The sequence below is a fragment of the Impatiens glandulifera genome, chromosome 1 (assembly GCF_907164915.1).
Source record: "Impatiens glandulifera chromosome 1, dImpGla2.1, whole genome shotgun sequence".
NCBI lineage: Eukaryota > Viridiplantae > Streptophyta > Magnoliopsida > Ericales > Balsaminaceae > Impatiens > Impatiens glandulifera.
The window spans coordinates 11,193,492-11,337,670 of NC_061862.1; the positions used below are offsets into that span (position 1 = coordinate 11,193,492).

Genomic DNA, 144,179 nt, shown 5'->3' on the forward strand with positions numbered 1-144,179 from the left:
TTCTTTTGCTATTTCTTCTTCCACCATTCCATCGATATCATATATTTAACTTTCAACTTCCATTAATTCAATATTCATAAGCCCTAACTTACATCTATGCCCATATTCTCACTTTTCTTCACAATAAAAGTATTGATTCTTCTTTGTTCTCTCATCCAGAGTTTTCTGGTCGATATTAAACCTTCGGAAATTTTGATTAGTGACTACTGATTTCGGCAATGTTCCATTATTAACAACACTAGTAGAAGTACTCGTACTTGATCTATTATAGCCTCCCGATTAGTTGCTTATGCTTCCAAATGTAGGTTGTTTAGGATTAGGCAGTAGTTGACTCTTTTTATTTGCTAGGTAGCCCCTTCGTACCAACGAATCACATAATGCCTCTTGTAGTTTAATATTTGTCTTCTCTTACAGTTTAGCCATTCATATAATCTCCAATAATGACCTAAGTTTTTGAATTATGAGTGAATTTGTAATCTCCTCTTTTAACCCGTTTAAAAAGCCTTTAATTGAGCATTCAAGTATTTCTTACCATTTTTTTATCGATGTTGACTACTTAAGATCTTTCCATTCGTCTAATGGATCATCAAATTCACTCGGGCCAAACTCTTTTAGTACCAACGCTTTTAACTTCTTCCAGGTCATAGCTCTTTCTAGTAGCCTATTTTGTAGATGTGAATTGAACCAACAACGAGCTCCCCGTTTAAGTGTGCATAAACATATTCTAGCTTTGATTCTTCAAATGTGTGATCCACTTGAAAGAACATCTCCACTTCATATATCCAGCCGTCTAACTCTTCACCATTAAATTTTGGAAAATCCATTTCTGAAAGTCTCATCGGTGGTTGATACATATAATCACATTGTTCCCTTTCTTCAGGATGTTCACCCCGATATCTTTTTCCCTCACCATGTTTGCGACCAAGTTGGTGTTCACCTCTGTAGTCTCCTCCATTTTCGCCTCTCGGTTCTTGATTATTGCTATCGGACGCTGGAGTTAGTCATCTAAGTGCATCGTTCATTGAAGTCATCATCGCCTTCATCCGATCGAAAAGATCTTATTGTGTTTATAAGCATTCGTCCTGCGCCTGACTACGGCTACGAATCTCATTCAATTATTCTTCCATCCGCGTTTCCACCATAATGCCAAGAAAAGTTGCTCTGATATCAATGATATAATGAGAATTCTACTTCTACAATAGTCCAAATTAGGATAGTACTTTAGTAATTGCAGAATAGCTGAGAGTTTAGGTGAGTAGAGAATAAGAACGATTACATGACCTGCAATCGATAGAAAAATTAGAATGAGTTAGAAGATTTTTTTTTTGAAAAAAGACATAATGTCATTTCATTAAAAAGTCTCAAAAAGGGGGGAAACCTACATGAGTTTATTAACTATAGCAAACCAAACATTTGCTCTAATTTTTTAAAACCAGAATTACAAACCAAATGAATAAACCACAAACAAACAACTTTTTAAACAACAATAAGTTTATAATCTCACCTTAAAGATGCTAGATTGAATGACTTCATCATAATCCATGCTCCAATTTCGACATAAACTCCAATTTTTCTCATTCTTGGGAATTCGTCTCCAAGTAATGAGGAAATTACAATCAAACATAATGCTCTTCCAAACGTCATCAACACCACATCTCACCCTTGTAAATGCTCTTGAATTTCTTTCAATTCAAACATGTTAAACAATAGAAGCAAAACCACATTTAAACATATTCGAATGGAATTTATTACCTTTAGCATTCAATATGGCCACCTCCTTGATATCAATTCACTCCGATTAAAAATTGGCTAACTCCATAGCTTTTGTAAACCTCCTCCATAACTCAATGGTAAACGGACAACCACCAAATAAATAATTTATCGTCTCTTCATTGCCATCACAAAGTAGGCACTTAGTGTCCAGAATGGTCATAAATTACTTAAGACGATCCTCCTTAAACAAAAACCACAACACAAATTGCTGCCTCAGAATGATCTTGGAGGACCATACAACATGAGACCAGCCCACATTGTTCTCCCTCTCGCGAGTAATCTCCCAAGCTAGGTTAGAATTTACTTTTCGTCTCTTTCCACCCTCTAAAAACGTGAGTCAATAGTATCATTAAAATGTAGCGTTTGTATGAAGTTGAGGATCCTTACACCTTCTAGAATTCTCATAAGTAGTGCATTCCATTCTCCATCCCGAATATCACGAATCGAGGAATTAAGACAGTCCCTTATACGCACACTACCAATTCTTAAAAATGATAGGCATATTTTCAAACCATGGGTAATGTCAAAACAAGGTTCCCTGATCAATCCCTAATCGGATATCGAACAAAGGTATAGTGATGTCTTTAAGCTTGAAAATCTTCTTAAGCGACTAGGCCATTTCTAGTTTAATCTTGGAAGTCCAAATACTCATTTCATTCTTCATAAACCTTGAGTGTACCCACTTTACCCACAACGAATCCTGCTTCTTTTATAACATTCAAAGGTGTCTAAATGTAAGAGTCTTGTTCCATTTTATGCAATTTTCAATTCGATTCCACACTCTTCTTTGCACATTAGACCACTTCACTTTTTCCCCACCTTGTCCTTGATTCCCCCAAATAAAATTTCTAATAAGACAATCAAGATTCTTCATAACCTTCTTCGGGAGAATGATTTGTTTGCCTAGTATCCAATGATTCTCATAATGACTTTCATAACTAACTCAATCCGCCTCGCATATGATAACATTTTCTCAATAAGTGGCCTACAGTATGAGATCTATAACTGCTTAGCCAATAATGGTATCCCAAGTAACGAACCGGTAAAGTGCCCTCTTGAATCCCCATTTTGCTAAAAATACTCGATTTTGTTTACTCCTTCACACCACCATAGAAAGCTAAACTTTTTCCTTTATTAATGACCAAACCTGTAAGATTAGAAAAGATTCTTAATGCTTCTTTAATAGTGTTAATAGAGTCCACATCCGCGCGTGCCATAATGAAAAGATCGTCTGCAAAACAAATATGAGTGATATCTTCCTCCCTACATTGTGGGTGGTGAATGTATGATAGATTCTTTCGATGCATTTTTAAGATACTCTCAAAAATCCCCATGATGAGAACAAAAAGGTAAGAAGAGAGATGATCTTCTTGTCTTACCTCGTTTTCTCCTTTGAGGAACCCATCATGAACTGCGTTAACGCTTACAATGAAGTGAGGAGTTGAGATAACTGCCAAATCCAATCAATAACAATAACTGGAAAACCTGAAACACTCAGAAAATCATGAATAATATGCCATTTAATTGAGTCAAAGACTTTCTGAATATCAACTTTTAAAGCCACCCGAGGTGAAATAGATTTTTTACCGTAGCTCTTTAAAAGTCTCTCCATAAGAAGGATATTATGCGATATATGTTTACCCAGTATAAAAACAGATTGACCTAAACTAACATGGTTAGGCATGACTATTTTAATGCGTTTAAAATAATTTTTGAAATGATCTAGTAAATAATATTACAACACGAAATGGGTCTAAAATTACGAATTCCCTCGAGTACAAGGCACCTCGGGATAAATTGAGAACCGTAACATTCCATTGTTTAAGCATTCTCCTATTCTGAAAGAACTTGATAACACCTTCGCTAACCTCATGCCCGATTACTCCCCAATTTTACTTGAAAACCCTTGCATTGAACCCATCAGGACCCGACTTTTGTCCCCACTCATACTAAACAAAGTCACTTTAATTTCCTCCTTGTTGACAACCTCAATCATCCGACGACTTTCCTTCATGGTGACATTCTTGGTTAAAATCTGATGAAGAAAGTGAATCTTCCTTGTGACTTCCTTTTTACCTGAAGTTCCAGTTAAAAGATATTTAGTGTATGAGTAGAGAAAACATGAATTAACTTGAAGAATTTTCAAATGATCAGTAATCTTTTTCATTCCTATTCAGCTAGTATTTAAGGGCTCCTGCCTTCAGAATTAGTTCACCCTTCTATAGTAAAATCTAACTGCTTTTGCCAACTGTTTATGCCCAGTCTGTTATAAGTGCTGCAATTTAATCAATTGCTACAAAGAACTGTCACCTATTGTTACATAACTTATTCAAAATCTAAAACCTGATGTTTGCACAACTTATTAAAAAAATTACAGAATATGCCGACTTCGTTAACAATTCGTCGACTTATTAAGGGTTAGAAAACATAATCCTAAAATGCTCTCATAACAGATTGTTGGTTAGAAATATAATGTTTGAAGTGATATCGTATAGTGATTACATATAATATTGAATTGAAGAGAAGTTAATAATATTGAGAGGTCTTGTGTTCAAGCTCGTTAGGCGGAAAATTCTGCGCCGAGGTAATTGGTTAAGTGTGTTTACGGGTTATGTGTGCTTAATTCTCCTGTGGACATATTTTAGTTCAATTCCACCTGATAGCTCTTTGCGTTTAAATGGGGGTCATGACTGTAAGTGTCATGTTAGTTCTCCATTAATTCCAAAATATAATGCTTGAATTGATATTAATTAGTAACTAAAAGGTGTAACTAAGATATATTAATTTATATGATAATGATAATTAAATATTTGAATGAGTATTGGTTGGCTGAAGTGAGCAGATGTCAATAATATGAATACTCTAAGTAATATTAAATGGCCAAAATAACAAATTATGGTTATTTATTGGGGTAAATTGTAATTTGGGACATCTTTTTTTGAACTTCACAATTTAGAACTCCTTATTTGGGCCAATTGCAATTTGAGATCTCTTTTTTCGAACCTCACAATTTGAGACTCCTTTTTGGGTCAATTGCAATTTAGGAATTCTTCTCTCGAACATCACAATTTGGGATTTTGTATTGTCGAGTTTAAACAAAATAGAGTTTTTCCCTAATAGAAATGGATGTCGGTAAAAAAAATTATATTATGTTCCCTTTATATTAAAAAATTTAATAGTGACATGTAATCATAAATGTCACATTTTATAATAAATGTCAATTTATTAAAAACAAAAAATTAATTAAAAAAACCCTACATCCATCTTATCCCAAATTAAACTTTATCATGACTCCATCCTTTTCACCATAGTTTGACTCCCCTACCCTTCATCTCGCGATGCTCGACTACCCTCGCCCTCGCCTGACTCCCTCTTCTTTACCTTGCAATGAAATGAAGTTGAGTCGGGCTTAAGGAATTTATGATTACGTGTCAATATTAATTTTTTAATTATAAATATCACATAATACATTTTTTGACAAACGTCCATATCCTTTAGGATAAAATCTCATTTTTGTACAAATCTGACAATGTGGAGTCCCAAATTTTGAAGTTCGTCCATATTCGTAGGATAAAACCTCATTTTATACAAATCTGACAATGCGGAGTCTCAAACTTTGAGGTTCGAAAGAAGATGTCTTAAATTACAATTACCCCTAATAATAAGCCCAAATTGTGAGGTTCGAAAAAAAATGTCTCAAATTGTAATTGGCCCCCAATAAGGAACCCCAAATTGAAAGATTTAAAAGAAGATGTCTCAAATTGTAATTGATCACAATAAACAGTCATAAATTGCAAAGTTCAAAAGAATAAGTTCCAAATTGCAATTGACCTCTAGGAGTCTCAATTGTTATTTCAGCCTATTAAAATAGTAATTAATAAACAAAATTGAGAATTATACCATTTGTATATGATAATTGTGATATTTTGTTTATATGTTTCGACGGCATAATCACAAAAATCTACATGGATATATATTGACTATATGATGAACAACTACGGAAAAAGTTGGTTAGAAATAAATAAAATTTGTTGAGATTAAAATTGAGAAAAAAAAACAACTAAATATTCAAATTAAGGGTATATTATATTTATAATGGTATTATTTTTTTTTAAAAAAAATACCCTTATAAATATAATATACCTTAATTTGCCAAATTTTAGTGGTGACTCTTACTAAATGTATAATATTTCCATATAGAGCTTTATATAAGCTTTTTTGATATGCAAAACTTTTTTTTTATCAAAACACATTAGGAAAACAATGAAAGATATGGAGAAAAATTAAAATTATATTCTAAACAAAAATAAATGAAAAACAAAAATATTTTCCATTTAATTTAATTATAAGATATTTACAAATGGATAAAACTATTCATTATAATATTGTATTTGAGTTTGTAGATTTGTGGATTTGTTTTTGTACGCAGTAACGGACACTTTCTCTCTATAAATATAAAATAGTCATCAGCTTCATATCTCTCTCTAACTTATTCCTTTTCGTCTTCTCCAAGTAATACATCGATTATGCATCATTTCATCTAATAAATAAAGATAATTATATCATTTATTTTTGAAAAGTAATAATATTTAATTAATTTAAAACTTTATTTAAATAATAAAATATAAAAAATAAACCTAAGATTTCAAGAATCCAGAAAATAATAATATTTTTTAGGCCCAGACCTACGGCCCAGTAAATCTAAGCTGACCTCACTTTTTTATTTTCTTCTTTTTTTTCTCTCTTTCATTTCTTTCTCCAGAATTCTAAGCCTAGACGGCTAGACCTAATCTTCTTCATCTTCTTCATCAGTTCTTTCCATTCCTAAACCTTAAACCCAGTTGGGTTTCGTAGCCAGCCATGAAAATTTGATTGAAGATTCAACTGGATCGATCGCTCCACCTAATCGTTGCTGCAGATTCATCAGAATCGTACTCCCAAGATCCTCGTCGCCTGAATCAATCCAAAACAACCCAAATCATTCAAATTCCACCTGGTACGTGAAAAGGGTCTGTAATTCAATCGGAAACCCCAAATCTTTGTTTTTCTATATGTGCTATTTTCGATCATTTCTTTTTCTGATTTTTTTCATTCATATAATCCCTCTTAATTATGGTATCTTTAAATTCTATATCTATTCTTTCTAATAAATGTATAGAATGAATTCTACAAGTTCTTTTTGTTAGGAAATGTTGGCTGGTTTTTATTTTCTTGTTTCACTAATTATTTGTATGTGATTTTCCATGTTGTCTTCTTATAACTACTATTTCTAGATTAGAAGATTATGCAATGAGCCAAGGACAAGAAGCTGCTGAATTGATGGTATGAAGCTAAGCTAGACCTTTGCATGTTGATTTATATAACTGTTGTCAATTTCAATGTATGGGTTAATGATATCCTTATCAAACTTGCAGAGGATGAATGATTCGCTTAGCGAATTGCCAGATGACATTCTGAACAAGATTACTTGTATGATGGACATACAAGATGCAGTGAGGACAAGCATTTTATCGAAAAGATGGAGATATATCTGTTCTAAAATGTTTGAATCACTCCTTTCTATTAAGCTTCAATCTATAGATATAAGCAATCTTGAACTGACTGAGGTTCTAGAAAAGTGCCCATTACTTGAAAAATTGACTCTGCGTAGCTGTTCTAAGCTCACCTCTTTGAGAATTGGTCATTCCAACAACACTCATCTGAAGATTTTGTCCTTGGAAAATTGTTTCAATCTTAGGGAGATTGATGTTTCTGCTAACAATCTCCATACACTTGAATTGAGGGGTGTGTCAAGATGGTCCAAATTTGATATCAAAACCCCGAGACTGGTTAATGCTTTGTGTCATGATATCTCGATGTTCGAAAGTCTAATTTTTCCGTCAAAATTATCTGCACAAGTAAGAATTCCAACATCTTCCTCCAAGTCTGTCCTTGTTAAATTGTACTTTATCCTTTTTTTTTAACTAACCGAGGTTATTGTTTCTTGCTGTTTGTTTATCAAGAACGTGGATGGTGCAATGCCTGCATTGCCTATTCCGAGAGTCTCTCGATTCTCTAGTTTAAGGCAATTCTCTACTGTGAGGCGGTTGGTTTTGTCTGTTTCCCCATTCAGCAAAAATGATAGATTGTTATGGGTCAGTTATATCTTCATGGCTTTCCCCTTGCTGGAAACTTTGGAGCTAAATGTAAGACATGACCCAATACTCCTCTGACAATTCTTGATGATAGATTGCATAATTTAATATGTTTTTTTCTTAATGCTGCAGTTGTTCTGCCCGAAGAGGCAGCCGAAAGAGATATGGAAGGACGTCCTTGACAAATGCCCTAATAGATCCATAACCAAGCTAGAGTTGAATGGTTTTGCAGGAAACCATCACGAAGTTTACTTGCTTAGGTATCTATTGGAGAATCTATCCGGGCTTAGAGTATTGTCCATTTGTCCATCGGAGAAGGTGTACAATAGCTGCGATGGTTGGGTCAATGGAAAAGAAAGCATTTTGGGAAAAGAATGGTTTGAAAATCATTCTGGATGGGTTCGTTCAATAATTTCTCCATCTGTTCATCTAGAGTTTCTATACTACCATCAGCCCTGACCCGCGATTGAAGACTTTGAATTGGGATTCAGGTTGGTTTTTTAATATTTTGATTTTAAGAACTAAATGAAACTTTCAACTAACTAACTTGCTCTGTTTTACTAATTTATAGGAAATTTGTGAATTACTCCTCTCCTCATAATGCATGCGGCCAAGTGATCAAGCAGTCCAGGAATTAAGCTTCTTTGCTAATTAAAGTTGTACTGTTAAATTTATCCTCCAAATCCAAATGTGAACTTTTACATACTGTCTAATTCTTCTGAAGATATTTCTTCTCTGTTTGGCTATTTTCATAAATAGGACATAAATAAAATTGAAGAATATTTGGTTTGCTAGTAGCTAGCTTCTTTTATAACTATCTTCTCTTCTTCTTCTTCTTTTTCTTCTAACATGTTATAACAGCTATAGCTTGTGCAGCTTAGTCCTTAGGTTTGTGGCAACCATGAGATGAAGTAGCAGTTTGTTTGATCTTGTTCTTTTAAGAGTTTTTTTGGCTGTTCAAAAAATTGTTTGATAAAATAGTGTAGGTTATTTGGGTTTTTAATTGGTTTAATTATAAAAATATTTTTTTTATTTAAATTTAATAAAATTACAGTGATTTTATTGTTAAAATGATAGGTAGATGGTTTATGATGATTAAACTGACTTTAGAAAGAATAATTTCAAATTTCATTTTGAGAATTGAATCATTGCCTATTATTAGCTTTTGAAACTGTTTATAAAATATTATGTTTATAATTAGATTCTATGAAGATTGATCATTGATTTAGATTTTAGGACTGATAAATTATGAAAAAAAGTGATTAGTTGATGTTTTAATTGTATGAGTTAGAAAAAATGGGATTTGAATAGATCAAAAACATTTGGATACTTGACTTAATGAGTTACAAAAGTCCATAATATTTTTGTTTTGTTTCTGAAAATGGATTTAGATAAAAAAAAATATATATATATATATATATATATATTCAAATCACTAGTTTCTCTTTTGTGTGGATATTTGTTATGACCATATTCAAACATATTTCTTATGACAAAGATTTTTTTGTCCAATTAGCAGTCGAGTTTTGGTGGATATTTATTGTTTATTCCATCTGTGTTTGTGCCCTTGAAAAGTGTTTTTTTTTTTATATATAATCTTTAGAAGTTTTAACCAAGATAAATTTATGCTTTTTTTTATTTACACAAAGGGTAGGTTTTTTTAAGGGTAGGGGAGTTAAAAGAATTAGTAAAAAATAATACAAGAAGAAGAAACCTTAACTCTGTACAAATAGGAAGTAAAAAAAAATGTATGTATGTTGCTGCTATATATACCTAACTAAAAGCTATCCTTTGCTTGTCGGATTGCTCCCAATGCTTCCTCCTCACTAGAGGTCGCCGGAATCTTTAAAGACTGTCGGATTTCCGCACTTGAAGTCCGTAGGAACGGATTACACAACTTCTCCTTCTTTAGCGTAAATGGAACCTAAACCCATCAAAACCGAGATTAAATTGTATTCAAGTTGAAAATGAAACTCCTAGAAATTTTACCGTAGGCAATCCCTTGTTACGGAGTTGGGTGACATGAGCAGCATACGACCTAAGAGCTTCATTCTTTGGTTCAATCGACAATGCAAACTTCGCATTACTCTGTCAGCAAATTAAAAACTGTCATATGACAAACACCAAAAACATTGGTCTAAAAAATCATGGGATGGGATGGGATTGATCATAAGACAATACCAAAGTGTACTCGTGACCGCAGTATATGTTTGTATCATCAGGTAGAGCCAATATCTTTCTTAACGAAGAAACCATCTATAAAGAGTAAACAAAAATGAATAGATTTTTACGACAAAAACAGGTGTAGAAGAGAGATCATATAGAGAATAATACCTCTTCTGGTGTCCCTTCAAAGAGTTTACCACATGATAAGCTAAATAGAGTGTCTCCTGTGAAAACAGCTCGCGATCTAGGAAAATAGAAACTGATATGACCTGCAATGAAATGAATTACACCACACACAACAGACACACAAACAAAATTACAAGGTTGAACAAGAATCAAATACAAACAAACAAACAAACAAACACCTCGTGTATGACCAGGTGTTTCGAAAACCAATACTTCATGACCTGCAAACATCCATCTATCCCCTTCATTCACTACAATGTCAATGCCAGGAATCCTATCAGTGTCTTTACCTGATCCAATTACCTAGAAAACAAAAACCCATAAATAAAAATCAATCAATCCAGACCAGAGACAGTTGATTTAATAATATTACCTTGGCTCCATAAAACTCTTTCAACTCCAAGTTGCCGCCAGTATGATCATGATGATGATGAGTGTTGAGTATGTAATTCAAATTTCGATTTTTCTTAGTGAGAGCATCTATTACAGGAACTGCTTCAGAAGGATCAACAACTCCAACTGTGCCAGTGTGCACATCATGTAGAAGATATGCATAGTTATCCCTTAGACAAGGAATCTGAATATATATAATATAAAACCCATATCAGTTTATGATCAACAAAAAGAATGAAGAAGAAGAAGAAATGACACAATCATTGATACCAATTCAATCTCCAAGGTAGATGACAATTTAATGACACTGCAGAAATGGTTAGCTCCAAATGTACGAGTAACACCTCTTAATGTTTTAATAGGTAGTGACAAGAAGCGGACAAATCCATACAACAAATTCTTTCTAAGGCAAAGCTGTCTCATACCCGGCAAAACACAAAACCCCCTCCTCCTCCTTATCTATAAAATAAACATATATATATAACCTAGTTAGGCAGATAGAGATAGCAATTACAATTATCTAGAAATCATTGAATCTCTCGTATGTATGAAATACAATTGTTTGTTTGTTTGTTAGTTTGTTTTTCCTGAAATAATAAAAATAAGATCTTGGAATACCTTGGTCATATTTAACAATGAATTCTGCAGACAAATAGCATGGATCTAGTGTGAAATTATTAGATTAAATCGCGGGATGATGATGATGATGATGAAGAAAGAAGAGATTGGTCTCCTTTATCGGCAAGAAGTAGTAAATAAACAAAAATGCATACATAAGAGAGAGAGAGAGGAGAGAGAAAGGGAGAGAAAACTAACTCCGGAAAGAGGGAAGGATCCGGCCATGACCGACGAAGCTCTTCTGGCTGGTGCAGATTATCATTTTCATTTCATTTTGTAGAGAGAGAAAGAGAAAGAGAGTGGGTCTGGGTTGGCATTACCATAATAATTTTGGGTAGAGAGAGAAACTCTCATCAATTTCCTCCCCCCACGCGTTTATTTAATTAACCAAATCATTATTATGGATTCATTCTCTAATTAATTATTATTATTATGCAATTTTAGGCAATTGTTAATAAGATTTGCATTTAGTTATTTCATATTTTTTTTAGTGAGAAAAATGTTATCTTTTTTTAATTTTTAATTAATTTATCATGTTTTTTTTTAATAAAATGATATTTAGAGACATTTTGAAATTTGTGAAAAATTTTGGTGAATAAAAAAATATAGAATTTGGGGAAAAATTTGAGAAAATTTGAATATAGATAAATTTTGTATTTATTTTTTAAACAATTTCATAATGATATAATTTTATATATGATTTATTAATTTAAATATATTTGTGATTTAAATTAAATATTTTTTCGAGGCTAGTACGGTTTATGTAAGAGTACTTGAAAAAAAACAGAAAAAAAAGAATTATTATTTTATTTTAAAAATTGGTACGATGACAAGTAACAATAAGTAAAGAAAAGGAGAAATTTGTTTTATAGTAACAAATGTTGAAGATGTTGGTATTCCATTTAATAAATTAATTAAAAAAATAAAAATATTATGTTAAAATTAAGAGGATTATGGGTTGGTTCTTTCGTATTTATCTATTAATTTGTTTCTAATAAAATTTTATAGGACTAAAATGGTGATAAATAATAAAAACATCATAAATTCAAGCCCAAATAATAATTTAACCATTAATTCTTATTTTGCATTTATATATCAGTTTTAGTCCTTAGAGACTCATATAATTCCATTATAACCCAGATTCTTTTTATTTTTTAAATTTTTACCTCGAAAACACATATAATGCAGGCTTTGTCCTTGAAGATTAAAGGATAAAAGTCAACATTTGAAAGAAAAAAAAATATAGAGATAAATTAAATATTATCTCATTAGTTAATGAATTATGGTGGGTAGGTCTTGACTATTGAATCTGCACAGATTCAGAAAACAAATAAATAGTATTATCTGCATTATTTTATTTTTTATTCTTTTGCTAGAGGAAAGATTTGTATGTACTGAAGTAAGTGTTTTTGAGATACTCTTTTTAAAATATAAATAAAGTTAGTAAATACAGAAACACCAAACGATCTAGGCGGTTTCATTCAGTCATTTATATGTTTCTTGTCAATTTCGAGAGGATGATCGCATCTCGCGCTCGATAACCGTCCCTCTATAACTCACATTTATCTCAAGTGTCAAGTGAGACGAGGAAAAAAATGATAGGCGCAAATAGAACTCGTTTAAAAATTTTAATTTTGGACTAGTTTTGACTTTGTATAGTCGTCTCTTAATCTCATTCTTGATAAATTAGAAAAAAAAATATTTTACGTATTCAAACGCATTTTATAGATTTTGTTTTTGGTTCGGTGATTGGTTATACGTGAGAAATGTAATTTGCGCTATTTCTCATGTGCCCGTCACATGAAAGTATATACTTTAAACTGAATAATTTAAGAAAAAAATATTAAATTAAAACATACATCTAATGATGAATTCAAGCTTAAACATAGTCTAATTTTGATATAAATCTACTCTAAAAGCATGTGCGACGTTATTGTCATATATCCTAAGTCTAAAATATATATATATATATATTGAGAGAGGTAGAAATTTTTATATTTTTTAACAAATTGGGAAGTTTATGTATTATGTGAGGTGATTGGAAAGTAGAAGGCATAATGGTGTGAAGCTTGAGCATAGGGACTCCGTCTAGGTGTGGGGTTACTTGTTTGAATCTCAGTGCTTGCTCCTTTTATTCCTTTTTTTATAGGTTAGGCTTCAATTTTTTTTTAGTTTGGTGAATGAGTTCATTGGTCGATTGATGAGCTCTCCCCCCACATAGTGGGATGAAGTTATCGGTCACTGGTTGATTTTCTCAATCGAAGCCAGGACTAGCAGCCTCGGTCACCCACCAACAAGTCAACACATCATACCAAAATTTTAAAAGTTGGTTTTGTTCTCTTTTCGCATTCAAATCAATTGGTAATCCTAGATTGACATACAACAAAAATGGAGCTTCCTAAAAATAATTCAAATATTACATCAACTTTAATCATGACATTTGATATTTTTAACAAATTAATATGGCATATTTTGAAATAGAGGATTAGGTCATTTTATAAGCACACTAGATATTCTCAACATCATTTGAAACATGCCTACCTAGGAGAAAGTTAAAGTCAGCCCTGCCTCAAGTCAATCCCCGAATGGCTTTAATTTCCTGATTTCTCGAAAATAAACTAAAAGTTTGTTGGGTAAATTGTTCTTTCTCGGTCTCTGGTTTCATGCAAGAGCTTAGGGAAAATTATCAAGCTCCTTTTTGCCAATTTTGAACCAAGGAAAATGGTCGAGAAATGAGCATTTGACTTTTTTTTTCCAAAATTGAATTGTTTTCTAGTTGCGCCACATGGAGAAAATGACATAATCGTCATAATCGTGGATCGCCTACTACGCGTTCGACACTCCTCCATCGTCGAGAGGCGTTTCACGATCTGTTGACGGCCTCTAAGGTCTTGGTTGACCCTTTTGTTGCCTTGAGGCTAGGACTTATTCCTTAACTGTCTGGCATTGGTGCATGATTGTGATTGGTCCATGTTATGGTTTGAAAAAATTTTGGGGTATGAGTGTGATGCTAGCATGGGCCTATATTTTATTTATTATTTTTTTAATGTACAAGACAGACACAAATCCAATTGAATTAACAAAAATATATGTCTCAATTTGTTCATTTAATTGAATTAAATATTTCTACTATTTTTATATTTTATTTAAATTATTTCGGAATTTAATTATTTTGGATCTAATTGATACAATGTCGTCTTCAAATTAATTATTTTAATCAGATGTAATTAGTTGTAATTAGTCTGTAAAGAAATATTTTTTAAAGAATTTGTTACTTTATAATATATTTAAAATTATAATATATAGGGGGCAAAATATTGGTATCTACAATAAATAATATATTTAAAATGGTTAAGAGTAAAGATTTCAATCCATAAAGAACATTAGTTTATATGCTCTATCATTAAGTTATGATAATTCATTTTTTTTTTTAATAAAATAAATAATCTATAATAGTGAATATAATCTTAATTTAATTAAAAAGTGGGTAAAATGTCCAAATTTTGAAACCTAGATAGTTAAAATTTTGTTGGCTATTATAGGTTTTACTTTAGCTTTTTTCAAGTTTTAAATTAAGAAAGCAATTGATCCATTTTATCATTTCTAGTCTTGTAATAAAAGTTTGTATTCATTCTATCTTAATTTGATTAATTTGGAAGGGATTGGAGAGGACAAATGTTGAGAAGTTTATGCCCATTATTTTAGTTTCGTCTTTTATAAGGTTGTTTTATCAAATAGATTAGATTATGTGTGTGGTTGTGGTCGACATTCATCAAAGGGCGACGTGAGATCTTCTACACGTATGTGGATTATGGTGTTGAGTAAGTCATTTTTGTTAAACATTATTTTGTTAAGTTTGATATTAAAAATGTTTAAGATCATGTTAATTGAGATTTTAACGAGTTTTCAAATTTTGTCAAAGTTATTGAAGAATCACACATGATAATTTGTTGTCTCCCTTTTTGTTCATCATCTATATGAAAATTTGAAAATATATATGTGGGTGGATTGTAGGGCATGGTTCCGGTCCTATTTGTTCTTTCCAATTTACTTTTTGTTGATCAATCTTTATATCATTTATATAAATAATATACTTATCTTGCTTACTTTAATAGTTATTTTTTTATCATTTATATAAATAATTTATATTGCTTACTTTAATAGTTTTTCTTATAACTTTTAAGCATTGAAGTTATGATATAATAAGATCAATAAAAAAATCATCAAAAGTCAAGAATGTTAAGTGCTAGTTTGATATAAGTGGAGATTGTAAATAAGTTTAGTTTTAATCAATAACTTAAATCAATAAATTCTATTAATTAATTTTCTTTTTTGCTCTTTATTATACTTAATTGACAAAAAAAAAAGAAGTTAAATGTATATTTAAATGAATAAATTTAATCAAATAAGTTTAATCAAACTAGCCTTAAAAACATTAGACCTTTTCCACAAATTCTGAACTCAAATATTATTTGAAATAATAATCATTAACACAAGCAATTTGATGTCAAATCTTAATTTACTTTTTTTAATACAGATTTAAAGTCAGCTATTATACTCTTGTTCATACAAGTTTATTAAAAGATTTAAACATCCAAATTTAATTTCTTTGTTTTTTCTTTCTTCTTGTAATCGGATGATATCAATGATATTTTAAAGCTGTATGTATTTTAATAATAAAAAAATAATAATATTGAAATATCAATTTAATGCCATCATACATGACTTGTTTAATTAACAATTTTTGTTATGTGTACTTAAGATATTTTAATATATATATTATTTGAAGTGGCTAGATAACTAGATTAATATAAAATTTATCAATGTTAATTATTTAATTAAAGTATGAATATAAGCAACACGAATGGTTCTAAACAAATATATATCTACATAGTCGGTACCCTGTACACTCATTTATACAATATTATATATATAAACTGTGCTTTTAATTATTTTTAATAAGTATGAAAGATTCTCAAATCTTATAAACAAAGTATACACGAGCTTGTAATTATTTGTTAAATAAACATATATATCATTTTGTAAGAAATTAAATCAAAACTAATTGTATTGGTTAAAAAAATGATAACTTAATCTAAAAGTTTATTAAAAAAATACTTCTTTTTTTTTTTTTTTCATTTTTCACATATAAAATGCTGTATCAAATTGAAAACATTTTTTTATATCAAATAAAAACAATTATGAAATATTAGTTTTTAAATAATCTAATAACATTTGGGTGAAAATACAAGTTATTTAGAAAATAAACTCCAAAACAAAAAATCCCTTTAAAAAAAATAGAATTTGGATTTGAACAACAATTTTATAAATATATTTTATTCAGGTATTTTCTTCAAATTTTAATAAGATTTCTTAAAAATTTCTTACAATACAATTTTGAGACTCGTTATTGTTAAAGTTATACCAAAGAAAATTTGTCTTAACAATTTCAAATGTCGTTAACTTATTATCTACATGACTATAATCAGTAATCAAATTCTTAATTCGTTAAAATTCGGTAATTAAAAATTAGTGACATGATTTTGTATGTATTTAATTATAAATGTTATTGTAAATAATAAAATATTAAAACATTTATTTTAGTGTAAAATATATTAAATAACATTATTATTATTATTATTTTAAGTCGATGATGGAGATACATAAATAGTTTGACATTTAGGGAAAAAAAGAAATGAATAATTAAAGTAACTAAAAATAGAGGAATAATAATATATTAATTATATTAAAAGAAAAAAGAATGGAGCCGTTAATTATAATTATAAAAGTAGTGGTTTGTGGAGGTAGGAAATAAGAATGAATGTACATCGGTAGTATCACATTTATTATTGCGTCTCCCCCAAGCTTTGCCATTATTCTTTCTCAATCAATTACAACCAGATCTCGCCGAATTCTTCCTTTCTTCTTCTAGGTTTCAGAGATCTTCAATTATGGAAAATGATACATTCCTTAATCATGGTGGACTGCCTCCTTCGGGTGTAAGACATTCTGTTTCTTCTTCTACTTCTACTTCTATTGGAAATGTGAAACCAGAGCCGTCGGGATTTCCTCCTGGAGCTTGTTCAGATTCATCATCATCAGGTTTTGGTTTTGGTCGATTCATTCATGATGATATCAGTAGAATGTCTGATAATCCACCAAAGAAGTTAGGTCATAGACGTGCGCATTCGGAGATTCTTTCTCTACCTGATGATGATGATGATCTAGGGGGGATTGCAATTGATGAAACTACTGAGGAGGATTTGTTAGAGATGTATCTTAACATGGATAAGTTCAATTCAGAAGAAACTACTGCTGACGACCACCACCAACCCTCTTCTTCTTCTTCAAGAGGGCCTATGCATCATCGTCATCATCAACACAGTCAATCAATGGATGGATCAACGACGATAAAGATGGAAATGCTCATGTCAGGAATAGAGGAAGAGTCGTCTTCTTCTGCAGGCCAAGATGCTAAGAAAGTTACATCTGCTGCTAAGCTTGCTGAACTTGCTCTTATTGATCCAAAACGTGCTAAAAGGTTGGTTGGTTGGTTGGTTTACATTATTCAAACTTTCCTTTCCTTTCATGCCATTGACAATAACAATCATGGGTTCCATTTCATTTGACAGAATCTGGGCAAATAGGCAGTCGGCTGCGAGGTCGAAGGAAAGGAAGACGAGGTATATAACAGAGCTTGAACGTAAGGTTCAAACACTACAAACTGAAGCAACAACATTATCAGCTCAATTAACTCTGTTGCAGGTAATTAATTAGTGAATGTTAGTTGTTACACTGTTGTTTTGTTTATTTAGAATTTATTGTTTAGGTTTACATTTGTGTCAGCGAGATACAAATGGTCTGAATGTAGAAAACTCGGAATTAAAACTGCGTTTGCAAACAATGGAACAGCAGGTTCACTTGCAAGATGGTAAGATCATATCCTTATTAAGTTTCCATATCAAGTATTTGTTGTTGTTTGTTTTCTGAAACAAGTGTTGTTGTTGTTGTTGATAGCAGCACTAAATGAGGCATTGAAAGAGGAGATTCAACATCTGAAAGTTGTAACCGGGCAGACTGTTGTTCCAAACTTTCAATCTTCTTCTTCTTCTTCGTTTGGAGGCGGGCAGCAGTTTCATGCTATGCACACTCTGTTAGCCGCACAGCAATTTCAACAGCTTCAGATTCATTCACAGAAGCAACAACAACAGTTTCAGCAGTTTCAACAAATGCAGAAACAGCAACAGGAACATGATGTGAGAATGAGGACATCAAACAACACTGCTGCTGCTGCTGCTTCTCCTTCACGGTCCAATTGATGAAAGAACACAACAGGGCACTCAATTTGTAAGATGGGTTTTGTTTTTAGAGATGAGATGCATCTTTCCTGACTCTTTTATTCTTTCTTTATTAACATTATTGTTATTATGTATAATAATCATAAAATTGTAAAAGAGAAAAAAGAAACAAGGTTAGCGGTGGCATGTAAAACAAAGGGCACCGCTTTGAAAAATGAGTAAGTAGTCGGTGGAGAGAGACACGTGTTGAATTGGGTGGTGGTGGACGTGGTGTCTCAAGTATGGCCTTGGTTTTTAATTCTAAAACCATTAGGATCCTTATCTCTCCACGTATAACGTACGTACCTCTTATAGTATAGTATTCAATAGGTATTAGGTATCAAAGTGAAAGTTGAAACCCAGCCTCCTCCTTCTACTTGTTCTTGATGAGGATGAGAATCAAGTGCGATGTGTGCGAAAAGGGTGCGGCGAGCGTGGTATGCTGCGCGGACCAGGCGGCTTTATGCTCAAAATGTGACAGCCAAGTGCACGCAGCTAATAAGCTTGCAAACAACCACGAGAGGCTTGACTTTCAACTCTCCAACACCCCAACTCTTTGTGATATATGCAGAGTATACTTGCGTTTTCCATTCATTCATTTATATATGCACAACACAAAGAAAGAAAGAAAGAAAGAAACTTACTTGTTAATATCTTCATGCAGGAGAAGCCCGCTTTCATTTTCTGTGTCGAGGATAGAGCTCTCTTCTGCCAGGAATGCGACCACCTCATTCATTCCTCTAGTAAGCTAGCCGCCACCCACCAACGCTTCCTCGCCGCCGGGGTCCAACCCACCGCCTCCCCTTGCAACAACAACAATCTCGACCCTAATCACAACCATCCCCCCAAACCCACTGCTCAGACTTTCCAATCACCACCGCCCTGTCCGGACCTACTTGACTTCGAAGAACTCGAATGGCTAACCGAGATGAGTTTATTCGTCGGAGGCAGCGGCGGCGACAGCTCCGCCCCTCAGGAACCTACTGCTATGGTTTCTCCTCACCCTTCTTCATATAACAAACCGGCAACCAAATCCAATAACAAGAAGTCAAAAATGGACATCTCTACTAATGTCGACCATGATGAATATTCCAAGGTTCCTGATCTGGGCTGATCAACAACACAGACACAGTTATCAGAGTGTACTACTATTACTAGTTCCTTTATGTTTGTTGAACAAGTTTGAACTATCATAAGCTTTATAATATATTCCCCTTAAAAGACACTCTCAAAAGAATTAAATTAAACAAACAAGAGTTCTCATTTGAAAACTGAAATTAGTCCAACACATATTGAGAAATTTATTGGCCACTGAATCTAGATAGTAATCACACTTTCATAACAAGGAACAATAAAAACTTATCTAGAAAAGCCAATGGACGCCAACATTACCGAGCCATAGGAAAAGTGGGAACTGAGCCAAAGCGATGAAAAGAAGAAGGTAATGTTGTTTGCTAGAGTCATGACTCCTAACCTCAGAAACTCTCTTCATTGTCTTCACCAAGAATACACCCATACATATGCATGTCCAAGGCATCAAAAAGTAGTAAGAGTAACTCCATACAATCCTTCCCAGTATAGCCAAACATACCCCAGCAAACATATAACCTGCATAAGCAACTATGTCCAGAAATGGCGCCTCCCCACTTCCAAGTGATATCAGCGACATTTTCAGCAGAAGGAACTGTAAACCCCAACCCACCAGACCCTTTATGAATAACCAATTTAGAACTTCTGGGGTAAACCTGGAATAATAACACACATATTTAGCCATAACCCATTATCCAATCAACAAGTCTAAAGAATACTTACTTGCCATACAGGCCTAAGGAGAAACCAGCAAGCACAATATAGGTGCCAAAAACCATGAATGGAATGTACAAGTCTGGTGCATTTATGTCATGTATTGGTGGTTTATAGGACAACCTACCACCCACTGGCTCTGATATCCTGGTCCAATGGCCCTGGATAGAAGTGAATAATAATAATAATACAGTAAAACAACTGGATGTCATCATCTACAGTCAAGAACTGGACAAGTAAATGGAGATTTCTGGTTGAGTATCTCACCCTGTGTAGAAATGGAAACAGAACAACCTTCAATTTGTTCCTCACATAGTGATCGTTCACTTGGAAATAGTATTGTGGATCAGAGAAATACCTACTAATCTGTTCATTTCAAACATGACAAATCAATAAGAGTGTTCAGGCATGGGAGCTCTTAAATCTTGTACTATTGAAGCTAAATATGAATCTTTAGCAAATAAGTGATGATAATTCTCTACTTACATTGCTTTGCACATACTCTGAGCTTGATCCCAAGAATTTCTCTCCATATGCGCCTAAACCACTTCTTATAAGACCAGAACCAGCACCGTAGAAAGCAGTTCCAAATGCATCAGGAATATGAGGCTGCTGATTATTTGGTGGTCTGGAAACCCCAGGCTGAGCCCCTAGATTATCATACATCCCTAAAACAGGAAACATAATCAATAACAGTAAAATGCTTCTTAAAACTTCAAAATGTAGGTCCAGTTTAGGCTGGAATTGATGCGGATGCGAACAATGAAGAGCTGTACGGTATATGATCTATAGATGAAATAAGAACTTTCTGTAAACATCAATTAGATCAACGGTGTTTGTGTGAACCTGATTCGAGAATGAACTCGGATCTCGCATTGTAAAGGATCAATGAGATCGCCGCAATGAACAGATAATTGATATAAATGTATATATATAGATCGATAGTACCTGGCTTGATCATGAAGTTAGAGCAAGTAACGGCGGCGAGTTGATCTCCGGCGAGTTCCGATCTCCGGCGATGGTATTCGTCGTGTACGGAAGGAGAACTCTTCTTCTAGGGGGAGATCGGAATGGAAGATGCAGCAAGTTAGACAGGAAAGACAACTAGTCCAGGGCACGCACTACTCACGTGACTTACAATAACCGCAAATTAACTGTCCTTAAATATGATTAAGTATATTAAAATTAATTGAGTTTTATCAAATACACTATTCATTTTTTATGATTTGGATTTATTAGATTTACTGAATAAACTAATAAATATAATGTTTTTGTTATAAAATATTTAATTTGTGTTGTTTGACTTGATTCATTTTCTACATCTTCATTTATTATGTATGATATTTATCAAAATATTCTGACAAGAAGTTTCTTAAAGTTAACAAAATTATAGTGTGCAATTTTATTTATTTATATTTTTATATTGATTTTGCAAACTAAACTTCAATTTGCAGGGAGACTTCAATTCCCTTTTGCAAATTATAGGGAGACTTGTCAACATTAATGATAAAAGTTTGCACAAAATATTGCAGTTGAAATTAGATATTATAATTGCACAAAATTTTAGATGGTTTAATAAAATATTTTAAATGAAAAATCTTGTCCAAAAATAAAATATTTCTTTAATTTTGAAAAATTAGTTTATCATATTATAACAATTTAATAATAAAATAATATACAAAATATTCTTTATCAAACGAGGAGAATAACACTTCAATTTGTTTTTCAGTAAAATAATTTCTAAAAAAAATAAAGATCACGGGTTCAAATCTCATTTAAAACGCTTGGGTGTCATGATAATTCGAACGCAACACAGTTGCCTTAAGTTAGAGTACAGTTGAAATGTTTACATGATATTAGGCTTAAAGATACTTCAAAGCAACTATTTCTCAATTTTGTTTTAATATGTTTTTAAGTATAAAAGTTTATAGAGTGGAGTTAGAATTAGAATTAAGTAATTATATATTGGGTTTGATTAAGTTTGAATTTATCAATTCTCTTTCCCAACTAAAATTAATTAACAAGATACATAATATAAAATGAAAATTCAAAATTTATTAATTGCTTGCACTTGTAAAGCCGCATTAACAACAACAATTACAAATTATTAAACATTATTGAAAAAACAAGCAACATTTTAACCATCAGAACAATATTAAAAACCCTCAAGTCTCAACTAAACTTCTTGAATCGCAGCGACAACGACAACAATTTCGCCCTAGCCTTCGATAAGACTAAGAACATCGGATTCAGTAGGCAGAGCCGGAATTGCCCCTTTCTTAGTCGTTGTTATCGCCCCACATGCATTAGCAAATTTCAACACTTTTACCAATTTACCCTCCTCCTGCATGCAACAACAATAACATTAATTATTGATTTCAATTAATTCATTCATTTATTTTCCCATTCCATTTCCCAATCATATATATAAATATATGCATGCTTTTTCTCTTCTCCTATGCCACTTGTAAGTTTTACACACAAGAAGATATAAATGTCAAAAAATAATAAGAAAATGACAAACCTCAAGAACAGACGGGTCATCAACAAGCTTGCATAACAGAGCACCCACAAATGAATCTCCAGCTCCAGTTGTATCCACAGCATTCACATTAAAACCATCCACACTCCCTCGAAAACCCTACAAATAATAATGTTACGAATTCGATTCTAACTGAAAACCCGTAAATAATTTATCTACCTTAGTGTAATATCTACACCCTTTCTCGCCAAGAGTGACAAGTAGGAGTTTCAAATTATCATGCCACAAAGACAATGCTGACTCATCATCAATTTTATCACTCCCAGTTAAGAATTCAAGCTCCACGTCACTAACTTTGATAACCTCCGCCTTCTCCCAAATACTCATAATCTGCTCACGCGCCTCCGCCGGCGACGGCCACAAAGGCAGTCTCAGATTCGGATCGTACGACAGCAAAGCTCCGGCGTCTTTCGCCACCTCCATCGCCTTCATATGAGCCGATCTGCATGGCTCCACGATCAAACTTATTGATCCATAATGAAACACTTTAGCCTGTTCATAAATACCCAGTCAGCAATTAACAACACAAATTAATTAAAACACATATAACATACAGATCTAATAAGATCGAGGTTGAGTTCTTCAGCCGTGAGAAGCATATCGGCACTAGGGTTCCGGTAAAACATGAACTCTCGTTCTCCGTCGTCGCGGAGAGTAACGAATGCTAACGCAGTTCTAGCGCCCTTATCGAATAAGATTCCGTCGCCGTTGACACCGTTTTCTTTCAAGATCCCAGCCAGCATTTGTCCGAACTCGTCATCTCCGAGTTTTCCGACGAACGCCGCCTTTCCGCCGAGTCTAGCCACCGCGATTGCTACGTTCGCCGGAGCACCGCCGGGGGCTTTCAAGAATCCAGGCGCTTCTGCCAGGGAGACGCCGGAGACAGTCGGAACAAAGTCAATTAGCATCTCGCCGAAGCAGACGATCAAACCATCACTAGATGAAGCTCCAATGGCCGCCATTTTTGAATGTTTGTAGAGAGAGAAAAGAAGAAAAGCTTAGATCTTTGTATTTGCAAAGAAGAGAGAGAGATTCACATGAAACAGGGGAGAGTCTTATTTAAAGATAGAGAAAACAGAGTAAATTTTTAAATAAAAAAAATTTGTTTATAAAAAATTAAAAAGCTATATTAAAAATAAAGTGTAATTTAGATTTTAATAATTAAAAGTTAAATTAGGTTCTTTAATTAATGAAGGTTTAAGTAATAATAATTGTGTGGACCATGATTATTTAAATAATCCAAATTAATCAAAACATTATCCATATTTTTAATTCATTACCTAAAATACAATTAAATTTATTTATTATATATTTTAAGGATTTTAAACACTTATCACCAATTATTACCATTTTTTTCAAATTTTAAAAAAAGAAACAAATCCAAACAAAACCTAATTTAGGCTTAAATGATAACTTTAAGTAATCTACAAATAATTTATTTATATGATGGATGGCAGGTAAGAGTGGTGGACCAAATCCACTTGCCATTTAATAACACCAATAAATTAGCATCAAATTGCCATTTGTATTATAAGGGCATGTTTGGATAGGGAGGTTTTTTTAAGAATTTATTATCATAAAAAAAGAAACAAATGTGTCAAAAATATTGGATTCCAAATGAGGCCAATTTATGGCTAAACCAGTAATGCTGCTGGTTTTGTTGGGGACCCATGGTTTCACGAGCAATGAATAATAATTAACAACTGTCCAGTAATTTATTTTCCTAGTCATCAATTTAATAATAAATATTATTATTTAGTACATTTCTCTTTGATTAATTATTACACTGGATTTGGATGTTTTGGACATAATAATAATGTATTATACCCGCAGATTTGTAGTTTATTGGCATGCTATGTGCAAATTAATTAAACAAATAATTAATTTAATGATATGCATTATAATACCAAATCATAAGGATGCCAAATTGCCAATTGGATCTATGTCAATGAAGGGATGTCTGTATTTTTTTCATTTAATATATTGACACATTTAGAATAAAAAATAAGTTGATATGAGCTTTAGGGTTTTTGCTTTTTGGTTGTGGTCTTGGGAGTGTGTAACAGCTGGGTTGAGGTAAATTTTAATTTTAATTTTAATTTTCACCACCTCATGGTAAATAGAATGTTTGTAAGAAGTAGGTAGATATAAAAACATATTGATGAGGTGGACATCAATCCTAGTCACCATAAATAAAGTTAAAAGATGCCCATCCAACGTGGCATGTAAGAGTTGTCAGCTAAAACTTTTCAATTGTCCTCACTTTGAAGGGAAGATAGATAGAAAATTTATGCCTTTTATAAACAAACAAAATTTAACCACATTTGAAATTAAATTGTCATTGAAAATAAATAAAAACTAATCATAGCCTATTCCTAAAATAATATTTAATTTTTGTAATTTGACAATTAAATCAATTTTTTATAATAATAATTTATTCTTAGCTTAAAACCACTTGCCAAATCAATAAAATATTTATCTAATAACCAATATTGAATGATATATTTAGAGCGGTCAAACGGGTCAATCTATGGATGGCGGACGGGCCTACCCATTAAAACCCATCATTTGACGGGTCGACGGCGGACCGGTCTACCATCCCGGCGGGCTGAAAATCTTGAACTCAATCCAACCCAAGGTGGGATGCTAGCAGAGCCGGCCATAAGGTAAGGCAACCAATGCACTTGCATAGGTCCCCCACTTTTATAGGCCCCAATTTTTTATATTTAATAATATTATATTATTAATATTATTTTTTCCTCTTTTTTCTCCTTTAATATTAAATATATATTATAAAAATAACTTTTTTTTTTATCTTTTTTTAGTCTCGTATTATAATATATTAATTATTTATATTTTATTTTATTAATTAAATTTATTTTTTTTTTACTATTTTAGAGGCCCAAAATTTAAATTTGGATAGACCCCCAAAATCTCAAGGCTTCTCAAGACCGGCCCTAGATGCTGGTTAGGCGGGCCAGTTAGCGGGTTGTCTCACTATAAATAAAAAAATCATTAATAGTTCTAAAAAAAAGAATTCAAGAACATGATCAAATAGTCAAAATACACATCAAACAAGAGTTTTGTCTATTGTTATACATTAATTGACCAAATAGTTCAAAAAAGTAACTAAAATTTGAAATTTTCATAAAATATAAATTTTAGTAAAGTCAACATTCTTTAAATATCATCAATCGAGATATAGTTTATGTCAAATCATTCTCCTTCATCGCCTTTCTTTTCAATGTTTGCATCAACATCCTCTAAAACATTTGATCCTTGCTTTGACAATATTGATGTAACTATTAAGTAGCCAGCGACCGATGGTCGAAGTATTGACTAATGCAGTGCTGCTTGTGAGAGAGAAAAATTTAGGGTTATGCGGCATATGCCTATAAGGCTATAAATCAGATTAGATTTTTTTGCCAACCCGGTCCGTCTAGGCTCGCGACCCGAACGGGTTGACCCGTGTAGGCCCACTTCCAAATGGGTTGCTAATATTTCAACCCAACCCGTCTAAATTGTTTGGCGGACTGGCTAACCCAACGGGCCTAACCCAAATTGACGGCTCTAGATATGTTATCTCAATTAACCTCTCCTACACAAATAATATATGAGAAATGATATAAGGAACGAATTGGGAGAACGAAACCTTAAGCGAATCCACCTGGAATGCCACGGAGGAAAGAGAAAAAAATTACATCTTCTCTCTCTAGCAAACCCTCATCTTATTTCTCGCTCATTATCAAACAAAACCCTCATTCTTCTTCTTCTTCTTCCATTTTCTTCACCTTGGCACGTTGTTTATCATCTTCTCCTTTCATTCTTTAGATTCGTCTTCATCCTCGCCGTTTAGCTTTTTCTCCTTCCGTTCTTTAGATTCGCCTTCATCCACGCCGTTTAACTTCTTACTGTTCTTTTGTTCGTTTGAATAGATCAATATTTCTGGAGATCTGCGTTTTGTTTAGATTCGTCTTCGTCACTGTCCGACTGTCCGTTTAACATTTTCTTCTAATGGTATATCTTCTCTACCATCATAGTTTACTTTTTCTTTGTTTTATTGTTCTTCAGTTTGTTTCAAGAGATTTACGTTTTTATGTTGTTTTGTGATTGTTATGCGTAGGAACCAACAATCGGGGACATAAATAGATATATCTTTTTGTTATTTATGTAGCTAGACTGTTAATATTCTGTTGTTTTCAAAAACCTGTATAAAACTGTTAATATTTTTGTTGGCTTGTGTTGTCCTTTGTTTTGTTTTATGTTGTCCCGTGTTTTAAACTATGTTGTAACGTGTCTTAAACTACGTTGTCCTGTATTTTTATACGCTATTGTCATGTGTTGTAAATATTTAAGTTACTTGAAATGTTAATATTCTATTGTCATTTGTATTATTATAATATGTTGTTCCATATTTTAAACTATATTTTCATGCGTTTTATCAAATATGTTGTCATGTATTATTGTAATATGTTGTTCATGTGTTGTCATGTATTCTTTGTGTTGATTTCTCTTTTTTGTATTCTTATGTAGCCCTATGGATGAACCATCATCATAATGTACCGAAGACAAAATTCCAAAGGTTGGGATGTTGTTTGTTTATGAAAATGACCTTCGAGAATTTTATAGATTGTATGCCCAATCAATGGGTTTGGAGTCCGAAAGTTAAGAACGAGGAATGGACCAGATGGCAAGCAGAAAATTTTCTCTATTGGATGTGCAAAGAGTGGTTCGTTTACGCCAAGGGGAAGGAATATATTTTAACTTAAACCTTCCACCAAGACCGATTGTAAGGCCATGATCAACATTGTTGTGAGGAATGATTTTGATTTTCAGATTAGTAGTGTCATTCTTCAGCATAATCATCCTTTGAGTCCTTCAAATTCTAGACATATTAGATCTCACAAGGTTTTAGATCTAAGTGCGCAGAGAAGATTGTAATTAAATTATGTGTCCTATGTCCAATACCATGTTGTCCCGTGTATTACACCATGTTGTCCCATGTATTACACTATATTGTCATATGTATTACACTATGTTGTCCTATATATTACACTATGTTTTAAGACTCCGTTGTCATTTTGTTTTAGGATACTACCGCAACAAGTAATCCTTCTCTAATATCAACGCAAGAGCAATGTAATCAACACTTTACCACCCATCCAGTCTCGACTCAACTATCATTTACTTCATTATTGTCGAGTCAATTACATCATGTATCTGATAATATGTTTCCCAAAGATAATTCATGTGGGGACAACATATTATTAAGCAAAGTTATCTTCTGATGTTGTTCCCACATGAATTATCTTTGAGAAACATATTATCAGATACATGATGTAATTGACCCGACAACAATGAAGTAAATGATAGTTGAGTCGAGACTGGATGGGTGGTAAAGTGTTGATTCCATAGCTCTTGTGTTGATATTGGAGAAGGATTACTTGTTGCGGTAGTATCCTAAAACAAAATGACAACGGAGTCTTAAAACATAGTGTAATATATATGACAACATAGTGTAATACATATGACAACATAGTGTCATACATGGGACAACATGGTGTAATACACGGGACAACATGGTATTGGACATAGGACACATAGTTTAATTGCAATCTTTTTTGCGCACTTGGATCTAAAACCTTGTGAGATCTAATATGTCTAGAATTTGAAGGACTCAAAGGATGATTATGCTGAAGAATGACACTACTAAATTGAAAATCCAAATCATTCCTCACAACAATGTTGATCATGGCCATACAATCAGTCTTGATGGAAGGTCTAAGTTGAAATATATTCTTCCCCATTGGCGTAAACGAACCACTATTTGCACATCTAATAAAGAAAAATTTATGCTTTCCATCTGGTCCATTCCTCGTTCCCAACTTTCAGACTCCAAAACCCATTGATTGGACATACAATTTATAATATTCTCGAAGGTCATTTTCAGTAACAAACGACATCCCAATCTTTGGAATTTTTTCTTCGGTACATTGTGACGATGGTTCATCCATAAGGCTACACAAGAATACAAAAAAGATAAATCAACACAAAGAATACATGACAACACATGAACAATATATTATAGTAATACATGACAACATATTGGATAAAACGCATGAAAATATAGTTTAAAACACGGAACAACATATTACAATAATACAAATGACAATAGAATATTAACATTTCGAGTAACTTAAATATTTACAACACATGACAACATCGTATAAAAATACATGACAACATAGTTTAGAACACGGGACATCATAGTTTAAGACACGAGACAACATAAAACAAAATAGAGGACACACAAGTCAATAAAAATATTAACAGTTTTACACAGGTTTTTGAAAACAACAGAATATTAACAGTCTAACTACATAAATAACAAAAAGATATACCTATTTATGTCCCCAGTTGTTGGTAGGTTATTTTCAGAAATAAACGACATCCCAACCTTGGGAATTTTGTCTTAGGTACATGATGGTGATGGTTCATCCATAGGGCTACATAAGACAAAAAAGAGAAATCAGCACAAAGAATACATGACAACACATGATAACATATTACAGTAATACATGACAACATATTGGATAAAATGCAGGAAGACATATTTGATAAAACGCATGAAAACGCAAAAAAATATAGTTTAAAACACGGAACAACATATTACAATAACACAAATGACATCAGAATATTAACATTTCGAGCAACTTAAATATTTACACGGGATAACATAGTTTAAGACACGAGACATTATAGTTTAAGACGACAACATAGAACAAAACAGAGAACAACACAAGCCAATAAAATATTAACAGTTTTATACAGGTTCTTGAAAACAATGGAATATTAACAGTCTAGCTACATAAATAACAAAAAGATATACCTATTTATGTCCCCGGTTGTTGGTTCCTACACATAACAATCACAAAACAACAGAAAAACTTGAATCTCTTAAAACAAACAGAAGAACAATAAAACAAAGAAAAAAGTAAACTATGATGGCAGAGAAGATATAACATTAGAAGGATAAGCTAAACGGACAGTCGGACAGTGACAAAGACGAATCTAAACAAAACGTAGATCTCTAGAAGTGGTGATCTATTCAAACGAACAAAAGAACAATAAGAAGTTAAACGACGAGGATGAAGACGAATCTAAAGAACGGAAGGAGAAGAAGCTAAACGGCGAGGATGAAGACGAATCTAAAGAATGGAATGAGAAGATGATAAACAGCGTGCCGAGGGTAAAGAAAATGGAAGAAGAAGAAGGGTTTTGTTTGATAATGAGTAGGAAATGAGATGAGGGTTTGCTATAGAGAGAAGATGTAATTTTTTTCTCTTTACTACGTGGCATGCCAGATGAATTCGATTAAGGTTTCGTTCTCCCAATTCGTTCATTATATCATTTCCCATATATATATATATATTAAAATTTAAAAAAAAAAATAACATACTATATAATTAAGGGGTAAGGGTGGTTTATAATATGTCATATATCACCTATTCAATTTTCATTTATAAATAGGATTGGTCATACAAATCAAAAAAACGATAACCGAACCCAACCGGTAACTTACTGATTTCATTTTATCGGTTAATCGGGGTTTTTACAATTGTTTATAATATCTCAAATATCAACGATTTAATTTTCATTTATAAATAGGATTGTTCAAAAAAGTTAGAAAAAATAATAACTGAATTGAACCGGTAACTTAGCAGTTTCATTTTATCTGATTTATCGATTAATTAGGTTTTTATCAGTTAAACATTAATTGACCAAATAGTTCAACAAAGTAACTAAAATTTGAAAATTTCATAAAATATAAATTTCAGTAAAGTCAACATTTTTTAAATATCATCAATCGAGATATAGTTTATGTCAAATCATTCTTCTTCATCGCCTTTCTTTTCAATGTCTGCATCAGCATCCTCTAAAATATTTGATCTTTGCTTTGACAATATTGATGTAACTATTAAGTAGCCAGTGACCGATGGGCGAAGTATTGACTGTTGCAGTGCTGCTTGTGAGAGAAAAAAATTTAGGGTTATGCGGCATATGCCTATAAGGCTATAAATCAAATTAGATTTTTTTTGCCAACCCGACCCGTCTAGGCTCGCAACCCGAACAGGCTAACTCGTGTAGGTCCACTTCTAAATGGGTTGCTAATATTTCAACTCAACCCGTCTAAATTGTTTGGCGGGCAGACTAACCCAACGGGCCTAACTCAAATTGACGGCTCTAGATATGTTATCTCAATTAACATCTCTTACATAAAATAATATATATATATATATTAAAATTTTAAAAAAAAACTAACATACTATATAATTAAGGGGTAAGGGTGGTTTATAATAGGTTATATATCACTTATTCAATTTTCATTTATAAATAGGATTGGTCATACAAATCAAAAAACGAGAACCGAATCCAACCGGTAACTTACTGATTTCATTTTATCGGTTAATGAGGGTTTTTCAGTTGTTTATAATATCTTAAATATCACCGATTTAATTTTCATTTATAAATAGGATTGTTCAAAAAAATTAAAAAAATGATAACTGAATTGAACCCGTAACTTACCAGTTTCATTTTATCTGATTTATCGATTAATTAGGTTTTTATCGGTTAAACGTTTGATTTTTTTTTAAATTAATTGTTTAATAGGTAATAATTTAAATTATATATTTATATTTTATATATTAAATTTATTACAATATTTAATAATTTATATATAACCGCATCTGAGGAACAGAGGACAACCCAATCCAAGAGTTTTGGAAAAAAATATATAATTTGCCTCTTAATTATTTTTAAATTTTAATTTAACTTTTAAGTCTTGATTTAATTATTTTTACCATATACCATAAATGTAACTGGTCTAATTATTGAAATTTATTTAATATAAATAATTTGAAATAATTGTTCTGATTAACCGATTGAAATCGATAAAACCGATAACAATTTCGATCGATTAGCTGATAATAAATGATAAAATTGGATTAATCGGAACCATTTAATTGATTAACATATAACCTGAACACCCCTATTTATAACTAAGTGAAAGTCATATATATATATATATATAAAATATGATGCTTAATTTTTAAAGTGTTTAGATTGTCGAGTCAAAAGCTGTGGTTAATTTGGATATATATGTGAGAGTAAATGGATACTTGAGTCGAATTGTGGGTTGACCCGCGCATAAACTTAAAACAGTTAAAAATAAAATAAAAAATGCTATAAATATGATTCAAACTTTCAACGTACAACCCTTTTAACCAACTAAGCTAATAACATTTTATATTTTAAATTTAACAACAAATTTGATAAACCCGGTGGTTCATCCAATAGTTTTTAGTTTTAGAGATCGTTCTGCAATGTGAGAGTAATTTGATACTTGAGTTAAAAATGCTATCACATTTTTACTGTAATATTTTTTTCACGATTTTTTATATTATTTTTTGTGTAAATAAACGGAATAAATGCTAATTAGGAATAATATTACTTCTTCACTTATATAAAAAAAAAATATTTATAATTTTGGACTCACTTTAATTTATTTTATTATTTTATATATATATATATACACATTTTTTAAGAATTCAATTATTACTGATATTTTAATATTTTAGTATTTAAAATAAAATGTACTTAAAAACCTATCATGTATATATTTTAAACTCGCGACATCATATAGTTTACAATTAATTTATTTTATTTTTAAATATAAATAATTGAATATTTTTATTGACTTTTTATACATATCTTAATTAAGAAATGAGATTAGGTCACAAATGAAACATAAATTAATTTTGCCATGAAATTTCTTACTTTGCATTTATATATTTTCAATGAAAATTCAAAAGCAAGATTAGTCGTAATAAGAACAGAGAGAAATCAAACTGTGTGATCATCTTCAAAGTCGCCTCCCCTCTCCGAAAATCAGGTCTGTTTAGGGTTTCACTCATGAAATTTTGACTTGTGTTATCGTGGAGGATAACACAAGGATCAATATTCGATGCATCGTCGTCAATCTGTTACAGATTCAAGAGGTCCGTCCGTTTTCGAGACCGTGATAATTTGTTAAAACGCTTCACGAGTAAGTTTCGGATTATTCTAATTTGAATGATTTCGTGATCTACATCTGTATGAAATTATGTTCTTTTTGCTTTTGATTTTTGTTTTGTTCTAATACTGTTCTTATTTGGAAGCTAGTAAACTTGTCTGAACCCTAGCACACTCTGTGGAAAGAGATTGATTCGCAGTCTAAATTTGAATAGCACTCTATTATTATTATTATCATTGTTTCATCAGATTCCTCTTCACAGTATTATGCTCCAACTTTAAAGCTGGCAGAAATGATGTAAATAAAGAAAGGTAGAGATACCTTTCATTGATTGTTGAGCTAAGAACGAATCAAATCATTCAAATTAGTCATGTCATGGCTAATTGTTTGTCCCTATAAAGTCTTCATAGCATTAGCATATAGACTTATGTCTCTAACATTTGGTTACATTTTCCATTGAATTACTTTTGCAATCAGACTGTGTATTATACACCGCATGAACAAGCAATGTGAAGTGCAGGATTTGGGAATTGGAAAATGACATATTTGTGCTTGTTTGTCTCAAAATGATCCTCTAGGATCTTTCTTTCTATCTATGTTTGGTTGAGATTGTTATCTGGGGTTTTCGTATTTTGCAGTGGATTTTGAGGTAGATGTGAATACTGATGATAAGTTGAATGAAGAAGGTCTTAAAATTCCTAGTAGGGAAATAGTTCCAATGGATGAACCATATGTTGGGCAGGAGTTTGAATCAGAAGCAGCAGCTCATGCATTTTATAATGCTTTTGCAACGAGAATAGGTTTTGTTATTCGTGTAAGCAAGTTATCTCGATCAAGACGCGATGGTTCTCCAATTGGTAGAGTACTTGTTTGTAATAAAGAGGGCTTTCGAATGTCAGATAAGCGTGAGAACATCGTAAGACAAAGGGCTGAAACGAGGGTCGGTTGCAGAGCAATGGTATTAGTTAGGAAAGTTAGTTCTGAGAAATGGGTAATCACAAAATTTGTAAATGAACATACTCATCCTTTCACTCCTGGCAAATCCCGACGAGAATTAATCTACAATCAATACCCGGTAAGGTAATGTTATGGTCTGTTACTTTTTTAAGGTTGTAATGTTTTGTTCTTGGTTTGTTTTTCAGAATGAACACATCTACAATCAATACCCGGTAAGGTAATGTTATGGTCTGTTACTTTTTTAAGGTTGTAATGTTTTGTTCTTGGTTTGTTTTTCAGAATGAACACGACAAAATTAGGGAGCTATCCCAACAGCTGGCCATAGAAAAGAAGCGATCAGCAACATTAAAAAGAAATCTGGAGATGGTATTCCAGTATATTGAAGAGCATAACCTTAGCTTTTCCAAAAGAATACAAGATGTGGCTGATAGTATTCGCGAGCTGGAGTCTCGAGAAAAAGAGACGCCACTATAGGTTTGTTTTTGTTTTATATATATTTATGACAAACATCCTTATAAAACAAATTCTTCGAGTTGATATAATTTAAGATGTTTCCAGTGAAAATCGAATAAACTCTACAAAATATTTACAACGAATGATTTTCTTCAATTTAAAGCAGTAAATCCACCACCCTTGAGCATCCGTTTGAACTCGAGAAAATTAACCCTACCATCTCCATCTACGTCAACCTTTCCGATCATCCTCCGACAATCTTCAGCTTGACGACACTGTTTCATCCCTAGAGAATCCATAACCGACCACAATTCATCGACTGTGATGAAACCGTCGCCATTCTGATCGAATACATCGAATGCCTCTTGAACAAGTTCGTCTTTTCCATCATCCTCTTCTTCATTTCTCTCAACCACAATCGAACAGTACAGATTCGTGAACTCGGAAATATCAATGCATTCGTCGCCGTCTGAATCAATTTCCGCGAACATACGGTTGAAATCTATAGTGGTGAGGAAAATCCCAATGTTCTCCAACGAGTCTCGAAGTTCATCCTTGGTGATCATGCCGTCATGGTTGTGGTCAAACATCTGGAATACGCGGCGGAGATGATCGGAATCCAACCTATCTGAATTCTTCGGTTGCTGCAATGATTTATGTTGCTGCTGTTGTTGGTTGTGGAACCAAGAGGTGGGGAAGAAGGACCTGAGCTTCTTGGGGACTAGAGAGAGTAAGATTGCATGGAGCAGATTGTAAAGAGATAAGATTCGGAAGAATAAGGAAGAAGACGCCATTGAAGAAGAAACTAAAGAAAGAGAGAATGTAGGAATCAATGAGGGTTCTGCTCTGTTCTTGTAGACTGTAGTGGAGAAGAAAAGAAGAAGGACGCGCATTGATGACAATTATTTATATTTAAATTATTATTAGTGGTTGCCGCTTTCAAAACCGCGTTACATAATTAATTGCTTCCTTTTAATAATAATAATTATTATTATTATAATGTTGGGTCAAAAGTGTAAGTAATTAATTAAATAGTGGAACTTTTGGCAGAGATGAGTTTGTCTATATTTATATTTTCAATTAATTTAAAAATTATTTTTGTTTTTTTTATGTTAATTTAGATTAAAAAAAATATTTTAATTGTATATATATATATATATTAATAAATATAATATTTATTCGTTTAAACTCAAAATCATGTTAATAATTATTGTTATATAGGTAAAGATTACATATTTTTATTTCATCTTTTTTATTATGATTCTTACTTGTTTTTATTTTTAAATAAAATTTATTTGATAAAAAAATTTATTTTTAAATTTGTTTGAGATAAAATATTAAAAAATTGTATTTAAAATTTAAATTTAATATAATAATAAAAGTATTGGAATTGATAATTTAAGTAATTTGTTGGTTAAAATGATAAAATTATTTTTTTTAAAATTAACTATATTGATAGGAGTGTAAGTTAAATATTTTTATAAATATATATATTAAAAAATGTATATTTTAAATTTGTAAAAAAAAATATAAATATAAATTCAGTCCAAATCAAATTATAAGAGTGGTGACTAAGTAAACTAAGAGTCATTCTGGTCTTTTACTAAAGTATTATAATATAAAATCTTTCTAAGCCAAAAAATATGACCGTTGATGAGTTTTGAGGACTTGGCTGCTTAGAAGACTTGGCCGCGCTTAGAAACAGTCCATAAATTAAACGTCTATTTTGAGGAAAATAAGGTTGATGGGTATTTAATTTTGTAAAAATGATTCAACAAAAATAAAAAATAAGAGTTCAAAATAATAATAAAAAATAAATAAAATTTAATTAATTGACTTAAAAATTCTCAAGAAAGTCATGAAGTCCCCAAAAGAATCAACAAATTTAATGATATTGTGAATGAATTTTTATATTTAAATATTTTTTTATTTCTATTCAACAATATAGTTCAACAGAAAATTACAAGTACATAAATCAATTTTGTAAATCTTGCTCTCTATATAAAGAAAGTAACCATTTTTTATATTATTTTTCATAATTTGTTAGAATTTTACAAATAAGAGTTTTTTTTTTATCATACATTCTAATATTTTTATAAAAATATATTACTTTGTGTAACAACATAAATATAGTTTCAAAATTATTTATTTTTAACAAAGAAAAATTATGTTAATAAATATATACTATGAACCGCATTTACTCGTATCATGTAAATTTAATAAGTATTTTTAGGCAAATAAGTTTTTTTTACTGTAATTAGTGACTCAAACACAGCATTTTTATTTTGATAATAAAAATATGTAATTCAAAATGAATAAAAACAAATAAAAAATATCACAAAACTTAATCAAGATTCAAGCCCCCATTAAATAGGAAGGTGGCAGATCTTAATGACCTTTTTGTAGCCAAATACCCCGTCTAATAAAAAAAAATATCCATTATAGCCAATTAACCCTAGACTATATTCAATTAACTAAATCATTTGTAACTAACTGAACAAGTAACTATCTTTTGTAATTGTATACAATTACCCCTTTTTAGCCATGATCACAAGGAACCCCTTTGTAACCCCACCCTTTATGTAACTCAATTAACCCATTCGTAGACAAAGACCCCATATAATCATCAAGATCTATAGTAATCAAGCAATCTTAGATCTACATTCAATTAACCAATTAATTAACTTATTTGTAACATATTTACCGACTAACTCTTTTGCAATTGTATCCAATTATTTCTTTGGTATCCATATAGACAAGAATACATTTCTATCCCCAAAACATGTACCCTTTGTAGAAGAAAAAATACCGTTACTCAATTAACCTCTTGTAGTCAATTAACTTTGTAGTCAATTAACCATATAGTAAGGGAAATGATCACACTCAATTAATATCGTAGTCAATTAACCTGTAGTAGGGGAGATGATAATTTTCTTTTTAGAATTTCATCAGTTGGTTAAGAATTGACAAAGATAAGCTTAGACTATCAAATTATTTAAAATTTCGTCAGATGGTTTAGCCAATGGTTGCGCGTCTGGTCTCCACATGGCCATGACCTTGTTTGATTTAAGCCAAATAACTTTAGTTCCATTTTTTTACTTGCAAAATACACAAAATATAATTAAAATATATAAATTATTTTAGCCTATACCATTTATTATTTTGTATATTCTCAAATTTTAATTATATTGAAATAAAATGATCATTTTATTTCAATATAATTAAAATTTGAGATATTTTTTTCAAAATAATTATTTGATTTGATTGTATCATAGATTTAATTATTTTGGGATGAATGAATATAACATTCTTTTAAAATAACTATTTGTGATATTTTTTAATGATCTTGGATAAATGAATATATTTTTTTAAATAATAATAAATTTTTTTTCTTGATGAACTTATAATATTTGTTTTCTAAAATGATTATTAATTTTGAGTCCTAATTTTAATTAATTCTTTCAATTTTCAATGATGTCATATATCTAATATGCTCTTTCATCTTTGATTCTTCTTTTTCATTTTTCTATTTTACTTTTTTTTGGGGTTTTCAGGATTTTATGTTTTTTCTCAATTATTTTTTCACATTTAATGTTAGAATGTTGAAAAGTATTGAAAAAAAAAACACATGTCTGACCTCTATTCATATGATATTTCTATGACAGTAGATTTTCATTTCCTGTCAACTACTGTCATGTTTTTTGGCAGCGTATTTTGAGGATGCACTTCAATGCTTTTTTTAGCTAAGTTGTTCTCCTCATTCTGTAATTGGGTTTATGTATAATGTTTTCCCCAATAAACTTGTAAAGTAATTTAGAGTTTTTGTATTGTACATGTGTGCTAGAATGTTTCAAAGTTTAAACCATATATGGGCTGTTTCTTTTGATTTGCTTAATCGGTTCAATTCTTCATACCATCTCTCCAACTTAAATTTTTCATACAATTTCTCTAGCTTCATATAGTTGGATCAAATATAAGTATGCTCATGTTTCAGAATATCATTATAGAGTAATTTATTTTATTATAACTATTCGATCATGATGTTTGTGTTAGTACTTGTCAGAATTTACAATTAATTTCATATATGTAACTCCTGTTGGTTTAACTTTATATAAAAAATTTAGTGAACTATTTTATTTTTATTTTAAATGTTGAAACTTAGAATGATCCTAGTAACTATAATTTTATTCTAATTTAAAATGTTTTAAATGAGAATCAATTTATTAACATTTTATTGGTAGGAATTAGTCTTGACAGTTATGTTAACTATTGAATTGTTATATATTATAGTTATTATTTTTTTATTTATTATATATTATCATAATATTATTTAGAAGGTTAGATATTGACATTGTATTTGATTTATTTTTTCCATGAACTCATATCTTCTTAAGTCATTACTCAGATATATGCATTCAGGTCAGGAATGACGGATCTACCCTGTAAGGCTATCTGGGTTGTAGTCCGGTTTACGCATATTATTATGTATATATATAACTAGATAGATTTTGTAAAAAAATTAATCCGGGTAAATTCTAAATCCTAACTAATTCTCCTTCCAAACTTTTTCTCTATTAGTTTTTGGAGATGAAAATGAAAAAATTAATGATAGAAGAAAGAAGCGAAATATATTGATCAAGCTAAGTAGCTTACACAAACATACATTGAATCTGTTCTTCACTTAAGAAGATCTAAAAACAACATAATTATAATTCTTCTCTTCTTTAGAAGCATGAAGTTGAGAATTATCAAGAGGGAAATAAAAAGGATATAGTTCATATCTCACATAACAACTACTATAAATAACCCTACACCCCTGCTTATTACCACAAATAGTAGCGAAATTAGCAACAGCAATAGCCAAACACTGACCACAGTTTAAAGCCGAAAGATCTCTTGTACACTGCACCAATCCATAAAGTGTCAAAAATGGCGACAACTTCACTTTCTCTTTCCCAAGACCCTTGTTTTCAACCTTAACCGCCCTCGATTCTATCTTATCAAACAAACCACCCAACTGTTTGTTAAAACTCCCATCTGGGTCACTCACATTCTGCACATTATAGTAGATTACCCCATACCCTGTATCCACTTCTCCAATGAAATCTCTCGTGTCATATCTGATCAAATTTTCAATTTTTGTTATACAATTGGATACAAAGATTGCAGGCTTATTGATAAAATTACCTTAGGAAGCAGTACTCGTACCAAATCCTGGCATCGGCCTGATTAGGACAGGTTATTCTGATCTGTTTGGCAGCTTCTTGAATGCAAGTGGAGCAATCTGTGTTACTAACGTCTCCTCTGCATTGAGAAAGTCCATAGACTAACTGAGAACTGCCAAATTTACTGTAAGAAGTGGCTATGAACCCATTTTGGATTGTCCCTTGGACTAGTTTAGGCAATAGATCATTAATGTTGGCTGAGATTTTGCTTTGGCTGGTAAAGTTGGTGTTTGTGTTACAATATGTTGCTGAAGGATCTGTTGATTGTGTTGGGATTGGGAGACTTAACATGAACAAACATGAAAGAACAATAATGACAAGAAGATGACCATGATCAATTGGGAAAGCCATGGTAAATTGGTAATGTTTTTCTTTCCTTGCTGCCTTTTGGGTCTTTTATAAGTTTATAAAATATGCTTTATTTCATGGGATAAGTCATAAGTCACATGTAGGTCTATTTGAATTTGTGTTGGATATTTCTAGATGATGTCAAACTCAATTATATGGGTTTTTATTTTCAACTATTTTGACAAAGTATATGTCAGTATCTATCTATACTAAAGAATAATGTGATTGCATCCATAATTTTAATTAAAAGTATAAGCATCTTCTAAAATGGGGCACTAGGATTTTTGAATGGTGGGTTGGAATATTAGTTTATGTTCAACCATAATAATAATACAGCTGACATTTTTGACTTGGGTTTTCAGCCACATACATGGATGGAGAAAAATGCCAAATATAATGGCCACTACTTTTATCTTTGAATCTATATTATAAAATTTAAAATAGATACAAATGAAGTTACAAGTATAGTAATGAGTAGTATAAATATGCATTTACAAGAATTTTGGAATAACAATCCACTGAATTAGTTTAAGGAACAACAATTATATACAATCCAGGTTTGCCTTTAAGTTTGGTCCAGTCGGGAAAAAATTGTTTCTTTTGGTTATATTATATTGAAACATACAATAGTTTAGAATAGTTATTTAATTTATTTAAATTAATAAAAATAATCTAATTCATTTAAAAAATAAATAAAAATAACCTAATTAGTTAAATATTTTAATAGTGTTATTAATATTATAATGATATTATTATGACACTTTCTAAGATTTGTTTCGGAAGGCTAGTAGAGTTCGTCGATGAGTTAATTGTTCTTTCTCAAAGATTTACGAGTTCGATAACTTATTAAGAATACCATTTTTTTATTTTTTTATTTTTTTTTATTTTTTAATGTCATTCTTTGTCATTGTAATTAAACAATTTTTTTTCATTTTTAATATAATGAACTTTTTAAAAAAAATACTCAATAAATTATTTAGCTCGTAAAGTTCAACTCTGGTATAAAATATATTTATATATTTTTTTAATTTTAAGGGCACGTGAATTGGTGGGTCATAAACATCTGAGACGTCCAACCTTGTCCCATATCCGACCCTAGATTAATGAAATCAAAAGTTATCCATTCAAATTTTACTTAAAGTATTTAAACTTAAATGGTCTGTGACAACTATATTTCTCTATTGAAAAATGATAGGGACAACGACATTAATGCCACGAATCCTACGTGGTCTGTCACGTCGCTCCACGTTGGCATTTAAAAAATATATAATTTTTCTTTTATTTTCCCTGTCCATTTGCATTTCCCCACAACTTTCACTCTTTTCTTTTACTCTCTTCTCTTCGGCGATTCGACGATTTCTTCCTTTCAGCTTGTGCAACTTCAGCGCTTTCTTCCTTCTCCTTCTCTTTCTTCTTCATCTTCATCGTTTGAAATGGTAAGTCTTCAAGTCTCCCTTCATTTTTATTATTCTTTTCTAAACATATGTCTCTTCGTTTCAGTCTGCTCCAACTGCATCCAAGTGTGTCGAAAATAGACAAAGATAAAATCCCAAAAAATGTTCTTATTTAGATGTGTCCTGAAAATATCCACATTCCGGATCTTTTTGTTTAGCAATTAGGGTTTAACGATTAGGGTTTTGCAATTAGGATTTAGGGTTTAGCGATTGGGATTTTGAGAATAACGTCCTGATCATGCACATTTTCGGGACAAAAATGTCCCGAAAGTTTTTATTTTCGCGAGAAAACGTCTCAAAAGTTTTCATTTTTGGGACGTTTTTCTACATGTTCTCTCATTAAAAAGCATTGTTATCATACCCTCCAACTTTCACTACAAGGGATTGATATGTTTTGGATACAGTTATTTTAGCTTCATCGTTTGTATCCAATCTCCTTTTTGAATTTCCGTCTATTATTTTATAAGATCTAACATGGCGTATTTTTTCAGACTTAATGTATGGTTGTGCTCAAGACATATACTTGTTATAACATATTCTCCTTCATTATGAAAACCATTAATCTTAGCTTTATAGTTTGTCTTAGTTGTAGGTCTAAGTTAAAACTTATTTTTAGCCTAGATTCTTTCATAGAACTCTTGGCACAACCAATGCTGAAGTATTTCTGCTTACCATCTACATTTTTTGTCCCTAACTTGGTAACGTCGAATCCAGTTGAGTGGACATATGATGTGTAGAAATCACGAATTTCTTCGAAGGAAGAAAATGTCATTCCAACATTGAGTATTTGTCTGCGAAAAGGTTATTCCAAATTAGTCATTTTGAACTGAAAATAAGTTTAACTGAAGAAAAACGTCTCGAAAGTGTTAATTTTCAGGACGTTTTCTCCCGAAAATGAAGACCTTCGGAACGTTTCTCCCGAATATGTGCACTTACGAATATTTTCTCCCGAATATGTGCACTTACAGAATGTATTTTTCCCAAAAATGTGCATTTTAGGGACGTTTTTCTCATGAAAATGTGCATTTTGGGGACATTTTTTACCCGATTATGCACACTTTCGGGACGTTTTTCTCCCAAATATGCATATTTTCGTATTTTTTTTTTATAAAAAATGTAGTAAAAACATTTACATCACCTCCCAACAAAAATTGGTACCTTTCGAGTTCTACGAGGGTGATTTGTTCAATGCTTTATATACTACGACGTTCTCTTTGCTGGTTTCCTAAGCATTAAATATCAATAAGTTCGTTATCATACAAATAATAAAAAAATAAAATATGTATAATTAATCTGAAAAACGAAATACCATGAGTTAGAGTTTTCAGTTGGGAGATGATTTTTGTCGGAGAGGTTTGAGAGATATAAATAATTTGAGTATTATGGCGGGTTTTGGGTTTTAGATTATATTTAGGGTTGTTCAATATTTGGTCTGAACCGAATATCTGACCGAATTTGAATTCACCGAATTTAAATAAATCAAATTCGAATTTCATTTTCTGTTTTTGAATCGAATTTCAAACCAATTCGAATTTAAATACAGTTTTCGAATTAGTTTTCGAGTTTAGGTTTTAACTCGAAAACAAAACCGAAAACAAAACCGAAAACCAAATTCATTTTTTTATTATTTATTCTTCCAAATAATGGTAAAATAGTATAGTACATTAGCACGATACAAACCTATGATGAACACCCCTAATTGTATTTATATTATCAAATATTACATATGATTTGTGGCTTTATTTTTGTTGCTTATTCATTATCTTAAAATAAATATAATTATTTTTGTTCATATTTTTCAAATGGTTAATATCTCATACTACTTCGAGAGTGTGTTTGATGACATTTTAAAATTTTTATGTTTTGTATTATTTTTGTTATTTATTTAAACTCTTCTTATTTATAACCTATTGTATAATTTTATTTTTAAAATAGAATAAATATTATTTATAAAAAATATTATACTCGCAACAAAATAAACAAAATTTCTTAATATTTTATTTTATTTTAAAATATATATTACATTACCTTAGGAGGAGTGTTAGGGCTTAGGCTACAAAATGAATTTGCAGGCCATGAAATCTCTTCTTTTGCATCATCATCTGTTTCAATGTCAGGACAAAAGCAGGATTAGACTAAGGAAGAACAGACTCAAATCAGACGCTGCTCTATCTTCTGCAAATTCACCTCCTCACAGGTCCGTCCGTATTCGTGGCCGTGAGAATTTGCTGAATCGGCAGATAACGGGACTTGTTAATTGTTTAAAGCGCTGCTTCACGAGTAAGTTTCCGATGATCCTGATTTGATGGCTTGATCTGCACTTGTATGAAATTGTGTTTTCTTTGCTTCTGAAAATAATGTTTCGTTTACATACTGTTCTGATTTCGAAGCTAGTAAACTTGCCTTCTGTGAGCGAACCCTAGCACACTCTGTAATAACATCATTTACTTCTCCGCCTATCTATTTTGAATATGTCGATAGATAGCTCCATCGGCATTTGGCATCATTTCAACTTTTACGTTCATAGAACTACAATCTATACAACTTCTATTGATTATCTAGTATATCGCATATTCATACTGCTTGTTGTTTCAATCTGTCAATGCCTAACTCTGTAATAATAACATTGTTAGCTTACTGTTGCTTGTTATTTACTAATTGTTAACATATCATTTCTTTCTGTAGAAATAACTTTGTAAACCTATCATTTCTTGTTGATAAAGCTGCTTGGGAACTTAGAATCTTGTTTATATGAACTTTCTATGAGAATAATCAAGTTCAAGAGCTACTTGATAATGGAAGTAACGATTTTTTGTAGTAATTTTAACATAATACAGTCAAAATCAACATGTTAAATGATATTTTCTTGTTGCTTTTGTTGTAGTAATCTTTTGCAGTTTATCAAGATTTTTTTTATTGTGTTCCCATTTTTGCTGAATTATTCAGTTTGAACTTTTGGCTCGTACTGACTCGAGCTTGCTGATTTGGAAAAAAACTACACTAAAAGGGAGAACCAGTTATGAAATAGATCTAGTTTGATGTTTAGAAGAGTTCTAAAATGTCATATTATATTTATATAGGAGATTAAGTGGGAGTGAAAATGTGGCAAGATCTATTTGGAGTGTTTTGAGCTTTTTGTAGATTTTAGTTGGGATGCTAATGACATTTGTGTATTTCGAGTGCTCAAAAATCTGGGTATATCTTTATTTTGAGGGATAGATCATCTTATTTCTTCTCTCTGTGTTGCTGTTGATGGTGAATTTATACCGCTCTCTTTTACTCTTCACAATATGTTCATCTTCATATCAAGTTTCTTTCCTTCCCTCATTAGCCTCTAGAGGAGAGAATTGAGAGAAGCTTGCTCGTCAGTTGCCCAGTATCCTTAATGGTTTTCGAAATGATTTTGGGATCTTGACGGCCATGTTTGTAATCATAAAGAGAATATACTTGTACTCGTAACCAGGATTTTCCTCTGTAATTGTTTTTCTCTTTGTTATATGTTATAGAAGTTGGGTAATGGATGAACAATTTATACTGAGAGTTCCACCTTCTATTGCTGAGAGGATAGATCGCATTTTGAGTGAGAATGCTTCATCTTCTGAAGATAAGTCACTGGATCTTTCATTCTCGGGTAAGAATGCATTTTCTCCTACTGAGTGCTTACATCATTAACTCACATAACCTCTTATTTTTGGACTGCACTGGACTCGTGTATGTTTTCAGATGATGGAAAAAGTGGCACATTTGTATTAGGCAATGAAAGTTTTCCAGCATCCCTCTTGGATCTTCCTTGCGTTTTGGAGTCCTACAAAACCTATGATGATAGCGTGCTTATCAAAACAGCTGATATTGGTCAGGTAGATTTGCTCATTCCCCAAATCTTGTTATTTTCTATTAGGGCAATTTTATTAATGGAATTGCGATAAATTAACCCTAAATGACTTTATTATATTTGGAACATGTCTCGTGAGAAAATCTGATTCTACACAATTAACTTCTTTGATGTGTTTTGTATATAAACTAACAAAATGAATCTTACGACGGTGGGATCCTCCTGGGACAAAATCCTAGTCTCAGAATAAAAAGAGAAAAACTGACAAAAACAAATATCTTGACTTAGTACAGATGATTATGGTGCGAGAAGAGAGTGAACCTGCTCCGGAAGATGTGGAATTCAGGCATGGCCTCACCCCTCCAACTAGGGACGCTCGAAGGAGAAGGTTTCGTAGGGAGCCAGATCTTAATGTGTGTTTTCCTTTGTCATTTCAAGACTATATTTACGATATTTGGGCAAAAAACTATATTTTTTATTTGTTTTTTGGTGTGTAGCCTGAGCTGGTGCAGAGAGTTGAGAAGGATCTTCTGAATATTTTGGCTGGTGGAACTGCCGAAAATGCTGATATCCTTTTTCCTTTTTTTGCATCAGTTATTGTTTAACTTCTCATTCCTTTCTAAGTAAAAAAGAAGTATATGGTCTTTAGTTTGTTTCCTTGACGAAAGTTGTTCTTTTTACATACTGAAGCTGCTGGACAGGAAGAAGATGGCGATGAAAATGTTCGCATTGCAAGTAAGAAGACCGTGTCCATTCCTAAAGCAAAGCCCGGCCTTCCTGATAATGCAACGAGTGCGGCTGATCCAGACAGAAGCGATTCCGACGACTCCGATGACTCGATATAAACCACCATAGTGAACTCCGATGTCAATAACATCAAACATAAAAAAAAACAGAATCTATTTGGCCGGACCGATTCTAAACCTAGTAAAAGAGGGATGAATGCCAATTGGGTACTGACCCGCCACTCAATTGGGTACCCATCTTCATTCTTTTGATCTAGGGATGCATGATTAATAATAAGAATGTTAAATTAATATAATCAAACTAGTAATTAATGCTGGTGTAAAAAACCTTGTTTTGAGTGCCATATTTAAAGCATTTCTATGAGGTCCCCCCAAAACTTCCTATGCTTTTTTTTTTATTTTTATTTATTGCTGTAAAATTCCATATGCTTAAACCCATATTATCTTTGCATTAATTGCTTGACTAGATTAATGTATTTTATTACAACCTAGACCAAATGTTTCTTCTTTATATGTTCTTTGAAAACTCTGCAGATCTCTCAAATTCCAACCATTTTCATCTGCTAATCTTATATTATTATTATTATATAAATAAATAAACCCATTTATTTCTTCAATGAAAAAACCCTTGAAGGTTGATGGGCCCATTTTTCTCTTATAACGCTAATTTCGTTTCTCATTTAAATGCGATTAATTATCGCGGGTTAAGAATTTAATTTGGAAACACTGTCAGACGTGTTTAAACTCAAAACCTCGTGAAAGCGTTTTGGCAAAAAAGGAAAACACTTCTTTTTGCTGCTCGGTAAAAAAGGGAAATTAATCTCCCTATTTTATATTCAATTCTTATTAAAAATGTGTTAAATTGAGATTATTAGGTTAGTTTTTTCCATTTTTGACAGCAATGAACTAATCTAAGAAGGGTAAGAAAACTTTTATTAGATAAAACCCTAGATTGTTATAGTTAAAATCATGGTCCCCAATTTCAGCAATTTCAGTACCTTTAGACAAATACACAACACCCATTCCATATTTTAAGGAAACAGTATATACAATATATATTTTTGTTCATTCCCAAAAAGAGTTGATTGATGATGTCATTATTTTAAATTTGAGAAACGGTTACTAAAAACAATAATATTAACGAATGTAAAAGACAGTTGTGTTATTTAAAATCTTGGAAAATAAGACTATAATTATTCATGGATAGACAAATAAGTATAACCTCCTCTTTTAAGTCTTAACTATATTAATTATTATTGAGTGAATATTACTTACTATAAACTTAATTTAAAGCAAAGAATTTTATTTGAAATTGCTAACATGAAAGAAAGTAACGTGGAATATTAGTATGATCAAGAACATACCATCTGGATTCTGGAATGGATCACAATGAGATATCAAATGAAGGACAAGTATACAGATGCAGCAGGCATGAAAAAAGATCAAATTTTTTTTGGCATTAACCCTTCTTCTCATTTAATGCTTTCACCTACACCAGCCCATTTTGAGAACCCTGCAATTTCCATCGCATTGAATGCTCTTCTCTCTCTACACAGGTCCAACCTGCCATTAACCATCATCTCCAGTTCATTCTTGTAGCCCTAAATAAACAAACCCTTCTTCCCCTTTCAGCAGTTCCTAGCTTTCTTCAACCCTATCCGAATGAAATTAGCTAACGATTATTGTTAATTTGCATTTATGCACTTCCTGTCATAACTAGAAGAAAGGAGTCGAGATCAGAGATTAAGTATATGCTGCCAAAACCCATTTCTTTGGTTCAATCTTGAAGCTAATCAAGCTACCCATCTCAAATGGGAATGGAAGGCGGGGTTTATTTGAAAATAGCACAAGGAGGAGGGAGGAGGAAGAGGAGGAGTGTTTCTTCTGTATAGTTACATTCCTACTATTTGTTTGATCTGGTTTTGGTAAGTTTTTAAATGTGCCCTCTTCCACTACTGTCTAAGAAAAATACAGATGGGTTCGTTACCTCTTTCTTCTGTAATGGCACAACCTTTATTATTATTATTATTATTACTATTATTGATCATGGTGATGGGTAAATCAGTTCTTGGTCTTGGTTCTATGTCATCCATTGCCATTTCCTATGGTGAATCTGGTCCTGTATTTTGTGGCATTAAATCAGATGGTTCTCATCTTGTGAACTGTTATGGATCAAATTCAGCTATAATATATGGAACCCCATCTCGTTTCCCCTTCATTGGTCTAACAGCAGGAAATGGGTTTGTTTGTGGTATCTTAATGGATTCAAATCAACCTTATTGTTGGGGAAGTAGTGGTTTTGTTCAAATGGGTGTTCCTCAACCAATGGTTAATGGGTCGGAGTATCTTGAAATAAGTGCCGGTGATCAACATTTATGTGGATTGAGAAAACCCTTGACCGGTAGACGCAGGAACATTTCACTTGTTGATTGTTGGGGTTATAACATGACTGCTAACCATGAATTTGATGGTCCGATCCAATCTATATCTGCCGGTTCGGAGTTTAATTGTGGGTTGTTTTCGCAGAATCGAAGCGTTTTCTGTTGGGGAGATGAGAGTGATAGCCGGATCATTCGTTTGATTCCTAAGGATATGAGGTTTAAGAGTATAGCCTCTGGTGGATTTCGTGTTTGTGGGATTTTAGAAGGGGTTTTGTCGAGAGTGTTCTGTTGGGGACGAAGTTTGGATCTTGATCGAGCAAATGACGATGATTCTACTCCGATTGATCCAATGATTATGGTTGTTGGAGGAAAGTTTCATGCTTGTGGGATTAGAAGCTATGATCGTGTCGTCATTTGTTGGGGATATCGGTTTCATACCAGCACGCCTACTCCTCAAAACGATACTTTTTTTCAGATTGCAGCTGGAGATTACTTCACTTGTGGGATATTAGCCGATGGATCTCTTTTACCCGTTTGTTGGGGGACCGGGTTTCCGACATCTCTTCCTCCGCTTGCGGTTTCGCCTGGTTCTTGTACGTCGACCCCATGCGAACCAGGGTTTTATGAGTTCAACAATGGAACTTCACCATGTCAAGCCCTTGGTTCCCACATTTGCCTTCCTTGTAGCCAAGGATGTCCTGCTGAAATGTACGAGAATGACGAATGTAATTCGGCGTCAGACAGAATCTGTCGATTCAACTGTTCGAGTTGTTCTTCGTGGGAATGCTTTTCGAATTGTCCCAGTTCGAGGAAAATGAAGTTTTGGTCTGTACAATTGCCGGTCATTGTTGCGGAGATTGTGTTTGCTGTCTTCTTGGTGATCGTTGTGGCGTTAACCTCGGTATGTTATGTTCGATATAAGTTGAGGAACTGCAAATGCTCGGGTAGTGAGAACCAACCGAGAATTGGTGCGAATACTAATAACTCGTCGTTCCCAAAAGATAGTGGCAAAATAAGACCGGACCTCGACGAGCTCAAGATCAGGAGGGCTCAGATGTTCACTTACGATGAGCTCGAGAGAGCCACAGGCGGTTTCAAGGAAGAAGCGCAAGTTGGAAAAGGGAGTTTCTCGTGCGTATTCAAAGGGGTATTGAAGGACGGGACTATAGTTGCGGTTAAGAGAGCGATGATGTCGCCCGACATGAAGAAGAACTCGAAAGAGTTTCGAACTGAGCTCGACTTGCTCTCGAGGCTAAACCATGCTCATTTGCTAAATCTACTTGGATATTGTGAAGAAGGGGAAGAGAGGCTTTTAATATATGAGTTCATGGCAAATGGTTCATTACATCAACATCTTCATGGAAAGAACAAGTCATTGAAAGAGCAATTGGATTGGATAAGGCGAGTTACAATCGCGGTTCAAGCTGCCCGAGGAATTGAATATCTCCACGGTTACGCCTGCCCGCCAGTCATCCATCGAGATATCAAATCCTCAAACATACTAATCGACGAAGAGCATAACGCCCGTGTTTCCGATTTTGGTCTCTCTTTGTTAGGCCCCGCGAATAGCAGCTCGCCATTGGCCGAACTTCCCGCGGGAACTCTGGGCTATCTCGACCCCGAATATTACCGACTACACTACCTAACCACGAAATCCGACGTCTATTCATTCGGGGTTCTCCTCTTGGAAATACTAAGTGGTCGGAAAGCCATCGACATGAAGTTTGAGGAAGGTAACATCGTGGAATGGGCGGTCCCGCTAATTAAGGCGGGGGAGTTAATCGCAATTCTCGATCCGGTCCTGAAACCTCCTTCAGATGTGGAGGCGTTGAGGAGAATCGCAAACGTGGCTTGCAAATGCGTGAGGATGAGGGGAAAAGAGAGGCCTTCGATGGATAAAGTGACGACGGCTTTGGAACGAGCATTGGCGCAGTTAATGGGAAGTCCGAGCAACGAACAGCCAATATTACCTACCGAGGTTGTGTTGGGGAGCAGCAGGCTGCACAAGAAATCGTCTCAAAGGTCTTCCAACCAGTCTACTTCTGAGGCCGATGCGGGTGAATCCGAGGACCAAAGGGTCGAGTTTAGGGCACCTTCTTGGATTACTTTCCCGAGTGTGGCTTCTTCGCAGAGAAGGAAGTCATCTGGTTCGGACGCAGAAGGAGATGCGGCAGGTAAGAATACTAATGAAATAAGGAACAATAATGGCAGCAATGGTGCAGGTGGGGATGGTCTGAGGAGTTTGAAAGAAGAGATTGGACCAGCTTCACCTCAACAAGACTTGTTCTTGCAGCATAATTTCTAGGGTTTCCTCTTCTTCTCCTCCTTGTAACCTTTTATTTAGCATTCATTATAAATCGTTTATTTCCAAACTGTCTGTCTCATCTTAATTCAACTGTAAAAGATTAGAATTAACAGCAGCTAAAGCATTCATCAAGTTGTTACATTTATATCCTATCCTAACATAAGGAAAATTATGATTTTAGGGTAAAATTGCTCGATTCTTGTTAGAAAAAAGTTGTTATTCTGAGTTGTGATCTCTTCCGACCGAGCTTAGTTAACAATCGAAACAGAATACAAGTGACTTCCTAAGGAACTTACAAAACAAATTCAGTGTTACTATGCGCAGGGGCAAAGCCTCTTTGTTTGAGGATGCGAACCATCACAAGAAAGCTTTGATTGTGCTTTTGAGTATAAACATGCTCCTGGATTCTGAATTAAGAAGATGAACACGAAAAATGTTATGAAATGAATGAACTTGAAAGTGGAGCTTTTTCGGTTACTAAGAAAAGAAACCTTACCAGGCGTTTAGGTGCATCATCTGCAACTTCCGCAGGTTGATCTGCTCCAGTACTTGCAAGGCAAGCTCCTTTACAACTCATATACTTCTGCAATCTATTCAAATTTAAGACTATAATAAGTAACTAAAACCATCTAAATAAGATTGTAATGCATAGACAAGTATTTAACATTCGAGGGATATTTATACCATCTTTCAGACAGTTAGGAATTTATTTACAACTTTCAGACAAAAAAATTCCCGAAAAAAATTCTGAAGAATAGAACTTACATGTCACATTGGTTAAGTATCTTTAGTTTGTTGGATACACATGATTGCCCCTTTGCCTTGCATGCAGAATCACACGACTCCCCTTGCCTTCCTTGCAAAGACACAAAATTAGGTGGCAGATAAAAAGATTTTAAAATTGAAAATCAGCACGAAAATATGTGAAATGAAGTTGAACCTTCCAACTATGATGTTAATTCCAGCTAGTGTAAGTTCCATCTGTCTATTATTAGACTTTTCTGTTGCATTAGAGGAAATATGTTCAATATATTAAGGTCTCCCCGTGGTATCCAAAATACACAGATAGTGACAACCAATTTCTCAATCATAAACTAAGCTGAAAAAATCCACGCTGACCTGAAGAGTTTGACGGAAGAGAATAACAATGATGGAAGTCACTGAAGTAAGCATTTTCGTGAATCTGAAATGTTGAAAGAGACAACAACAACAGAATTAATAAGAGAATATGAGACTAATTGAAATACTAAAAGAAGAAAAGTATAAATAACATGAAATGGAACAGATTCACTATAACATACCACACTCTCAGAATTATGACGACATCTGCCAATACAAAAATCAAAAACACTTGTATATGTTCCTGCAAGAACCAACCACAAAATAAAAAATAGAATGATTTAACTTTTCATTCTGGTTCTTCTATCTGGTGCTTAATTCAATCAACCAAAACACATCTACAAGCACCACAATTTGACAATTTCACCTGCACTTATTGGCTTAGCTATCTTCACTTTCAAAGCTAGTTCCTTTTCTGTCTGCGGAAAGAGTTTCACCATAAAACAAGAAAGCAGTGGATCTTAATTTAAGAACCAGAGGATGCATAAACATTGAAATTAACAAATAGAATCTCAATGATTTGGTGCTGGTTTCCTTACCTGTTTTGGATTTAGGCAACATGAAACACAATATTCATATGAGTTGCAACACTGTGAGACAAAATTGCATCCCCTGCAAGAAATATATCAAATTTGCTCAAATATATGAAATTAGTGGTCACAATAACATCATAACATGTCCAAAGATAACTCACTGACAAGAAAACTGTTCTCCTGTACCAGGGCAACAACCAGATTGTGAATCCACTGAAAATGCATCACATACATGACCTACAAAAATCAACAAACCATTTATGACCAAATTAAGTATGATAACTATGATGCAGCAAGATGAAATCACCATTTGTAGCAGGAATAAGCTATAGCTTAAAGAATATCACTACAACAAATCCAGAATCTAAAATATCTAAACTCCAAAATCATATAAACAAAATATAATATGCTTCGACTCTTAAAATTAAATTTTCAAAGAGATGTTCAGAGAGACAGAATACAAAACAAGAGTAAATGTTTGGATATAATACATCAAAGAATTTCCTTTTTCCATTTCGGAACTATCATAACTAATCTTTCCGAAGAAACCCCATTTAAGAAAAATATTCAAGCTAATTTAATACAATACCATTATCATCAGATATTAGGTATCTTCCTTGAACAGTTGTACTACATATGTGTTTCTCTCGAAGACTCACATCTAACCTGTCATTGAACAAAAAAAAGATGCAGATTGAAGGATTTAAGCTAGTGCAGAAGCTGAAAAGTACAAAAGGAAACAATTTATACATCAATAGACATGTTTAATAAACTGGACATAATCAAAAGAAATCAATCCAAATGAATATGGAAACACAAATTGCAGAAATATTATTGTTTTCCTATCAATCATGTATCTTTGTCATCGCCTTCCTAACACAGTGAGTCACTGAGCATGTATGGACAATTGGAAACACTTTTTTTCAGTGAGCTATCTCATCTGGATATGGATCAACCGATCAAGACAAGATCACGTTTGGAAACACTAATTTGTCACACACATTACATAAATTTATTGGATTTGGATTTTGTTTTAGTTGGAGAATCGCGTGGGACAAAATTGAAATAGAAACATATGTAACAGTTGATTATTACAGTTTGACAGAGTGAAGAAACCATGAAAAGGTCAAATTTAGCAAATGAAACGATGAAAAAACAATCATTGGATACAATACAGAAAGCGGATGAAGTTCCTATGTTCCTTGAACGGCGATTGTAAGAAAAGTAAGATACAAAACCTGATTGCTAATGTCGTTGACGTGAATTGCAGGATTGAGAGGAGAAAAAGCAATTGGAAGGAATCTAAATGATTTCTCGGCATAACAGAAGACGATCAAACCTCCGATGGAATCAAACAGCTCCCTCGTTTCTCCTCCTCCTCTCTCTCTCTCCTCGTTTCTTTTCAAAAAATCAATTTCAAAAAAACATAAATTTATATTTCATTATGATAATAAATATCAGATTCAATTACTTTTACAATTATTTTTATCATAATCAAAACTTTTATAATATTTTGTAGAGACTTAGAAAAAAATAATATTTTATTATTATTTTGATTTGATTAGATTTAAATTTTTAAAAAAAATATCAAATATCTTAATAATTAATGTAAGAATTTCTAGGTTTCACTTATAATTGATTTAAAATAAAAATTAAAAAAATAATATAATAATTATTAAATTTTTCTAAGAGATTACATCACAATTTAGTCTTTTATTGTTGAACCTCTCTTTATTTTCGTGAGAATTTTCTATTGTTGAACCTCTCTCTATTTGTGTGAGAATGGAGAATGTATCTTGTAATTTATTTATTTTTATAATAAAGGAGAACTAGTATGACACCCCTAAGACCATGGTTCTCGCTTAAAGTCAAAGCGCTTTCAGATGAAATTGAATCAATGATATTTTGGTTTTTTTAAGCCGACTTTTACCACTAGACTACCTTGGTGGAATAAAATGATGCTTGTCTTTGTAGATCCATTTGTCACCAATGACTTTTTTATCGGTTGGCTTGTCAACGAGATGTCATTCTGACTCTTTATGATCCCATGGATTTCCTCCTCCATTGTTTTTCTCTACAATTCTTCTTTGATTGCTTCGTCAAAGTTTCAGGCTCGATTGAACAATAGTTGTATGTAGCATATATATTGTTTATTGATTTGTACATCTTTTGAATTGAACTCGGGGAAGAGGAGTTTGATGAAGTCGGATCAGTTGAGTTATTGATCTAAGCTTAGATTTGGTGTACTTGAAACAGATTCACAATTTTCGCTGCCTCCTCCAATTGTGTAAATAACCACTATTGGAGAAGAACTCAAATAATTCTATAATCTCATATCTCTCTACAATTATTTATCACAAATCCCAGTACGTTTTTTTTTTCATAATTCAGTCAAATTTGTGTCGAGCATCGTCTTCGTGTCTCGACAGATTTATTTTTTCTCTTTTTTTTTGGCAAGTATCGTCTTCATGTCTCGACAGATTTTTTCCAACATTTCATCTATCCAAAAATTATCACTTTTTACTTCAAGAGCTGAGCCAAGAGCCAAGTGTAAAGAGCCAAGTGTAAAGAGATAAGAGCCAAGTGTCAAGAGTCAAGTGCCAAGAGCCAAGTGCAAGAGCAAGAGAAATAGTTATATGTCAAGAGTCACTCCTTTAACTAAGTGAATCATGAATTTGAATCAGTCAAATTGAAAGAATGTCATCAACATTTTCATCTCTTCGAAAACATCATCTCCACTCTCATAGTTGGCCAATACATTTCCTATTAGGTGGCTGACATTCTCATCAAAGCTCTCTTCCAAGTCGATTTGAGAAAGTACGTGACAAATTGGACAATCTCAACATCTATTATCCAACTTGAGGGGAGTGTAGAATTATCTTTCAAATATGGAAAGTCAATAGCAAATCAATCAATTAAATCAATTAGACTAATTGATTTTCCAATTGACCGAGAATGAAATGTTATCAGTAGCAATTCAATTAGACTAATTGATGTAAAAATACAACAAAAAAATAAGCAATAAAATATTCTCTCTTAAATTTCTATAATTTCATCGACCAATCAAATATTTTGGTTAAGAACTTCATCAGGATCGGGAAATTTGATGAAATGGCCCTCATAAGAGGTCTAATTCCAAAAAAGAACCATGATTGATAAAGTTGGTAAAAAGGGCATTTTTGCCTTGTGAAAAGTCTGTAATATCACTTGCGCGCTTGTTTTACCGCTCAATTACGAGAAATGTATTTCTCGCATTTGGTGCTCAATTACGAGAAATATATTTCTCGCATTTGGTATTTCTTGCATTTGGTATTTCTCGCATTTGGTATATCTGAGTATATGTTGAGATTCGGACATTTGTAAAATATATGAAAACGGCTAGGGATTCATATCGATCGACAATAGACTACGAAAGAAGACGATTGAAGAATCTCTGCGACTGCGATTCTACAAGGAATAGAAAGAGAGAAATGAAACCCATGGTAGGAATAGTGGTTTCAAACAAGATGCAAAAATCAGTAATGGTGGTTGTCGACAGGCTCTTTCATCACAAACTCTACAATCGTTACATCAAGCGCACCTTCAAATTCATGGCTCACGACGAGCAGAATCAGTGTAACATATATGTTCTTCAGTTAAGAACTATATATTTATTCTTTTCTTTTATAGTTTTCCAAACTTGAAAATGCCAAGGGGACTGTAACTTTGAATGGACAGTGTTGATCCACTATGTTTATGTCTATGTTTATGTTTATGTTTAGGTTTAAGAAACTTTGGTAAATTTATTGTTTGACTTAAAACTGCAGAAATCTAAAAAATCTTTGTCTTGATGGAACACTTGCACCTGAGTTAGGAAAGCTAACTTACCTTAAATCTATGTGAGAATCCAAATATGCAATCTATATCTTATTGGATTTCATGTTTGCTGTTGAATATCCTTTTTCATATTTATGTGTTTTAACTTCCTGAAGCAATTTATGCAATAACTCTTTATGGGGAAGAGTTTCAGAAGAGATTGAGAAACTTAAAGAGTTGGAAGTGTTGGATCTAGGCTACAATAATTTCAGTGGATCTTTACCAATTAATCTTGGCAACAATTTGTAGTTCTTGCACGGGTGCCAGTTGCACTAGCAGTTCTGGTTCCTGGTAAATCTCGTCGATATAGAACTACAACAGAAACCCGATACTTTTTTTTCTCTCTTTTTATATGATCTGACTCTGATGAGTTGGTTTTCTTATAGGATCCCAAAACGGAAACTACTGCGGACAAATGCCGACTACCATAAGAGGAAGCCCAAATTATTACCATTATCTTCACCATTTTCGCATTCGGTTTCACCCTCACCATCACCTTCACCATCTTTGCATTCGGCTTCACCCTCACTGTTTCCAATCCAATCACATATATCTTTGTCACCAAGCCCATCACCATCACCATTATCGTCTTCTCCATCTAAATTATTTGTTCCATCACCTTCTCTTGTATTGACACCAATTTCACGACCAGAAACTCCTTTACCTCCACTAATCCATCCTTCTTTGCCACCTTCTCCAAATATGATTCCCCACAATCACTTCAAACATATGTACCGTGCGATGATCTGTTCTGGAGTAGGAGGGTCTTTTTTCTTTGTGGCTTTCGCTCTTGAAATTTTCTTTTGTCGACGAAATAAGGTGGTTATGGTGGGACCTTGGGCTAATGGGTTGAGTGGTCAGCTAAGAAAAAAAGCATTTGTCACTGGTTAGTAATTCAAGATTTTATATCTTCTTGATACGTAAATTTAGCAATATTTTTATCCCTTTCCAATTACCAGACCTGCATTTCAGGTGTTCCAAAGTTATAGAGATCGGAACTGGTAACTGTTTGCGAAGATTTCAGTAATATAATTGGTTCATTATCAGACGGAACAATTTATAAAGGGACTCTTTCTAGTGGAGTAAAGATAACAGTTATTTCTACAGCAATGAAGTCTGCTGAAGATTGGTCTAAATCATTAGAGGGTCAATTCAGACAAAAATAAATTAAGCTCTTTCCAGTTTTAGTGACTTTTTCATCATTAAGTTTTTTTTTATGTCGTCCAGATTACGACACTTTCGCGGGTAAACCATAAGAACTTTGTGAATCTGGTCGGTTTTTGTGAAGAAGAGCAACCTTTCACAAGAATGATGGTTTTCGAATATGCTCCAAACAAAACACTTTTTGATCACCTGCACATCAAGTTTCATCAGTTACTGATGGTCTTCGAATAGGCAATGGATTATCTAAATATATATTGTTGTTTTTTGAACTAACATCTCAGTATTTAATCCAGGTTTCATCAGTTACTGATCATGTTAGGGTGCAAGACTCAGGTGCCAAAGCAGCTGATTTTGATGATGACGATGGTGGTGGTCTAGTGAGTTATGAAAGTGGTGGTAATTTATAGAAAATTGATGTTACTATTACCAATGATTGTGTACAACTAGTGTTTACATCTTGTTTAAGTAAACCGTTTTTTATACATGGGTTTTCTTTTTCACAAAAGAAAATGTAAACAATCATTTTTAAGTTTCTTCCTACCTTTTTGACTTTGGTGCAATTCACTACGCTCGTAAAAAGATGGGCTTAATGACATGCTTAAGTTGCTTGGAATCATGTGTAGATGATGTAGAGGTTATAAGGGTGTTTGAAGCATGCACACTTGAATTTATTACGATGGTGTCTCTTTAATGTATAACTTTTAAATTCTTAGCCATTGAATGCACAATCAAGATCATTGCTCATGCAGAAGCTTGATAGGAGTGGCACCGCAACAATTTTTTCTCTGTTTTTGTTGAATTCTAAAACATATTGGACTGTCTTGTTAAAAGAAGTTAATGTTGATTTCCATTGTGAAAATCTACATTTGTTATGTTTGCAAAAAATTATAATGATCTTGAAAATATTATGATCACAATCTCTTCCAAATTTTTAATTAGATTATGGTTGTGACAAATGTTGCAAAATACTAGTTTCCAAATAGGCTAATATTTTCATAGCATTAATGTATGATGTTCTTATAGTATTACGGGGTCTCTTAGAGTACCAGCGCTAAATGGGGTAGCTTCAGGTCAATAGGCTATTACCTTACCATTACCCATGAATGGACAAGCTGTCATTCCTGCTGCACTTCTTCCAACAATTGTGGTGTCAGAGCCTATTAGAATCTCCAGTGAATGTCTCCTCTTGAAGAATATGTTTGATCCGACCATGGAGGTATTTTTTTCTTCTTTTTTTTCCAAATCACTTTTTTGTTCTGTTTTGAGACTTTTACAACTATGTTGCAGATGGACCCAGAGTATGATTTGGAAATCAAAGATGATGTTGAGTCAGAATATTCCAAATATGGTCCAATTCTGTATATCCATTTCAGGGCTGTTGCTTCCCAAAGGCCTGGTTTCTTTACTTTTTGTATGTTTCTAGAAGACATATGTGAAAACACTACTTGTTAGTTGTATTGTAAACTTCATACTTATCATTAAAGTCTTTCAGTGCCCTAAGTTGTTATCCATTAATACTAAAAATACATTGAAATTGTTCCAATATATTATTTTTATTCTTGGCAAGTAGTGGGTTTTGCTTACAAACTTATTTTATTATTTCCAAAATCATACTAGTAAAGAAAACATATTGAATAGACAAATAGATTAAATATAAAAAATACACAAAATGTCTCTTAAATTCCATGTGGAAGTATTTATCAAAGAATGAATGAAAATTTCTTTAAACGACCTTTCTATATTGGTCGGGGATGTTCTTAGTTATCTCCAAAGACAGATTAAAATTTATCTTTAGTAAGAAAAATGAACAAAATTATTGTAAAATGTCCCAATATAAAAGAACAAAGTTAATGTAAAATGTCCCAATAGTTAAAATGTTTGGTTGTGATAGTCTTAAATATAAAAATTTGTAGGCATTCCATTTTTCTGCCAATGTTTGGTTGTGATACTCCATGAGCTAAAATTTGTGATAGGCTTGAATGTTTGGTTGTGATACTCCATGAGCTAAAATTTGTGATAGGCTTGAATGTTTGGTTGTGATACTCCATGAGACACATATGCCAAAATGCAGATGAGTTGAAAATATATGGCCAAAATTTGGTATATTCACTTTCTATAAAATGTGAGAAATATCAAATTCGAGAAATACATCAAATGCGAGAAATATAACAAATGCGAGAAATATTAAATGCGAGAAATACTAAATGCGAGAAATACCAAATGCGAGAAATACCAAATACGAGAAATACATTTCTCGTAATTGAGCGATAAAACAGGCGCGCGAGGGGTATAACAGACTTTTTACAGGACAAAAAGACTAATTTTGCCAACTTTATCAACCGTTGGCCTTTTCTGTAATTAGACCTCTTATGAGGGTCATTTTATCAAATTTCCCTTAGGATCTATGTCTCTTTCATTTTGTTATTTTCGAATTCTCTAAGTAATGATTAGAGCTTAATTGCTATTACTTTCACATCTTCTTGAAATTCATTTTGCAAAATCTCCCAGACCTCTTTGGCTGTATCGGCACATATGATTCTGAGAAAGATCGTTTTAGTGACTGCTCTTTAGAGGATTGAAAAAGTGTTTGTGTCGGCTTGTCTACTTTAGTTCCTTCAAGTTAGCTTTCTCTCAATGGTTAAAAGATCAAAAGATAGTCTTCATCTTCACGTACCAGAAATTATAGTTCGCCATTAAACTCTAGAATGAAATGATTGAGATATTTGTTGATGAGATGAATTTGGATAGAGTGGTAGAAGACTTAATATATAGACTATAAAATATTTTAATAATCAATACGAAAATTGATTATTAACTTTTCACTCATAATTGATTTGGTGTAGAAAAAGATTAAACTAAACACATATTATTAGTAGGCAATAAGACTATGGCATTATCAAGTAAATTATTGTAAAAAATATAAAAAATAAATTGCTCTTATTGAGAGTTGAACTCAAGACCTCCCGCTTACTAAACGGGTGCTCTAACCAACTGAGCTATAAGAGCTTATGTTTATAATTTTATATTTATTCAATATAGAACTATTTTAAATACTCAACAAAAATTTAATATTAATTTTGACAAATTGCAAAGGAATTGCTAACTAAATAATAGTTTTATTTGAAAATGAGCTTTGCTTTTGTTTTACTCACTATTGAATTTTTTTTGTTGATTGAGTTATCAAGCATAAGGGAACAAGTTTTTCAGGAATTTCAGTTGATAATGCATACCTTTTAAGAGTTCTAATTATTCATGGAAATGCTCAGTCTATGTTCAATAGAATCTCGAGATTTTAATGAGGTTGCGTTTCTTCAGACAATGAAGAATTTCCAGAACTCAAAACATCTCAGATCTCGATCAATTCGCTTTCTAGAAACTTCATTTCATGTTGCAAGGTTTCCAATTTCATCTATCCCGAAAGTAAAGAATAGTGTGAAACTCTGTTGACTGGAAAATAACGAAAGATGTTAGTCCTTTAGAATCTCATATAAAGTAATAGTCCTCTTAAAAGAAACCAAGACAGACAAAAACAAAATTTGAGGTTTCTGAGAATGATCTAAAACTGATAAATGTAGGGCAGCAAGTAATTAGAGGACATGGCCAACTTCTTGCATGTTGGTCGTGTATGAACAGAAGTTGTCTTTCAGATTGCCTCAGACAGGCCACTTCGACAAGTTCTTGAGAGCAGCAAGATGCTAGAATATGTTTTTCATCTTTATAATTAGCAATTAAGTGATGATTGTATTATAAATGGCTTCAAGCCTTCCTTTTAATAGATATTGCAGTCATTGGGAAGAAGATGCAATTACAAAAAGCTACATGCCACAGAATGGCCTTTACAAAATTTCTCCTAATCATAAAAGCATATTTGATTTCTTCTTGTTTATCTGCAAAACCAGATTACAATACTAAACATCAATCATATCAGATCTTGCCTCGACCAGATTTCTTCGATTTGGAAGAGGGGCTTGAGGCTGCTGCCTCTTTAAACGCAGATGGACACATATCGTTAACACAGCAGATTCCACATTTAGGTCTCAACGGAGTACACACAGTCTGTCCGAAGCCAACCTGTTTTTATTTACTTTTTCAAATATTTGGTAACTGGAAGCATAACAAAAATACAAGAAAACATGCTGAAGAAACTGACCAAAAGGGGGTTAATTGGAACCCACTCTTCCTTTGGAAGCCATCGTTCCAAAGCAATTCTAGTCTCCTCAGGATTTGAAGTTTTCTGGCAAATGGGCCAAAAGAGAGTCAAGCCATAATCATTAAAACCGAGACTTCCAATCTTTCTTGATATTATTTTACCTGTTTGGAGACCATCCGTGAGACCCAACCTAATCGATTGGAGATACGATGCACATGAGTATCTACGCATATCCCCTGAACATTATCCCAAGCTACATTCATAACCTACAGCCATCACAACAAACTGTAAGCAAAATACTAGACAGCAAGAAATAGAAACAATCAATCTACATGCCAGATGAGCCATTTTGGGTCCAATTCCTGGAAGCTGCAGCAGTTCTTCTAGTGTACTAGGAATGTCACCATCATACTTTGTCAGGCATATTGTGGCTATTTTCTTCATATTACTAGCCTTTTTCGGGTAGAATCCAACCTAGTAAAAAAATCTTCAATTTATATGCGCAACATAGAAGAAATCCAGCTTTAGTTATTAGCAGTTGATAAAGGTACCGGATAAATTAAGTTCTTGATGGTTTCTTCATCGGCTCCATCGACAGATTCTGGATTTGAAAGACCATTTTGAAGTAGACGTTGAATAGCACCTGTTTGGCAAGAGGATTGATTGATTCTAAATATAGAAAACAGATAATTTCTTTCGAAATCAACACAGCATTATGATTTACCATGGGTTACTTGATCCTTTGTTTGGCTTGAAAGAAGTGCAGATATCAAGACAGTAAATCTTCTTTCCTGGCAAAAACAACCCAATTCATGCATAACCCTAATTTTATAGAAGTTGATTATGGTGTGGTGCCTACCTTAGGAGGAAGTAAGCTGCCAGCTTTTTCACAACCCATTGTGTCTACTGGTGCATCTTCAGAAGATCTCATTTTACGAATTCCTTGTAGAATCTTCTCCCAATTGGCAGGAGGTTCAGAAGATGTATTTATACCTGTTATCTGAACATGAGATGAAATTGACACTCCTGCAAGGAAGAAAGAGATGATGACATAGATAGATTCAAGGCTGAAGAGAGTACAAAGAAGAAAGATCATTATTAAACTCATTCTTACTTGACTGGTTGGATTTTCCATATGCAAAGTCTTCAATATCAGGCAAGACGGGGAGCTGTAAGTATATAATGTATTAAGTCTAGGAAAAGAAAGAACATACATGATTTCATTACCTTATTATTATTATTATTATCCTCATTTAGGGATAATATATCTTCAGTCTTTCTAGGTCGCTTTTTTCGAACAAACACGCGAGTTTCAGATATAGAAGTAGTAGTAGTACCTGAGAAAGGGAGAAGAAGAAGAAGTTTATCAGAAAGGGTTCAAGATCATATGTTATCAGAAAGAGAAAGAGAAATACCTTCTGGGTTTGAGTCTGGAAGATTGATGTTTGTCTCGGAAGACGACGAGAGAGCTGTTGAAGAAGAAAGCCTTGTGATTGGCATTCTAATGGAGTTTATTGGCGCTAAAATTGGGGTTTGGAGGAAGAAGAAGATACAACTTCTCGGGGGGAGAGATTGAAGAAGATTAAGCATTTGGAAATCGAAACTAAACTCACTTTACTATTATTATTATTATTGGGCGGTTCATATTTATATTTTATAAATACTAATTTAATTTGTTTTTTTGGGAGATAATAACCTTTGAGTTGAGAAAAAAAAAATAAGGACACAATCTAACTTGTCATTGAAAAAAATAATCATCATGTTCATGTTTGAGAACAAAATAATGTCATAAAAATGTCTTGAATATTGTCATGTTTGAGAAAAAATATTCAAATAAATTTAATTTTCAGTTGCAACACTACGGATTTTCTTATAAATCAAACATGTAACAAATTAGTTTTCAAATCGTTTATAATGAACATAGATTTATTAAAACTGAAATAACAGGTTCGATCAAAATTGACTTACTTTCACGAGAAGAATAAATTTCACTAAATCAAAGATATGTCAATAATTGAAATTTACTCTGAAATAAAAGAAGTGATTACATTATAAATGATTAGAATAATCCACAATTAAAAACTCATTCAACCTCTCTTTCTCTAAATCAGCAAAAGAATAAAGAAAGAATTAGAAAATTATAAATCTGCTTATTTTCTCTTAACACAGAAAATACTAAAAAAAAAATGTATTTATACCCTAACCCGTTTTCATAACAGAAAACTCTGACCAATTTATTTACCCGAAAGTTAAAATCCGACCCAATGGTAAGAACACTCAACATGCATTTTTTGATATATTTTTCATAACTTTGTTTTTGTTTCTGAAATTAATTTATCTGATACCTAAGATAGTAAGATTATTTCATACACTTTCAATTTCAATAGGCAAATCGGTTGCAGAGGATCCAATATGATAAATTTGATGTTTTTTTTAACATTTCTTAAAACACAAAATCCTCTAATATCTTTATATCTTAATTTTGTTTACATCTAGGTTTAAACAATAGGATTTAGGGTTAGGGTTAATAATTATTGATCAGGTAGACTTGTTGTTCTTCTTCTCTTCCCCATATTGTTTATTTCAGGCGGCATGTATCTTTACGTTTGGAGCAGTTCTGCACTTCCCCATGCATTTGCATTCCACAACTTCAACTCCAATTCCAACTTCTTTCTCGATCTCTTCCATCAATGCTTTCGCACCCGATTTCTTGCACTTTCTCCCCATGCACACCTCTATCATCTTCTTCGATGATGTAGATGATGAATCTTCGCTGTTGCCACTGATTTTCAATTTGTCCATTATATTCTTCTTCTTCATATCCTTCAAGTAATTATTATTAATCTCCTTGACATGATCTCTACTACTACTGCAGGCCTTCAATTTCAATCCACTGCATGATGAGAGATGTCCAGAGCGAGGAGGAACACACATCAACGAAGAAGACGACGAGCTTATTTGAATTATATTCAAACAAGTCCGACGCTTAGAAGATAAAACGCCGCCGACGACAACGACCTCGCTGGACATGCAAACGATTCCAGATGCCATTAACAGATTAAACAATGCAAATCTCTTTCTCTAGCTGATTGAATTCACCGTAATTTGAAGCAGATCGAGATAGGCAGGGAAAACAAGCAAGCAAGCAAGCAAACGCAAGTAATGATGTGGCAGTCGCAATCGCGCCCACGCCAACGTTGTCTTGTTTTCATGACTTCACACGCCATGCGATGACAACATGTTCTTGCCACGGTTTCTAAAATTAATAAGATCAACTTCCTAACTAATTTTTGTATTTTTTTCAAAATTACTTTTATTAATATTATAACTTATTATTAAATACAATTTATATAATATGATATAATATATAATTTCTTATCTTTTATATTTTATTTTTTAAAACTTATGAAATTTTAAATGTTATATTTATATTATAAAATTAATAATTCTTTTACATTGTCAAAATATTTACCTTATATATAACTATCATATAGCCATAAAATGTAACAAAAAGTCATTAATTTAAAAATAAAATGATTATAATATTTTAAATTAATATTTATAAAAATATTAAGTGATAATATAAAAAACTAAATTTAGAATATATTTAATAATACAAAACATTCAATTATATAATAACATGTATCTTTTATTTATTTATAAATGTCATGTAATAATAATTTAAAAACTTTAAAATTATTAAAGACAATTTTTTTTTTTATTTAAAAATAAAAATTTAAAATTACAAAATTTAAAAGAAAATATTCAAAATCCTAATTCGCCTTAGAAGCCCTTGAACAAATAAGTTAATTTTAAGAAGTTATACTCCAAACAAGTTTCAAGTTAGGCCTTGATTTTTAATGACAATAATACTCTACTCTTTAACATTTTTTATTTTTCTAATTTAGAAAGCTAAAATAAGAAAAAAAATTATAATCACTTCAAGTTAAGAAACATATAATAGTATACATTATTATTATTATTATTATGTCTTCATGACTAAAAATATATATGCAAAGTGACAAAGAAGAGGAAAACATATGGTAGGTATACATCATACATTTCTTTTGTGCACTACAAAATTACAATTCTGCAACCATTAATTATAAACGGAAAGAAAAAACATATGACTATCTTATGATGCTAACAATTCCGCATTTCCTCGGAGACGCCCAGGAACATGTCTTCTCATCTCCTCAAACACGCACAATGTTTCCGAATCTAGTCCACCCGCAAACTATACACAAAACACATAAACATTTAACACCCTCAAAACAAATATAGTTAACTTTCCCTAAATAGTAGTATCAGTTACCAAAAGTATTATGATCATGTACCTGTTGAGCCCTATAAGCAAAATCTACACCTTGAATAAGTAACCCTTCTTGAGTAAATTCTCTTCTTCCTCCACGATGATCAGATTCAAACTCTGTCAAAACTCTCTTCATGTATATCTTTGCCAATCTCCCAGAAGCAACCTTAATCTATTATAATTAAACCAATTCAAATTAACAATTTCAAACTTCTTAGCTTCTTTACTTCATAAATTTATAGCAAAGACAAAAATTAAAAACCTTGCTAATGATTCCCGTGTCCAACATCCAATCAATTGGAATTTTAAATTGCTGGTAAGTGATCAAAGCATTCTTTCGCAGCTTAATCAATCTCTGTATGCTCTGTTCCGACCTATAATCATCATAATCATAATGAAAGCCTGAAAAAAGTTTCAAACTTAGGTCTATTAACATTCACAAGAAATATTGTTTTACTTGTCCAACAGAGAAGCCATTTTCTTCAAGGATACTACACAAACAATACTATTGTCATCTTTATACGATGAAATTTCCTCATGTATAAGATCAAGACATCGATATTCTACTGCAGCCTCTCGTAAAGCATCTGCTTTGCTTTCAGGCCATTTGAAATGCTTTAGCACAGCCCGTTCGTCAGCCTATATATAAAATAAAACAGAGTTTAGATTCATCATCTCCATTCTTACTTACCCACGGCCACCACATAAAGATTGCAAGAGAGGCTTACTAATGATGAGAGCTCTCCATCGAACCAATCGACAAACTTGACCACTTCTTTTATATCTGAATAAGCAGCATCATGTATTTTCTTGATAAGATTGTTTATCAATTCTCCTTTTGCCTCAACGTCAGCTTTAATCTTCCAGAAACACAATAGATTCAAGTATTATAAATCAATCAATCTGTTGACTATTATCAAGAAATTGACTGAAATATGTTCTTACAGCCAATAGATGAGAGGATCTTCTTTGTATTTCTCCAACTATGCTATTGTGGACACTGGAAGAAGTTTCAGGTTTGTTTACAGTATGTTTTAAACGCCGGTCAGCTGAGATAAGTTCCACCTTGTTTGTTGATGGTCTTATAGTTGGTCGGACTGGGAGAGGCGGCGGAGGTGGAGGCGGCAACAAAGAATTTCTGGGTGCATTTATGGGGAGAAGGATCGGCTGTTTGGGTTCTGATCTTTTAATCTGACTTGAATCATTGGCAGCATCGAATTTAACTATGGGTCGCTGCAATTTATCAGCAATCATCTTCTGAATGTCTTTGAATCTAGTGTTCTGGTTGTGGGTTTCCTATAAAAACGAATCCATCTTAATCCAGAATTCAATCGTTTTCATTCCATAAGGACCATAACAAAACTAAGTAAAATAATTTATCACCTTATTATCATGAGTACTAGCAATGGCGTTGGTTGCAGATGCAACTTTGGCTTCTGCAGCAGCAGTAGCAAGATCCCGCGATAACTTTTCATTGTGGGACTGAAGCTCTGCATTTAGGTTATGGGCTTGCTCTAATTCTGCTTTGAGTTGCAAAACTTGAGATTGCAAATCCCTAATCAAGGCTTCGCTTTTATCAACGTTGACCAAAGTTTCTTCTTCTTCTTCACCTCCTCCGGGTTTCTTATGAGAGACGAATGATTTATTCACAGTTGATACAACCCTGCGCGTTCTGGGTTTATTGATTTCTTCGGCTGGTAGGTTACGAATCGATGATGTATGTCTAGGAGCTGACTTGGGTCTTGTTGCTATTAACCCAGATTCCCCATTAAAGTCCTGCTGCTTTAACCTGTTGTTAGCAGTAGTAGTAGTGAAGGAGGAAGGAGAAGGTTTAATAAAGCGAGACGGGTTGGTTGCATTGGAGAAGGAAAGAGGGAAAGGGCGAGTTTTGGTCTGAGACTGTGACTGAGAAATAGGTCGTCGTAGAGAAGAAGAAGAAGAAGAAGATGAAGGTAGAAGGATATCGGATCTGTTGTTGTTATTCATGGCTGCAATCTGTATGAGAAAGGAAACCCATAAGAAAAAAGTAAAGCCATTGTCATATTATAAATGGAGAAGAAGAAGATGAACAGTGTGTCTATTTTTGGTGAGTTGGAGGGAGGTTTTCTCTTAAAATTATATTCATAATTAGACACAATATTGCAATAAAGTTGAAATCTTTTATATTTTGGATTTTTCACAGATTAATTTGATGTTGCATTATTGTATCAAACTTATGAAAAGATACATATACACAAAATTTAATATCACCTCTTATTTGTTATTTTTTTTCTTTGTAGATGTAGCGTTTTCTTAGTGAATAGATGCATTACCTGTAATAATAGCATCGAACGTAAAAAAAAAAATTTGACAATAGGATAATCGACCCGCGGTTTCAATTTTGAATTATCCGATTATGGACGATTATTTTTCGATTTGATTGGTAGATAATTGATCAAAATGTGTCCCTAATAAACATACAAAAAAATATATATAACATCACTAATATATTTATTTATTAGTTTTATTTTATAAATATTTTAAGTTTAATTTTTATAATAATATAAAATTTTAATACATTACAATAAATATTAAAAAGTTGTTTATATAATTTTATTATTATTTTAAAAAATATAGTATAATGGTGTTTCTCGTGGATTTCGAACCTAACGATGCTGGAATTATACTAAACAAATCCCTCAAATAAAATAAAACGAGAATGATAATATATTCTCTGTCTCTCGATCCGTCTCATTATCATCTTTAATTGACTGAGTTTGAGATACTTATAAAGAAGTTTAATATGTTGATCGATCCGTCTCATTATCATCTTTAATTGACTGAGTTTGAGATACTTATAAAGAAGTTTAATATGTTGATAAATAATGTGAGTTATTCTTTGAAACATTCATTAAAATTTAAAAATTATGATTTTAATGTTAGTAGTCTTTAACTTTGGATTAATTTAGATGGGTTTAAGAAAACAAAATTCTCATTTAGTTTAGTTTGTGTTGGGTTATATTTTTGGTTGGAATTAAATGAATCTTATTTCATTTATATCTTATTATATATATGCATCAACATTTTTTTTAAAGAAATATTGACTATATAATGATGTAATATATATGAGTTAATGGGTTAGGTAAATTAGAGTAGTCCGTAACGCACTCATTCTCTTTCTAATTGAGATTATATAATATTATTGTTAACATATGCATCATTGTTCTAATTAAAGTATATAATTTGATTATTAGATTTAATCAATGTATATATTTGATTAAGAAAAGGTGGCGAAAAAGCTACTCTATTCCCTTTTCTAGTAAGTATGTGCTTGGTGGCTAGTCTCTTTTGAGTGGAAATATATATATATATATATATATATATATATATATATATATATATATATATATATATATATATATATATATATATATATATATATATATATTACATATATAATTATTTTCATGATGTCATGAATTTATTATTATTTTTAAATAGTTTAGGTTTGAAGACAAGCTTTTGACTATTCGGTCATACTTTTAGTAAAACTTTTTTTATACTTCTAAGGTTGGTTGAAAAATTCTTATTTGGATTTTTCCAATGACTAAAATATTTAGTTTGAACGATTTTTTTACTTTTGTTTGATTGTTTAGGCTTTTACAGTTAGATGATTACTATGTAAAGGTCTTTTGCTCATAATACGAGCTTGCACGATAGTTGAAGCCTAAACTCTAGCCCGAAAAAAAAAAGAAGAAAATTTTCATTTTCATAAGTTTTCTCATCTTCTCAAAACATCCAACATAACTACCTTAGTCATAATATATGTTAATTGATCTTATGTATAATGGTGAACAAATTCATTCACCTTTTCATTTGATAAATCGAATGAACTGATTGTTCGAATTTACAATATTTAGGTATATATTATTTAATAATTATATATAAGTTATTATCATAATAAAATTAAAGCTTAATTAAAATAATCTTTTAAAATATAACGGTTATGCCTTATTTAGACATCTATAATAAATATGAAGACATATATGTGTAAAAACATAAATATCATTTACTATTTTGTTGATGTGTTGAATAATAAATGAGTATATTAGGGTTATGTTTCCAACCCATATATATAGTCTATCTATTATGTTAAACTCATTAGACTGACATGTACAATATTGTTCATCTCTTAAGAACACTAAAAGGCTATCGATAGAGAGTTGGAAGACCTAAACCTCACTCATATCAAACATTCCAATCTAGGTCCAGATCCATAACTGAAAGATCCAAAAGACAAAATATTAGAAGAACGACTTAATGAAATGTTCTTCATTAAAGATTCATGTATGTTTATGTATCCTAAGTTTATCTCAATTTATCGACATAGAGTATAATGATTATAGACTTAAGAAATAAAGATCTAGATTAAATATTATAACAAGTGGTATTAGAGCCTTCTCTTTATAAGCATATGTAGATTTATGCTTATAATGATTTTAAGAATATGAGTAAACGTTTTTATATGTTCTTGATCTATTTCAGTTAAAATTGATATATGATAGATTGGATCACTGAATTAGAAATGACCAAATCTTGTGATACATATGTTTGATAGAAAATTCTGAAATTAGATTTAATTAAGAGAAGGAAGAAAAACATCATGATATCTTAACAAATTTATTGATGAAGGAGGAAGATGAATAGTTTACAGGTCATACTATATAATTAAGGACAAATCAATTTATATAGTATTTCATCATACATATTGTATTTGATTGGGAGATTGGGAGATTGGGAGATTTGGAGTTATATGTTCATAATGAATTATAGAATTATAAATAATATGTAATTAAGAATTAGTTATATACATGAGTTATGTATATAGTTATGAATGTGGGGAGAAAATTAAATCATTCTTATGGTTTTTATATAATTAAAATTATATATATGTTTTAAGAGGAATGATATGGATCGCGACTTGCGACTAACTATGTGGATATGTGGAGCGACTGAAAAAAAATAAATAAACGTGCACCTTTAACCCTAAGCCATTCTCCATTTTCAACATCGCAAGCTCTGCTTCGTTTATTCCATCGACAAGTTTTGTTTTCTCCGTCGCCTGCAAACTCCGTGCTCTGTTCCGTTTTCTCCGTCGCCCGTAAGCTCTTTGCTTCGTTCCGTTTTCTCGGTCGCCCGCAATCTCTGTGTTCCGTTCCACGCTTAAACCATTTAAAACATTTGAAGCTCAATTTTCTCCATCACAAACGTAAGCTCCGTTTCACCGTCTAAAGCATCTGAATCTACATGTTTAGGCTATATTGTTGTAAGGAATATAGTTGTGTTTTCACCATCTGAAGCATCTATTTTTTTAAATATAGTCATTTGTTGTACAAAGACTAGAAGAAAACATACACGTTTGATTTAAAAAAATTTGGAAACATTTTAAAATTATTTTTGTAAGTTGTTATGCATGTCATTTTCTCACGCTTCGTTGTCATGTTCTCAACGAAGCGTTGTCATGTTTTCAACGATTTTCAACGATCGTTGTCATGTTCTTAACAAAGCGTTGTCATGTTAGATTTTAAACTGAAATTATATTTACGAAACTAATTTTTTTTAATCTAGTCATTTTTTGTACAAAGACTAGAAGAAAACATACACATTAAAAGTCTATATTGGTGTCTCAGGACCGGAGATAGATTCAGTTAAAACAAAAGTCTATCTCATTCGGTATTTGATTTAAAAAATTATAGAAACGTTTTAAAATTATTTTTGTAAGCAGATATGCCTGTCATTTTCTTATTCTTCGTTGTCATGCTCTCAACGAAACGTTGTCAAGTTTTCAACGCTTCATTTTCATGTTCTTAACGAAGTGTTATCATGTATGATTTTAAACTGAAATTATTCAAAGTCTTATTTGAAGTCGTCATCCGCATCTGTGTTTTCTAAAATTCTCTCCATCACGGAGAGAGTTGCAGGAGCACCTCTGATTTCACTCCCAGTCTATCTTTTCCTCCAAGCCTTAATAACTTGGAGGTAGTCTGGTCCATCATCAGAGTTATGCCCAATGAACTCTACTATTTCGACGTCACCTCGGGGGAGGTTCAACACGCACTAAACATCCTCCTCTTTGATTTTCAACAATTTTCCGTTGCTCAGTATAAGAGCACTCCTTATGGGATCAATATTCTTAAAAAGGTGATGAGATATTTTGAAAGGGCGTATTGAGATACCCAAGGAGAGTAGGGAGTCGAAACCAATGACATTTGCATCGTCTTTCTGAACATCCGAGAGTTCTTAGACTAGTGAGTGAAGGCTTTTGAGAGATTTTCTAATATGTAATATAGTTGATTTCCGTCTTGTTGGATTAATAAAGGAAGCGGGAGGTGGAGAATGTTTTCTCTTCTTAGATTCCTTCACACTGCAAAAAATAAAGTATAATTATGACAACACGGTTGAAATAATATGACAAAACAGTTGAAATAATACGAAAACACATATCAAATAATATGACAAAGCAGATAAAATAATATGACAACGAAGTTTGTTACCTTTCAACCTTGTTAGACCTCATTTTCTTTGATTCCATGACACTATAAAAATTAGTATAATTATGACAAAACAGTTAATAAAACATGAGCTGTGTTATAAACATGACAAGGCTGTAATAAAATATGACAACGCAATTGAAATAATATGACACGCATATCAAATAATATGACAACACAAATCAAATAATATGAAAACGAAGTTGGTTACTTTTCAACCATGTGAGACTTCCTCTTCTTAGATTCCTTGACACTACAAAAAATTAGTATAATTATGATAAAACAATTAATAAAACATGAGTTGTATTATAAATATGACAACGCTATAATAAAACATGACAATACAGATCAAATATATGACAACACATTTAATAAAAATGACAACACAGTTAAAATAATATGACAACGTAATTAAATTAAACGTAGGTAGACTATTATGGTCCATTAGTTTCACGATCCATTTAAGGGGATGTCGAAGCTCATTAAAGTCTTGGCCTCACAGTGCACAAATTTTCCTAGTCCAAGGGGAGACCCAATCGTCTAAGTAGGACCAACTCAATGAATATTCTAGTTAATGAGAGATATTCTAATTTAAGAAGGGAAATTTTAATTAAGGAAGATATATTCTAATTTAAGAAATGATATTCTAATTTAAGAAGGGATATTCTAGTTAATGAAGGGATATTAACTTAGTGTAATTAAATTGTAATTGGAATGCAATTCCTAATTTAGTACGTCATAAGTCCTATAAATACCTCAAATGTATTATATTGTAATGACCAAGTATTCAATATACAATTCTTATTCTCAAACTTTTTCTCTCTCTAAGTTCTTCTTGCATTGTGTAAAAAGGCATACTACCTAGAATCCGAGTCGATTTAGCCTAGTGTCACACGGGTTGAATTTCATCACGTGATAAGTGGTATCAGAGCAAAGTTTTGATTCTGTATTCAAGCTGCAAGAGATGGATTCGGGTACTACCGTCACTAAAATTCTGACCGGCCAATATAAGGACAAGGGATTAAAGAGGATAAGTCCGTTGAGAAATGTGCTGCCATGGAAGCGCGGGTGACCCGACTTGAAGAAGGCATGAGCAAGCACCAAGAAGCTCTCAAAGTGTTTAGCGCGGTGGCCGATAGAGTGACAGTGTTGGATGAGAAAAGTGAAAAGTTGGAGAATGAGGTCATGGGGATCATTAACAATTTGAATCGTAACATTCGTAACAAAGTGTTGGAATCGGTTTGGGGGAGATTAATGATATCCGACAAGAAGTACTTGAGACAATCCTAGGAGAAACCTATGCGATGATCGACGCTCTCCGAAGGGAAATGATAGGGAGGCTCGTTGCGATGAAATGTCAGATTGGGTGGAATGGAGGGGAACTATGAGGTGCGACACCTCATCGAATGGATGTTCCTAATCCAACTCCGTTCAAAGGCTTGGGGAGTGTAAGGGAAGTTGAGGATTTCCTTTGGAACATCGAACAACATTTTCTGGCGTAAATCATACTTGATTATTGCATCAAGTTGTAGACATCCCCTTTCTTCTTGATAGAGATGACTCTATTATGGTGGAGAAGGCGTGAAATAGACATTAAACGAGGTACGTTGATGATGGAAATATGGGAAGACTTCAAGACCGAGTTCAAGCGTCAATTCTTCCCAGAGAATGCCGATTTTGAGGCACGAAAGTTGCTAAATCAACTTGCACACAACATGACCATCAAGGAGTATGTGAAGGAGTTCTAGGAATTGATGTTTGAATTACCTAGTCTAACTGAACAGGAGGCTATGTTTGCGTTTGTTAACGGCCTAAAAACTTGGGCACAGTTAGAGCTGTAGAGAGCCAATGTGCAGAACGTTTCTGAGGTAATTGCAGTTGTAGAGAGGCTGATCGAGCTCAAGATGTCAGTGGATATGACAAAGTTCATCATAGATGATGAGGAGAAAGGTGGAGAGACCGCCCACATGACAAGGAGACAGGTGGTGGAGACCACTCACCCAAGAAGTGACATTCACACAACAACTTAAGGAGGTAAACTAACAAATCGGGTAAGCCAAGAGTCTGTCATATTTGTGGCGCTCATAATCAAATAAAGTTGATGTGCCCATTTAAGATGGAAAAGGTTACATCGTTTAAAGGAACCGAGTCCTTCAATGAGGAGGAATGAACTCGAGTGGGATCATTAAGACTGTTCAATACTGTGAAGACTAGTGTTGCGAAACCGATCAAGGGAACAAAGAGGGGCTCGATGTTCGTGGATTCTTTGATTGGGAGCAGGCACATCAAAACACTAATGGATACTAGAGCTACCCACAACTTCATGAGTGAAGGAGTGGCGTGGCTAAGGCGTTGGGTCTTCGCATCACCCAACGAGAGGGATGATCAAGTTTGTGAGTATAACAGCCAAGCCGGTGGCCGGGAGGCTAAGAGTGTGCACACCAGGATTCGAGACTGGAAGGGAACAATCTCGTTTACATTAATCCCTATGGATGACTACGATGTAGTGTTGGGACTACAATGGTTCGATCAAGTATGTGCTTGTATAATGCCTTATTTTGATTTCTTAATCATTTTGGATCACGGAAAGACTAGTGTGATACCAACAAGGAGAGAATTAGAGGGAATGAGCATGTTCTTGACAATGCGGTTCAGTCGAGGTCGCAAACATGGTAAAGAGATATTTTCCAATTTTTTCTAGGATGGATGATGGGGACGGGTTCAAGGGAAAAGAAGAAGTACCCAAGGAAGTCCAGATAGCGTGTGTGGAGGCCTTCGAGGGGCTCAAGGCCAAAGACACCACAACCATCAACTCCACAAAGTTTGGCCACAAGTTACGTTGGTCAAATTCCGTTTGCCTTCACTCTCGCCAAATCCTTAGAAGAGGAAGTAAATCTTGCTCGGGCATCGTAGGACGAAGACACCAGGAAGATGAAGAAATGGGTAGATCTGAAGAGGCGTGTAGTCAGGTTCAAGGAGGGGGACCAAGGAATGAGGAAATTAATTATACATCTATGTAAGTCTCTACAATCTTTGCTCAAGGGCTTGTGCGCAGATACAGGGGATCGTTTAAATCGAGTGGTATGGGGGGAAGGTCTACCCGGTGCCAAGAATTGCTGAGAAAGAGAGAATCACTTGTGGTCGGTCCAAGGTCAAGCCGAGGACGGCCACGACTTAGGTGGGGGAGAATGTTACAGCCCATTAGTTTCACGATCCATTTAAGGGGATGTCGAGGCTCATTAAAGTCTTGCTCATAGTGCACAAATCTTCCTAGCCCAAGGGGAGACCCAATCGCCTAAGCAGGCCTAACTCAATGAATATTCTAGTTAAAGAGATATATTCTAATTTAAGAAAGGATATCCTAAATTAATGTAATTAAATTGTAATTGGAATGCAATTCCTAATTTAGTACGTCATACGTCCTATAAATACCTCTGAGATATTAAATTGTAATTAACAAGTATTCAATATAAAATTCTTATTCTCAACATTTTTCTCTCTCTAAGTTCTTTTTGCATTATGTAAAAAGGCTTACTAGCTAGAATTCGAGTCGATCTAGTCTAGTGCCACACGGGTCGAATTTTAGCCCATGACAAGTCGCTCACTACTCCCGTCGCAATCTATATTATTTTTCATATTTTTATTTTTATGAAGTTATTTGAAAAAGAATAATAAAAAAGAAACTGATATATAAATATATATTTAATGATGGAGGAAGGAATTAAGTTTCATAATTTAATTAAAGTATTAATTATTATAAACTTAAGAATTAAATAATTATAATTAATTAAAGAATTAATTATATAGTAACTAATTATAATTAATGAAGAGATTCTGATTTTAGAATAATAATTAATTATTATTATAATTAATTAAGAAATTCTGATTTTAGAATAATTAACATAAATCACGTGAATTTGCACGAAAAATATATACAAAATATTATTTATCTATAAATATTTTAGATAAAATTAATATTATTCAAATCTAATTAATTTAAAATTAGTTTGTAAAAAAAAGTTTAATCTTTGTTAACATATATTTTATCCCCTCGATACCCCCACTTAACCCTTAATTGACCATTCATATGTCTTTTTCATCCTTCGACAAACCATCCACCTATCTTAGTCGACCTCAATTGATGACACATCTCTTATCTCTCGTCAAACTCAATCACTACCCCCTAATTGACCCCCCATCTTGTGACTCATACTTTTTCATATGTTTTTTTTATCCCATCGGCAAATCACTTACTTACCATAATTTTGTGACTTACACCTTTTCATATGCTTCTTTATCCCTCGACAGTCATAAATCACTCACAAATCTTAGTCAACCTCTCTTTTACTCCCACTTCAACAAATCAACAACTAATCTCAACCGACCTTCATCTCGTGACCTTACACTCGGCAAACCATCCACCACACGACCTCCATCTCGTGACCTCACACTTTCAAATGCTCGCTAAACCAACCACTATTCCGACCTCACACTCGACAAATCACTCACCACCCGACCTCCATCTCGTGACCTCACACTTTCAAATGCTTGTCAAACCAACCACTAATTCTAACCTTACACTTGCGCCACCATATATTATTGTCAAGAATGCATTCTTGAAAATCTAATTTGTATGTTTTGGGATTCGAACCGCTAGACCACTTGAGATTGTTGAAATAATTTTATTATTTTGTGTATGTAAATATATTTTGTATTTAATATTTATTATCAAATAGTTAATTTTTATATTAACAAAAAAAATTATTTATACTAATAAATAAAATATTATATATATATATATATATATATATATATATAATAAAAGAAAAAATGTATACTAAATGATAAAATTTATTTATATAAAATTAATGATGAAAAATAATATAATATATAAATATATATAAGGTAACTATATTTAATATATATATATATATATATATTATTTATAAAAAATATATATTTTATATGATTATTGAGAATATATATATATATATATATATATATATATATATATAATTAATAAGAAAAAAATAATTAGGAAAGAAAAATATATAAGATAAAATATATCTATGGATTTCAACCCTTTATATATATTAAGTAATAGAAAAAAATTATTAGGAAAAAGAATTAATGACGTAGATTATTATATATATATATATATAAATTAATTAAGTAATTATTTTAATTAATTAAAGATTCAAGAAATATTTATTTCTAAAATAACTATGGAATTTAAATATACATAAACATTAACAATTATGAAATAAAGTAAATTATGAAATTTAATATATACCTATTATGTTTTGAGAATTAAGTAAGGAAATATATATATACATAACATATATATGATCAAATTAGAATCAAATTAAAGTTGTTTATCAATATATTTATTTTATAAATATTTGATTACATTAAGTAAATATTAAAAATAAAATATTAAAACATATTTAATGAATTAAGATAGAAACAAATGAATAAATACATTTTTTTTATAACTTAATTAAGGTATTGATTATTTATATTAACAATAATTAATATATATATATATATATATATAATAAAACAAATTATTTAAGAACTAAGATTTCAAGATTAAAAAGAAAACCTTAAAATTGTATTGAGAAATTAAGAAAAGTAAAAAATAAAGAGAAAGATAATAAAGAAAGAAAACATTTATTATTTTATTATTATTAAATTTATAATTAAAGAATATTAATAACTCTTTGTTATATTTTTCAATAATTAATGAAAAAAATTATGATATATCAATTAATATAACAACTGATATGTATATATTATGTTGATTGATATTAAAAAATATTTGAGTGATTAAGTAAAATCACAATCATTTGTTTTGTGTCACACGTATATGTAATTTATGTGATTTTTATACATAAAACAATATTCGGATTTTAACACATTCAATTTTTTTTTACAATTTTAGGTCTACTTAAATTTGTAATTATGTGGTTGTTAATCGGCCCAAACAAAGATTAATAATTGGTCGGATTGAAAATTTAAATAATGCACACATTATTATTTTTTAAAACATATTTGTTTTAAGAGATTATGACGGTTGTGTTTATAACTATGCGATTTTTTTAATTAGACAAAATGAAGTTTAATAATTAGTCGAGTATGCACATAAGTTATTAATTTATGTAATCAATTAATTGAAGCAACATCCTACCAAAGTAGGTTCTCTTGTGTAGGTTAATATATTTTATAAATTAAGAATGTAGTGTGTATATAATTAATGCGGTTATTTAATCGGCTCAAAGAAAGATAAATAATAACATTATGCATATATAGTAATAAATATATAACAATTATTCGGTTTACCATGTGAATAATTGGACTATCTAAAGATAATCAATTATTTGACAATACTTGTTGTTAATATTTGATTACTACAAATATTAATGTTGTGTTTGGTATCTTATGATGAGACATACCATTATTTTAAAATGTATGTGATTATTAAATTAATGTGAGTATGGTTGTCATTTATTTTATTATCCAATTAAGTTAACACTTCTACGTATACTGTTTATTTATGAGCATCTTAAGTTCATTTTATATAATAAAATTTTAAAACATATATAGAATGTGTTCTTTTTAAGAACTATATCTAAAAAAGTTAAAATTTCTAAGAGCATTATTAGAATAAAGATATCATAAGAAATAAACCATAATATAGTTTTATTTTGTTTTAAAATTAAATGAATTAAAGTTAGAGTTACACTAATATATTCTCATGCATCTCATTTTGATTTTCTTTTTCACACTTAAATTAATTGATGTGAATTGCAATTGTCTAAAGGGAGACTTAGTCTCTATTTAAACACACATCATATTGTGTATAATAAAATAAAAGATTGAAACAAAAATAACATAAATGATGTTCTCTTAGTAAATACCTAAAAAGATAATCGAGTAAGGAAGTTGGAGAAATTACGGATGTTACACAAAAAAAATTACTTAAGAAAGTGGTGCATAAAAGAATACATATTTCAAATTTTTATTTATTTTAAGAGTAATTTAATTTCGGTACCTAGACACATTTGATGGTAAATTTCAGTGTTACTATCCAAAGTAAGCGTGTCGATGTACAATTAAGTTAGTTGTCAAAAGTCAATTGATGGTGAAATAAACATCGACGTGAGCAATGACAAATTCAAATTAAAGATGAAGAAATAAGGAACTACTCTCCATATAATTGATTTGTTTGAAGAGAATAATTAAGAACTACAACTTATATACGGAATAAAGTTTCAACTTAAAGAACTAGTAAATTCTTTTGGGGTTAAGGTTAAGCCTTATAGGTCCAAAGAAAATAAATTGGACTAATGAATTATTAAATATTAATTGTTGGATATTCTAAAAGATCTAGAGACAAATTTAGTCATATAAGTACTTCAAGATTAGCCTTGAAAAAAATAAAAAAAATACAAAAGACTTCTTAAACAAGAGTCTAATGTATGCTCAAGATATTATAATGTTTTTATGATGTTGGACAAATATTTAAAATATTATTGTTTGGATCACTAGAAACAGGCCCGGACCTGCTGTGTAATAAGTGAGGCAATTGCTTCAGGCCCAAATATTTTTGGGGCACCAAAATCTTAAAAATAAATAAATTATAATGATATGGTCATGGGCTTATTTTTAAAAAGCCCATAAATAATAATTGATAACCTATCAATGATAAGCCCTAACTTAATTTGCATCCAAAAAATAAAAAAATAAAAAACATTATATTACTTGGAGAAAAGAATCGCACGATTCCCATTTATCAACAAAATCAAGGAAAAAGAAAAAAAATAAGAACAAGCGTTCTGGAAAAAGAAAAGGAAACACTTCCCCCAAACCTCAAGCCGTCGTCGATCCTCCAGCTTGCCGAAATCGGAGCAGAAAACTCGATCATCTTCTTCCCCGAGCTCTTGGGCCTTTTTCGCTCGTTTCAACCTTGTTTCTCGGCACTACGCCACTTCCCACTAGAGTTCTTCCTCCGATTTCGGTGAGATTTGGGTTCGATTACTTGATTATTTTTTGTTGTTGAGGACTTGTCTGGTGGAATGGTGGATTCACAATCTGTATCTTGCATTATTGCATAACGAAAGTGCAACATTGTGTTTAATCATTGATTCATAGAATGCTGGTTAATTTATAAATTTTTAATGCAGATTAGCATTTAGAGTTTTATCAAGCATACCTCCTATAAGAAAACAATTGTCTAGGGTATAAAAAATAAAGAAAAAACAAAAGGAAATGAGAACGATGTAAGTATGCCTCAAAGTGACACTGATGGAGATATAAATCAAAAGATTTTGTTTCCTTTAAATGTTGATGATCCAGGAAATTGGGACAAAATGCAAAATATTATGGACTTTTTGGTTGAAAGAGGTCCTAAAAGATATGATGATATTTTGTTTTCTCTTGATAACACTGGAAGACATTTCAATCCATCACATTATAAGAGACAATTGACAAATGGTGAGAAAAGTGACAGAAGATGGTTCAGAACATGAATTTTATATTTTGTTTGGATCTTCTTTATTTTTTTAGTACTTACTTACGAAATATTGTTTTGATGATATTTTATTTCTAGAATTCATGTTACAAATACTATTATATTTAAATCGATAAAAAATATATGTATGAATATTAAGTTTTGAGGGCACCAAGTTTTGTGCTCGCCTCAGGCCTCGAAATCTCAGGTCTGGCACGGACTAGAAAGCAACCAAACGAGTAATATAATATTTAAAGAACAAAACATTACATACCAACATAGTGAAATCGAATCAGATAGAGATCATTTGTCGATTTGATTTGAATTTTATGGGATACCAAAATAGTTAGAAATTCATGTCATGTAATTTTATTTTAATTACTAGTTGAAAGAGTTAATTCTCGTAAAAGTGTTAAGAAGACACTCGAATCTCTTAACATGATAGCATAATTTATTAGGTATTTTGTAGTGTTCAATTAAAAAATATGACTGCAAAATTTTGTTACTGATTTACAAATTATGGATGGTACAGAAAGACTACTAAAATTATTACATGACAATAATCTACCGTCTTTTACTTTAACGGTAAAGTCAAACTATTTAGAAACTAAAGAAATCATAATATTTAGTTATCTATTTAGTATATTTGGACAAACTCTGAAATTACTGATCCGTTCTCTAAATATTTGTTACCCAAAGTCTTTTATGAATATATTTTTTTATATGAGTATTGGATATTTAGATGATATACTGTTTTAGTAGGAGTTTGTATTATGATGCATGCATACATATTATTTAGGATATATATTTATTTAAAAAGGTAAGTATTTAGGATATATGTGCATATTAAAGATTCAATTTAAGGAAATTAAGATTATAAAGTTATTTAAATTGATCTCTATAAGAAATAAAGGATGACCAGTTGGTAGACATATTAAAAATCACACTATATGTTAATCCACACTACACACCCATGTTTGATCTATGTCATTTGATTGTATTAACATATGTGACTATTTAGGGTTTACTTACGAACTAATGTAACAAAAATAATTTAATCCTATGTTGATATAATTGATGGACGAGATTGATATAAATGTATTTGGAAAATGATAACAATATTTTGAGCTCTTAAGGTTATATACAATTGAAGAAAATATATATATGACCCAATTAGGAGATTGCTGGAATTATTTATAACATTTGGGTATATATATTATTTAATAATTGTATATAAATTGTTATCATAATAAAAATTAAAGCTCAATTAAAATGATTTATTAAAGTATGAAGGTTATGAACTTATTTAGATATGTATAATAAATATGGAGACATATTTCTGTAGAAGTAGAAATATCATTTACTATTTTGTTTATGGGCCTAATAATAAATGAGTATATTAGGGCTAGATCTTCAACCCATATGATAACCTACATATTTAAACTCATCAGACTCAAAGGTACAATGTTGTTCATCTCTCAAGAACACTAAAGGGCTATTGGAAACCTAAACTCCACCGATATCAAACCTTCAGGTATGTTTCAGCACCTTAAGTTTATCTCAATTTATCGACGTGGAAGATTATAACATTGATACCTTACATTCATATGTTTACTTCTTCCGTTTTCTCATCTTCTCAAAGACATCCAACTTAACTGCCTTATTCATAATATTTCTCAATTGATCTTCCGTAGAATAGTGAACAAATTCAATCACCTTTAATTTGATGAATCACGAATGAAGTGTTACCTTACATGAATATGTTACTTCAAATGATTCTCAATTGAATGTTCTATATACGTACTTACCAAACTGTTATGAAATAATTTTAGGGTTAGGTTTTCTAACCCTTAATAATTCGACAGATTGTTAACGAAGTCGACATATTCTATAATTTTGTTTTTAATATCTTGATTTGGAATAAGTTGGGTAATAACAGATAACAGTTGTTGTAGCAGTTGATTAACTACAACAGTTATAACGGAATTAGAAGAAAGTAGAAACAGGCTAGCAGATGTAATTAGATTTTACTGTAGAGGGGTGAAATAGTTCTGAAGACAGGAGCCCTTAAATACCCGTTAAACAAGAATGGATGAGACTACTAATCATTTGAAAACTCTTCAAGTAATTTTGAATCTCTCTCTCTACTAATACTCTAATTCTCTTCTAATCCATTCTCATTTTCCTATCGATTGTAGGTCTTGCAATCCTTCTCATTCTCTACTCACCTAAACTCTCATCTACTCTATAATTACTAAGGTATTGCATAATCTAGACTACATCTCGTAACATTATAATTCTCATTATATCATTGGTATCAGAGCAACGTTCTTGGCATTATGGTGGAAACGCGAATGGAAAGAGAATTGAATGAGATTTGTAGCCGTAGTCAGGCATAAGAAGAACACTTAAAAGCACAAGAAAATCGTTTCGATCGGATGGAGGCGATGATGACATCAATGAACGATGCACTTAGATGACTAACTCTAGTGTTTAGTAGAAATAATCCAGAACCGAGAGGCGAAAATGGAGAAGACTACAGAGGTGAACGACAACCTGATCGTAGACGCGGTGAAGAAAAAAGATATCAGGGTGAACATCTTGAAGACTAGGAACAATGTGATTATGTGTATCAACCACCAACGAGACTGTCAAAAATGGATTTATCGAAATTTAATGGTGACGAGGTAGACAACTAGATACATGAAGTGGAGATGTTCTTTCAAGTGGATCACATGTTGGAAGAATCAAAGCTAGAATATGTTTGTGCACTAAAAGGGGCAAACCTGGTGTTGGTTCAGTTCACATCTACAATACAGGTTACCGAGAAAGCTATGACCTGACAGGAGTTAAAGGGGTTGGTACTAAAAGAGTTTGACTCGAGTAAATTTGATGATCCGCTAGACGAATGGAAAGATATTAAGTAGTCAACATCGGTTAAGGAATTTAGTAAGAAATACTTATATGTCATTTACAAGTTACCACACCTTACTGAAAAATACTCAATTAAAGGCGATTTAAACGGATTAAAAGAGGAGATTGTAAATCCAATTAGAATTCAAAAACTAGTGTCATTATCGGAGACTATGGGAATGACTAAATTGCAAGAGAGGAAAAATATTAAACTAGAGATGGTTGTGTGTGATTCGTTGGTATGAAGTGGTTATCTAGCAAATAGAGGGAGTTCACTACTGTCTAATCCTAAGCAACCTGCATTTGGCAGCAAAAGCAACTACTTGGTAGGCTATAATCGCTCAGGTACAAGTACTTTTACTAGTTCTGTTAATAATGGAACATTGCCGAAACCAACAGTCACTAATCAGAGTTCTCGAATGTTTAATATCGACCAGAAAACTCTGGATGAGAGAAGAAGGAGATTCAATATTTTTATTGTGAAGAAAAGTGGGAATATGGGCATAGATGCAAGTCCGAGCCTATGGTTATGAGTATTGAATTGATGGAAGATGAAAGTCAAATAGAGGATATCAATAGAACAAAGACAGAAAAATAATAGCAGAAGCATTGACAATGAGCATCATAGGAGCTACCACATTTAAGACAATGAAGATCAAAGTGAGGCTAAGAACACTATGTATGTGTTGGTGGATTCCGACAGCACACATAATTTTTTGAATCCTAGGGAAATTTGTGGGATTGGTTAAATCTTCTAAACGACCGTTAACTGTGATAGCGGCGAACGTACATAAATTGATAAGTAGCAGTGAATGTCAGGGTCTGAAGTGGTGTTCCCAGGGTGTGGATTTTGTTGTTAATGCAAGATTGATGTCCATACCAAAATATGATATCATTTTGGGAATCAAATGGATGTCTACTTTGGTTAACTTAAATTGGGACTTTAATGGATTGGTAATGTCATTCCAACAATTAGGAAGAATGGTAAAATTTCAAGGTCATACTACCAAAGAAGTGGAAATGCTAGAGGGCAGAACCTTGGGAAATATAATCAGAAAAGAAGAAAATGGGGTTATGTTGAGTATCAAAAGTCAAGAAGATAATGATACATAATTGTTTTCATTTATGACTTCTTTACCCGAGATGGATATGGAGAACCAGATAAGGGATATACTTTATGAGTTTAGCGATTTGTTCCAAGAGCCAACCGATCTACCTCCTAATAGAAGCTATGATCACCGAATTTGTTTGAAGGAAGGAGCGCAGACCGTCATCTTGAGACCTTACCGATATCATACTCTTCAAAAAGACAAAATGAAAGCATGATCAATGAAATGTTGGAGGAAGGGGTGATTAGAAAAAATTATAGCCTGTTTTCTTCTCCGGTGGTACTTGTCAAGAAGAAGGATCAACGTTGAAGATTATGCATTGATTATCATAGATTAAATGAGGTAATCATTAAAGATAAATTTCCAATTCCTTTAATTGAAGAGTTGATGGATGAATTACATGATAGCTATATTTTTTTCAAAATTGGATATGCGTTCGGGTTATCATCAAGTCATAATGCATGAATGTGACATTTGTAAGACTGCATTTACAACTCACGAGGGGCATTATGAATTTATAGTAATGTCATTTGCGTTAACCAATGCCCCTTCGACATTTCAAAGGATGATGAGTGAAATTTTAAAACCTCACCAAAGGAATTTGTCTTAGTCTTCTTTGATGACATTTTAATCTACAACAATAATTTGAATGAACATGTGAAGCTTTGAGGTTGATTTTTGGATTATTAAGACAACAATAGTTAATTTTGAAGTATTCAAAATGTGTGCTTTTGCTTGTCGGGAGATTGACTATTTGGGCAATGTGATTTCACAAGAAGGAGTGGCTATGGACATTTCTAAAATCGCAACAATTGAATCGTGACCACAACCGAGTAATCTAAAATAATTAAGGATTTTTTTTGGGAATCACAGCTTATTACAGAAGATTGATAAAAAAATATGGATCCATTGTGGTCTCATTGACAATTTTGTTGAAAAAATGCAAGTTTGAATGGAATGAGGCAGCGACCAGTACTCAAGCTGCCAAATTTCGAGGAAGAATTCGTCATTGAGACGGATGCAATTAAAACAGGGGTGGGTCTGTTTTAATACAGTAGGGACATCCTTTTGCTTACATCATTAAAGGGTTAGGGCCAAGAATTCAAGCCTTATAAACATATGAACGAGAGATGTTGACAGTGTTATATGCGATTAAGAAATGGAGGAGTTACTTAAAGTTTAAGCCATTCGTGATTAAAACTGATCACGAATCGTTTAAACATCTATTGAAGCAAAAATATTAAACACTCGAGTCAGGAGAAATGGTTATACAAATTGGTGAGATTCGATTTTTCAGTACAATATAAGAAGGATAAAGAGAATGTGGCAGCAAATGCATTATCGAGACTATCAGAAGAGGGATTTTGCTTAACAATATCAGAAATGTTTAATGAAAAAAATTGAGAAATCGTGAAATCAAGATTTGAATTTGAAGAAGACCATTTCGATATTAGGGACACATCCGTCAAGGGTAAAAGGGTTTTCCTTCATCAAATGTCAGTTGTGTAAATAAGGGTGTTTGGTGGTGGGTTGTGAATGTTATTTCAACAATGCATAATTCAACAGTAGGGGCATTCAGGAGTGATGGCCACATATCAGAAACTGGGTCAATCTTATTTTTGGAGATGAATGGAACGAGATGTTAGAGAATTTGTGAGAAACTGCGTGGTTTGTCAATCTCATATTCCTATCAATTACAGGTCTTGCAATCCTTCTCATTCTCTACTCACCTAAACCCTCATCTACTATGCAGTTACTAAGGTACGTCCTATTCTCATTATATCTCAACCTTCTCACAATTTTCTTTAATCTCATCTTTAACAAGTCTTATCCCTTGAAAAATAGGATTTTTGACTAAGTTGCACTCAATCATATCAATATATCCATTATATCTCCTCTGCATATTACCTTGATTGATAAATATTTCATTCACTTTGCAATACTTCTGCACCTAAGAAAAATCTCATTTTCCCTTTAGATGTCATCTCAAACTCAAATATCATAGTCTTTAAAATCTTTAATAGAATCAACATTATTACCGTGACTATTAAATCATCAACCTAAAGGTTAACTATTAGAATTTCTCATTTTAATTCATTCTTAATAAATAAAGTGGGTTCAAAAGGGAATCTTTCAAATCCTTGTTGAATAAAGTAAGTGTCAATCCTGTTATATCAAGTCCGTGGTTCTTGTTAAGTATGGAGTTTTCTCAAGTTTGTATACTTTGTTTTCTTCAACTTTTTTTTTCTCAAATATCTGTTGTTGATCAACATACACAATTTCGGTCAACTTTTCATGAAGAAAACACTATTCACATCAAGTTGCTAAATATTCCAGCCCTTTTGTGTATCCCATTTGTCACATGCATGTGCAAAGACTTCATTATAGTCTACTCCAAGTTTTGAGAATAACCTTTTACAATAAGTATTGTCTTGTATTTATCAACTTCTTCAAGTTCATTCAACTTGGTTTTGTATATCCATTTGACTCCAATTTTTCTGGCTTCTTTTGGAAGTTCTACTAAATTCATGTTCCATTATTTTCAATAGCCTCCATTTCTTGTTTCAAAGCCTTCTGCCATAGATGATTTTCAACAGCCTCCTCAAATTATTTTGGATCCAAAGTTACATAAAATGCTAGAGAATTTGCTCCATCTTCTTTATTCAAAAATTTGTCCAAAAAAAAGTCGATCGATGGAGTGATATTACTCCATATCTCTTCGAGTTTTCCGTTTAATGCAACAATATAACTCATGTTCATTATGTGTGCACTTTACTCAACTACTTCTAGCTGAAAAACGTTTGGAACTTGTTTAGTTGAGAGAATCCTTCTAACTGAATTCATGATTATTCGATTCAACCACTCTATTTTTCTGAGGAGTATATGATGCGGTTACCTGTTTTCTAATCCCTCTTTCTTCACAAAATTTATTAAACTCACGAGAAGTGAACTCTCTCATCTTTTTCCACTTGAGATTTGGTGTTATAGGCTCACAAATTATGAGAATGAATGAGTTGTAGTATTTTCGATGCTCTCTAAATATTTTTCTTTGGGATTTTTTTTCTTTGTTGTTTTCCGACAAGATAGTGAAAACACACTTTAGTTGATATTTTGATCATGGGCCTTCCCTTTATCATTTTCTGAGTTTGCATAATTTGAATACTCTTGTAATTTAAATAACTCAATCTATATTGTCATAGTTGAGACAAATCCTAATCAGTTGCTTGAAAATAAGACATGATACAAAAGATGCTTCACTTTGCAGTCTTTTGTAATTGTTTCCTATAATTGAATTTCATTTTCGACGCTTAATACTGTTCCTGACTGCCTCCACAACACCTTTCCTCAACGATTTTCCACAAGTTCTTTTTCTCTCAAATTATTCTCTATTAGTTTACGCCAATGATCGTAGTGTTTACCATCAAAACGAGGTACATTGATAAAACTGCTCACTTTCTCATCTCCCATCTCTCGTGTTTTTAGAACTATCAGAGAGCTCTGATACCAATTGATAGCAAAAACATTTTCTAGAAAATAATTGATGCAAGATAAAACACACAACTGCATTCATAAGAGAAACTGACCAAAACCCATTTACACACTAACATAAACAGTAAACTAGTACTTATTATATAAGTAGTAAATGAACCATGTGACATTGTTTCTAAAGACTTGGTCCGCAACAATAGTGCTTCATCAATACCATATTCAATAAAATCATGCTTAGTTAAGCTGTATTTGACTACTCTATTTTTTTCCATAGTACATTAACCATTAAAAAAAATAAAATTATTTAAGAGATTCAACATGAAAATTTAAACATAAATAAAAGGGAAGGGGGTAAGTTAAAAGTGATTTTTCAAAGAAAAGTTGACTTGCAAAAAAATTAAAATTAGCATGAAAACAACATGTACTATATTGGGACTTTAATTAGAAGCAAAGAAGTTTAATTCCTGGATTACTTGATCATTCAGCCACATAATGATAAGAGTACTTCAAAATTTTCCAACAAATCAAATCAAAGTTATATCTTAAGAAATTTAAAACCAAGGTTTCAATATAAAATAGTACTAAATCTGGAAGACTGACTTGACTCTAGAGAAGCTCTAGATGAACAGAAGGAGGAGTTATTTCACGAAGCCATTTAGATTGGTGTTGAAACCATCTTTTCCCCCAAACGGTGCCTTCTACATTGACCACACTGTTGAAACTTGAGTATCCCTTATAGGATGGACCAATGGCCAATACTTCAAGCCCGGTTAGATTCTTCAATAGGAACTTAAGCAAGTCAACTTCATGTTCCAATCCCCTGAACCCATTCAACTCCAGCTTGGTTATGGCTGCATTAGAGCAGTTCTTAAGAACGTCCTTCTCTATCTCTGTCTCTTTCTGCTGAATCTTGTAGACCGAGTTCCTCAACTGCAACATTAAGAATAATAAAACATTAATTAATAATACATCATCAAGAAAATTAATGAATCTTAACTCGACTTACATTTAACTCCAATGTTAGCAACATGGGAAAGCACTTCAAGATATAACTCATCAGAGACGATTGATCATCATTGTTGGTTGGGTAAATATGTAAAAACAACCGTCTTATATTAATGAATGCAGGCACAGGATCATCTAGCAGCTTGAAAAACTAGGCCATCAAAGAACAATAACTCGGTTAGTTAACAAAAAAAAATATGGTCAAGAGTACAATACTTGGAGGATATCTTACCTTGAAAGATAATTCTGGTGATAAAATTAAATTCTCCAGCGTCGTGATATCAAGACACACTTTAGTGATAGGAAACCCGGAAAATTTGGATTCACTTATAAGAGCATTAACTAGTCTAGGAGTTTTGATCTTAAGTGACAAACTTCCTGACAAGCCTATGTATGAAAATGTATGGAGATTCTTGGAACAAAGATCAATCTCCTGAACTTTGAAGCAGTTGTTCAAGGACAAAATCTTCAGAGAAGTACTGTTTTTGTTAGAATCATTAATGCTCAGCTTCGTGAGTTGAGGACAGGTGTATAGAGTTAATTCCTCAAGTATCGGGCAATTTTTTAGAACCTTTGCCAGTTCAACATGGGTTATACTGGGACTTTCAAGCTCAAGGAAAATGAGATTGAGGGCACGAATGATTTCAAACTCCTCAAGTTTGAGACAGTTCTTCAAAGACAAAATCTTAAGAAGAGGGTTGTTCGAATGGTCAATTTTCAAAGAAGTGAGTGTAGAACAGGAATGCAGAGATAATTTTTCAAGCAAGGGGCAACTTTCTAGAACCTTGGACAGTTGAAAATCACTTACATTTACACTTTGAAGCTGAAGGGAGATGAGCGAACCACACTTTGTGGTACTTGATCGACCCCTGAAATTGCAAAAGGCCACTCGGAGATGCTTCAGTGACCCCTTATTTTCAGAGACGGTCCGAAGCAAGGAAAAATTGTATCTGTGAAATTGGTTTAATGGAGAGGATACATTTTCCCGAGAATTGAAGGGAAATTCCAACAACTCAAGATCAATGGTCTCAACACCTTTTCTAACCGCACAACTAATCCACATATCTATAGATTGAGAAAAGTACTTCCCCAGCTCAAAACTAACACGGAAAGTCTTAATATTGCACTCTCCTTTTAACCGCTGCTGCATAATTTGGCTCACGTAATTGACAAAAACAGTGTCTGCACCTGCGAAATTTTCCCTAAGCTGTTCATAAGACAGTCCGAGAACATTAAAATGGTTAAATATGAGGTTAGGATGGTTAATCCAAGTAAATCTCCATCTTTTCGATAAAATGCTTGTCTTCACTGCATCTTTCAGGTCGAGCATACGGGTGACCGTACCCAGAATATCATCTGGCAACGCACTAAAATCTTCTTTCTTGGGTTCCTGCAAGTTTAATTGAAAAATGATCGATATCATTAACAATTATTTATATAAATCAACACAGCCTGTCTGGCTCTTTCCTACCATCAATTTAAGAGCTTTCTGTCCTCGACCCATCGCGAAATCCTCAATAGTTATATGAAAAATCACCTACAAACAACAATCAATCGAACCTTTAAACCATTTGAAGTATTCTAAAAGAACTCAACAAGGGCACCGCATGCATGCAGATAAAACAAATTCCTACCAAGACTCTACATTGTATCTATCTAGACTTAGTTTTATTTACAATTCCATCACAAACCCATTACTTTGACTGAAAACAATAACACATTTAGCAACAAAAACAAAACAAAACAAAGATATAGGGTTCTAGACTGGGGGTACTTACCCGGAAGTTGAAACGATTTGAGCCGTATGATCCTGATGAATCTTAGGAGTATGATCTTGATGAATCTGCAACCTACAACCTGCAACGATTTCCCACTTGCACGTACCCAGAGAGAGTTGGGTATTCCGATTGATTCAGACGATAAGGATCTTCGGAGTATGATCCTGATGAATCTGCAACCAGCTCATTATACGCCGCCAGAGAGTTCCATGAGGAGGAGGAGGCTAGTTCTTAAGTAAACAAAAATTGTATTCTAGGTCAAATAAAAAAAAGGTAGGGATTTTACGTGATTTGCTTACGAGAATTTGTGGAGTCAAGTTTTATGGACGATAGTAGCTGCAATGAATGAATCATTTAAATTTTCGAATTATGAACGTTAGATATAGTAGCGCTTAGAATTAATTAAATATCATTATTTTTAATTATATTTATATAAATATTATAAATAAATAATAATAATTATTAATTTATCGGAATGTTTAAAATATTCGAGTAATATTCAAGTAATTGAAATATAGACTATAAAAATAAAAAATAAATAATTTAATTAATTGTTTTATATGAATAAGATAATTAGATGATTATTGTTTGGTTTATTAATATTTATATATATATATATAATAATAATAATAATAAACTAAAGGTTATAAGGAACATTAATGTTGACTATTAATTGTATGGTTAGATAAAATCAAGTTTTTTCTAGAACAAATTAATAGTGTTGGGTTGAGAAACTCAAGAGTTTTATTTTTTTTATTATTATTATTTAATAGTGATTGGTATTAAATCTTGATTTTGTTAATTATAAATTGAAAATGATAAAAAATATTTATCTCATTTTATTAATTAAAAAAAATATTTTTTAAAATATTTAGTTTTTAGTTAAATTAAAATCTGAGTGTAGATTAATTGTTTTTAATTATTTATAATATTGAGTTCATATTTGAAATATAATTTATTTAAATTTAAATAATTATGGGTAAGAAAAGTTTTGTCTATATTAAAACATCGACAATTTTTGCAAAGAGATTTTCGTTGCATCTCATAACTCATATTTCTCTCAGTCTCAAGTGAGACGAGAAATCAAAATGATAGAGGTTTGACTATAGTGCATTTAAAAACATCGATTTAGACTAGTTTAGAGTCATCACCTAATATACTTTTGAGAAATTATGAAAGAAAAACATTTTGCATGTTTAAACGCATTTTAAAAATTATGTTCTTGTTACGGTGCTTGATTACACGTGAGAAAGAGTCTCGTTATGTCTCACGTGTCCATTAATTGATGGTTGTTATTTTAAACTTTTGGTCATTTAAAATAATATTATTTTACGCCTTATTTATTTATTTATCAAATAATAGGATATACATTTGAAGGTAAATTCAAATATAAATATGTGTCTTGTTTTATATTATTATATCTAGGACTGCAAATGAGTCAAGCTACTCGTGAGCCACTCGTGAGCCGCTCGATCAAAGCTCGGCTTGAGCTTGACTTTAACCGAGCTCGAGCCGGCTCGTTTAAAATTCGAGTCGAGCTCGAGCTCATATAATGCTTGTTCGATGGCTTGTCGAGCTTTTTCGAGCCAAAGTATATAATATATATTTTTTATTTATTTAATATTAATACTCAAATAATATATTTTTTCCCTCTCTTTCTTTTCAAAGCCCATATAAAGGCCCACCATCCATAAGTAAAACCCTAATTTCTAACATATCTATTACTCTTCATCTAACCTAATCTTCTTCATCTAATCGGCGCCGCCGCCTCTTCTTTCATTCTTCCTTCTTTCTTTTTAAAACTCCATAAGTAAAACCCTAATTTCTAACATATCTACTACTCTCCATCTAACCTAATTTTCTTCATCGCCGCCTCTTCTTTCTTTTCAAAGCCCATATGAAAGCCCACAATCAATAAGTAAAACCCTAATTTCTAACATATCTTCTTCATCTAACCTAATCTTCTTCATCTAATTGGCGCAGCCGCCTTTTCTTTCATTCTTCCTTCTTTCTTTTTAAAACTCCATAAGTAAAACCCTAATTTCTAACATATCTATTACTCTCCATCTAACCTAATCTTCTTCATAGCCGCCTCTTCTTTCTTTTCAAAACCCATATGAAAGCCCACAATCAATAAGTAAAACCCTAATTTCTAACATATCTACTACTCTTCATCTAACCTAATCTTCTTCATCTAATCGGCGCTGCCTCTTATTTCATTCTTCCTTCTTTCTTTTTAAAACTCCATAAGTAAAACCCTAATTTCTAACATATCTACTACTCTCCATCTAACCTAATCTTCTTCATCGCCGCCTCTTCTTTCTTTTCAAAGTCCATATGAAAGCCCACAATCTATAAGTAAAACCCTAATTTGTAACATATCTACTACTCTTCATCTAACCTAATCTTCTTCATCTAATCTGCGCCGCCTCTTCTTTCATTCTTCCTTCTTTCTTTTTAAAACTCCATAAGTAAAACCCTAATTTCTAACATATCTACTACTCTCCATCTAACCTAATCTTCTTCATCACCGCCTCTTCTTTCTTTTTAAAGCCCATATGAAAGCCCACACAATCTATAAGTAAAACCCTAATTTCTAACTTATCTACTACTCTTCATCTAACCTAATCTTCTTCATCTAATCGCCGCCTTCTTTCATTCTTATCTACTACTCTCCATCTAACCTAATCTTCTTCATCTAATCTCAATCTCCGCCTCTTCTTTCATTCTTCCTTCTTTTTTTTAAGCTCCATAAGTAACCCTAATTTCTAACATATTTACTACTCTTTATCTAACCTAATCTTCTTCATCTAATCTCCGCCTCTTCTTTCATTTTTCCTTCTTTCTTTTCAAAGCCTATGAAGGCCCACAACGCCAAGGCCCACAACGCCGCCTCTTCTTTCATTCTTCCTTTTTCTTTTCAAAGCCCATATGAAGGCCCACAATCCATATGTAAAACCATAATTTCTAACTTATCTACTACTCTTCATCTAACCTAATCTTCTTCATCTAATCGCCATCTCTTCTTTCATTCTTCCTTCTTTCTTTTTAAAGCCCATATGAAAGGCCCACAATCCTTAAGTAAAACCGACCTCTTCTTTCATATTATTCCTTTTTTCTTTTTAAAGCCGAAGGCCCACAATCAATAAGTAAAATCCTAATTTCTAACATATCTACTACTTTTCATCTAACCAAATCTTCTCCATCTAATCGGCTCACTCTTCACCTCACTCACTCTTCACCTTCACCGTTCTTTCACTCTTAATTTTTTCTTCATTCATTTTACACAATTTCTTTAGCTCTTAATCTTTTATTCTTTAGTCTTCACATATTTTCCAAACTTCATCTAACTCTTCATCTATTAATGTTCTTTTTTATCGTCTTCACATCTAGCTATTCATTCAGAATAGATAAATAATTAAATTTATTTTCACTTTTATATATATTGTTTTTGCTTTTTATTTAAAATTGATTTTTTTATCTTAAGGAAATCCATCAACAAAGAAGGAAAAAACTATTTTATTTGTGAACTCAGTGATAAGGAATGGTTATAAAAAAAGAATGGTTACAAAAAAGACTGGAAATAAAAAAAAAAAGTTTAATAAATTATATATAATAAAAGTATATTATATATAATATTAAAAGAGATAAAAAAAGGTTAATATATTATATATTATAAAAATAATATTAAGATATAATATTTGGTTGAGTATAAAAAGAAATAAAAATAGTTAATATTTTATTTATAATAAAAATATATTATATTTTATATTGAAAAGAGATAAAAAAAAAGGTTAATATATTATATATAATAAAAATAAATATTATGTATATAATAATTAGTATATTATAATATATAATAATTAGTATATTATAATATATAATATATATAATATATTATATATAATAAATGTTTATTATATAAAATATTGAAAGAGATAAAAAAAATGTTAATATATTTTATATAATAAAAGTATAATATATATAATATTTAAAGTGAAAAAAAAGTTAATATATTTATTATATACAATATATAAAGAAAAAATAGATTATATATATATTATATGAGAAATGATTGGGAGAGGGAATGATGTGGCGCAATTTTTTGATTAGCCAAAAAAATAACAAAATTTCTCTTTCTTCTCTCTCATCACCTTTTATATTTTTTCAACCAGTGAGTGATGTAGTAGTGACACATTATTCCCTCTATCAAATTTCCTCCCTCTATCACTCATCATATTATATATAATATGTTTAGAGAAAAAATATAATTTATAAGATTAATAATATATATTATAATATATATAAAAAAAATTATTGTTATAAGTTAGATTCTTCCTATAATGTTTTAATCTTGTTATACTTGCACCCAAATAATTCTTATGTTACATATTGAATTTTATCACCTATTTAATTAATTTTTCATTTTTTTAGAAAAAGAAGACATATCAAAAAAAAAAAAATTGTTGGTATCTCTCTTAAAGTAAGTTAAATTTTAGTTATTTGTTTTAATATTTATCTTTTATATTAATTATTTTTAAGATTAAACATTTTATATTATTGAATGCAGACAGTTTTGCTATGATTGAAAAACATTAGTTAAAAAAAATTAATATATTGAATGTTTAAACAATTTTTATAGCTTTGTACTTTATTTTTTGCATTTTATGTTTAGAATTTTGATTAGTAATGGTGATTTAATGTTTTGGATTATTATGTTTTAAAATTTTGAATAGTTATGATTGTTTCATATTTTAATTTTGAAATATCATATTTTAAATTATTAATATATATGAAAGTTTGATATTTTACCTTCAATTCTGGTAACCAAGTTTTTATTTCTTATTTTTATAAATAAATTTGGTTCGAGTTCGAGCTCAAATCGAGTTTGAATTCGAGCTCGAGTTTGAGCTTAAAAATTAAATTTCTGTTCAAGCTTTCGAGTCGAGCCAAGCTTGTAGGTAATATAGTCGAGTCGAACTCGAGCTCAAATTTATAAGCTTGTTCGAGCTCGAATTCGAGTCGAACTAATAAAATATCTATATCATCTGCCCTAAATTTAAAATAAAATTGGTTGTATCTGTAGATGAATGACGAATGCGCTTAAAAGAAAGTGTACTTTTGGGTAAAATGTTAATTTAAAAGGAAAATAGAATTTAAACATACCTTATTTAAATTATTTATTTTTATATATATATAATTTTTAGTAGAAACAATTTTAATGTATTGTATTTTATATTTTATACATTGTTTTTGGAATTTTCTTATAATTTATTCTGAAAGAAATAAGAAAATATAAGAAAGAATCAAACCGGTACTAAATAAAAATATTTTTTATTTAATGATATATTCATAAACATCCAATTTCGCCTTTCGACATGATCTTAAAGTCTTGAATTACAAAGAGATGAACCTTGCAGTCTTAAAAGAATAATTCTCAAACATTGAACTACGCTTTTCGATATTTTTATAGATGACATTCTTAAACATTCAATTATGCTATTTGGCATAATTTTAGGCTCTGATTCACCCTAGGTGGGCAAACCTTGTGGTCTTCAAGGATACTTTCGACTATGCTTTATTTTTGTCATATTTGTGTTAGTTTACAAACCATTATTACATTGAGTACTTCCCACATGTACTATTATTATACATTATCCTTCAAACAAAATACACACCCACATATAATACTCATTTTTAAAGGATTTGAACATAATCTTATATGTTAAATCAACTAAAAATGTTGAAATAATTATATATTATACATATTATTACTTATACAAAATAATATTATATATATATATATAAATCTTAATATAAATATTCTTTCTCCAAATATAATAATATATAATATTTTATATATAATAAAAATAATTATTATTTCTTATCATATTTTTATTTAATTATTATATTATATAAATTTATTAATAAAATTAATTTATCTTTTTTTATATAATATATATATATATATATATTATTCTAATTAAAAAAATACTAAATATTTTTCCTTTATTAGTTTATATATATATATATATATTTTAATTTTATATATATATATATATATATATATATATTATTCATTTTTGTATGAATATAAGAAATTGTTTATGATAAAATGATTAACTATTTTTTCAAATATTTTCTTAATAATATATATATATATAAAATTATATAATGTTATATATCTATTTATATAATTTTATATATACAAAAACATGCTAAATAAATTTTGACTTTATTAATTTATATATACCGTCCTAGATAAATTAATATCCTTTGGACGGGGAATTTATTAATTAATCGATAAATTAATAATTTATTATTTTATTAAAATATTCATGAATTTTAGTAAATTAAATAAATTTTTGAATATAATTAAATTATAGATGCATGAATTTAAATAAATTATATATGCATGAATTTAAATAAATTAAATATATTCATGAATTTAAATTAAGTTTATAAATATAAATAATAATTAAATAAACAAATTTTACATAGTTGGAGTTTTGTATACTGTATATAATATTGTATGAGTAGAAACCAAAAAATAAAAATATAGCAATATTCATTAGTGTTGTATAAAGTAATATTATGACGTCTCATTTCAAAGGTGTTAAAAAATTACATTATAGGACATAAATATCTTAGTTTATACTTTCGATAAAAGACTTATTTTTACTAGGGTCAGAATCTTATTATAAAGGTATATCTTAGAATAAATATCTTTAATTTTGATGTAATATGAAATTATTAATTTATATATTATATGTATTAATAAAAATATATTATTTTATAAATTTAGCGAATTATTAATTTATCTTAATGGTCTCTTTGGACTACAAAAAATTATTAATTTATCAAGGTAATTAATTTATCGAGTATTAATCTATTAAGGTATATATTTTTTATTCTTAATTTACATATATATATATATATAATAATAATAATAATAATAATAATAAAAATAATAAAAATAATAATAGTTTGAATCTATGTTAAACTTCTATATTTAAAATAAGAGAAGAAAATAATTATATAAAATTAACCATGAGAGTTATTCTCTCTCATAATTGTTTTTTTAATTAATTAATTATTTTTTATTTTATATAATATTCCGATTTATTATGTTAAGTTTTTATTGTATACATATAATGATAAAATATATAATATATATATGTATATATAATAAGAGAGAAAATAAAAAATAATTAGAAAAAATAAATTAATTATTATTAGTAATTTGAATTAATTAGAAAAGATAATATATATAATATATGAAAAATGATTATGGGAGGGAATTTGAAAGAAAGAATGGATGAGAGAAACCAGAAGAGCTCGACTCGTTAAGACTAACAAACAAGCTTCTAACCGAGCCAAGATTTGAATAGCTTGCGAGCAACTCTGTTCATTTACTTCTCTTAATACCTCCTCAATTTTCCTTTCTCTATCACTTCTCATAATATATATATATAATAATAAGAGAAAATTTATTTATAAAAAATAAATGTTTTTCAATTTTTTTTTAATTAATTATTTTTTTATCTCATATATATATATATATAATATTCTGATTATGTTAAGTTTTATTTATATATATATATATAATATTTATATAAAATTAAAGATAAAGTAGAATATGTTTATATGATGAGAAAGTATATAATATTTATATATATATATAATATATATATATATATATAAATAAAAATAAATAAAAAACAGGAAAAATAAATTATTTATTATAAATTGTTTAAATTAATATATAATATATGTTGTAATTTTGGGAAATTCATTCCACAACTTAGCACATGTTTGAAGGACACTTGTCAATACATGAGGTAGCTCAATAGTTTGATGAATTTAACCTTAGTTGGCGTGCTTGGACTCCCGAGAATTCCATAGTTTAGCACGCGTGATAACACATGGCAATATGGGATTGGAGCAGCTCAATAAATCCAACATTGTTTTGCGTGCTAGGCACCGTTTTAAAATAAAATATTATTTAAAAAAAATTGAAATTACTAGCCGCTTTTAAAAGTATTGTGTAAAAACGATTAATTTTGTTCAAATTTTAATAATATGGGATTTGTTATAATTAAATGACGATTCAATTTGAAATCCGGTTTAAATTAATTAAACATAATTAATTTAAAAATATATTTATATGAAAACAGAGTCGTCAATTTATTTTAGAAAAATTCAATAAAAACTTATACGTGTACAAACGTATTTTATACCAGAGTTTCGTTTTGATTAAAAGTTTTGGTGATACTCGAAAAAAAAAAATTTCTTGCATCATACCATTCAGTTAAATTTTAAGACACGATAAAAAAGATGTTCACTTTGCAGTCAATTGTAATTGTTTCCTATAATCAAACTTCCTTTTCAACGCATAATACTCTTACTGGCTCCACAACACCTTTCCTCAACAATTTTCCACAAGTTCTTTTTCCCTCAAATGATTCTCATATTTACATACTCTCATATTTTTATAACTATTAGAAAACTCTGATACCAAATAATAACAAAAACAGAGAAAACTATAGAAAATAATTGATGCAAGACAAAACACACAACTGCATTCATAAGAGAAACTAACCTATAAAAAGAAAAACAAATAACTGACTATAAAAAATAAATAAATAAATATATATATAAATATTAATATAAATATTCTTTCAACAAATATAATAATATATAATATTTTATATATAATAAAAATAATTATTATTTCTTATCATATTTTTATTTATTTATTATATTATATAAATTTATTAATATTTTTTTTTCAATGTATAATATATATATATATATATATATATATATATTATTCTAATTAAAAAAATACTAAATATTTTTTTTATTAGTTTATATTTATATATATATTATCTATTTTTTAATTATATATATATATAGAATATTATTTTTTTTATGAATATAAGAAAGTGTTTATGATAAAATGATTAACTATTTTTTCAAATAAAAATAATTACATTTTTTTATCCTAATATTTTTTAAAACATATTATATAATTTATTAATAAAAATAATTTAATTTTTTTTTCAATATACAACATTTATTTATATATATATATATATATTATTCTAATTAAAAAATGAATTCCCTAATTTATTTAATAATATATAATAATTATATAATGTTATATATTTATTTATATAATTTTATATATACAAAAACATGCTAAATAAATTTTGACTTTATTAGTTTATATATACAATAAAACCTTAATAAATTAATACACCTTTGGGATTAAGAAAAATTATTAATTAATTGAAATATCAATTAATTGATAAATTAATAATTTACTAATTTATCGAGATATTCATGAATTTTAATAAATTAAATAAATTTTTGAATATAATGAAATTATAAATGTATGAATTTAAATAAATTAAATACATTTATGAATATTATTAAACATAATTCATTCATGAATTTAAACGAAGTTAATGAATATAAATAATAATTAAATAAACACATTTATGTACCTGTACATAGTTGTAGTATTGTATACTGTATATAATATTGTATAAGTAGAAACCAAAAAATATAGCAATATTTAGTAGTGTTGCATATAGTAATATTATGACGTCTCATCTCAAATGTGTTAAAAAAATCAACCATGACAGTACATCTTAGATAAATTACATTAGAGTCTTATTATAAAAATATATCTTAAAATAAATATTTATAATTTTGATGTAATATGGAATTATTAATTTATATATTATATGTATGAATAAAAATATATTATCTTCTAAATTTAGTGAATTATTAATTTATCTTAATAGTCCCGAGTTGGGAATACAAATATTTATTAATTTATCGAGGTTTCATTTATTTTTATTTTTATTTATATATATATATAATAATAATAATAGTTTGAATCAATATGTTAAGCTTTTATATTTAAAAGAAGAGAAGAAAATAATTATATAAAATTAACCATGAGAGTTATTCTCTCATAATTTTTTTAATTAATTAATTATTATTTTTTATCTCATACAATATTCTGATTTAATATGTTAAGTTTTTATTGTATATATAATGAGAAAATATATAATATACATGTATATATAATGAGAGGGAAAATAAAAAATAATGAGAAAAAATAAATGAGTTATTATTAGTTGTTTAAATTAGTTAAAAAAAATAATATATATAATATATGAAAAATGATTATGGGAGGGAATTTGAAAGAAAGAATGGATGAGGGAATGACGTGGTGCACTCTCTATTCTCTCCATATATAATTCATTCTTTATAGATGTAAATGAGCCGAGCCGAACAGTGTTAGGAGGCTTGAGCTCGACTCGTCTATTTTATATATTTGGGTTCAAGCTCGTTTTGAACTTTTATAATCGAGCTCGAGTTTGGCTCGTATGAATTTAGTTGAGCTCATGAGCCGCTCGTACTCGACTCGTTTAGAAAGCTCATTTAAAGTTCTTTAGAGCTCGTTTAAAGCTCCTTTAAAAAGCTCGAACTCCTCTAGAGTTCGTCTAATAAAAGATTGTTAATCTGGTCATATGAAAGTTAAATTTATAAATTCAACAATGAAATGAATGGATCATTAAAATTAGAATTATAAATATACTTTTCAAATTATATTTAAACGGTATTATAAACGAATGTGTTCATGAGCCTATAAACGAACATGTTCGCAAAACCATAAGCGAGTCTATAAACAAACAAGTTCGTGAGCTTATGAGTCGAATATCAAGAATCTCAAACGTTTAAATTTTCGAGCTTTTAAACGAGAATGAGCTCGACTCGTTAATACTAACGAGCGAGCTTCTTACCGAGCCAAGATTTGAATAGTTCGCGAGCAACTCTATTCATTTATACCCCTACTTTTCTCAATATCTCCTCAATTTCCATCTCTCTATCACTCCTCATAATATAATATTATATATATATATATAATAATAATAATAATAATAATAATAGAAAATTTGTTTATATAAAATAAATGATTTTTAATTAACTATTTTTTTAATCTCATATATAATATTCTGATTTAATATGTTAAGTTTTTATTTATGTATATATATAATAAGAAAAATAAAATATTTATATAAAATTAATGATAAAGTAGAATATGTTTATATGATGAAAAAGTATATAATATATATATAATATATATATAAAATGAGAGAAAATAAAAAAATAAAAAGGAAAAAGAAATTAATTATTATAAGTTGTTTAAATTAATTATGAAATATAATATATAATATATGTTGTAACTCCGGAAAATTCCTTTCACAACTTAGCACGTGTTTGGAGGACATGTGTCAATACGGGGACTTGGGGTAGCTCAATGATTCAATGAATTTAACCTTGGTTGGCGTGCTTGGATTCCCGAGAATCCCATAGTTTAGCACGCGTGATAACACGTGGAAATATGAGATTGTAGCGGCTCAATAAATCCAACATTGGTTTGCGTGCTAGGCATCATTTTAAAACAAAACATTATTTTAAAAGATTTTGAAATTACAAGCCGTTTTAAAATTAATCGTGTAAAAACGATTATTTTTATTAAAATTTTAATAATATGGGGATTTGTTATAATTAAATGACGATTCGATTTGAAATCCGGTTTAAATTAATTAAACATAATTAATTTAAAAAAGATTATTTGTATGAAAACAGAGTCGCCAATTCATTTTAGAAAAATCAATAAAAAGTTATACGTGTACAAACGCAATTTATATAAGTAGTTTCGTTTTGGTTCGAAGTTTGGTGTTACTCGAGAAAGGGTTTTCGTGCTTCATCCTCCGTATCCATTCGAAGACGGTCTCTACTTATAAAGTTGAATTTTAAAAAATCGATTGTATCACATTTTAGTTTTTAATAAATTATTATTATGGGCCTAGTCATGCTTCTATAATTAAACGTTATTTAGAATATCGAAACATTAATATTTAAATGCTAGTACTTGTTGCAGATGATAACTAGGGTGTAATTTATCTGAATAATATCAGTCATTTTTAAAAGTATTAGGGTTTAAAAATAAACACCAAACAAACCCTTGTTGAAATATTTTTGGAAAAATATCCTAAAAATATTTAAAATGAATTTTCTATTTTTTTGGATTCTTAGAAAATGATTTGTAGTCCTAAAATTACAAAAATAATTTTGGATTTTGAAAAGTGGAACCAAACAAGCCTTAGGACCAAAGACCTAAAGTTTAGGTCCGATTTTATCGATTAGGGTCTAAAGACCCTCGGTCTGGGCTCGGGATCTCTCGGTATGAGTACTAGAGACTCTCGGTCTAGGTGCTAAGGACTCTTGGTCCTTAGCTAATCTTACCGGTTTAGGTGTAAAACATATCGGTCTTAGACTAGCTTGGGGCTAGGTTTTTCGGTCAAGGTGTATAAACCTCCCGATCCGGGACTAGCTCTAGTCTAAGTTTTTCAGAACTTGGTCTCGGGAAGGCTTGGTCATAGGTCTGGGATTTTCGGTCCCAGGTTTGGATTTCTCGATCTTGGGAGTTTGGGTCACTATCAGACCTCTCGGTCCTAGGTGAGAATCTCGGTCAGATTTCTTAGTCCTAGCTCAAAAATATCGATCATAGGTCTCAGTTCTAACTCAAGAACACCGGTCTTAGGTCTCGATCCTAGTTTATTTGTATCGGTCTTTGGTATTGATTAGGACCAAGGTTTCTCGGTCTTAACTTTTGGTCCTTGTCTCACGGGCCTCGGTCCTCAAGAACACAATTTTAAACATTATTTTTTAGCTCTGGTTCTTTGATCCACGAGTTTGGGTAGCTTCATAAAGCTCCCATGAACAAATTGATCATCATCTCAAGGTATGGATCGACTTGGATGATGATCAATTCGTTCAGAACAGTTTGTGATCAAAATTTGAATTTATAATTTTAAAGTTGTTTTGAAGTGAAATAAGCTATGAAATAACTTCCTACATATACTTGATTGATGCCAAAACAAGAACACTGACGTTTGTTTTGATCAATTCAAGAACATCAAAATTTCATTTTATTTGAAAATTTTGATATTGAACAAACATGATCGGAATTGATCAAACATGATCCAAAAAACTCATTTTTTTATTTTTGAAAATTTAAATTTGAGTTTTTATTTATTAGATTGATTTTATTCAATCATATCTATATAATTTCTAAATAATAATAGGATCAATATTCAATCATCAAATCACATAAATAAACAGAAAATATATCATCAAGTCACATAAATAAACAGAAAATATACAATATATTATATTATTAAACTGAATAGAATTATTTTATAGTAATATTATACCAAAAAAAATGAAAATGAATTGTGTAAAAATATCTCATAAACAATATTATATTATTTTATATTATAGATGAATTATAATTTTTGAAATCCAATAACTTTTTTTTAAATAATTACTAAAATTAATATTTTTATAAAAAGAAAAGTTTGAAGCCATAATCAACATAAAAGAAATTAAGATTTTTGAAATCTAATCACTTTTTAAAATATTACAATGAGTAATAAATGAAATTAAATAAAAGGTGGTATTCTAATTGAAAAAAGGAAAGTGATATACTGAAGGCATTTTTTTAATTATTTTTTATTTTATTTTAACATGTTATTATCCAAACTCTATCCCATCACATATCTAATCAATAATTTAATCTATAAAATATTAAAATTATTTTCTATTTAATTATTTTATTTTATATTAAAAAAATTCACTTTAATATATATAATATTTATTTTATTAATTTTAATTTTAATATTTTAATATAAATTAAATCATGAAATTATTTCATTTTAAATAATTTTACTAAAAAGAATAATGAAAGAGAAATTAGGAAAAAGAATCACATTATTTGTTGGGAAAATATAAGTTTATAAGGGGAAATTTGACGAAATAACTCTGATAATATAGTTATTTCCAAAAATAACATAGGGGAAGTAAGTTTTGCAAACATAACCTTTTCCAGGGGCAAAAGACAGTTATACCCCAAATAAAATATGATATTATTTCCCCTTTTTCCTCTCTCTCCTCATTTCACCATTTTTCTTCTTTCTTCCCCGACAACCGTCCACTTCCCCTTTTCCCCCTCTCTCTCCTAATTTCACCATTTCTCTTCTTTCTTCCTCGACGACCGTCCGTTTCCCTTTCCCCTTTCTATCTTCTTCCTGATAATCAAACGAACCAACGAAGCGCGAAGCAGATCGATCAACTCTTAAGGCAACGCCGAAACCCCTTCACCATTTCAAGTGAGTTTTTTCTATTTTTCTGTAGTTTTCCTATTAAATGTGTTATAGTGTTTAGGTTTTAGCGTTTTAGAGTTTAGGTTTAGGGTTTTATGTTGACTGAAAGACTTTTACGGGGTGACTGAATGATTTAGGGTTTATTATGCATCTATCGTAGGCGAATATGCATTTGTCGCGACAAATGCATATTCGTCTGCGACATATGCATATTCGTCTGCGACAGATGCATATTCGTCTACGACAGATGCATATTCGCCTGCGAGATATGCATTTTCCGCCTGTGACCTTTTGGTTACTTGGTTGTTTGTACAAACAATGTTAGTTTGCTTTCTGACATTGTGATTTACTTATTAGATAACTCAGCACAAGTGGGCATGACCCTTTATGTAGTATGTTGACGTTGAAGGTCTTGGGTTGGATGATTACTATGAGTTAAGGTACTTTTTTCTTTTCTGGTTTACATTTCTATTGATTTTAATGTTAGAAAGTGTGTATAGGTTATAAAGAATCAAATGGAGGCCAATGATGGAACTGGTTATAAGAATGTCCATGACATTTTTGCTAATATGAGGCTAGTGTTCGACAATGCAATGCAGTATAACGATGAAAAGAGCGATGTTCATTTGATGGAGAAGACTTTGTTAGAAAAACAAAGACATTTTTACAATTGTTTAGAACATTCAAATTAAATGTCTTACTATAAATGATACATGGTGATAATTTAAATAATGATGAGAATGATTACATCTTAGTACCCAACTCCAATTGATTGTTTTCAAATAACACTCATTTTATGTACAAAACATCAATAATATAGATATTTTGATTAATGATTATTAGATTGGACAGTAAATTATTAATCATCAATATCATGAATGTCAGATTGGTTTAAATGAAACTTAATTTCTCAACACATATATCAACAATTAAACATTATTTCTAGTAATCTGATTTCAATAGAAATGATTATGACAAAAAAAACTGCAACAACAAACACCACCACTCAGTGATGAAAATAAAACCTTTCTAATTCATAAACATATCAATCAATCAAAATCTCATTCTTTGGATTCAAATTTAGAATTGTTCCTCTTTTACCTAGCATTTAAATCAAACTCACCCCTCCATCACGCCAATAGTTTTGCCCATTATTAGTCTCCTCGTCGTTCAGAAAACCCTTTGAAGGTTCTCTCTGATCATCCCTTTGTGCATTCACCTCTCCACACCCATTGTTATTATTACCCATTTCATTCGGGCTCACTCCATCCTCAACACCCATTCTGTGTGACCCAAAAGCATTCAAACGTACAGGCTAGTGAAGTGATGTTCATTCATGGATTATAGACATCAAAATAACACATGCATAGACTAGTAAGCAAAACATAAAATGGAGATTGAGAGATACATATCGCAAACGTCGCAAGCGAATATGCATCTGTCGTAGACGAATATGCATCTGTCGCAGACGAAAATGCATCTGTCGCATGCGAAAATGCATGTCGCAGACGAATATACATCTGTCGCAGACGAATATGCACCTGTCGCATACGAATATGCATCTGTCGCAGACGACAAATGCATATTCGCCTACAACAAATGCATCGTCCCCTGCAATGCCTTCGACAAATGCATTTTAAACCCAAAACGATTCAGTTAGCCCATAAACCTAAACCTAAACCTAAATTCTAAACACTAAAACCCTAAACCATTCTTCCATTTCAGCATTCATGAAAGGTAAACGACAGAAAACGGAAAAAACTCACCTTCAATGTTGCGGCATTGCCTCGGGAGTTCGTTGCCTCGGAGAAAACTCACCCTCAACATTCGTTCGTTCTGCTTTTTTCTGTCGTCGGGGGCTTGGATAGTCATCGGGGCTTGGATCGGGGGCTTGGATCGTCGTCGGGGGAGAGGAGAAGAAGAAGAGTAGGTTTAGGGGGAAGAAGAGTGGGGTTTCGGGGGAAGAAGAGTGGGAAGCCGTTTAGGAAATATGAAAAGAGGAGAGGGAGGGAAGAAACGAAGAAACTGAAAGGAAAAGGAATTCTCATTTTTGATTTTTTTAATTAGAGGGTAAAAACGTCTTTTTCCATAGGCAAAAGGTTAGATTTGAAAAAATTATTTGGTTTATGTTAAATTTGGAAATAACCCTATTATGAGGGTTATTTCGTCAAATTTCCCTTTATAAGGATGAAGTAGATAGATAACATCATTTTCTTACTCATTCTCTTCCAAATTACCTCCCTTAATCATTTTTATTTTATTAATTACCTTAAATAAAAATTAAAACACAATAGAAATCTAACTATATAATACCATATTATCTAATATAACATTTAAATTTTAAATAATTCAAATAAATAAATAACAATACTAAAAAATAAAATTAATATATTTAAATAACCATTATTAATTAATTTATAAATATATCTCATTTAAATAAAATATTTATAAAGATATTTATTCAATTTTTTTTATAGTAACTAACTATAAACCATCGTTCTAAATAAATATATTAATTCATTTAAATTAATATTTTTTCAGTTTAATAAAATAAAATAATAATTATGTTTTATTCTTATAATAAATAAGATTATGTTTATTAATAAAATTTAATATTAATATTAATATATATATATATAATATTTATTTTATAATAAATTAAATTATAAAATTATTTTATTTTAATAAAAGTTAATATTAACCTATGTATAATTTTTCAATATTTATTTTATAATTTATTTTAATATAAATTAATTTTTTTTCATTTAAATAAATTATTATAAATTATAAAATAATATATATAGAGAGAGATAGAGAGAGGGGGAGGGTATAAATGGTATGAAAATTTAGAAATTTAATTTTTTCTAATTTAGTTAAACAAGGATTATTTGAAAAAAATACACAAAATCCAAATAACTGATCATTCATCGAACGAGATCTAAGTGAAATAAGTCAACAAGTTTTATCATAAAGTATTTATAAAATTAATCAATTATCTACCAATTCTAGCTTTTGTTTAGATTTGTAACGCTATGTATACATAAAGGTGGGTTTTTTCCTCCCGATCTGTATCCTCTTCCTTTCTTTGTCCATCGCCGCCACCTTCATTGATCATCGCAACAACAAGATGCTTCTTCAAATAGGAGGGCCACCGGTTTTTTACCAAATTGTCAGTTCTTCCGACAAGCAATCGGGCGATATCCGACTTGTCACCCATAATTGCATTGGTCTGATGGTTTATCTGATCCTCCTTTGGTGTGATGGGCCCAAACTCATGCTACAACTGATTGCACCTTCGAAGCCAACAAGAACTCGTCGTTCTCCCCGAAATTGATCGGCTAATCACCGACCGATTAATTTAGCACATTGGCTCTGCACCACCTCCATATTCCATTGGCCCTTCACTTGAAACACTTTCATATTCTCCGTCGCTTTAATATGAGAAAGAGTGATTAGTGTTATAGGTGAGAAGATGCAAACTCTTTCTATCCTTTGATTTAGTATTGAACATGTACTCTTAATTTTAAATAAATTCTTAAAAAACAAAGATGTATACAAACAACTCATTAACATATCACGTCCTATATTGAGCACAAAAACCATAATACATTCAATCAGTTTCGTTCCTGAGATTTTTTAGGCCTTAGGCGAAATCACGAAATTGGGGCCCTACGCATAAACTTCACTTGTGTTTCACCGTTGATCTTTAATAACCTTCCAATATCTACAAAGATGCAACATAAATTGTCAACGAAAGTGACTTCTTCTTACATTTTTAGATGCAAAATTATTGATAATTGTATCGTAATCAATATATTCCAAAAAATCTTTTTAATACATAAAATAGCAAGTCCATTCAATCTATCTTGAGACATCGAAGATCTTAGATAATTTTTCAATAATTTTAACTTAGAAAAACTTCTTTCTGCAGAAGCTACCGTAACAGGCAATGTTAGTAAAATTCGATATACAATAGAGACATTAGAATAGCAATCTATTGACATTACAAAATCAAGAATTTCAGCAGCGGGCATATCCAAACTAGGTAAAACAACTTATAGTATTTTTAGTTCAGAAAACAAATCACTCAAATTAACATCACACGTACCTTCATGAGAAAATACATTACAAAATGTGCTACACTTTTCTTTCAATTTGCTTTCATTCAATGCCTTCAACTTTCCAGAATTCATAAGGAACCCAAATAAGTCATTAAACTCATTCAATTGTTCAAACATATGTTTTATGGATGCAAGAGACATATCAACCAATACTAAAAAATAGTTGATCCTAAAAGATTCTTCTAGCGATTGTTGTTCAACATTAGAAGTATTATCATCAAAATATTTTCTAGGGATCTTCTTAACACGTTTAGTCGAAAAAACAGGATCTATGTCCATTTCACATGCAATATCATTTGCAATAATTAAACTGGAGACAAACCCATCTATTCAAAACTTCTGAAAAAATGCAATTAAGCTTTCCAATTGATTAATGGTAGAATCAATACACATAGATGAGGACTGCATTTTCTTACTAACCATATTTATAGCAAACAAAATTTCATACCAAATAACCATACCAAGTATAAACAAATTGTTCTTCTAATTCTTTCCTTTTTCGTTTTTCATATCCAGATAAATATTTTTTCGGCGCCATCAAACAAGTAACTATTTTCAAAGATCTTTACGGCTTAACCACACAAATACACAATCTAAAAGCAAAGCATAAAAATAAATAACAATCAAACCCTGATGTTGAATTTTTACTTTTAATGATTAAACCTTACCTCAAGGCTCAACCCAGCGAAACAGAGCCACCGTCGAAATTATTTTGTTGTCGGTTTCGTTGTTGGTTTCGTTGTGAGTTTCATTGTCGGTTTCGTTGTCGATGTAGGATACAGAGACTGAGACAGACAGACAGTAGGGTTTTCAATTTTTTGTTCTGATAGTGTTAGTTTGTTTCTCTATTTGGGCTATAGAGCCATGGGCAAAAAAATCTAACATAATAAAAAAAATTAAAGAATAAGAAACTAAAAATCCTTACTAATACTTAACATATATAAAAAAATGGGCCCCTTTTTGGTTCTAGGCCGTGGCCTAGGCTGCCTCCCCCTCCGGGCCGGGCCGGGCCGGGCCGGGCCGGGCCGGGCCGGGCCTGTATTCAATAGTATTATACAATATCTCATGTATCAAACATTAATACTTGAGAATGTAACTAATACAAATATTTAATTAATTTTACCCATATAATCTATATTAATATATATATATATATATATATATATTTCATTTTATTTCAAATTTTGTAAAGTCGATCTCTACAAAATAAACTATATTAATATCATTAGTGTATAGGATAAAGTTTTTAATGTGATTTATTAGGAAATTGGTAATCAATCTTTTACTTAACATACAATTAGATCTATCCTAAATGAATTGATAATGCATTCCATTTATTAATTAAATATTTAGAAGAAAAAATAATATTTGTACTTTTAAAATATTAAATAAACATTTATTATTTTCATATATTTTAATTATATATTTATTTTTAATTTTATTACTAAAGTTTATTATATATATATATAAATGAATTATTATTATTTAATGGTAATTTTTATAATTATTTAAAATAAATTTTAAATAATAAATTTTATTTATTTAGATTTATTATTAAAAAAATGTGTCAATTTCTTTCTTAATTTTTTTTTTATTATTTAAGTCTTTTTCATTATTAAGGTTTAATATATGAATTAAAAAGTTTGTTAAAGAGTTCTACAGTTAGATTGTAAGTTTAAAATATACTTATGTTTTTTATCGTTTAAGTTTATGGATAGTTCAACTCATACTGGTGAAAAATGGGTCAAAACCGAGAGTATAATCTCTCGGTAATGACCATATATCTCTCGGTATAGACATAATATCGAAAGTTTGGGTAACTCTCGTCATTCGTCGGTATTGTCACTTTTGGTAAATATAATTGGGTGGTTACCGAAAGATATCGTAAATTTATCGGTTTAGATACCAGAGAGAAAAACCGAGAGTTATATAGGAAACTCTCAGCTTTTCTTGAAAGGTCAAAATTGAGAGTTATATGGAAAACACTCGGTTTTCCCTTTCACGAAAAACCGAAAGATTTTCAAATAACTCTCGATTTTTCCCTTTTAAATAAACCCTTGAGATATATGGAAAACTCTAGGTTTTATCATTTCAAGAAAAACCGAAAGGTTTCCAATAACTGTCGGTTTTTCTTGAAAGGGAAAAACTGAAAGCTTTCCAAATGACTCTCGATTTTTCTTGAAAAGAAAAAACGCAAGTTTTCTATATGACTCTCAGTTTTTATTGAAATGAAAAAACCGAGGGTTTTCCTTTAACTTTCGGTATTACCCCTATAAAATGTACAAAATAGGCCAATTATTTTGTGCGCAACCAAAACCAAAACCTATTCAGCCAAACCAATATATATACATACATTCATAAACCAAATGATCATTATCATTCCAAAATTCTAAACCAAACCAATCATCCAAACAACGTGTTATCAGTCGAATCAAAACATATCCAATCATTCATAAACTTGTTATCAGTCGAAACAAAATGTACTACTAACCAAAACGTACCAAATTAAAACGTACTACTAACTAGAATTAGTTGTGGGGGAGGGGGTTCATAATGCTCAGTAACAATTCCATTTTTCTTCATATTTCTCCATTATTTTCCTCATTTCTATCTTTTCCGCCTCCATTTCACTCTCCCTCATTTTCATTTCACTAATCGTTTCAGCTTTTTCTACATCCCTCCTTTTCAATTCCTCCATTGACATCACCATAATTCTCACATCTTCTTTTAGTTTCTCATTTTCCTCGAACAACCGATCAGTGGATCGCGGAGAATTGTTGTCACTTCGACGATCCTCTCGAAAGTGTGTCAGTCGGACGCCTGATCCCATACCGATTATTGTCCCATGTATTTGGCGTCCGAACACTCTCTCCATAAATTCGAAGTCAGATATATCTGGTTCATTGCTTCTTACTTCCTCCATCTTAACCTGCACATTTAAAATAAATTTTCATTTATATAATAAATAAACTAGCTATATGTAACACATTTAAATTCAAATAACTTACAATTTTCTCTTGCGCTTGTTTGTTCGGGATCGGATTGAGATTTTCTTTCGTAGGTTTCGGGGTACGGGTCCTCTTGAAAACTTCAACAACAGAGGGAGTTCGTCCTATTTCAAGCATCTATTGAAATAAATGATTTATAAAATTAATAACATTCTTTATATATTAAGTTATTAAAAATAATGTACATACCAACTCTTTCTCCACTTGTGAAAACGGTCTACTTTTAGTATGATATGGGAATTTCAGTTTATTCCCGTTAACAACATTGGTACGACTATTTCTCTACATTTGAAATAAAAAATGAAATTAGAATAATTGATATCATATTTTATTTGAATTATGAAACCGTACCTTAAATTTATCCGTGAAGTAATGGTTCCTAAACACCAACCTCAATCATCTCGATCGTAGTCTCGTGGGGGATTGGCGAGTACCGCCGCCTCATCTCCTTCATGTATCCGGATATAATCCCTATTCAAATTAGAACGCCTCTTATCCCATATCTGTCTAGCGTGTGCCAATCTGGTCGTTCGAAATTATCAATAGAACCATTAGTACACTCGAACGAATCTTGAAAAATAATTCATTCAAATGTTATAAAAAGTATTGAATGATTAATGTATAATTAAGTAATTATCACCGTCATAGCAAGCCAAAGTGAATCCAATTGATCAACACTTAATGCCTTCCACTTCAATAGATAGTGTGAGATGGCTGAGGGGTCCCGCACCACCGACTCCAAATGTCTAGACCACATGCGTCTTCCATCGCCGCCACCGGGCCTTCCATCTACCTCTCTGAAAGTCAGAACAATCTTCGTCCCCGATGGCCTCCTAGATAAAGAGATATTCTTGTTCTTCCCCCGTCTCTTGCGGGCGGAAGATTCTTCAAAATTACCAAATTCAAAATTAGATGTAAATCAATACAAACAATAAATAAGTTTAAACATGTTACCTGTCGATGATGGGTCGGGAGTGGAATGGTGCTCATGATTCTCCTCGTCATCCCTATTGATGCAAATGTACTCTCAATAAACTCTTCAGCCTCATACTCGTCATGTGTATCACGTTTTGGGGCAGCAGTAACTAACGAGTCCAAGGCTAATGGTGCGTCTCTAAAAGACTATCCTCGGATCCTTATGAGATTTGCCTGTGCAAGTAGGTTCTAGTATGGCCTAGCCAGTTTGTTGGATGTTTTCCTCATACTCTTCCAAGTAGTTTTCGGACTTTCAGACATCCTTAATGCATACCATTAATAAATTGGAGAATAATTGAAATAAAGTAATAATAAGAATGAATATAAAGTAAAAACATAATCTACCTAATTAATTTGAACTATATATTCGTAAGCCGTGAATTTATTTTTGTCACAATTTTCCAACCGGGTCGTGATGACATATCATGAGCGTAGAATACTTGTTTTGCTTGACTCGCCAATATATACGGGTCCTAACTTTGAGTTTTCAAAATCCGGTTTTACATTTATACTTACAAAGCCATATTTATCCACTTTCACGTGCTGAATTTTGATGATTATTACCGAAAGTTAATGGGTATAACTTTCGGTATTATCGCTTGATAAATTGTTAAATTAATTAGTTTTTCACCTACTAATAACATTGAACAACATTAATTTAACACATTTGATATCCTTAAAACATTACACAATTCATATGATCAAACATTACACACATTCATATATGTATAAGACATTATACATATACACTTTCTTTATATAATCAAACACAATCATATACATTTATCAAATTAAACACAATCTTAATTCTTAAAAATAACACACACTTGATGTGCTTAAGAGTTTAGACAAACAAAATATCAAAATAAAATAAAATATGGAATTAATACAAAAAGCAAATTAATTAACTTTCGGTACCTACATTCAAAACTGAAAGATTTTCAAATATCTCTCGGTCCTGAGCTTAAACAAAATGTTTTTGGGAAAAGTCAAAACCGAAGGTTTATTTGAAAACCTTCGCAATTAACCCTTCCCAACACTTAGAATTTTTTTTTTTGAAGAGTCAAAACCGAAGGTTTATTGGAAAACCTTTGCAATTAACCCTTCCCAACCCTTAGAATTAATTTTGTTTTTTTGGAAGATTCAAAACTGAATATTTATTGGAAAACTTTCACAATTAACCCTTCCCAACACTTAGAATTAATTTTGTTATTTTTTGGAAGATTCAAAACTGAAGGTTTATTGGAAAACCTTCGCAATTAACCTTTTCCAACACTTATAATTATTTTTGGTTTCTTTTGGGAAGAGTCAAAACCGAAGGTTTATTTAAAAATCTTCGTAATTAACCCTTCCCAACACTTAGAATTATTTTTAATTTTTTGGAGAAGAGTCAAAATCGAAGATTTATTGGTAAACCTTTGCAATTTTACTTTCCCAACACTTAAAATTATTTTTGTTTTTTTTGGGAAGAGTCAAAACCGAAGGTTTATTGGAAAACCTTCGCAATTAACATTTCCCAACACTTAGAATTATTTTTTTTTTGAAGAGTCAAAACCGAAGGTTTATTTGAAAACCTTTGCAATTAACCATTCCCAACACTTAGAATTATTTTTGGTTTTTTGGGAAAAGTTAAAACCGAAGGTTTATTGGAAAACCTTCGCAATTAATCCTTCCCAACACTTAGAATTATTTTTGTTTTTTTGGAAGAGTCAAAACTGAAGGTTTATTAGAAAATATTTGCAATTAACCCTTCTCAACACTTAGAATTATTATTTTTCTTGGAAGAGTCAAAACCGAAGATTTATTTGAAAACTTTCGCAATTAACCCTTCATACACTTAGAATTATTTTTGGTTTTTTTAGGAAGAGTCAAAACCGAAGGTTTATTGGAAAACTTTCGCAATTAACCCTTTTTGGGAAGAGTCAAAACCATAGGTATATTGGAGAACCTTCGCAATTAACCCTTTTCAACACATATTTGTTTGCATTTTTTTACAAGACTAAGCGAATTTTTTTAATAAATTTCTCAAATAAGGCAAACCAATACATATACAATAACATTTATAAAGTACAAGATAATTATAATCCAAAATTCTAAACCAAAGTCAAAACATACTCATTTATCCGAAAACATGTTATCAGTCGAACCAAAACGTTTATAATTATTCAAAAACTGTAATATACTAAGTAGCTGGAGGGAGGGGAGGGTTGATTTTGCCTCATGAAAAAATCAATTTGTTGTTCAAATTTCTCCAATCTTTGCGTCATTTGCACCCTCCCCACTTTGATTTCACTAAGCATTTGTGCTCTTTCCATATCCCTCAATTGAATCTGCTCCAAGGCCAACACTAGTTGTCTCGCATCCTACTCATGTTTAACGTCAGCAGTATTCATCGGGTCTGCCACGTTAGACACTGTGTCGACTCTAGAAGTCTCTCCTCGGATCGTAAGGTCATTTGATTGTGCTAGAAGGTTTTGGAATGACGGGGGTAGTCTCTCTGGTGTTTTCCGAATATGCTTCCAATTAGTACTCATCTTGAATGCATTTCATTAATAAATTGAGTTTCAATTTCCGTATTCTTCATATATATATAACATTTATGAATCTAACCAAACTAAAAATGAAATCCTATTTAATACAACAACCTAAGACATATTTGAATCTAACCAAATTAAACTCAAACCAAATCAACAATAAATCAACCCTTAACATATATGAATCTAACCAAAACTCAAACAAAATCAACCATAAATCTAATATATACTAACCAAAATCAAACAAATAAACCCTAAATCTAACATATACTAACCAAAATTAAAATAAAATCACCCTAAATCTAACATATACTAACCAAAATTAAAACAAAATCATCTAAATCTAACATTTATATATATAAATCTAACATTTATATATATAAATCTAACATATACTAACCTTAAGTTGAAGAATTTGCAGCGGAGGGCGGGAGAGAGAGAGGCGCCTGGAGAATAATCGAGAAAAGAAAATGGGATCTGGTTTTTAATCAGTTCTTCTAAAACTCTCGGTAATTAAATAGGCAAAACCGAAAGTAAACCATAAACCTTCGCAATTACCAATCTGGGAAAAGATAAAACTGAAAGTTTTTCGATAAACCTTCGCAATTACCCTTTCCCAACACTTAGAATTATTTTTAGCTTTTTTATGAAAGATCAAAATCGAAGGTTTATTGAAAAACCTTCGCAATTACCAATCTGGGAAAAGATAAAAACGAAAGTTTTCCAATAAATCTTCACAATTAGCCCTTCCCAACACTTAGGATTATTTTTGGTTTTTTTGTGAAAGGTCAAAACCGAAGGTTTATTGAACAACCTTCGCAATTACCAATCTGGGAAAAGATAAAACCGAAACTTTTCCAATAAACCTTCGCAATTACCAATTCCCAACATTTAGAATTATTTTTGGGAGTCAAAATTGAAGGTTTATTAGAAAACTTTCGGTAAAAACTTGTATCCTTAAAGGTTTTACACACCTCTCAGAATATATTTTTAATAACAAAAGATTTCTTCCTCTCGAGACCATTACCGAGAGTTTTATAAAACTCTCGGTAAACTCTGTCGGTAAAGGTCCATTTTTTACTAGTGCCACAATCTGACCCAAATATTTATTTACTCTCACGTATATATTCAAATTACCTATAGCTTTTTGACGTGACAATTCAAAAAGTTTGAAATTAAGAATTATTATATATATATATATATTAGTTAGTTAAAAAGTTGAACTTACATTGATAAAAATGTTTCACGTTCATCAAATTTGATGTTGAATTTAAAATATAAAGTGTTATTAGCATAGTTATTTAAATGGTTATACATGTTTGGTTAGATTACAAATTCGAAACATACATATATCATTTTTATATTTATTTTTAACCGTTTTAAGTTTATGCACGGGTCAACTCACACTCCGATCTAAGTATCAATATATTCTCACATATATATCCAAATTAATCACAGTTCTCCACCCGACAATCATGAAACTTTAATATTAAGCATTATTATACATATAGATTAGTTAGTTAAAAAAATTAAACTTATATTGTTAAGAATGTCACACGTTCATCAAATTTGATGTTAAATTTAAAATATAAAGTCTTATTTTCTAGTTGGTTAAATGGTTATACTTGTTTTGTTAGGTTATAATTACGAAACATACATATATCAATTAATTTTATTTTTAACCATTATAAGTTTATGAACGGGTCAACCCACATTCCGACTCAAGTATTCATTTATTCTTACATATATATTCAAATTAATCATAGCTTTTGACTCGACAATCCGGACACTTTAAAATTAAGAATTATTATATATAGAGAGAGATTAATTAGTTAAAAAGTTGAACTTATATGATTAAAAATGTCACACGTTTATCAAATTTGGTATTTAATTTAAAATATAAAGTCTTATTAGCCTAGTTGGTTAAATAATTATACTTGTTTTTTTAGGTTGCAAGTTCGAAACATAAATATTACATTTTTATATTATTTTTTTAACCGTTTTAAGTTTATGGACGGCTCATCCCACAATTCGACTCAAATATCCATTTACTCTTACATATATATCCAAATTAATTACAGCTCTCGACCTGACACTCTGAACATTTTGACATTAAGCATTATTATATATCAATTTTTATCATGTTTAAGGTGATACTTAGGAGATGACTCCCTTACAAAATTTCGACTTTATTTAAAAAGATTCCTTATTTTATTTATTCAATTTTTTTTTTTTAATATTTTAACATTTTAGACACATCTTTAAATTTTAAAATACTACATAAATGTTAAAACTTGTTATTGATGTCGTAGATTTAGGCTTTTAATAATATATTTTTTTATGAGAATATTATACAAATATTTAAAAATCATTTTCTATTTTTCCAGTTTTTTAAAAACAGTTTAGAACCTTAGAATGTCGAAAAACATTAATTAATTAAAAGTAACAAACGGGTCTTAGGCTTGATTGGACTGGGTGCTAGGTGGACCGTTAGTCGAAGTGATGTGGTTCAGATCGTGAATTAGGTATGATCAGAAGTGGTTCAGACATGAGTTGGGTCGGATCAGACGCGGTTTAGGCTAGGGTCAACGTGGTTCAATCTTTGATCAAAGTGGGTCGAGTACGTGTGAGTGGACTAGGTGAGGCGTGTACTGGAGTCAAGCGCTAAGCATTCAAGTTAGGCCGAGTTAAGGTCGACTTCAACCACCAGCCATACCAAAACTATTAGGAGGCTCTAACTCTCGAACTTAGGACATGAGGAGCTTCGTCTCCCCATTTAGAACTTGTTGATCATAGTTAGGATGTGTCATTCAATCGGTAAAGGGGTCGACGAAGCTCCAACATAAAACGAGAACTTGATCGGAAAAAAATTGGTTTTGATCTTTAAGACCTTAATTTGAAATTCAAAACTTATCAAAATCTTCCTACTAGTCTAATTAGAGTTGATTCCAATATTTAAAACATGATTGGTTACTCATTTTGGCAATGTATGAATTTGAAATCCAATTTTTTTTATGAAAATATTGAATTTGGGAAAAATAACGTTAGGAGCATTTTAAAATTATTCCCTAAGCAAATAGAGCTTTTAGCTCTATTTGCTTAGGGAATAATTTTAAAATGCTCCTAACGTTATTTATAATGATTTAGGAGACTTTTAGGATTGTTATTTCTAAGTTAAAATTTAAGAATAGAAAACTTGATTTAAAAAAAATTAAAAAAATTTATAAAAAAAATTGGTTTAATTAGATTTGATAGAAAGTTTTTTTTTTTTAAAGATGCTCCTAATATTATAATAATGTATTAGGAGACTTTTGGGATTGTTATTTCAAAGTTAAATTTTAAGAACAGAAAACTTGATTTAACCAAAAAAAATAAAAAATAAAATAAAAAAAGAATTGAAAAGAATTGGTTTAATTAGATTCCATAGAAAATTTATAAATCTTCTAAGGAGTTCCAAACAAAAAAATTAGAAAATCATGCGATATTTAAGAACTCATGAACTAAAATATAAAAAATTTAATTTTCGTTCATCACATTAATTATCACGTACTTACATTGAGTTGGAGAACATTTTTAAACTTTTATTGAAATTTTTAGTGGGATCAGAACCGAGCCTTGAAACTCTGTACAAGGTTTAGAAAAACCTAAAAGCTTAATAATTTTAATGATGGATTTCTTTGGAGCTTGATTAATGGCTTAGGGTTGGATCCTTGTTCTTCGTCCTAGTCGGGAGATCTTATTATAGGCCACCAAGGTTGGTTGATGGTAATGAATTTTATCTTGCTCGGTCAATTTCTATTCGTTTAGGTTATGATTCGACTAGAATCGTAGGGGAAACACGATCACACGACTACTATGATCATTTTACTTTTCGAAATTTCCACTTTTGTTGGCTATAGCCGAAGTTTGAAATTCTAAAAAATTTAAATATTTTGGCTTATGCTTATCGTTGAAGAAGACTAACCGGGCGGAATGATGTCGTTTTGTCCTTTGGCAGAGTCGGTCCCGAGGTTTGGGCTGCCCCAGCCCCCAGTAGGAAAAAAGTCGATATATTTTTTTTAACCTAGGTCAAGTTTAAAAAATTGATAAAAAAAAATGTTCTTGGTAAGGTTGAACCCATAACCATATAAAATTTAAGTTTGTATATTGAACTACTAAACTATACCATTTTATATTTAAAATTACAATAGATTTTAGTAAATACCTTAATATTTTTAACAAGTGGGATGCCCTAACCCGAGAGCTTGCCGGGCTTACCCCAGGGCCGGCCCTGTCCTTTGGCATGGACGTACAGACTGCGTTCCGTCTATGCCTTAGGTGCGTTCTGTGTTTAATGTGTTTATCGTTAATGCTCTGTTTGTCCTATTGGTCGCACGCCTAAAACTTTTTGATTTGGTCCAAATCACTTTGACCCTCTTTGACTTTCTCCTTTTCATTTGCACGTAAAAATACACCAAATTAATTAATATGTATAAAATTTATAGTTTGTTTATTCTATTTTTTTATTTTTATTTTTGTATTTTAGGGTTATTTTTAATTATTTTAAAATTCAAATTGATTATAATATTTGTCTAATATAATTATTTAATTTAATTAAGTTTTAACTTTAATTAATTTGAGATTATTGAATACATTGTCCCCAAATAATTATTTAATTTATTTATGAACTAATTTTTGATTATTTTGAGATTAAGTATATAATATTCTCTCAAAATATTATATATTTTTGATTCCAAATTTGTTCCTGGCATTTATTTTAATTATATTTAATTTTAATAAATTCAATATTTATTCAAAATATTTATTTAATTTGTGTTTAATTATTTTAGATTTATGAATAGAACATTTATCTAAAATAATTATTTTATTAGAGTCTTTAAAATAAAATAAAAAATTATTTAAAGATTTAAAATTTAATTAATTTCTTTCCTTCATTAATTTAATATGTTAGGTCAATAAATTGTTTAATATATTAAAAAATTAAAAAAATATCATATAAATGATATATATATATATATATTTATGGTTTAAAAACTATCATCTAAAATTTATTCTTATCTAAGAAAATAATTAATTATAACATAAATATAATTAATAATTTATATTTAATAGGTATATATTATCAAATATAATATATATTTAGATGTATTTAAAAATATATATATATTATTATTTTAATTTATTCACTTTTCTTATTATTATTTTCAAAATTTTATAAATAAATTAGTTAACTTAAAATATATAAAGAATAGATTGAAAGATTAGGTAATAAAAACTCTTAACTAAAATTTGAGATTGATCTTTTTATTTATTTATAAATAAATGGACTATATAAGGGAAATTTGAGGAAATGACCCTAAAGAGGGGTCAAATTATGTTTGGTGCGGACCCATGTTTTTTATAGCGCTGGTGACCCCCAAAAAATTTTCTGCCAAAAATACCCCTATTGCGTCACGCACCCTCCAGTTGCGTGACGCACCTGAGGGCATTGTGAAAAGTCCACAATGCCCTTACTATATAATTAAAAAGTTCCAGTTTTTCTCAGTTCTTTCTTTCTTGTTCTCTCTTCACTTCCCATTCTTCCATTCTCTTCCTTCTCTCTAAAAAGACGACTCCCAACGACGAACTCCGACGACGACCCCCGACGAAGACGTCGGAATCCCAGCGAAGGAGATGTCCGCTACTACTGGTATTCTTCCTCCTTCCTTTATTTCTTTCGCATTGTTTTGTTAGGGTTTAGGGATTGGAGATTGATTAGATAAATGTCACCGGCGACGAAATACGGGTACGTCACGTAGGTGCGTCACGCAGGTGCGTCACGCAGGTGCGTCACGCAGTTTGGATATTTGTTTGGTTTTTCTCCAAAATCAATGGAGCCCAATCTATGATGTAACTGCTATACTTACCTCCATCCAGGTATGGGTTTGTTTGATTTTGAAGTTGGAACTAACTAAACCAAGCTCACACTAAAAAATACAAAAAGTTATACCTAATTAGTTACATTGCTAACAACAACATGAGTCATGGATAGCATCTGATCAAAATTACATCGAAACTTATAAGGGTTCTATTTTTTCTGCAGTCGTTGCTTTGTGACCCGAACCCAAACTCACTTGGCAACTCAGAAGTTGCAAGGATGTTCAGCGAAAACAAATGCGAGTACAATATGAAAGTAAGGGAGGTTGTTGAGCAGAGTTGGACTGCAGACTACTTCTTTCCGAGGTGGTAGGGTGGTTTGTCCCTATAATAGAGATACTGAGATTTTATTAGAACTTGAAAAATGTTTTCAACACTTTGTGAACTCTTGAATGGTGAACTACCAACAACATCACATATTTTCTTGGGTTCATTTTGGGGTATTCAGTTTCAGACAAATCTTGTGCATATATTGTTGATGATCCCCTCTGCCTATTAAGGTTGATTGCTTCAATTCTGCTACTCATTATTGTACTGAATTCTGCTTATATCAGTTTTAGTGTTTGTGCCTTTTATGTTGGAATGAGATATTCTACTACAAATTTTAACTTCAAATAATAACAATTTAACTATCCTGGAACTCTGTTAAAATTTATTTGTAAACTTTTATATTGTAAAGCATTACATTTACCTCAAATCACAACTTCTGGTTCACAAATCACAATTTATTTGTAACTATCCAGACTTGTTTAACCCTCTATAACTTGAAACTAAACCATTAATTCATTTCGTTCAAAATTCAAAGATTTACCTCAATCACACTTCTCTTATCAAATAACAAATAAAAAAAGATAAATAAATTAAATGCTTGAACCAATTTAAATGAAGAATAATCTATAACAAATGTGTTATATATATACACAGTACATAGTTTACAGCAAAACTCAAATTGGCACAAAAGGAGACATCCTTCCAAGTGATCAGAAGTGATTAGCCAGCAGCTCACCAAGTGAATCTATTCTTGACATCTTTTGAGCAGGTTGAGTCATATTCTTCTATTGCATGACTGTCCATTACTGCATTATGATCAGAATTTGTCAATTGATGAAATGAAAGGACAACAAAATAATTACTATACAAACTATAATTAATTGCACTCTACCTGATGAACTATGAGAAGGCTCATAATGTGGAAAACTTCAAAATAATCAAAAGTTCACCAACATTAGTTCAAGGGTCATTCAAACACTAAACTGAACCAACAACAACAATCAAAAGAAGCAAGTTAATTACCACTAAATCCAAAGTCCCAAGTCCATCATCTGGGTAATTACTCTTTAATGACATTATATCTGACCACTGAATTTCAATCTTATTCTTCAAACCACCATCAAGAACTTCCCATACAAGCTTATGCTTTGCAAAGTAACATTTCGCCACCGAATTCCCTTCATGTCTTGACTTATACTGCATCCAAACAAAACCATTTTTCAGCAGTTATGCCCATCTCATTTTTAATACAATCACCATTTTTCAGTAATTTAAAGCCGATTAAAATGAGCAGAAAGGGAACTCAGATGAGATCAAGAATTCACAAGCCGCTCACTGAATCCCTGCATTACATAATGAGTTTCAAGCAATCAGCAGTTATGCCCATCATCAAATAAAATATTGCAATCAAACCCTATATAACAATTCTATGTCCATAAATTCAACTTAGATAACAGAGAGCAGAAAACAAGGAACCATAAAAGAAGAAAGTGTTCTATCTTTATTTATTATTTTGATCAAGTAGTAATAATTCCCTAATGCACGGTAAATAGATAGAAGTTGCAAAATGGTAGAAAATCATGCATGTGCTTTATAAATATTCAGACTTGATGAAAGAACAAAAGTGCACCTTGCTCAGGGCATTAATCGCCATGATGATTTGCTGAATGTTAGCAATCTTTGCAGGAGATTCTTCAGAATCGTGAAGTTTGGCATTTTGCAGCAACACCTCCACCTAATTATTTTATATCAAACAACATCATTTGACAGATATCAGAAAAAGAAAGGCACTAGATACAAGTGTGTAACATTAACTCGGGCCTATACAAAAGGACAATTAATATTTTATTAACCTGCTGGCAAAGGGGATTAAGCAATGCCGAAAGAAAATCAGCTTGTTTGTCCGGTGAAACATCTTCAACCCCAATTAACAAGCAAATAGCCTGTAAGCCATTATAGAAGTCATGTCAGGCCAACAAATATCTTGTCAATTATGTCTTCTTAAGCAACCAATTCGAGTAAAGGGGAAAAGTAAGTGCATACCTCAAAGAAAACTCCAGTTTACTGCGGCTCAATTCTTCCTACGACAGCCCAGATCGAAGGGGAAACTAAAAAAGATACCTTACTTGTTTGAGGATTACAATCTGATTGTAATGTACTGGAATGAGATTGGAAAAGGAGCAAGGAATCGGATCAAACGAATAAGATTGAAGAGGGATTTTTGCAGTTGCAATTGAAGTAGAAGAAAAGCTAGGTTTTGAAACGTTTAAGAAGGGTACTTAGATTACTTAGGGATTGATTTTGTAGATGTGTGAAAAATAGCTGACTGCGGCTTTCTTTCTATGGTCCGTTCGTTGCTGCGCAGACAGGTTGCTACGTGACGCATCCTGCGAATCTGGACGAATCTGGACGAATCGATGACGTTCTATAAACAAAATCTTCACAAATCAACACAAACAATCATATGTAAACGAAATCAACACAAAATATGAACGAATACAACAAATATAGTGAAAATTTTATCTTTTGGTCGTCGTCGTTCGTCGTTGGAGCCGCAGTTCGCCGTTGGAAGTAGTTCTTCGCCGCTCTACGCCATTGAATATAGTGGAAGGGTCCACGGTGCCTCTTCGATCTGTTCATCGACGATGAATACGCCATCTCCAAGTGAAAGTCTTCTCCGCCATTAGGGTTCACGGGGGAGAAGACCTAGATGAGAGAGAAAATTGATCAAAAATGAAAAAAATAAATAAATGATTTTATAGGGTTTCGGAGGATGCGTGACGCATGGGTATAATAGTCATTAAAAAAAAGGGTCAAGAGCGCTATTTAAATTATGCACGCGCACCATACGCATTTAGGCCTATTAGCAGGGTCATTTGCTCAAATTTCCCCTATATAATAAGTTACAAATATATATAAATTAAAATAAAATTGTCTCTTATTCAATGGAGAAATTTGGGCAAATGACCCTAAAATCAGGGTGAATTGCTTTTGGTGAGAGTGAATAAATTAAATAGCGCTAATGACCTCCTTTTTTTCTGACAAAAATGTCCCCGTCACGCATCTTCAGGTTGCGTGACGCAATTTTTTATTTTTTTATTTTTCAAAAAAATTTAATTATGAAATTTTTTGGACGAAAATGCCCCAGTTGCGTCACGCAACCCCAGTTGTGTTACGCAATCGCGTCACGCAACTCTAGTTCCGTCACGCAATCGCGAGACGAAAAAAAAATTGAAAAAAAAAAAATTTGGTTGCGTTACGGAAGGGTATAATTGTCATTAAAAAAAAGGGTCACCAGCGCTATTTAAATTATCCACCCTCAATTCACCCTATTTTTAGGGTCACCTGCTCCGTCCAATGAACTCTATATTAAATAATATATTAAACCAAATAAACTAATATGAATGCTTTGTAAGATAAATATAATAATTATATAGATAATATATTAATTAAATATATAGAATTTATAATTAATAAATATATATTTAAAATAAGACATAAAAAATCAAATCCTGAGTCATTCGTAATAAACAAAAATCATAAGGCATTCAAAGTTTGAACCAAAAGGAGAGAACATGAAAATAAAAGAATATTTGTAAATCTTTATTGCATGCATTATAACCATAGAATTCGATCTAAGAGTAGTACTCTTTCCACTGCCTTCCCAAAAAAACATGAAATCTTGAATCTCTATATCTGATCAATGCACGAAATCTTGAATCTATATATCTGATCAATGCCGATTCTTCATCATTCATGCTCGCTAAAACATATAAAACCAATCATCTGAACATGAAATGCTGATCCAACAAGAAACAATAACTAGGTTAGTTGGTTAAAAAAAAAAACAATTTGTTCAATATGAAGATATTGGTTGGAAGTCTTACTTTGAAAGATAATTCCCACGATAAAATTGTATTCACCATCATCCCGAGATCTTTGGATTCACATGTAATGTAAGAGCATTAACCAAACTCGGGGTTTTGATCTTAATTGATAGGTGCAACAAATATCAATCTCCAGACATATTTGAAAAAAATTGTCTCTTATATAAACTCTAAAACAAAGAATCTAGATAGTGATGATTTCTGATAAAATTAAAATTAAGATTAAAAAAAGCAACATAAATCAATCATACTAAATCCTGGCGTCTTTTTTCAAGGTGTAGACGAACAGATGGAGGAATTACTGTAAGAAGCCACTGAATCTGTGTTTCAAACTTATCAAATTCCAAAATGCTTAGTCCATGATTGTCCACACAACTATCAAAGCACACCTTCTTGTATGGACTAATGGTCAATTCTCTAAGCCCTGTTAGATTCTCTAACAAATACTTTACCAAATCAACTTCGTTTTGGTTTCCCACATATCCATTCATCTTTACCTCGGTTATGGATCCATTAGGACATTTCTCCAGGACCATCTCCTCTATCTCCATCTCGTTTTCTATCGGCTGCCTCAGAAAGAACGGTCTGTCCAACTGCAACATTAAGAATAAATTAATAATCTAATCTAATAATCATCAACAACTAGAAGGAGGAATGATTAATCTGTCTTACATTTAACTCCAATGTTTCCAACAAGGGGAAAGCCTTCAAGATATATCTAACCCATATCAGTTTGTCTTCACTGTGGAATGGGATAACAGACAAAACCAATCGCCTCATATTAAGGAATGCAGTCACTGGTTTAGGGTTCTTGGCATATTGGGCAGCAAGCAACAATAACAACAAGATCTTGGTTAGTTGCAAGAAGATTAAATAAATAAACTTGGAGGGAAAGGAAGATTTACATGTAAAGCAATTTCCGACGATAGAATTAGATTCTTCAGCATAGGGAAGTCAAGAGCCAAACTAGAGATATCATAATCTAAATTGTTGGCATCCCTTGTTGATCTTCTTCCATCATAAGTAGTGTAACGTATAAGAGCATTAGCCAGTCTCGGGGTCTTCATAAATGACCACGATCTTAACATTCCAGTGTATTCAAGTCTATCAACATTGTCAGCACAAAGATGGATATGCTCAAGTTTGTTACATTGCCTCAAAGAGATAAACATCAGACTTGTGTTGTTTGAAGAATTACCAATTCTCAGATCAGTGAGTTTATGACAGTTATGCAGAGTTAGGTGTTTAAGTACAGGGCAACTTTCTAGAAACTTCGCAAGCTCGTGATTTCCTATATTTACATGTTTAAGCTTTAAGGAAATGAGATTGTCCGCACAGAGATCAATCTCCGTAAGTTTTAAGCAGTATTTCAAGGACAAAACCTCCAGATGAGGAGTGTTGTTCGAATAGCCAATTCTCAGATGAGTGAGTTTACAACAGTAATGCAAACTTAATTCTCGAAGCAACGGACAACTTTCTAGCAACTTGGTCAGTTGAAGATTGCTTATAACTACACTTGCAAGCTCAATGGAAATGAGATTGTGGGCACGTAGATCAAAGTCCCTAACATTAAAGCAATACTTCAAGATCAGATGCATGAGATTGTCGACACATAGATTAATCTCCTCAAGTTTTGAGCAGTGCTTCAAGGACAAAACCTTCAACCTTGTGTTGTTCGAAAAATCACCATTTCTGAGATGAGTGAGTTTAGAACAGTCATGCAGACTTAAATTTTCAAGTAAAGGGCAACATTCTAGAACCACCTTAAGTTGAAGATCGTTTATATCAACATTTAGAAGCTTAAGGGAAATGAGTGAATCAAATTTCATGGAACATAGAAGTTGGAACTAATTGGAGACTGCAACCTGCCACTCGCAGATGTTTTAGTGTCCCTTTATCTTCGGAGATGGTTAGAAGCCACGGAAAGTCGTAGGGATTTGTGAATGATGAAATTGAAAGATAACTGAAGCTTACTTTCAACAAATTAAGATCAATGGTCTCAACACCTTTTCTAAGGGCACAACCACCTATCTATAGATTGAGAAAAGAACTTCCCCAACACAAGAGAAACGCACAAAGAATTAATCTTGCCGTCACCTTTGAACCTCTGCTGCATAGTTTGGTCCACGTATTTCACAAACTTACTCTCTGCACTTACTGAATCTTCCATAAGCTTGTTAAAGTTCTGTCCAAGCACATTATGTTGATTAAATATGAGGTCGGGATGGTTAATCCAAATATATTTCCATCTTTTCGATAAAATGCTTGTCTTCACTGCATCTTTCAGGTCCAGCTTACGAGTGATCATGCTCAGAATATCAGTTGGCAACTTGTTAATGTAATCATTCGTTGTTTCCTACAAGTTTAATTGAAAAGGATCTATATCATTAACAATTAGTTATATAAATCAACAGGGTCTGTCTATCGGGCTTTTTCGTACCTTCAATTTAGAGGCTTTGTGTCCTCGTCTCATCGTGTAATCCTCAGTAGTTATATGGAAATACACCTGCAAACAACAATTAATGAAGCCTTTAAAGCATTTGGAGAATTCTAAAAAATCAACAAAGAACTCAACTATATAGCAAGTTATTATTAACAACAATGGAATTGACATAAATGCAGATAAACCAAATTCCAACTAAAACTCATCACTGATACTATCTGATTCTTTTTCAGCAAGTTTGAAAAGTATATCAGCAAAAAAATGAAATTGACAAAGGTTCATTGCGTAATCCTTCCAATCTAGGAGTAGGAAGCAACTATGTAAAAATGATGTTGAGACACAAACTAGACAACATTAGTACTTACATAGTCATCTTGTTCAGTCAGTGATGAATCTTCTGTAATAATTTTTTAGAATAAACCATGTTTTAGCACCAAAAGTACACATTCAAGTATAAAATGTGGATGATTTGGTTCTTATAGCACACATCTCCAATGTTGTCTCAACAAGCAATCACACACAACTCAAAAGCAAATTATCAACAACAATGACATGCAGTAAAACAAATTCCAACTAAGATCCAAAGCTAGCTTTTGGACTTTTATGTTTATTACTAATCAATAACAGTGCATGGTTGTTTGTGAACGAACAGGAGAATAGCCATAGCAATAACATGAGAATATTTCCAACCAAAACGATAAACTTCACACGAATGCAACATTGATCATTTCGTTAAAGGCAAACGAAGAGAAAACGAACAACAAATTGATAAGAAAAACTCAATTTTTCAACTTTAAATTTGTATTACCAGGAGGGAGAGAAAAATCGGCGAGAGAGCTAAACTAAAGCTGAGCACGCATGGTTCATCTTGTTTTGTCCTAGGGTTTTTCAAAATAATGGGCTTAAATACTAAATTTTTCTATCAACTTTAAATTTGTGTTATTTTCTAGATACTATAATTAGGGTTTTTTTATGTTGAATTATTCTTTAAAAATCAACTTGAGGTAACACAATTAAATAAATAAATAATTATTAAAAAAAAAATTAACAATGAACTCATTTTTCATTAATCTAATTGATCATTTTTACTCCAATAAAATATTTTGTTTTAAGGTTGAATGTTATTATAATCCAATTTAAAATACTTATATAATATAATCTTTAATGTTTTAAAATTAAAATATATACAAAAAAAAATAAAATATTGAATTACTTATACTTAAAATATATAACAAATTAATATAAACAATTTATATATTAATGTAAACGATTCACACATATGAATTCATATAAAGCATATAACTCTTTCATGTTTCATGTACTGTATTGTGAATAATTTTGCTTTTATGTCTAAATTTGTTATAATCATTTAAAATTCTTATATAATAAGATTGTTAATGTTTTAAAATTAAAATATATATACAACAAATTAAACTACAATTAAATTAATTGAATTGCTTAATATATACAACAAATTTTAATGTAAACTTCATGTAAATAATTCATACATTAATGTAAAACGATTAACACATTAATGTCAAATGTATCACTCCTTCATGTACTTAAGTCGAAAATTATTATAATCATTTAAATTTTTTTATATAATACGACATTTAATGTTTCAAAATTGAAATATATAAAGTAAATTGAACTGCAATTGTGAACAAAAGTCAATATACTTTTACAATTAAAATATACAGACAAATTGTATTATACATTTTGAGGAGTGTTATATTTTATATATTTGCATGCAACTCGAGTTGCATCATTTTCCTCAACTTGTTTATGTCCCAGTCGAGGATAGACAAATGATAATTTATTCTGAGTTCCCTTAGTTTTTTCTTGGCATTTGTAAGTGTGATGTTAGAGTTTCATTTCTGGTTGTCTCCTGTATATGTATATGTCTGCATATGCCTTATATGTAGTACACTCCACAATCATTAACAATTTTGTTATCCTTCTATTGCGCGTCAAAGACATTTCTTTTGAATTTTGAGAATTTATCAACAACGGATGAGTCTATAAACATAAAAAATGTGAGAAACCTGAGCTGGTGTTTACAATGATAAAAAATAAATAAATAATGACAAATACAGTGTTTCATATCTTCATGGACGAACCCAGGATTTAAGGTGAGATGGACTTGAAAAACAATTATGGCAAACTTAAATAAATAACGAGAAAATTTTGGATAAAACAAGTAAATAAAGGTGATTTTTATCATTTTTTTTTTAATAATTAGGTAAACAGAACAGTAAATTATATTATTTTTTAAAAAAAAATTATGAGGTAATTTCAAATTTCTACCGTAAAAGAAATATTATTTATTTCGGGGTAGGTCCCTACATAATTCGCCTCTGTATAATACTATAGAATTTATGATTAGAGTATTATTATTTGTAATATCAACATATATTATTCTTAAATAAAACTTCAAATTTTCTGTTAACTTATATTTTATAAATAAATTAGACTATTTGGGAATTTAATTTTCCAAAATGTGTTGTTATAATAGTTCGGATTAAGTTAGAGAGCATTAATGATAAATATAAGATTGAGTTTTTTAATATTATATTAATTTTAATTATAGAAAAAATTAAAGATACGTGGCCAATATCATTCTCTAACTTTGGCCAATATCATTCTCTACCTATTATCTTTTTTTTTAATGAAAGTGGCAAGTGAAATGAAACATGACCTCCTTATTTGTTATTTTTCTAAGGATACGTGGTGTTGCCTTAGTGAAAACATACCGTACCTTTGTAGACACGAACTAACTCTCCTTAACCCAAAATCTACCTTCAGTTAACCACCGAAAAACAACAATAAAAATATATAATTATTTTGGATGGAAATTAGAACAAAATTTATCTAATCTTTCAATGCCAAGTATATTAGAGTAGGTTTCGTTTACAAATTATCTCTTCAACAAGATTTTTATAGAACTTCTCCGACCATCATCATCTATCTCATAAACTATGTTACTTCCTGTTCACCAGCTCCGACGAACAATCAGACACGCCTACAATCCATTCTCAAGAAACGGAACATCGATCTTCCCATCATTCAAACCTCGAATTTGTCCATAGCTTCCTTCGCTGGATTAGTTTGTTTTATCGATAATAACGATGTTTGAACCACCTATGTTTAGGTTTACAACTCTGTCACAAAGAAACACAAGAAACTCGTTAATATCAGTTTAAGATTTTTTTGACTACACCAGCTTTAGCGATCTTTTTCTTCTTAATTTGTTTATATAAATTTGAGAAATTTTAAAGTTAACCATTTTCTATGTTATGGATAAATTTAATAATTATCCAAACTTCAATGATAAATATAGTAATTTTACACTTTTCAAATTTTGGAATGATTATTATTTTATTCATATATTTTAGATTGATTTGGACAATGGGACAATACATCTGCTGGTAACTTATTTTTTTTTCATCTTTCTTTTTTTTAAGAAAATGAAATAATAAATAACAAAAAATAATCACTTTCTTAAAAATAAATTTCTTTCATTAATTATATTATACTTTCTAAGAGCATCTTTATCCATGACCCAAAAATGAGTCATGATTAGGGGTGTCAAAAATGAACTCGACCCGCCAACCCGAAGAATATTGGGTTAGGGTTAAGGTTAGGATTATGGGTTTTCGGGTTTGAATCATTTCGGGTCACACCCAAAATATAACCAGAAAAAGAAAATTGGGTTGGATTGGGTTGGGTTAGGGTCAACCCGGGTTGACCTGAATTAAAAAATCAGGTCACTCATCAATCCGAACTCACCCACCCAATCCGACTCACCTAATATATTAATAAAAAAAACAACTTGTCTACCTTACAAAAAAAACCCTAACCCTAACGGGCCTAACCCATATCCTTAATTTCTATTCCTTTTCTTCCTTTCGTCTTTCTCACTATTCATTTTCTTCCATCTTTCTCACTTCTTTTCAATATACATTCCTTCTCTAATTTTCATCTTTTTTAATCTCTTGAACTCCGCTAGTATCCAGCAATAAAATGAGTTCACAAATTAATCTTGATCTTGAGGAGGATAGTGTGGAGGGTTCACCTATGGCAAATTTAGATGCAAATAAAGAAACGTGCATTGATTCTCAAGATCAAACCTCCAAAACTGGTATTGGTAAACGAAAGAGACCATTAAAATCAAAGTGGTGGCAGTATTTTGATATGCTTCCTAAAATAGAGGGAGAAGATTTGCGATGTAAATGTAAAGCATGTGGAATTACATACAAAGTTGATAGTAGCATGGGAACATGGGAACATGTAATCTTCGCCGTCATATCCTTAATCAATGTTCTAGACAAAAAACTCGTGATATTGCTCAAACTTTGTTAGAACAAGGGGATAAAAGTCTTAATATTAGGTCTCAAAAGTTTAGTCAAGAAAGATTTAGAGAGTTGCTAATCTTAGCAATTGTGAGGAATGATTTACCATTTCAGTTTGTAGAATATTTCGGGTTAGTCGGGTTAGTCGGGTTGGTCGGGTTGGTCTGAGTTCGGGTTCGGGTTGGTTTAGGTTCGGGTCGGGTCCGGGTTGAAAATTTTGCTATAATGCATCTCCTTCAAACCGACTCGAACCCACCCGACCCACCTGAATTGACACCCCTAGTCATGATGCCGGTTACAGTTGATTTTGTAAATTTATCATGACCAAATGGTTGGTCATTCTATGACCAAAACCACAATCATGTAGGTATTTGTTTTATCAAATTTGACAAAAATCACTACCAAACTCATCCAATAAAATGTTGTCATTTGTTAGCATCTGATTGGTTGCCTAGATTTTTTTTATCTCTAATCTTTAAAATTCGATTTTAGTATTATTTATAATTTAAAAAAATAAATAAAATATATCAAAATTCATAATTTTTCGAGATCTATAAATAGAGACCACTCTTACTATATTTCGGAACACAAAAAAAATTACCATTTTCTCCATATTTACTAATTATCCTCCATTTAAAAACTAATTATTATTTTTAAAAATTAAAAAACATTATTATGTATAAAAATTAGAAATTAAATATTATTATTATATTTAAAAATTATTTATTATTTTTTTAATTTAAAAATAAAAATAATATTTTTTAATTCATGATCAAAATTTTATTAGTCATGGATAAGACCAAAATCTTGGTCATAAAGCTTTTTACTATAAATAATTTTTTTAAGTTTTAAAAACTGGTATGTACTATTATATATTTAAACTAGCTATCTTAATAAACATTTAACTAACTATAATAGATTAAACATTTATTCTCAAAGCATCCATACAGTTGTATTGAAATAAATTATTGTAAAAAAAAACAATCAGATTAGCAGAAGAAAAACAAAATTATTTCAGGTTACTCCTATCCTGCATAAACACATCCTAAACCAAAGAATCTTGAGAAAGTGATGATTTCTGATAAAAATGAAAATTAAAAAGCAACATAAATCAATCAATCATACTAACTAAATCCTCCGTCTTTCAAGGTGTAGACGAACAGATGGAGGAATTTCTCTAAGACTACCCACAGCAGGGTGTCAAATTTTTTCATTTAACACCCTGCCACGTCAGCTTAACACCTCTTTTAACACCCACTTTTTAACATGTCATACAGCAGCGTGTTATTCAAGGTATCAAAATTACTTTTTCACTTTCTCTCACTTCCACATCATTTAAACATATACATAATTTTATTTTTTTTAACCACAAACAATGTTGTATATTTGGGTTTTGGTTCAATGTTTTGGTTCGAAGGTTGTATATTTGGGTTTTGAGCTTGATTTGGGAAGTAATTTGGAAAGAAGTTGTGGTTTTGTGAAGGATCCATGAAAGAGTTTGAAGCTTTCAAAAGAAAGGTGATACAAACAAGGATGATAATATGGTAGAAAATTTCTGAAATTTTTTGGTGTCCAAATGACACAAACCAAGTCTCTATTTATAGATCGTGAAAAATAAAAAATATTGATATAATTTTTTTTTTTTATTGATCAATTATTATTAAAATGTATTTTTAAAATAAGAAAATTAAAATCAAAAGTAAATATTAAACTGCCACATGGCAGCGTCTCATTGGCCAAACAAAATTTGACACCCGTATCAAATTTTGACACCCGTATCAAATTTTGACACCCAAAATTTGATCCCCATTTTTGCCCCCCTGCTGCCTCCCACCCTCCTCTTTTGACACCCAAATAACACCTCATTTGCTCCCCTGCTGCGGCTGGTCTAAGAAGCCACTGACACTGGTATTCAAACCAATCAACATCCAAAATGCTTGGTTTACTAGTGTACCCCCAACTATCAAATCTTTTGTACATCTTCTTGTGTGGACTAAGGGTCAATTCTCTAAGCCCTGATAAATTATCTAACAAATACTTTACCAAATCAACTTCGTTTTGATTTCCCACAAACCCATTCACCTTTACCTCGCTTATGGATCCATTAGGGTTTTTCTCCATGACCTTTTCCTCTTCTATCCCCGTCTCGAATTTTAACGGCGAGCTCAGGATGAACGGTCTGTCCAACTGCAACATTAAGAATAAATTAATAATCTAATCTAATCTAATCATCAACAACTAGGAAGGGGAATGATTAATTTTGACTTACATTTAACTCCAATGTTTGTAACAAGGGAAAAGCCTTTAAGATATATCTAGCCCATATCAGATTGTCTTCACTGTGGAATGGAATAACAGGCAAAACCAATCGCCTAATATTAGGGAATTCAGTCACTGGTTCAGGGTTGTTGAAACACTGGGCAATAAGCAACAATAACAACAACAACAACATCTTGGTTAGTTACAAGAAGATTAAATAAATAAATAAACTTGAAGGGAAGAAGGGAGATTTACTTGAAAAGTATTTTCCGGCAATAAAATTAGATTCTTCAACATAGGGAAGTTAAGAGCCAATCTCGAGATGTTATCATCTAAATTTATGGCATCCCATGATGTAACGTAGCGTATAAAAGCATTAGCCAGTCTCGGGGTTTTCATAGATGACCAAGATATTAACTTTCCAGTGTATTCAAGTGTTTCGACATTGTCAGCACAAAGATGGATATGCTCAAGTTTGAAGCATTTCTTCAAAGAGATAAACATCAGACTTGTGTTGTTAGAAGAATTACCTATCCTCAGATCTGTGAGTTTATCACAGTAATGCAGAGTTAGGTCTTTAAGTACCGGGCAACTTTCTAGAAACTTTGTCAGCTTGGGATTTTACGTGATTTGCTTACGAGAATTTGTGGAATCAAGTTTTATGGACGATAGTAGCTGCAATGAATGAATCATTTAAATTTTCGAATTATGTAACGTTAGATATAGTAGCGCTTAGAATTAATTAAATATCATTATTTTTAATTATATTTATATAAATATTATAAATAAATAAATAATAATAATTATTAATTTATCGGAATGTTTAAAATATTCAAGTAATTGAAATATAGACTATAAAAATAATAAAATAAATAATTTAATTAATTGTTTTATATGAATAAGATAATTAAATGATTATTGTTTGGTTTATTAATATTTATATATAATAATAATAATAATAATAATAATAATAATAATAATAATAATAATAATAATAATAATAATAATAATAATAATAATAATAAACGAAAGGTTATAAGGAACATTAATGTTGACTATTAATTGTATGGTTAGATAAAATCAAGATTTTTCTAGAAAAAATTAATAGTGTTGGGTTGAGAAACTTAAGAGTTTTGTTTATTATTATTATTATCATTATTATTATTATTATTTAATAGTGATTGGTATTAAATCTTGATTTTGTTAGTTATAAATTGAAAATGATAAAAAATATTTATCTCATTTTATTAATTAAAAATAATATTTTTTAAAATATTTATTACTTAATGTTTTATAAAAAAAATAATATTAATATTAATATATTATTATGTAATATTATATAATATGTAAATTGTTAGGATCTAGGTCGCCGCTGGTGGACCGGGGGTTGGACCGGTTAGCGGTTCTCACTCGTAGGGTGGTGGTTAATCCGGTTAGAGATTAGCACCGGGGTTTCAATACTACACAACCTGTCACAAACCCTTGAACTAAGTTCAAGCGCGGAAGAGGTTTGCTTTCAAGTTGAAGCGGTACACGTGTGTGATAGGCGGAGTCGGTTTCGGATGATGGAGATTTGAAGAATGGTGGGTCGGTTTCGGTTATCTGGATATTCGGTATGATTAGTATGGAGTCGGTTTGGAGCGGTATGGTTAAGTTAGTCGGTTAGGAAATGAAGCCAACAGAAAGTAAATAACACAACAGATTTTATGGATGTTCGGAGATAAAACTCCTACGTCACCCCTTCCTCTCGAAACCGCGAGAAGGATATTCACTAAGGAATACAAATACAATCCGATCGAGACTTATTTCCTGCTCGATAATACTCTTACAATTCACACCGAAATTGTAGCACACACACTTAGAATTTAGCACTTAGGCTTTCTTAGAATACCACACTGTTATCACTTGTAGTAAATACACTTAGCTCTTGTTATCCCAAAGTTTGTCCCGCGTTTACTCTTCTGCAACTGCCTCCTTTTATAGGTGAAATATGCCAACGGTCATATTTCGAAGCCTTGAATCTGATTGGCTGATCAGAGTTGCAGTGATTCAGTGTCTCAGACCTGCGGTCTTCTCCTCAGACCTGACGGTCAATCTCAGACCTGGCATCCTGTTTCAGACCTGCCGGTCTGTAAAGCAAACCTGCTGGATTTGTCTTTTACTCAATGTAGGCACTGTCTGCTTGGACAGTTGTCTGTACTTTGAAGATTTCCTTTCTGGCTTATCCCGAAATAGAGGGATCCGGTAGTACTGTTTTCTGCAGCCTACAGTCTTTCCTCAGACTTGCATGGATATGGAAGTATTCAGTCTGTTCCTTTGGTATCATTCTCAACAGATACCCAAAGTGTCTTCTTGTACTAGTCGGCCTCTTGACTTGGCCTAGGTTTGCCACTTGACTTGGCCGAATGTCTTTTGATAGTAAAGTAACCGGACTTCTTCCGGTTATGATTGCCTTGTGGATTGATCGGCTGTATGATGATTCCGGTTTTGAGCTTTGGCCGATCCTTCCTCTGTGCAGTCACGTACCGAATACTCTTGATCGGTTTGGTAACTTGACCGGTTCGGTTTCTTCAGTTGGTTCTCTTCTGTTTATCCGGTCCGGTTCCTTGTCCCTGCATGGGAAGTTTGTTTAAGTTAGGTTTATTCGAACCGGTATGAATTTATCTAACAATTTCTCCCTTTTTGATTATTTTATTTAAAATTATCAAAATTATGTAAGTTTGCAACCGTAGGCCGGTTGTTTTGTTTGGCCGATTTTGAAAAAGACTTAGAGAATTTTTCGAAAAATTTTGGGGGAGGAGTTTTGGAAGAATCTCTATCTTTTATCTAACAATTTCTCCCTTTTTGATTATTTTATTTAAAATTATCAAAATCATGTAGAAATGCAAAATAAGGCCGGTATTCAAAAATAACTTTATATATTCATAGATAACCGGAAAAAGACTAAGCAAAAATACTAAGAAAAAGAAGGATAGTCCCTATTCTGAGTCCGTGAATTCGTAGGCACTCTTCTTTCTCTTTAGTTGCGGTGGCTGTTGCGGTTGCGGTTGCGTGGAGTGTCGTGGTCTTTTAGATCGGTACCGCAGCTGTTCTTCGAGTTCATCCTCGACTTGGTCGTCTTGCTGCGAAGTACCCGTCTCGACCGGGTCAGAAATTATATTGAGCATCTCCACAATCCGAACTTTCTTAGGAGCCGGCTTCTTTCTTTTCTTTGGTGCTGAGGCGGAGGCGACCGGTGCTGAAGCAGAGGGGGCCACTTTCTTTTTCTTCTTGTTTGCTTCGGAGAACTCTTCCAGCCCACGTTTTTGTCTCTCCAGCCGTTCGGCATCCTCCGCAGCTTGTCTTGCTATTTGCTCAGCATACCCTGGATACATGATCTCAGCCCTTCTTATTCTCTCGGCCTCTACTTCTTCCTCGGTCAGCGGAGTCGCTCGCGGCGCCTCTTTGTCTTTGTTGACTTCGGCGTCCAGCCTTTCCTGGATTCTCTTAGCAACCAGAGCATCGGCCTCTATAGCCGCGGCATCCGCGTTTTCCTTAGCTTTCAGGATTTCGGCCATCTGTGCAGTAAGTGCCTTTACTTCGGCCACGAGATCTTCGTTCTTCTTTTCCAGTATCGAGACTCGTTCAATTGTCGGGTCGACCCGTTCGAAATCCTTCTTTAATTCCGAAGTGAGACCCTCCAGAGCTACAATATGCTGAGCACAGTTTTCTCGCTCACCGGCCTCTTCCCATAGTCCGGTGCTGAGTTGCTCCAGGCGTGTTTGAGTGTGATCCACAACCTTCTTTGTCGCATCGGCGAACTTTATGGCCGAGTCAAATATTTTATCGGCGCTATCCTTGAATGGTTGAAGCTTAGAGACGTTGTGTTCAACTATCCGGTCATCAATCATCTCTGATATTGATGCCTCAAATTTCTGAAGCCGGTCTTCAATCTGCCCCGATGTGGACGCTTCAAATTTCTTAAGTTGCTCACCAATCCGTTCCGAAACGGATGCTTCAAACTCTTGGAGCCGGTCTTCAATCCATTCCTTAGGAGGAACTGAAATGGTGGCTTCCGGTGGTGGAGTGGGAGGGGACTGCTCGGTCGTATCAGGATTTGCTCTCTCACCGGAGTCCATCAGTGCAGCATTCTCATTAGGAGGTTCCAATGTGACCGCATCCTCTAAGTTCGTTACCGGAACTTCCGAGATCGGTACCTCGACATTTTCTAAACTTTGTACCTCAACAGTCTTTGAAGTCGGTACCTCATCATTTTCTGGCAGTGGTGTCTCAATGTCCCTTGGTGTCACAGTGTCCTCTGTTGTCCAGTCTGTTTGAAAATCTTCGATGACCGGAGCGGTATACACCGGAACTTGTTTCTGATTGCATATAGCTTCTAACCGCCCTATCTCTTGGCGTATTTCCAATTTGCCCTTTTCAAGCTTTTCCAATACCAGCGGTGCTACTGTAGACACCGATCCCCCTTCGGCATATTCTTCCTTAATCTTTCTGATACGCCTTCTTATCTGTCGAAGATGACTTCTCGGTATCAGTAGGCAAGTTCGGCATTGTATTTCCTGAATGGTATTGGATTTGGTGAGACGTAGGATATTGTCCTCCACTTCCTCCAATCTGGCGATGCAGTGTTCTTGCGAGTGGTCCGATAGGATGTCTTTATACTTTGTATTAAACCGGTACTCATGCCACTCCAGATATAAGTCTATGACATCCTCGTCTCTTCTGATAATGCCCTGAAAGATATTCTGGGCTAGTCTTTCGGCCTCCGCTTCGTCGGCCTCCTCTCTGTTGAAGTTTCCATCATCGGCTCTTTCATCATTGTCTCCTTCATCAACCCCGTCCTCACCCTCGGTGGTCTCAGGATTGAAGCTTTGTTCGGCATCGGTCGGACTCCGAGCCGAAAGGTCGTCTTCATGGTCCGTTCTATACTCGGTTCCTTCTGTGTCGGCTTCCTCATCGGCCCACTCCTCATCCTCTGTTTGTTGAGGTGGGTCTTCGAAAATTACCTTTTCTTTCCTCTTTCCTCCGGTCTTTGCTTTTGCAGAGGCATCTTTCTTTGCGGCTTTCTTCTTTTGGCCACCTGAGGAACTGGAGGCCGACTGCTTTCTTGGAAGAAATTGCCTTGATCGGATGATGCTACGTTTGATTATCCCAACACCGGGACCGACGTTGATGTTCAAGTGTAAAAAGATCTTGCCGAGTTGCACGGCATATCCCCATGACCGGGCTGAATCCGGTCTTACCATATCCATGAGGTTGCCGAAGACTGCTCTTGCCCAGTTGACCTCTGTTCCTTCCATTAGACGAAAAATCATTTTGATTTTGTCTCTGGTCAGATTGCTGAAGTTTCCTCCTCTTGCCAGGATCGCCTTGGCAAAAACGTCACACGCCGGGATAAGCTCCGGTTTCAGCATCTGTTTCTTTCCGGATGTGGTAACCGGCTTTTTGGTTGCTGATAAGATGCGGCAAGCGGTTTTGAAAGTATCATCGTCCATCTCTGCCATTGCGTCCATGCCGGTAGTTGGGAGACGCAAACTTTCGGCCACCACTGCTTCGGTGATCTCTACTTGGGAACCACAAACTGTTGCGAGGATCCTATCGTAGGAGATGGTTGCGGTTTTGAAGAACTCTTCGACCGCGTCTTTGTAAATTACGTGAGGACCATCTAGGAAATGTTCCAGACCGGTTTTTAACAGCATATCAATGACTTCCTTTGCTCCGGTTGTTCCATTCTGCCGAATTTCTTCAAAGTCCACTTGAGAGTATAGTTTGAATAATACCGAATCACGACCCATGTTTGAGGAATTTGAAAATGATAGAAATCGGCTTCGAAGAATTTAGAGAAGTTAGAGAGATAAAGTGAATTCGCGTGAGAATGAAATAAATGACCGAAGACCCCCTTTTATAGTCACGGTTTGGGGATCCAACCGTCCCATCATGAATGGGCGGGAATTTTCCCTCCAAAACGAAAAGACGCCAGACTGTGGGCGGGAAACCGAAAACTGTGGGCGGCTGTTTTGGGCGGGAATTTTCCCTCCAAAACACTTAGCCTATGTCATGGATGACGCTTTCATTTCTTTGAGACCGAATGACAGATCGGTTTCTAATAGTGTTTCAGATATTTTGATTGATCGGTGTTTAACGGTTTTAAGCAGATTTTATGATACCGGATACGAACGATATTAAGCCGGTTATGTTAGAGAAAAACAAAGAGAAACGATCATCAAGGCTGAAACGATATTTTATTAGAATGGAAACCGATAGTACGAAAGACAGACATTTAAGTAAAGATGTTTAAACAGTAAGCACCATTTTGGAATACTTTTCCACCACGGCATCTTTATCGAGGATGTTTGAGGGGGATGCCGGTGTACCCGGTCCAAAATCTGGCCGGTACTTGAGAATCAACCTGCTGATGTGGGGTGCAAAGCCGAGACCCTTCTTGGTCCGCACCATTTTCCTCAAGATTTGAAAGAGAACCGCCGCCCAATTGATGGGCGTGTGGTTGTAGATGTGGGTCATCATGTGGTAGGTATTCTTTGAATACCGCTGATTTAGAGATTGGCACAGAATGGACCGAGTGACAATCTCAAGAAGTAGCTGAGTGCTACGACCGAGACGGGTTTTCAACCCATGGGTTTCCACCGTATCTAAGGTTCCTAAGCAGCGGAGCCCATAGTAGTATTCATCAGCGCCCTCCATGGCCGGAAAATCAGAGAACCCTTCTTTGGGCAGACTGAAGAGGGTGGCAAATTCGGCTTCATCAAGCCGGAAGGTATGATTCCTTACAGTGGTTACAATGCGATCTCCCCAGTTGATGGCATTTCTGAAAAATTCCTTGACATCCTCAGTCAGTATGGGACCGGATTCGTCAAGGAAGGCTTGAAGACCGGTAACAATGAGACTTTCAAACATATGTTTCTTTGGATGGTCATAGTCCCATTCTGCCAGACATGAACCGAAATCCACGCTTAGAAAATTTCCCAGAGTGCGACTCGGCATGATTGTGTTATAGAGAGAGAGGGATTCAAGAGATGTTCAAGATGAATACAAGTGTTTTTCACTTTTGGATGTGATAAGATGAGGAGAGATTAGCTCTTTATATAGAATTGGTTTTGGAGGGAAAATCTGTGCATTGATGGTCAGTTTTGTTTTATTAAGAAAGAGAATCTTTTCCCTTTTAATGATACATGGGGAAGGAGCAAATCGCAGAACCCAAGGTAAGTGTTGGTTGAAAAGTAACTGATTTGGTTGGATATTAAATATTCAGGTGGTTGGGAGTTTTCTTATTTAATTTGGAATGATCCTCATTAATTGCGTTTAACACATAACGATATTGATATTGATTAGATAAAGCCGAAACATGTTATACATAAGTGATAGAGACTGAAAGTTGTGGAGATAAGACCGAAACATGAAAAACACAGATAGAACCGAAATAGATAAAGCCGATATGATCGAATTTGAGTTGAGCAGTAATGCATCCGGTGCGTGAAGCAAAATGACCGGATGCAAGAAGGAGTGACTTAACGGTTCCTCCTCTCTTCAACCCGATCGTAGAACGAGTCGATGATTTCCTTGGTGAACACTTGGCTGCGGTCCAAACCTTCGCCTGGACAGGTTGGGACCCCGAGCTCCTCAAACAGCCGGCTGATCTGAGGGATGAACGCCACCGACCTGGTGCCGATTATCCAGATCAGGGCATCGAACAGCACCCTGGACCAGTTGACTGGCGTCCTCGTTATGATTGCCGCCATCATATTGAACGTTACCGTGCAATATGTGTGGGTTACATCTTTTCCGAGGATGCTCCTCCCGATTATGTCATTGAGGAGCTGGTATTCAGCCCTTAAGGGGTATTTGGAGCCATGATCATCGACGGGCTCATCTGACCGAGAGAGGGAGAGAGAGACCTCAGCCTTGGTGTCGGCTGGAGGATGGAGGTCCGTGAGCCCTTGTTTGGGCAGATTGAAGCACCGAGCAAAGTCTTGCTCGGTGAAGTCAAAGATGGCACCCCCAACTTTTGATTGAATGTGGGTGTTGAAGTAGGGTGTCCCCCGGTACACCCTGGCATTGTTGAAAAACTCAATGACGGACTGAGGATAGATGAGTTGATTATCATCCAGGAAGTACTGGAGGCCGGTATCCTCCAGTTGCTTGATCATTCGGTATAGATCATAGTGATCTGTACTGGAGCATGATTCGAAGTTCACTTGTAGGATGTTTGTGAAGATAGACATTTTCCCTTAGAGGAAGAAGGGTGTTTTGCCTTAGAGATAGAGAAAGTGTTTTTGTTTTGTGAGTATTTGATTGAGAGAGTGCTCTCTTTAAATACTGGTTTGGAGCTAACCTATTGTCCGGGCATTAAGTGAGGTGATGTATATTAACTGCAGGATAAGAGTCTTTGCATAAAATAGGTAACTTTGCAGGTCTAGGTGTCGGTCATAGGCCTGGACTATGAAAGATATCAAAAGATCTTCACGTCTTTTTAGGCACGACCAGGTTTATTCTAAAAGGTAATGATGCAGAACAGAGACCTTTAACCTCTGATAATTATTCCTCTTTTGTTTGAATTTCAAATAATCTGGGATAGCCTTCTTCCGAACCGGTCAACTTTCAGTTGTTCATCCCGATGCGGTTACGTGGTGCATGCACCAAGTAACCGGTCGGTTTACTCTATCTGATAAACTGGGCGGTTCTTCCACAGACACCCCGAAGATTCAAAGTTCAACATCTTAGGAAGAGTTACCGGTTTGTCTGTCTGAACCGACTTTCCTTTAAGTATCCTTTGGAAGGATTTGGCTAATATCGGTTAATCCGAGAGTAAGTCTAAATTGAGAAAACTTAGCTTCCTGCAGCGGCTTCGTAAAGATATCGGCTACTTGCTGATCGGTCGATACGTATTCCAGCCGGATATGCTTCAGTGTGACATGCTCTCGAATGAAGTGATGTCTGATGTCGATGTGCTTGG

At 31.9% G+C, this 144,179-nt stretch overlaps 14 protein-coding genes and 1 non-coding gene across 24 annotated transcripts; 6 read left to right on the forward strand and 9 right to left on the reverse strand.

Moving 5' to 3' along the window:
• The first annotated feature begins 6,526 nt into the window (after positions 1-6,526).
• On the forward strand, positions 6,527-8,698 carry LOC124921234. Of its 2 annotated transcripts, none has more exons than XM_047461860.1 (6): positions 6,527-6,782; positions 7,047-7,095; positions 7,188-7,670; positions 7,776-7,958; positions 8,040-8,398; positions 8,479-8,698. In XM_047461860.1, exons 2-5 carry the CDS (start codon positions 7,063-7,065, stop codon positions 8,364-8,366), a joined length of 1,026 nt encoding a protein of 341 aa, XP_047317816.1. In that variant the 5' UTR covers positions 6,527-6,782; positions 7,047-7,062; the 3' UTR covers positions 8,367-8,398; positions 8,479-8,698. The 2 variants fall into 2 exon arrangements, with proteins under 2 accessions (XP_047317816.1, XP_047317817.1); XM_047461861.1 differs by having other exon boundaries at positions 6,527-6,769.
• An 827-nt stretch (positions 8,699-9,525) lies between these two features.
• On the reverse strand, positions 9,526-11,614 carry LOC124920625 (probable hydroxyacylglutathione hydrolase 2, chloroplastic). Of its 2 annotated transcripts, none has more exons than XM_047461151.1 (8): positions 11,469-11,614; positions 10,923-11,111; positions 10,633-10,836; positions 10,439-10,562; positions 10,242-10,342; positions 10,089-10,163; positions 9,897-9,995; positions 9,526-9,831 (listed from the first exon to the last, which is right to left on the reverse strand). In XM_047461151.1, exons 1-8 carry the CDS (start codon positions 11,493-11,495, stop codon positions 9,685-9,687), a joined length of 966 nt encoding a protein of 321 aa, XP_047317107.1. In that variant the 5' UTR covers positions 11,496-11,614; the 3' UTR covers positions 9,526-9,684. The 2 variants fall into 2 exon arrangements, with proteins under 2 accessions (XP_047317107.1, XP_047317108.1); XM_047461152.1 differs by lacking the exon at positions 11,469-11,614 and adding an exon at positions 11,271-11,412.
• A 5,484-nt stretch (positions 11,615-17,098) lies between these two features.
• On the forward strand, positions 17,099-18,589 carry LOC124921390 (probable transcription factor PosF21). The gene is made up of 4 exons (XM_047462049.1): positions 17,099-17,811; positions 17,903-18,035; positions 18,117-18,201; positions 18,291-18,589. Exons 1-4 carry the CDS (start codon positions 17,222-17,224, stop codon positions 18,587-18,589), a joined length of 1,107 nt encoding a protein of 368 aa, XP_047318005.1. The 5' UTR covers positions 17,099-17,221.
• A 265-nt stretch (positions 18,590-18,854) lies between these two features.
• LOC124921392 (B-box zinc finger protein 25-like) lies at positions 18,855-19,772 on the forward strand. The gene is made up of 2 exons (XM_047462052.1): positions 18,855-19,179; positions 19,272-19,772. Exons 1-2 carry the CDS (start codon positions 18,994-18,996, stop codon positions 19,719-19,721), a joined length of 636 nt encoding a protein of 211 aa, XP_047318008.1. The 5' UTR covers positions 18,855-18,993; the 3' UTR covers positions 19,722-19,772.
• Positions 19,773-19,849: 77 nt separating this feature from the next.
• On the reverse strand, positions 19,850-21,497 carry LOC124921391 (protein YIF1B-A-like). 2 transcript variants are annotated; one of them, XM_047462050.1, is made up of 5 exons: positions 21,359-21,497; positions 20,897-21,078; positions 20,678-20,776; positions 20,420-20,571; positions 19,850-20,352 (listed from the first exon to the last, which is right to left on the reverse strand). In XM_047462050.1, exons 1-5 carry the CDS (start codon positions 21,369-21,371, stop codon positions 19,971-19,973), a joined length of 828 nt encoding a protein of 275 aa, XP_047318006.1. In that variant the 5' UTR covers positions 21,372-21,497; the 3' UTR covers positions 19,850-19,970. The 2 variants fall into 2 exon arrangements, with proteins under 2 accessions (XP_047318006.1, XP_047318007.1); XM_047462051.1 differs by lacking the exon at positions 21,359-21,497 and adding an exon at positions 21,183-21,282 and having other exon boundaries at positions 20,897-21,080.
• Positions 21,498-22,461: 964 nt separating this feature from the next.
• Positions 22,462-23,961, reverse strand: LOC124920771 (probable fructokinase-4). The gene is made up of 4 exons (XM_047461324.1): positions 23,507-23,961; positions 23,112-23,444; positions 22,935-23,051; positions 22,462-22,754 (listed from the first exon to the last, which is right to left on the reverse strand). Exons 1-4 carry the CDS (start codon positions 23,912-23,914, stop codon positions 22,629-22,631), a joined length of 984 nt encoding a protein of 327 aa, XP_047317280.1. The 5' UTR covers positions 23,915-23,961; the 3' UTR covers positions 22,462-22,628.
• An 8,898-nt stretch (positions 23,962-32,859) lies between these two features.
• On the forward strand, positions 32,860-34,455 carry LOC124920908 (protein FAR1-RELATED SEQUENCE 5). 3 transcript variants are annotated; one of them, XM_047461490.1, is made up of 5 exons: positions 32,860-33,057; positions 33,174-33,335; positions 33,663-34,099; positions 34,167-34,193; positions 34,261-34,455. In XM_047461490.1, exons 3-5 carry the CDS (start codon positions 33,743-33,745, stop codon positions 34,453-34,455), a joined length of 579 nt encoding a protein of 192 aa, XP_047317446.1. In that variant the 5' UTR covers positions 32,860-33,057; positions 33,174-33,335; positions 33,663-33,742. The 3 variants fall into 3 exon arrangements, with proteins under 3 accessions (XP_047317446.1, XP_047317448.1, XP_047317449.1); XM_047461492.1 differs by lacking the exon at positions 33,174-33,335; XM_047461493.1 differs by lacking the exons at positions 33,174-33,335; positions 34,167-34,193.
• LOC124920909 (calmodulin-like protein 3) lies at positions 34,361-35,291 on the reverse strand. Its single transcript, XM_047461494.1, has 2 exons — positions 34,541-35,291; positions 34,361-34,509 (listed from the first exon to the last, which is right to left on the reverse strand). Exon 1 carries the CDS (start codon positions 35,226-35,228, stop codon positions 34,587-34,589), a length of 642 nt encoding a protein of 213 aa, XP_047317450.1. The 5' UTR covers positions 35,229-35,291; the 3' UTR covers positions 34,361-34,509; positions 34,541-34,586.
• Positions 35,292-39,100: 3,809 nt separating this feature from the next.
• LOC124925964 (cysteine-rich repeat secretory protein 55-like) lies at positions 39,101-40,038 on the reverse strand. The gene is made up of 2 exons (XM_047466116.1): positions 39,622-40,038; positions 39,101-39,554 (listed from the first exon to the last, which is right to left on the reverse strand). The coding sequence occupies exons 1-2, from the start codon at positions 40,008-40,010 to the stop codon at positions 39,116-39,118; spliced, it is 828 nt and encodes a 275-aa protein (XP_047322072.1). The 5' UTR covers positions 40,011-40,038; the 3' UTR covers positions 39,101-39,115.
• A 3,496-nt stretch (positions 40,039-43,534) lies between these two features.
• On the forward strand, positions 43,535-46,403 carry LOC124925984 (transcription initiation factor TFIID subunit 7). The gene is made up of 6 exons (XM_047466139.1): positions 43,535-43,741; positions 44,968-45,092; positions 45,185-45,318; positions 45,587-45,706; positions 45,791-45,860; positions 45,975-46,403. The coding sequence occupies exons 2-6, from the start codon at positions 44,978-44,980 to the stop codon at positions 46,136-46,138; spliced, it is 603 nt and encodes a 200-aa protein (XP_047322095.1). The 5' UTR covers positions 43,535-43,741; positions 44,968-44,977; the 3' UTR covers positions 46,139-46,403.
• A 1,064-nt stretch (positions 46,404-47,467) lies between these two features.
• Positions 47,468-50,898, forward strand: LOC124925954 (serine/threonine-protein kinase-like protein ACR4). Its single transcript, XM_047466105.1, has one exon. The coding sequence runs from the start codon at positions 48,014-48,016 to the stop codon at positions 50,723-50,725; it is 2,712 nt and encodes a 903-aa protein (XP_047322061.1). The 5' UTR covers positions 47,468-48,013; the 3' UTR covers positions 50,726-50,898.
• Positions 50,811-53,781, reverse strand: LOC124925974. The gene is made up of 11 exons (XM_047466127.1): positions 53,616-53,781; positions 52,967-53,043; positions 52,539-52,614; positions 52,384-52,456; positions 52,212-52,263; positions 52,027-52,088; positions 51,845-51,908; positions 51,666-51,726; positions 51,491-51,577; positions 51,222-51,315; positions 50,811-51,132 (listed from the first exon to the last, which is right to left on the reverse strand). Exons 1-11 carry the CDS (start codon positions 53,696-53,698, stop codon positions 51,040-51,042), a joined length of 822 nt encoding a protein of 273 aa, XP_047322083.1. The 5' UTR covers positions 53,699-53,781; the 3' UTR covers positions 50,811-51,039.
• A 6,547-nt stretch (positions 53,782-60,328) lies between these two features.
• On the reverse strand, positions 60,329-60,402 carry TRNAT-AGU. Its single transcript has one exon. It is a non-coding gene; the product is annotated as a tRNA-Thr (tRNA).
• A 687-nt stretch (positions 60,403-61,089) lies between these two features.
• Positions 61,090-63,152, reverse strand: LOC124920880 (endonuclease III homolog 1, chloroplastic-like). 5 transcript variants are annotated; one of them, XM_047461453.1, is made up of 10 exons: positions 62,962-63,152; positions 62,774-62,883; positions 62,661-62,715; positions 62,406-62,572; positions 62,271-62,337; positions 62,098-62,189; positions 61,883-62,020; positions 61,708-61,812; positions 61,547-61,630; positions 61,090-61,467 (listed from the first exon to the last, which is right to left on the reverse strand). In XM_047461453.1, exons 1-10 carry the CDS (start codon positions 63,134-63,136, stop codon positions 61,321-61,323), a joined length of 1,140 nt encoding a protein of 379 aa, XP_047317409.1. In that variant the 5' UTR covers positions 63,137-63,152; the 3' UTR covers positions 61,090-61,320. The 5 variants fall into 5 exon arrangements, with proteins under 5 accessions (XP_047317409.1, XP_047317412.1, XP_047317410.1 ...); XM_047461456.1 differs by having other exon boundaries at positions 62,661-62,717; positions 62,779-62,879; positions 62,961-63,152; XM_047461454.1 differs by having other exon boundaries at positions 62,774-62,879; positions 62,961-63,152.
• A 2,357-nt stretch (positions 63,153-65,509) lies between these two features.
• Positions 65,510-67,933, reverse strand: LOC124920691. Its single transcript, XM_047461244.1, has 7 exons — positions 67,242-67,933; positions 66,804-67,154; positions 66,587-66,718; positions 66,316-66,497; positions 66,121-66,232; positions 65,884-66,030; positions 65,510-65,783 (listed from the first exon to the last, which is right to left on the reverse strand). Exons 1-7 carry the CDS (start codon positions 67,842-67,844, stop codon positions 65,682-65,684), a joined length of 1,629 nt encoding a protein of 542 aa, XP_047317200.1. The 5' UTR covers positions 67,845-67,933; the 3' UTR covers positions 65,510-65,681.
• Between the last annotated feature and the right edge of the window lie 76,246 nt (positions 67,934-144,179).

Coding starts and splice junctions, on each gene's coding strand:
- LOC124921234 (XM_047461860.1), top strand. CDS start 7,063: ATGAGCCAAGGACAAGAAGCTGCTGAATTGATG. Junction 7,096..7,187: donor AAGAAGCTGCTGAATTGATG/GTATGAAGCTAA, acceptor TCAAACTTGCAG/AGGATGAATGATTCGCTTAG. Junction 7,959..8,039: donor TGGAAACTTTGGAGCTAAAT/GTAAGACATGAC, acceptor TTAATGCTGCAG/TTGTTCTGCCCGAAGAGGCA.
- LOC124920625 (XM_047461151.1), bottom strand. CDS start 11,495: ATGGCCGGATCCTTCCCTCTTTCCGGA. Junction 10,164..10,241: donor TTGAAGGGACACCAGAAGAG/GTATTATTCTCT, acceptor TACTCTTTATAG/ATGGTTTCTTCGTTAAGAAA. Junction 9,832..9,896: donor GTAACAAGGGATTGCCTACG/GTAAAATTTCTA, acceptor TGATGGGTTTAG/GTTCCATTTACGCTAAAGAA.
- LOC124921390 (XM_047462049.1), top strand. CDS start 17,222: ATGGAAAATGATACATTCCTTAATCATGGTGGACTGCCTCCTTCGGGT. Junction 17,812..17,902: donor GATCCAAAACGTGCTAAAAG/GTTGGTTGGTTG, acceptor TTCATTTGACAG/AATCTGGGCAAATAGGCAGT. Junction 18,036..18,116: donor CTCAATTAACTCTGTTGCAG/GTAATTAATTAG, acceptor CATTTGTGTCAG/CGAGATACAAATGGTCTGAA.
- LOC124921392 (XM_047462052.1), top strand. CDS start 18,994: ATGAGGATGAGAATCAAGTGCGATGTGTGCGAAAAGGGTGCGGCGAGC. Junction 19,180..19,271: donor CTCTTTGTGATATATGCAGA/GTATACTTGCGT, acceptor ATCTTCATGCAG/GAGAAGCCCGCTTTCATTTT.
- LOC124921391 (XM_047462050.1), bottom strand. Junction 20,572..20,677: donor TGTTTCCATTTCTACACAGG/GTGAGATACTCA, acceptor ACTTCTATCCAG/GGCCATTGGACCAGGATATC. Junction 20,353..20,419: donor TCCTTAGGCCTGTATGGCAA/GTAAGTATTCTT, acceptor TTATTATTCCAG/GTTTACCCCAGAAGTTCTAA.
- LOC124920771 (XM_047461324.1), bottom strand. CDS start 23,914: ATGGCGGCCATTGGAGCTTCATCTAGTGATGGTTTGATCGTCTGCTTC. Junction 23,445..23,506: donor ACCTCGATCTTATTAGATCT/GTATGTTATATG, acceptor ATTTATGAACAG/GCTAAAGTGTTTCATTATGG. Junction 22,755..22,934: donor ATGACCCGTCTGTTCTTGAG/GTTTGTCATTTT, acceptor TGTTGCATGCAG/GAGGAGGGTAAATTGGTAAA.
- LOC124920908 (XM_047461492.1), top strand. Junction 34,100..34,166: donor TAATCTACAATCAATACCCG/GTAAGGTAATGT, acceptor TTTGTTTTTCAG/AATGAACACATCTACAATCA. Junction 34,194..34,260: donor ACATCTACAATCAATACCCG/GTAAGGTAATGT, acceptor TTTGTTTTTCAG/AATGAACACGACAAAATTAG.
- LOC124920909 (XM_047461494.1), bottom strand. CDS start 35,228: ATGGCGTCTTCTTCCTTATTCTTCCGAATCTTATCTCTTTACAATCTG.
- LOC124925964 (XM_047466116.1), bottom strand. CDS start 40,010: ATGGCTTTCCCAATTGATCATGGTCATCTTCTTGTCATTATTGTTCTT. Junction 39,555..39,621: donor TACGAGTACTGCTTCCTAAG/GTAATTTTATCA, acceptor AAATTTGATCAG/ATATGACACGAGAGATTTCA.
- LOC124925984 (XM_047466139.1), top strand. CDS start 44,978: ATGGATGAACAATTTATACTGAGAGTTCCACCTTCTATTGCTGAGAGG. Junction 45,093..45,184: donor ACTGGATCTTTCATTCTCGG/GTAAGAATGCAT, acceptor GTATGTTTTCAG/ATGATGGAAAAAGTGGCACA. Junction 45,861..45,974: donor TGGAACTGCCGAAAATGCTG/ATATCCTTTTTC, acceptor TGTTCTTTTTAC/ATACTGAAGCTGCTGGACAG.
- LOC124925954 (XM_047466105.1), top strand. CDS start 48,014: ATGGGTTCGTTACCTCTTTCTTCTGTAATGGCACAACCTTTATTATTA.
- LOC124925974 (XM_047466127.1), bottom strand. CDS start 53,698: ATGCCGAGAAATCATTTAGATTCCTTCCAATTGCTTTTTCTCCTCTCA. Junction 52,457..52,538: donor GGAGAACAGTTTTCTTGTCA/GTGAGTTATCTT, acceptor TATTTCTTGCAG/GGGATGCAATTTTGTCTCAC. Junction 51,909..52,026: donor GTCATAATTCTGAGAGTGTG/GTATGTTATAGT, acceptor TCAACATTTCAG/ATTCACGAAAATGCTTACTT.
- LOC124920880 (XM_047461451.1), bottom strand. CDS start 63,136: ATGCTTAATCTTCTTCAATCTCTCCCCCCGAGAAGTTGTATCTTCTTC. Junction 61,813..61,882: donor GACCCAAAATGGCTCATCTG/GCATGTAGATTG, acceptor TGATGGCTGTAG/GTTATGAATGTAGCTTGGGA. Junction 61,468..61,546: donor TTCCAATTAACCCCCTTTTG/GTCAGTTTCTTC, acceptor AAATAAAAACAG/GTTGGCTTCGGACAGACTGT.
- LOC124920691 (XM_047461244.1), bottom strand. CDS start 67,844: ATGAATAACAACAACAGATCCGATATCCTTCTACCTTCATCTTCTTCT. Junction 66,719..66,803: donor GATCCTCTCATCTATTGGCT/GTAAGAACATAT, acceptor TGTTTCTGGAAG/ATTAAAGCTGACGTTGAGGC. Junction 66,031..66,120: donor ACACGGGAATCATTAGCAAG/GTTTTTAATTTT, acceptor TAATTATAATAG/ATTAAGGTTGCTTCTGGGAG.